This window comes from Hakea prostrata, chromosome 4, assembly GCF_041222555.1.
Source record: "Hakea prostrata isolate BN-2017 chromosome 4, UWA_Hpros_2, whole genome shotgun sequence".
NCBI lineage: Eukaryota > Viridiplantae > Streptophyta > Magnoliopsida > Proteales > Proteaceae > Hakea > Hakea prostrata.
In genome coordinates this window covers 7516142-7657382 of record NC_142603.1, presented here as the reverse complement: position 1 = coordinate 7657382, position 141241 = coordinate 7516142, and the positions used below count along the sequence as shown (strand labels likewise).

General features: G+C 38.0%; 13 protein-coding genes, 1 long non-coding RNA gene, 1 other non-coding gene and 1 pseudogene across 26 annotated transcripts; 9 read left to right on the top strand and 7 right to left on the bottom strand.

Moving 5' to 3' along the window:
• Positions 1-1000: 1000 nt before the first annotated feature.
• On the bottom strand, positions 1001-1084 carry TRNAL-CAA (transfer RNA leucine (anticodon CAA)). The gene has a single exon. It is a non-coding gene; the product is annotated as a tRNA-Leu (tRNA).
• A 4755-nt stretch (positions 1085-5839) lies between these two features.
• Positions 5840-9009, top strand: LOC149017557 (thaumatin-like protein 1). The gene is made up of 3 exons (XM_089151892.1): positions 5840-6256; positions 6362-7034; positions 7431-9009. The coding sequence occupies exons 1-3, from the start codon at positions 6190-6192 to the stop codon at positions 7669-7671; spliced, it is 981 nt and encodes a 326-aa protein (XP_089008018.1). The 5' UTR covers positions 5840-6189; the 3' UTR covers positions 7672-9009.
• A 1231-nt stretch (positions 9010-10240) lies between these two features.
• Positions 10241-16941, bottom strand: LOC149017556 (S-adenosyl-L-methionine-dependent methyltransferases superfamily protein). Its single transcript, XM_089151891.1, has 7 exons — positions 16804-16941; positions 16481-16682; positions 16082-16161; positions 14259-14319; positions 14027-14142; positions 11576-11708; positions 10241-11090 (listed from the first exon to the last, which is right to left on the bottom strand). Exons 1-7 carry the CDS (start codon positions 16922-16924, stop codon positions 10811-10813), a joined length of 993 nt encoding a protein of 330 aa, XP_089008017.1. The 5' UTR covers positions 16925-16941; the 3' UTR covers positions 10241-10810.
• Positions 16942-18222: 1281 nt separating this feature from the next.
• Positions 18223-24974, bottom strand: LOC149017555 (endoplasmin homolog). 2 transcript variants are annotated; one of them, XM_089151887.1, is made up of 15 exons: positions 24801-24974; positions 24281-24404; positions 23972-24125; positions 23775-23855; positions 23565-23676; positions 23323-23449; positions 23068-23206; positions 21789-21903; positions 21137-21318; positions 20827-21042; positions 20540-20705; positions 20137-20278; positions 19856-20006; positions 19295-19699; positions 18223-18736 (listed from the first exon to the last, which is right to left on the bottom strand). In XM_089151887.1, the coding sequence occupies exons 1-15, from the start codon at positions 24865-24867 to the stop codon at positions 18473-18475; spliced, it is 2445 nt and encodes an 814-aa protein (XP_089008013.1). In that variant the 5' UTR covers positions 24868-24974; the 3' UTR covers positions 18223-18472. The 2 variants fall into 2 exon arrangements, with proteins under 2 accessions (XP_089008013.1, XP_089008014.1); XM_089151888.1 differs by having other exon boundaries at positions 21137-21315.
• Positions 24975-25975: 1001 nt separating this feature from the next.
• Positions 25976-30109, bottom strand: LOC149017554 (Glycosyl hydrolase family 10 protein). The gene is made up of 7 exons (XM_089151886.1): positions 29521-30109; positions 29405-29442; positions 29141-29300; positions 27655-27827; positions 27287-27535; positions 26569-27207; positions 25976-26484 (listed from the first exon to the last, which is right to left on the bottom strand). The coding sequence occupies exons 1-7, from the start codon at positions 29624-29626 to the stop codon at positions 26149-26151; spliced, it is 1701 nt and encodes a 566-aa protein (XP_089008012.1). The 5' UTR covers positions 29627-30109; the 3' UTR covers positions 25976-26148.
• A 3523-nt stretch (positions 30110-33632) lies between these two features.
• Positions 33633-37132, bottom strand: LOC149017553 (protein NUCLEAR FUSION DEFECTIVE 4-like). 2 transcript variants are annotated; one of them, XM_089151889.1, is made up of 3 exons: positions 36436-37132; positions 35221-36083; positions 33633-34265 (listed from the first exon to the last, which is right to left on the bottom strand). In XM_089151889.1, exons 1-3 carry the CDS (start codon positions 36754-36756, stop codon positions 33794-33796), a joined length of 1656 nt encoding a protein of 551 aa, XP_089008015.1. In that variant the 5' UTR covers positions 36757-37132; the 3' UTR covers positions 33633-33793. The 2 variants fall into 2 exon arrangements, with proteins under 2 accessions (XP_089008015.1, XP_089008016.1); XM_089151890.1 differs by lacking the exon at positions 33633-34265 and having other exon boundaries at positions 35217-36083; positions 36436-36785.
• An 8006-nt stretch (positions 37133-45138) lies between these two features.
• EMB3127 (Amino acid dehydrogenase family protein) lies at positions 45139-52217 on the top strand. The gene is made up of 5 exons (XM_089151885.1): positions 45139-46030; positions 47893-48218; positions 50067-50303; positions 50383-50550; positions 51398-52217. Exons 1-5 carry the CDS (start codon positions 45856-45858, stop codon positions 51566-51568), a joined length of 1077 nt encoding a protein of 358 aa, XP_089008011.1. The 5' UTR covers positions 45139-45855; the 3' UTR covers positions 51569-52217.
• A 1399-nt stretch (positions 52218-53616) lies between these two features.
• LOC149017551 (thiosulfate sulfurtransferase 18-like) lies at positions 53617-55091 on the top strand. Its single transcript, XM_089151884.1, has 6 exons — positions 53617-53722; positions 53828-53905; positions 54007-54086; positions 54199-54269; positions 54549-54602; positions 54721-55091. The coding sequence occupies exons 1-6, from the start codon at positions 53706-53708 to the stop codon at positions 54814-54816; spliced, it is 396 nt and encodes a 131-aa protein (XP_089008010.1). The 5' UTR covers positions 53617-53705; the 3' UTR covers positions 54817-55091.
• A 5294-nt stretch (positions 55092-60385) lies between these two features.
• LOC149017550 (thiosulfate sulfurtransferase 18-like) lies at positions 60386-61998 on the top strand. Its single transcript, XM_089151883.1, has 6 exons — positions 60386-60510; positions 60616-60693; positions 60801-60880; positions 61008-61078; positions 61393-61446; positions 61591-61998. The coding sequence occupies exons 1-6, from the start codon at positions 60494-60496 to the stop codon at positions 61684-61686; spliced, it is 396 nt and encodes a 131-aa protein (XP_089008009.1). The 5' UTR covers positions 60386-60493; the 3' UTR covers positions 61687-61998.
• Positions 61999-62655: 657 nt separating this feature from the next.
• On the top strand, positions 62656-64419 carry LOC149017549 (uncharacterized). The gene is made up of 3 exons (XR_016173182.1): positions 62656-62839; positions 62963-63042; positions 64081-64419. It is a non-coding gene; the product is annotated as an uncharacterized LOC149017549 (long non-coding RNA).
• Positions 64420-65379: 960 nt separating this feature from the next.
• Positions 65380-75674, top strand: LOC149017548 (MLO-like protein 4). The gene is made up of 15 exons (XM_089151880.1): positions 65380-65677; positions 65756-65813; positions 65916-66151; positions 66719-66835; positions 66938-66998; positions 67218-67324; positions 67558-67632; positions 68120-68205; positions 69501-69550; positions 70170-70210; positions 70305-70472; positions 70562-70597; positions 72343-72410; positions 74901-74961; positions 75042-75674. The coding sequence occupies exons 1-15, from the start codon at positions 65564-65566 to the stop codon at positions 75246-75248; spliced, it is 1485 nt and encodes a 494-aa protein (XP_089008006.1). The 5' UTR covers positions 65380-65563; the 3' UTR covers positions 75249-75674.
• Positions 75675-76529: 855 nt separating this feature from the next.
• Positions 76530-78177, top strand: LOC149017547 (actin-depolymerizing factor 5-like). The gene is made up of 3 exons (XM_089151881.1): positions 76530-77088; positions 77259-77518; positions 77800-78177. Exons 1-3 carry the CDS (start codon positions 77068-77070, stop codon positions 77948-77950), a joined length of 432 nt encoding a protein of 143 aa, XP_089008007.1. The 5' UTR covers positions 76530-77067; the 3' UTR covers positions 77951-78177.
• A 12740-nt stretch (positions 78178-90917) lies between these two features.
• On the top strand, positions 90918-95617 carry LOC149017546 (E3 ubiquitin-protein ligase CIP8 pseudogene; annotated as a pseudogene).
• A 104-nt stretch (positions 95618-95721) lies between these two features.
• Positions 95722-98965, top strand: SLP2 (subtilisin-like serine protease 2). The gene has a single exon (XM_089151879.1). It carries the CDS (start codon positions 96077-96079, stop codon positions 98417-98419), a length of 2343 nt encoding a protein of 780 aa, XP_089008005.1. The 5' UTR covers positions 95722-96076; the 3' UTR covers positions 98420-98965.
• A 1962-nt stretch (positions 98966-100927) lies between these two features.
• On the bottom strand, positions 100928-115230 carry LOC149017544 (uncharacterized). Of its 2 annotated transcripts, XR_016172825.1 has the most exons (3): positions 114981-115230; positions 101470-104821; positions 100928-101398 (listed from the first exon to the last, which is right to left on the bottom strand). XR_016172825.1 is itself a non-coding variant. In XM_089151878.1 (2 exons), exon 2 carries the CDS (start codon positions 104718-104720, stop codon positions 101673-101675), a length of 3048 nt encoding a protein of 1015 aa, XP_089008004.1. In that variant the 5' UTR covers positions 104721-104821; positions 114981-115230; the 3' UTR covers positions 100928-101672. The 2 variants fall into 2 exon arrangements, 1 of the variants encoding a protein (XP_089008004.1); XM_089151878.1 differs by having other exon boundaries at positions 100928-104821.
• A 1534-nt stretch (positions 115231-116764) lies between these two features.
• On the bottom strand, positions 116765-140575 carry LOC149017543 (ATP binding microtubule motor family protein). 9 transcript variants are annotated; one of them, XR_016172823.1, is made up of 34 exons: positions 140266-140574; positions 140058-140130; positions 139330-139879; positions 139048-139241; positions 138038-138161; positions 137811-137905; positions 133644-133782; positions 132541-132606; positions 132286-132348; positions 132069-132119; positions 131468-131550; positions 131224-131338; positions 129963-130011; positions 129659-129852; positions 129377-129460; positions 129018-129122; positions 128755-128856; positions 124485-124586; positions 123677-123776; positions 123404-123498; positions 123178-123277; positions 122916-123007; positions 122702-122801; positions 122451-122563; positions 122246-122342; positions 121001-121095; positions 120775-120874; positions 120537-120646; positions 120335-120446; positions 120072-120181; positions 119605-119666; positions 119369-119444; positions 117871-118043; positions 116767-117710 (listed from the first exon to the last, which is right to left on the bottom strand). XR_016172823.1 is itself a non-coding variant. In XM_089151876.1 (33 exons), exons 3-33 carry the CDS (start codon positions 139858-139860, stop codon positions 117942-117944), a joined length of 3537 nt encoding a protein of 1178 aa, XP_089008002.1. In that variant the 5' UTR covers positions 139861-139879; positions 140058-140130; positions 140266-140575; the 3' UTR covers positions 116766-117941. The 9 variants fall into 9 exon arrangements, 8 of the variants coding, with proteins under 8 accessions (XP_089008003.1, XP_089008002.1, XP_089007995.1 ...); XM_089151876.1 differs by having other exon boundaries at positions 116766-118043; positions 131248-131338; positions 140266-140575; XM_089151869.1 differs by having other exon boundaries at positions 116766-118043.
• Positions 140576-141241: the final 666 nt, after the last annotated feature.

Sequence of the window (141241 nt, the reverse complement as noted above, 5' to 3'; positions counted from 1 at the left end):
TGCAACTAGGCCGGTATGGATTAAAAGAGTTAAAAAGGATACACAGTTGCAGATGACTGTTAACAAAGGCATTTACGCATCAACACTCACCAGATCATCCAAGGATGTGGGAGTGAATGTACCCAAAGGTCCCAAACGTAGTGGGTTGCTCGTGCATATATGCATGCATGCTTGCTTTGGGTTGTCCGGCCCTTATTTCTTTTTCTTCTCTAGCTTTCCATTGATTTGGGACTTGTTTCAATTTCTTTTTCTTAAATCTTAGTGGCTTTATTGGATTTGGTCTCACCTTAGTTGGCTTTGGACCAGCTTCAATCTTCAATTTCCCACTTTTGAATGAATTTAAATCCTTTACATTCTTCACTTTCATATTTTATGGAGAAGCAGCTAAGAAACCTCTCTCCCTACTCAAAGGGGTTTCCATTTTCCAAAGTTTTATTACCACTTTTTAATGACTTTAAACCCTTACATTCTTCACTTTCATACATTTATGGAGGAGCTAAGAAACCTTTCCTCCTACTCAAAGGGGTTTCCGTCTTTCCCAAGTTTTATTAGAGCATTATTGTTGTTCTTTCTCTGCACTAGTGCTATAGCTTCCATAGATATTGGAGTTATCGTGCGAGTGACCAATACTCATCTAACTGCTGCAAAAAGTAATTAATGCATAATTATATCTGATGCAGCCAAGTTTGAGGCTGGAATATCACTGCACCACATTTGGCAATTAGTGCAAATCTGAACTCTTACCTACTATATCTTTGTTTGCTATTTGCAAATCTCAACTGCATGTGATCTTGGATTCTATAGCATTCAAAGATCAATCACCCAAAAAAAGATAGAAGGCCATCATCAGTATCAGTTTTTAGGTAAAGGCCATCAATATCAGTACAGGAAGAAGACCTCAGCATTTAAGAATATATTTGCAAATCTAAACTATAAGTCATTGGGTTTTATAGCATTCAAGATTGTAGGTCATCAAACCACAAAAATTAAATAAAATAACTGTCAGAAGTGGGATTTGAACCCACGCCCTCTCACGAGGACCAGAACTTGAGTCTGGCGCCTTAGACCACTCGGCCATCCTGACTGTTTGATAAATTATTGCAAATTTTACTATTATAATCGGATTCTAATCGGAATGGATTCAAGTAATTAAATTTCCATTTCCACAATGGTTGCAGATTTTTTGGGAATTTTTTTGTGAAAAAATTATCATTGTGTTTTCAATCATGTGACCATATACTTTATTTTGAAATGTGAATAAGGGATTCTTAATTCTACTTGGTTCATAAAACTTGGCTCCACCAATTCTATCATGAGGCAAATATTATTGTACCTCCGAAGAAGATTTCCCTTTGTGGAGCATTAAGAATCCATAACCTTTATCTCTTAGTAGTGTTAAAATGATTATTATTATTTTTTTTATAAGAAAACAAATGATGATTCATGATGTTGATCATAAAGAAAAATCAGACTAGGAGAATCATATTCACACATTAGTGAGGTTTCGTTATGAAATAGTTGAAGATGGAATGTTTGCTGATGTTTGAATATCTAAGGCATTAAATGATTGGATTTAATTTGAACACTTTATTAACGATCAATCTAGAGTGCGCATCAACACTTGGAATAGCCACATCATTTTTTATTTTTTATTTTTTTATTTTTTTATCCAGAGGGATTTATTGATGGCCAACTTGGAGTAGATGTGTTTTTAGTACAAGGATGGCAATCTCTTATGTAGAGATAGAAAGACAAATGAAGTCTGCTTGAACTTCAGTCCTCTACATTTTTATGAATACTTTGAAGTGGACTCAAAAATTAAATTAAAACTTGGGTTTAATTAAGATATATGAAAAGTAAATTAGCCAATAAAAAATTAAAGTTTATACTTTATAATCTTCCCTCCCTCCAACCATACCCATTCGTTTTTAGTAAATCTCACAAATGGACCATCTTCTCAATCATGTACAGCTTATGTCTTCTCTTAATATTAAAAGAAGTCACCCACTTAAGACTTAGAAATGACATTGAGATATAAGAGTAGTTTAATAAATAGATATTAGGAGGGTATGTTTGTCATATTATTTTGAGACTAAATTAAAAATGGTAACAATCAAGAACACTGGTCCTCAGAATTTCCAGATGGCTCTGATACACAGTCAACCATCGTGACGTGGGAAATTGGCCAGCCAACCGGTGAGAAGGTCCCACCGGCATTTATGCATCCACGTCATTATGACTCAACTGACGTGGATCGGCATCAGCATCTTACTTTTGTGAAATTGGCAGTTGTGACTTGGGGGGGGGGGGGTGACATGACCCGGAAAGAAAGAAAGCAACGGCTATTTATACCTTTAGGATTAGGATAGGCCATTGGGGGGGGGTCCTTTTTCTTGCCTCGTTTCGCTCGTCCGTTCCTTTTTGACTTCCTTTTCTGGTACGTCACATCCATTCACAGATCCCCGTGAGATCGCTTTGCGTGCAACCAGAAACGTCCGATCTAGTGACCCCACCCTCCAAGCGGTAAACTGCTGAACGATGACGGTGCGGTGCCAACTTCTGCCAGCGAGGTAGACGGCCGGACAGCGGGTCTGTGAAACTACAGTGAAAGTACTAACGGCTGTGGAGGGAGGTCGATACACCATATAACGCCGTTAAAACCAATTTTCGCTTTATTTAGTGCAGTTTTAACACACGAAGCATTCACTGATTCACGAAATTTCCTTCTGGATGAGAATTGAGAACACATCTTTATCAATCACATTCAAAAGTTCTTATTAAATTAAAATAAAAATATTTTATTTTTTAAATCTTATTTCAATCTTTGAATGTAATTGATTAATATGTGCCTTTCATCCAGTGAGAAAAATGAATAGTCCATTTCTAACCAGATAAAAAATCTGAATGAGGTGGGGTGTATGGGGGACGCCTGCCTTGTAAGTTGTAACGAACCCATGACCCCACCGTGGCCCATGAAGCCCATTGTGCCTGCCATTACCATGACCTTATCATTTTCTTCATTAATTAGTATTTCCGTTCTTTGTTTCTTTGTGCACCAGGGGAAAAATAACGGAAAGGGGGTCCTTTCACTGGGCTCAAGAAACTCAGGCTGCTTAGTATGGGATCATAGATTAGGGTTTTATGTTTACCCAAAAAAAAATTTTGATTAGGGTTTTATATGTTGAGGGTTGAGGCTTAGGGGTGGGGTCGGGGTCCAGGAAAGTTTTCCAACTTAGCGGTATAGAATTAACTATAAGGGTTGGTAAAGTCTTAAAAGTGGATTTCACTTATTAAGTATGTATAATGACGAATCGTACCGAAATTTCTTCCAAAGCAAAAAGAATTTTGAGAATGTTGATTTTCAGGATTTTTTAATTTTTTGGTTCAGAATGCACTTTTCATGGAGTGATGGTCTCTTATTGAAGGGTTTAATTTAACTATAATTTTGAGTTAATGGGACTTATATTAACCCAAAACTATACAACAAGTGATCGTGGGGAGGGGTTTATATTCTTTACAATTCCCACTCCCTACAATTCACTACAATTTATATCTAAAATTGTGACCGTTAGGATTAAATCAAGGGAAAAATGCGAGAAACTTTATTAGTTCATTATATTCAAAATTTAGTTCGATTTTAATAGTAATGGTTGAATTATTAATTGCCATATGTCACAATTCTAAATATGAATTATAGGGAATGGTAAGGGTTTGAATTGAACAAGATGTAAACTCCCTTGAAAATGGAGTTCTAAAGTTCTCATCACTACAAACATGGGATTTTGTTTCCGTTAAGTGCCATAAATGCTCTAAACTATTAAGCAACACAACTTCAGTCGCTAAATCAAAATCTCAACCAAAATCTTGATCCAACGGCCAAAACTAGCATGGTTTAGCGCATTAATGACACTAAAACTGAAGCAAAATCCAAAAACATGAACTTATCACTACATAAACTGTGCAATTATAACCACAACAAAAGAAACTTGCAATTACTCAAGACTAAGTAATCTAATTTTATAAGCCTCTTTTGCAATACTCAATAATGCACATTCTTAGGTTTGTCTTAATTGATACGAGAGACCGAATTCTTTTAATACTAACCAAATCTCGTGATTCTTTTGCCATTACAATCCTCTCCAAAGATATTGTTCTTCTAGATATATGAAGATATTGTTCTTCTATTGAACATGGTTTAATGTATTTTAATTATATTTTTATCATTTATACAATTTAAGGAATCTTTAGCTTTATTTAATTTTTTATTTTGAGATGACACTTTTTTTTTTTGGTAAGAGATGACACTAATACCATAGATTGTCTTGTTTGTTTCGACTTTTATTAAATTTAGGATATAGATATTATTTGGCTATATGAATTATTAGGAAAAACTTTTATCTTTTTGGCTATTGTCAGCCCAGTCATACTAATTGGGGGTTCACAGATACGGGGAAGGAAAAGTTGTGGTAGGGAAGAAGGATTAAACCCATTACCTCCTTCGACTTTATGCATCTATTAAAGATTGTCACTCATCATGCTAAAAACACATTTATTGAAAATTTTTATTTGTTCTGATTTGAATGTTGGAACTCATTATGTTGAAAATACAATAATCTCTTACCAAAGTTGTAATAGGATCAAATTAGCCCTAGATCTATTCGACCAAGCTAGGCTAGGTCGAATTAGACATTCGACCTTAGTCTTCACCTTGCCCTTGACACTAACCACAAAATAATGAAACTCAAGGTTTAAAGTATCGGTATCGAGTATCTTATCGGTCAGGTGATTTTAAGAGACGTATCGTCTTGTATCGAGTATTGTATGCTCTGACTAATGTATTTTAGTTTATTTAAATAGAGAGACATATTGAGATGTATTGTATCGGTTGGGTCAAAATATGGATATGTATCGATTAGTATTGTATGGTATCATGGGATACTTTAAACCTTATGAAACCATTCATACATCTATTTATTATCTTAGATTTATGAAAGAACTTCTTGTAAGGTGGTATGGCTATGACTAGATGGACTAAGTTAGGCCAAGCACTTAATCATAATTAGACTCTAACTTACCCTTAGGACCAAATTCCAATCCAAACTTTATTTAGCCTTGGGGTCAACAAAGCAAACTTACACCCCCCCCCCCTCGAGAGAGGAGAACTAGTTCAATTCAATTGACATGAATTTTGATACTAAGACTCCATTCTTTCTGTAACACTCTTAAAAGGGTTATGATCCTTCCACTAGAGAGCGCCTATGCATGAGGCATCGCTTGGCTAGCGTTCTAAGGGAGAGAAACAAGGATCCTATCCCTTTACGGGTTTGTGTTTTTTTCTTATTTTTCCACTAAATTGTAAGAGATTACTTTTAATTTTCCTTCTCAAATTTGGAAGTGGATAGCCCATTTTTAACATAGAGTAGAGAGATATGAGAAAAGAGGATATACATTTACCCAAATGGTTGGAGGATCTAAACTCGAGAGGAGAGGATCTTCTAATTTCTAATTACCAAAACAAGAAAAAGGAGAGCATCTTCTTGCCTATCAAAAGGTAAAAAAATTTCCAACTAAAGGGTTATGTCGTCAAAGAAATAAAATAGAGGATAATTTAGTAAATACGGAAGCCTAGTCACTACACCCAAAAGAGAGTTGAATTATTTCATTAATTTGATGATGAGCGAAGGTAATGGTAAGAACCAAAATTATATATATAAAAAAGAAAAATGTTCTGAAAAAGTGTATAATTTTTTAGAATATTGATAAATGGGAAAACGTATTTATGCATTATAGGAAAGAAGCTCCTTTGTCAGAACACTCTTATAAATAGAACACAGGGCAGATAACTTAGGTTTCCCTCCCACTCGGCCACCTCTCATCTCGAATCTACTCTTGAGGTTAGTCGTCCTCGTCCATAGGATTCCATACATTAATATTGTGGTGAACCAAAACTAAAAACCACTTCTACATTCGTCCTCACTCTTTCCCATCTTCAGTCAAACAGCTCATATGCATCATCGTTTCTGCTGCTTCTTCGTCGTTTTTCAACAATGCTGCAGCAGTTTTTCTGTCATCATCAGACGAAATAATCACTAGACTCCAAACAACAGCACCAAAACAGCTAACCCTTCTTCCAGTCTTCTTGACAAGAAAGAAGTTCCCGGCGGAAACCACAAAGAAAGGGAGGCCAAAATGGTTCTGCTTTCCTCGAGCCTGCCTTCTTTAGTCCTCGGCTTTGTTTTGCTACTAACCTGTAGAGGTAATGAGACGCTGTTCTTGTTCTTCGATAATGAGATCTGGGTTCTACTCACATTTCCATATTGTGAAGCTTTTGTACTAATAAATGTGTGTTTTCCCCTTTCAGGTACTTCAGGGTCTACGTTTACGTTCGTGAACAAGTGTGACTACACAGTTTGGCCTGGAATCTTGGCCAATGCGGGTAGCCCAATGTTGGATAGCACAGGATTTGAGCTCCCTAAGGGCACCTCTCGTTCTTTTCAAGCTCCAACTGGTTGGTCAGGCAGATTTTGGGGCAGAACAGGCTGCAACTTCGACGTTTCCGGCCTAGGTACATGCTCTACCGCAGACTGCGGTTCAGGGCAAGTAGAATGCAACGGCGCAGGCGCTGCCCCGCCGGCAACTCTTGCAGAGTTCACTCTGGGCACAGGTACTCAAGACTTCTACGACGTCAGCCTTGTAGATGGTTACAATCTGCCGATGATGGTGGATGTGAGTGGTGGTACCGGTACCTGCTTGTCGACTGGCTGCGTTACTGACTTGAACCGGCAATGCCCAACTGAGCTCAGGGTGGGAAATGGGGATGGTTGTAAGAGTGCGTGTGAGGCATTTGGTAGCCCCGAATACTGTTGCAGTGGCGCCTTCAATGCACCCACTGCTTGCCGGCCGTCGGTGTATTCACAGATGTTTAAGTCTGCTTGCCCAAGATCATACAGTTATGCTTATGATGATGCTACTAGTACCTTTACTTGTTCGGGTGCTGATTACATTATCTCCTTCTGCCCTTCTTCAGGGACTAGGTAAGAGATCAAATCCGCCATGGAAGATTCATCTTTTCTTTTTTTTTTTTGGGTTTGTCATCTTGCATCTGAAATGCGTTTTTTCTTTCCCCTGTGCTCGTTTTTTCATCACAACTTTTCATCTTTGAAGATGATTTTCCACACATTACAAGCTGTTCGTTGGTTGGCATTTTCTTTTACCGCTTCTCCCTTTTCTTTTTAGCTTGTTTCCATTACTGATAATAGTAGGAAATGCCCATATTGGCTTACTCTTCAAGGAATGAGATTCTTTTGCTTTCGTCTGTCTTTCTACTTTTTGCTTATTTCTTGAGTATTAAATTGTTCTCTTTAACCAAAAAGAAACCCTTTAAACTCCTTTGCTTAATGGAACTTCTCTGTAATTTTTTCTCTTTACAGCTTGAAGAACACCAGAGATTCGACACCAACAACGACAGGAACCACCCCTAATGGTTCAGGGCTACCTTCACAGACAGGAACAGAGTCGGGGTCAGGAGCAAGTGCTATGCTGGCTGATACATCGATGCTAGCAGCATTGGCCACTGGAGACTCGACCAGAACTCTCTCTTCTTCTGCTCTTCATTCTACACTCATCACTGCAGCAGTCACTGCTCTCATCTTCCCTTTCCTACGGTTGTAGTCTCTTCTTGAAGAAGAAGAAGAAGAAGAACCATCATCTTTAACTATTGTCAACAACCGAGCCCCACCTTACGGCCCCCAAAGTTAAAAATGTCGTTGATGGTGACTTCAGGTTTTGCCTTTGCCCCTGGTTAGGAAGTTGGATTGAATCAAGATTTTAAACCAGCATTTTCAGATCCTTTCAAGTCTAATTGTGAGATATATACGTATATATATTTGTAGGTTAATATGTTTGGTCTTCTTCTCTTTTACTCACTCTCTCAAGAAGTTTCTGTTATTGTGCTGCAAAAGCAACAAAAATTGGAAAATGCCTCTTCCGTATGCTAAAGGGTAAGTGACTTCTTTAATTAACGTGATTTTGCACCTGGTGAATCCTCTTTAGAATAGTTTGTAGTTTCATACCTGAATTTCAATTTCTTTATACATAAAAAAAAACAGTAGGATAGCAGTCTAGCAGAATTGTGTGCTTAGATTAATCAAAAGTGTGGCAGGGAATATAAGAAATGCTGAGTGGTGCTAAAGCAGTTGATGGTTGATCATTTGGTTTGCAAGTAGTTGGTTGAATAAGAGAACTTTCTCCTATTTACTTTGTAGAAGTTGATTTATGATTTACTTTAGAATCGTTCATTTTGAAATTTAAACCAAAGGGAACAATATTTCCACTGTAATAATTGAAGTTTTGACAAATCTAGCTTTAATCATTTGACAATTTGGAATAGATCTTGAATGCAATCTTTCTTTCTCTAAGACGCAAAATCAGACAAAATGAAAAAGAAAGGTGAAAAATTATACTGTTGATGTGACCCACAGGCCAGTGTAGGCGCCAAGGTTTGTACAGTATCTCCTGATTCTCTATGCAAGGCATGCGAGGGTGTGCATTCCCATGGCTTCTCACATTATGGCCCATATGTGATAGATGATAAATCATGCAAAATGAAGGAAGAATTGATTGGCAAAGGGTCACTATTTTATCTTATCATTTTCTATTCTCCACCATCCAAACATTGTGGGGGTGGCCAACTGTAGTTGAATAATGTTCCAAGAAGTAAAAATGATGGGAGAAGAAAGAAGATAAGGTTATCCCTATTTAAGAAGAAGAAGAAGAAGATGATGGGATACTGCATATATAAATATTTCACGAGAGTTGATGTCTTGTGAAGTGTCCAGATGACAATTTAAGAAGAAAGAAGATGATGGGACACTGCATATATAAATATTTCACGAGAGTTGATGTCTTGAGGGGTCTCCAAGATGAGAATGTTAGGTATATGTTTTTGGTAATGCCAGTGTGGTGTGTATTATCTATATTCGAGAATCTATGAAAATATCCCCCCCCCCCCCCCCAACAAAACAAAAATAAAAAGGAATCTGACAAAATATCAACAACATTTGGAAGTCGATAACAGAAAACTTATCCCAACAAAAGCCTGATGATGAAACTATAAATTTAGCAACATTCTTCGACTTGGGTGTAATTTGTGAATGCAAACCCTACTCTGACCTGGAATTAGAAAGCAAACAAAACCAAGTTTTCACTGGAGGAGACAGCTAGTAAGGATGGGAGCTGGATTCCACTTATGTTCTATTACAAAAACCTGAAAGTCTTTCTTTTGCTGCTCAAAAATTAGGTTTGCAACAAGGTCTAGTTGGGCCGGATTTTTGCAATTTCAAGTCCAACTCTATATATTATATAATCTAAGTTCATTTCAGCCCTGACCCTAAGCCTTACTGACAAAGATTTTGTTCCTAACCCTAAGCCCTAAGTTAAGCCCATTTTCGCCCTAATTGGTCTTGTCCCTAGCCTTGATTGACCTTATACTTGGCCCTATCCTTGTCCATGTTCCTAATTTATTGAGATCAAGCATCAAAGACTAAATTAGGACAAGAATATGATCAAAACCAAGGCCAAAATTAAGGATAAGTTTAAGGCCAAAATCAGCGTGAGGATTAAATTTGCCAAAAATCAAGGATGGGATGGGATAGGCTTGCCAAGCCAAAGAGTAATCCCAGGCCCGCCCTTGGCCCTAGTAAGGGCCATAATATGTTGCCTTAATCCGTCCTCAAGGCCAAAATCTTTAACCCAAGCCCTATTCGGGCTCAGAGCAAGCTTAGGGTAAATCATTGCCGTCAGCCAAACTTGCACCCCTATAAAAAAATGTTAGAAGAAATTGGTTTTAAGCCAAACGCCATTACTTTTTTATGAACTCTGCATCTGATCATTTCTAATGTCTGCTTGTTTGAGCTTGGTGAACCCTTAGGCATCTCTTTTACAACAGTTGACACTTGATACCCCCCACCCCCTTTCTCTCTCCTCTCCTCTCCTTCCAGCTTCTCATTCGGAGGTTGTCCTTATAAGAATCCGTTAGTCGATTTGATTTCCAAGACTAATGGTTGAAACCCTAACCACAGTGCCATCGAGCTGCCAATTTGGAATACATGAATTTTTTTTCAGTTCAAGCATTTGTTTGCGTCTCAAATTAACTCAATTCCAGTCGCAGCAGAAGTCCCCTTCTCCATTAGCACATACCAAAGCAAGAACTCCTTTGTTTTTTTTTTTTTTTTTTTTTTTCGATCAAACAGACTTAGGAAGTCAGGGTTTCATCAAGATGGATTTTCCTTTTATTGCCCAAAGATCCAACACCATGGCATATTCTAGAATGCATTAAAAAACATAAAGAAAGTAATCCACCGCACACCTTCTCAACTAGATAATATTTTACTCAATCTAGCAAAAGAATCTTTTTATTTAAGCGTTTCTCCAAGTTGAAGATAAGGAATCTTCTGCTCTTTTAAAAGTTTCAAAGCACTTTATCAACAGCTAAGAGGAAAAGGAAATATTAAATGGATTAGTATTATACCTTTGGGGAATTGGCATCAATTAACCATATAGTTTATTTCCCAGTTGATAAACTTTTATATGAAGATGCTCATCAAACTTGCAGTGTTGGAACTGTAATCAAGATACTGGAGATCCACCAGGATGCTATGCAACAGTAGTATATTGCCAGGTAAAAGGTCTCCGCTCCAATACCTGCCCCATGCTCAAAACGCCAATGCCGGCAGCTTACCACAACACAGAAGAGCATCCACAATGCTCAGCTCAAATCATTAAGGAAAAATAAAATGTGACGTCGAGAACTTCAAAATGTGATTCTGACCAATAGTGGGTAGCAGTGATCCTTTTCATAGTTGGGCCATGAGTAATCGCCACTAAGGAATTTCTGGTGACGTTTCCAAACTTCCCCGTTGTAGTTCTCCGCCACGCTGTAATGCAAGCCAACCTCTTTAATTTTCTGTAGGAACTTATCCAATGAGTCCCCCCTTTTGGGACTCAAGAATATGGCTTCGGAGCTTTCTGACTGCTTTAGCAATGATTTGACAGTTCGAGCAAGATCTTCATGGAATTCTTTGAAGAATGTGCTGGTGAAACAAAAATCAGACCATGAAATTAGAAAAGACAGGTTATAGCATAAGATTGTGAAAAGCCTTCACATATGCACAATAATGCATTACATACAATGCATGCATATGAGTTTTCTGTCTTTTTATCGGGCAGTTAGGATAGTAACTCAGACGCTTAAAGATCATTTGGGCTTGACATAAGTTGTCTTGCTGTCCAATTTATACCATTCAAACCATATTTCAAATGCCAGTCAGCCAGACAGAAATTATCTAAACCCATGATAAAACAGTACATTTCCTTGCAAGATGAAGTTGGACCAAATTTCCACCTCAGTACCCAAAGAACTCTGTCCAACTCCAGGCCTTTTATTACAGAACGTTATGCATGGAATAAATTTAGGAATACACAGCAATGTCATTTAATCCATGTTAAGATACAGAGAGAAAAGGATGTGTATCTGTTCAGGCATATAAAGATGCTTAAGAGTGGAATATAAACATACCAATCACTTGCAATAATAATATCAAATGGATCCAAGTTACATGAGACTTCACTTTGATTCCAGTGCAATGTCATAGACTTCACATTTGTATCACCAAAGGCTCCACAGTTGGCATTAATATTACGCTGAATATCTGAATGTTAAGGGCTTAAAACCAAGCTTGCAGGTTGCAACAAGGGGGAAAAAATTAGGAAGGATATATATGGTCAATAACCAACAACATGCATTACTTTAAGTTACATAGATGCCTTGAAAATTTTTGATGGATATCCACATCTAAAAGTAGAAGCAATAAGGTATAATTGAAACATCAACAACACATGGACTACAGCAGTTATACTCGATCCAAAAAGGAAAGGCAGGTACAAGTCAAAAGAGGGGGAAGGGCAAAACATTCTACATACCTAAGACAAAATATTCAGGAAACAAGGTGGACTAATTTTCATAAAGGAACAGGATCGCCAGGCCGTGCATGTCACTCAAGCACTCATATAATTTTTTTATTTTTTTTTAAACTTCTTTTTATTCAACAATAGAATATATGAATTCCATGGAATAGGGATCCTCTACTTGGCAGACTGGCAGAGCTCATGACTCACCAAGGGTGATTAGGAAAATTCTCCACAATTATAACCATATTTGAGCAATACATATTCCATGGTAGCAGGAGGCAAGTCCTTCATCAAGATGCTGCATATTGGTGGAAAAGCAATTCACTATAAAACAATTAAAATTTTAACATTTCTCCAAGGAATGCTTTCTTCAAGTGCTCTGAACCTCATTAGTGGAGGCTAGAGAATGATGAATCTATGTTGGCTCTGGGAACATGTGAAGAAGATGTCAATCACTTCTCTGTGAAATACCTTTATACTTTGCCCTTCTTTTTTTATGGTTTTGGCTCCGGGGGTGGGGAAAGGGGGAGAGAAGGTGCGTGTGTGTGTGTGTCTGTGTGTTTGATGGTGTCAGTAGCAGGGATTGGTATCACTTTTTTAAGCACGTTGTTTTTCTATGAAGGAAAGTTAGAGTTCAGACAGAGCAGAAGGCTGCAACTCTAAGGAAATCGATACACATGGCTGCACATAATTTATAAGGTGGGAAGGAAACATTTGCAGCTTTAAAGACGAGCAAAAAACAGCTTTAAATGCTGTAAGAAGACCAAGAAACAAGTTCAGTGTTGAATAGCTGGCGGCTAGAATTCAGAGGATCAGTAACTTTAGGTTTTTAGGAGCACTAGGCTAAGAATGTAAACAAGGACAAATTTTGGGGTATGCACAATTTTAAAGTGGGAAAAAATAGCCTGGGATATTTACTCTTTTCCAGTGAATGTTGTCACCCCAATCAGAGAACCAACAGCAAAAGTCTAACACCGGGGTAAATGCTGGATGGTAAGAGAAGCTTATTAGTAATCTGATAAAATATAAATGCAATTCAATTTTCTTGGCTAGGGCCTCACTTGTTGGTGCTAAGACCCCATCCTTTAAAACCCTGGTTTGGAGCCTGAATACAATAGCATATGGAACATGTTCTTTTCCGAGTCTATTCCCTAGCATATGATAGTGAAAAGTGTCTCCATTTTCAAAAAAGAAGCCTTCATATATTAATGCAAATATTTGATTTATTTGGAGCTATTAGATTGGGATCCAATTTGTTTTTTCCCTTTTTTCCCCAGCAGAGAGGGGGGAGGGAGAAGCTGGGGCAGAGAGATTAGGGGAATATAGATAAAAGCACTACCAAGAATATTTCTAGTGGAAAATCTGATAGGGCCTTGGGATCGTAGTATTATGCTGCAATGAGAAGACAAAGGGGAGATTAGGGTTGATTAGGGGTTATAAATAGGGGTAAGATGTGAATAGTAGTTAGGGATTATTTATGTGAGTGTTTGGGCAGCCGTAGGCTGAGGGGCAGCAATGTGCTGTGAGGGTGACTGGCACCATTGCAACCACTTTATCATTGTTTTTCGTTATTCTATCAATTTAATAATATTAGTTTTGCATTTGATTCATAGGTTCTTATCAAAATCTTTCACAAATCACAATCCACATATAGTACAATAATACACCAAGGGATTAGTAATATAACTCATTTATATACAGATCATGAATGTTCAGAATCCATAAAGGAACAAAGCAAGGTGAGAGTACACATTCAGATGCCAGTGCAAAGGAAGATCCAGTAAACCAAAGCATAATCTGACTAAACCATCAAAAAAATTTATATGATCGATCAATATATTTTTCTTGAATGTTTAAAAAGCAGAAAGGTAGGGAAAATATGATTTGATAGCTCATATAGGAAAATAAATCCACTATTCGAAGACCTATAAAATGTTGCTTGACACCATGAATTATGTGTGTGTGTGTGTCTTTGTGCAGAGCATCTTTAAGTTTAAAAATGTGCTGTAATATAGTTAGTCCCTGTAAAAGAGAGAGTATCCTACGATTGAAAGGATACAATCAACAACTAGAGGGTTCCCATCAGATATTACTACTTCTAATGCATCTGTTGCTGCTGCAATAACTAATCCAGCTAGTCCATAGCCTGACCCAAGCTCCAGGACCCTTTTGGATCTGGATCAATTCAGAAGAGATGTAACCAACCCGTAGTCAGTATGGAAGACGAGAACAGTAGGAAACTAAGAAAGAAACTAACTTAACTGCATGAGAAATGACCAGATTCTACATACCTGAACTTTTCTGCAGTTGACAAACAAAAATAAGCAAGGACATCTTCTGATGGCCACCGACCTGTGCAGTAGAAACACATAAACACCACAAACATGCCTTAAGGAAACACACAATACCAAACCACAAACACAATTCCTTGGCACTGAACACAAGACCAGTGAAATAGATAGATAAAGAAAACATATAGTAAAAATGAATATTCCATGTACCAATTCATCTCTGTAATCTATCAATTACAAAAAGACAGCCCTTGCCATTTGGAAAAGGCATACACCCACAAAACATTGGTGTGCAATCAAGGTGGTTGGTAAAAAGATAAAATGACAAGTCTATAAAACTCACATGGTAATAGCTCTAGACCTACAGAGACTTCAACGGACGACTAAAAATACATAAATGTGGTAAAATTAGGACCAATACCTTGTTGGATCTGCCCAATTTTGGATGCCCAAAAAGTTTGAATTCATCAAGCATCACAAACAGTTTTCATGACCACCTAGGTTACAAACAATTGCATACTACAAGAACTCACTAGTGATTGAACACCATTGGCAATCTCATAATATAGCAACAACTTCAAGGGACTCTTAGGCACATAAAGAATAAGGGACACAAGGTGGCTTATTATTTATCGTTTAGGGACAAACTAGTAAGGGCCTGTAAAATATGGACCAAGTGGAATAAATGAAGTAATTACCATTTAACTAATAAAGAAGCACGTAAATAACAATCTCCCAAGTGAACTGGGAACATAATAAAACAAATAAACTATACGAAATATATTCATGCAAGAGGGCTGGTACATTTAAAGATGGCTGCTCAATCACCACGAATCTGGCCCAATTCACAGGCATTTAACCTTGATACTCAGCCAGAGGATCTTCTTTCTTGAAAATTTAGTGAGAACCAAACTGCATCCTAGGATGACTCGAAAAACTCAACACTTCCATTGAGAAGAAGCACTGCAGAAATGAAGATGGTTGAAATTCTATTCCAATAGCAAGCAAAGAGCCACATATGTCCCCTAGGCTTGTTATTCACTTGCATACAAGTTTTGGATGTCAAAATACAACTTCGAGAAAAACTTCATGGAAAGAAGTTCACCCCACCAACAATTTGTTAATCCAGGATATTTTACCAAAGCAATGATATTGTAGCTCTTGACAGAGGATGCTACAACATGATTCAACAGAAAAGTTTCCAACTCAGTCACATTGATATTCTTGTCTTAGTCCAGGAAATGAAATGTCGATAAGATACAAAGTCAAAAACCCTCAATATATGAAGTTCAGACCAGTGAAAGAAGAACTCCCCCCCCCCCAACATTTAATATTCTGTTGACCTTCTGAATGCAAAGCACATAATAGAATCTTCAAGCAACTAAAATTATGATCTTGGTAACCAAGAAAGATTGCATTCTCACACTAAACAAGCACTTAATAAAGCCATCATTTAGAAACAGAAGAACGTTCAAACTGAAATCACCCTTACACCCGTCCAGCATTTGATTTTAAAGCATCTTCGTAGAATGACATCATAGAATCCTCAAGCTCACAAAATTATGGCATTGGTAACTTGGAAGATTAGAACTCAAGATCTAACACAAGAGAAGTAACCTAAATTTTGGGTTGTCAAATGACTAAGGTGCTAAATAAAATGCCCGTTTATTATCATTACAATCCAAACCCTTTCCCAGCAACTGAAACTCAAATTCTGAAGATCGGAAAAAAGAGAAAAGGGTAGAAAAGTCACATGTTACAGCTATACTGTTAAGGATGAAGATCTCAAACTCTAGTATCCAGGAGGTTTGAATTGAACTTACATACAAGGCCTGTGTTGTCAACTTTAAATCTGTTGCAGATCTCAAATTCCTTGAAGTCAACATGGTTCTCTAATCGTTGACTGCCACAGATTAGAAAGAGAGATCACATTCAAAATTTCAGAACGCAAGCATGTGGATACCAAATTTGACCCACTAAAATTCCAGCCAAAATACTGAAATATTTCCGTTGGTCCAGCACGCTAGCCACGTTAATAGTTTTCAACAACAAATAAGAAAGGGATCCCAAACAGCATTATCAGGATATAAAATCTGGAACCTTATGAACAACGAAACTGAGATAAACTTACGACATTCTTTTCCCATTTCTATGAAACATGCAGTTTGCAAGCACTTTATAATAAAATCACCAAGTTTTTAAAAAAGACATAAGAAATTCACATTAGAACAAGTGTGGGAGCTCCTTCCAATGGCAATGTATAGCGTATGCAAGTGTCTCTCGGACTACCCAGATTGCTAATCTCCAACGATGAATCAGACGGTTCTGGAACAGACCCATCGTTGAGGAGCTGACGTGCTATCAAGTCAAACCCGTGAGATGTTTTTCTGGAAATATTTTCTATACCAGTTTGAGATTGGTTGTCTGACAGAGAAAAAAACAGGGAGCGAGGGTGAGGAATCCGCAAATCAGAATTATTTCACAGAGAAAGCAGCAATTATGAAAACGGGGCGTCGAAGAAAGGATTGCGGAGGGGAAGACCAACCCGGCTGAGCGGCACCACAACGAAGAAACGCTTGTCGAAGAATTCCCCAACGCAGAGATGATGGCTTCGTTCTTGAATTCGAATGAGAAAGATCTGTTTTCTCCATGTTCTTTTCTTCCATTTTGAAAAGAACATGGAGAAATTAGGGCGTTTGCGGAATTAAACCAAACGACCCTCTTAGTTTGAATTTTTTTTTTTTTTTTTTTTTGGGGGTTTAAAAAGTACTTTTTACTGTTGATCTTGAGAAAAAGGAGGGGGGAGGGATCAGGGATGTGTCAGAGGGTTGGTAATGGTATTGCATATACCATGCTAAAGAGACCTAATGATTTTGATGTCCGTAATATAGGAAGAAATGAAAATATAGGGTTATTAGGCAGGCACGCTTAACATTTATGTGGCTAAGTCGCTTGCAAGGCAACTTGAAAAAAATTCATTTGTACATGATGGCAAAGTGATCCTTCAAGAATATGAAGGCAGTTATGTTTAGAAACAACAGGGACCAAAGCCCGGCGGAATGTTCCGAATGGAAAACACAAAAAAAACTGTTTGGTACATGAGCGCCGGTCAAACCCAACGGGTTAAAAAAATTGGTTGGTGTAGAGCAACAGTGCATCCTTCATTGACGACATGATTTTTGAAGGCAGTTATGTTTAGAAACATAATTCATGTGAGACTCAAAAATCTCGAGTCTTCTTCAAGGCAGAATATTGAGAATGTTCACTGAATGTGAAAATCACTAAGAGATCCTAGAGTCTGAATGATATTTTCTTCACAATTATATCTTAGAAAATGATCAGTGCTGTACGTGGAAACTGCAACCTCTTTGGGTTCTATCTATGAGAAAGTACAAACTTCAACACTTCTCTTTTGCCTCCTTGTAACTAAATGTGAGCCTCAAACTCTCTCCACACAAGTTTTCTCTTAAAACAAAAAGAAATTTGTCTCACGGTGTTTGTCATGTGCCAAACACTTGAGGAGTGAATTGACTATCACTGCTTCAACCCCCAAGGAAATGTGCAAAAAGATGTCCCTCCTAACACCTCTGCATACTCTTTTACTGGTCCTACATACAGGTCATGTTTTAACACTTACCTGATATTTTAATCAACTGATGATTAAGACTTAATGAGGGTCGAGGTCCCAACCATCCTAGACTTGTGCTTGACATATTAATTAATATCAGCATATATTAAGAAGATTAATATTAATTAATATATAGTTATATAACCATGGTTGAGTCATGCTCAGACTTGAGTTGGATTCACGTCCCACAGAGATTCGCACCATACAACGTGAGTGCGATCCTTAGCCCAAGATATATAACATAGATCCTTACTATATATAAATCAAATAATCAACTCTTTACTTTCTAATGTGAGACTAAAGTTCCGTCACAAAAATCATAAGAAAAAACGATACTAAAATAAAAAATATATTTTATATTAAAATAATATACATAAGTTTTAAACATTTTTCAACAGAAAAGATACTAATCTCTGCAAATTTCTATCACTAAATGAATAATTTTAACTCACTATTCTTACAGTAGTCCAAACCATCCAATTCCTTTCTTGCACCTTAGAAAGGCAGGATGCAATATTTTAGTACTCTCCTAGAGAAACTAGCCCGTCAGAAAATCCTAGTTAAGAGTCTGTCACCTTTCAGACATTTACAACTCATCCTTGCTTGAAGATTCTTCTGTGTCAGAGTCATTCTCTGTGGTTTTAGGTTCATCACCCTTTACTTCAGCTTCAGCCTCAGCCTCCTCTACATCATCTTCCTCTTCAACTGCTGCATCTGGACTGATATTCAGGCTATTCTTGATGGAGCCGTAGATACTGGATGCAAAATCCTTTGGGTCACTAAGCGAGAAACCACTCTCCAAAAGTGCTGTTTGGTACACAAGCCTTGCTGTCTGCTTTACATTCTCATCCTGCCAAGCAACACCATTCAAGTTTTTAGCTTTCTTTAGCACTACTGCACTTCATGGATGAAAGTTGGGCGTGTGTGTGTGAGAGAGAGAAAGAGAGAGAAGGTGGATCAGTCTCAGCCAAAGTAATATCTAACATTCGGTTTGTCAGTTGAGGTGGAAAATGCATAATAAAAAATGAAAAGAAACATTTACTAGCGCCACATCCTATGGTCCATGACAGCAATTCCTGATCAGACACAAGTGAACAGCATAACATCTTCAAATGTCGTTTTCTTTTGCAAGCTTTAATTATCATGTTCAAAACAAGACTTTCTGAGAGGTCATAGTGTTAATAGTATCCAGGGGCCACACCAGTGAGACCACTGGAGGACAATCAGCTAGAAGTTGTTTTCAGAGCCAATCCTAGGTCCCATTTGTGATAGTCCATTTCAGAGGAAAATTAGTTACAACTTACAAGTCAAGTCGAGTCAACTTTCTGAAAAACAGTTCCCATGTGCATAGATTAGCATATAATCGCATACAATCTTCACATGCAAAGTCAAATGGTTAAATGAATACCTCAGGTTCCTTGACAACCCTCTCCCGAAGCTCCTTGATGATTGGGTGCCTGGGGTTAATCTCAAGAACCCTCTTGCCACGCATATATGCCTGCTTGTTGGCATCAGATAGAGTCTGAGATTGCATAATTCTTTCCATGTTAGCACTCCATCCATACTTGGAGGTCACCACTACACATGGGCTGTTATCCAGACGGTTGCTTATCTTCACATCATCAATGTTCTCACTGGCAAGAGCACCCTTCCACCATTTTGTCAGCTCTCTGAATGACTCCTTGACCTCCTTGTCCTTTGATTCTTTTCCAAGCTTAAGCCCTTCCTTGGACACATTCTGGAATTTCTTGTCTTCATAATCCATCAGGTATTGCATTAAGTATTCATCTACAGGATCAGTGAAGAAAATAACCTGGAATCATATATTACACATTACATAAAAGAGAGTTTAGAGGTGAAAAAACCAGCATAACATATCACAGAAAAAAGACTACCAATATCAATAAATAAACAATATCTACGAGCAGATGCTTTCAAATGAACAAGATCCTGTCTTTTGAAATCATACCTCGTAATTTTTCTTCTTAAGCCTCTCAAGGAAGGGAGATTTCTCCAACTGTTCCTTACTGGTTCCTGTAATATAAAAGATATCCTTCTGCCCACGTTTCATCCTTGAGATGTACTGATCTAGTGATGTTAGCTTGCCACCAGACTTTGTACTGCAAATACGAAGGCAAGACAAAAGAAATTATCATGGAAAAAAATATCATCCAAAGTTACCGCAACCCATAAAAGGTGTGAAAACATAACCAGGATGAAGGAAAATATACAAAGGAAATGTGAACTCACGTTTCAACTCTAAGAAGCTTTGCAAGGCGGTTTCTATTGGAAGCATCCTCAACGATACCAAGCTTTATGGACTTCCCAAACTCATTCCAGAACTTGGCGTACTGACCTTTCTTCTCATCATTGTCACTGGATTTTTCAGCTTCTGTCAACAGAAAGCAGAAGAGAGAATCAGATATAACTAGGAGGGCTATCACTGAACTAGGGAACCTGTAGCAATATCAATATATTAAAAATTTGGAATAAGTTTGCAAACTTATCCCTCTTTATGTCAGAGAGAGGCCTGTGCATGCAAGATTTTTTTTTTTTTTGGGGGGGGGGGGGGGGGGGGGTGGGGAGGGGGGATGGTGACAGGTGGATCATCGCCGAAAGTTCTAAATAAGTTCCAAGTTATATATGTTCGTACCATTATTATTATTATCAGTAGCCTCATTGGAATCCTCTTCAGCAATCTTACGGATCATATCAAGAGCTTTGCGAATGAGCTTCTTCTTGATAGTCTTCAGACTGTTGTGCTGTTGAAGCATTTCCCGTGATACATTGAGAGGTAAAGTGTCAGAATCAACAAGACCCTGTCAATGATATAAACAAGCACAATAGTGTTAGATCCCAAGACCCAATGTATCAAACAAAGCCTGGAAACCAGTCTACGTATCCATCCTGTCTTTGTCAAGCAAATATCAAGGGCCCCACCTTCAAAAAGTTCAAGTACTTGGGAAGAAGTTCGTCAAATTCATCTGAGATGAAGACGCGTCTAACATATAACTTCAAGTTGGCTTTGTTGGAGTTATAGTAGCTCTCATACAGATCATGAGGAGCCTTTGGAGGAACAAACAGAATAGCCTTGAACTCTACATCACCTTCAGCACTAAAGTGACTCCAAGCCAAAGGTTTCTCATCACCAAAATCCTGTTCAACAAGTGAACATGTCAATCTGATCAGCAATTCCTAATATGGTAACCTCAAATACATTATTGATGATCTCAAGCGTATGTATCTTTACCTTAGCAAGAGAGTGGTAGAATTTTGTGTATTCTTCATCCGAAACCTCCCTTGGATTCCGTAGCCAGACGGCCTTCACATCATTCAAAAGCTCCCATTCATAAGTTGTTTCTTTCACTGTCTTAACCTTCGGCTTTTTCTCAGAATCTTCTTCTTCTGTCTCTTCCTCAGAGCTACTTTCTGCTGTTATCAACAATAGTCTACAATCATGAGTAAAACACAAAACAGAAGATAACCTTCCAAAAGAAGTGTTCTAAAAGTACATATACAATGATGACACGTAAAGAAGCTTGGCTAACATCATGCAGATTTGAGTACACACAAAATGGGTAAAATTCACACCTCCAAAAAAATAAGGCAAAAGTATTTCAACACTGTAGGAGTAATTTTTGGGAGGTGATGTGCCAATTTGAACTCACTTAAATCAAGAATATGGCATAGATTAGGTTTTATCCATCCAGTAGAGGTTACACATTTCCTTTGAACTTTCAAGACTTTATTTTGTCAAAAAGCCAACTTCACTTTCAGTGAAACTTGACATGTGAGCAGGGGACCTTACAGTTTGCTGCCAAACTAAAACATCACTGTGGAAGGGAAAAATGAAAAATGAAAAAGGAGACTTACAATCAACTTAGTCCATCAGAAAAAGGTACCTGTTTCCTCTTCAACACTAGAGTCTTCATCTGCAGGAACCTCCACATCAACTTCTTTGCTTGCCCACATGTATATAGGGAAGTTAATAAATTCAGAGTATTTCTTCACCAACTCCTGCAGTCAGAGAAAATCATCCAAATCTCAGCCTACCAAATTAAACTACAACAAAGCCCCCAAAAAATTAGAAGTAGGAAAAACAGAATCATTTTTATGGAAAATAGCATAAAGTTTCTGTTTTCTAATCAGAGTAACACAGGTTTGCTGAACAATCTAGCATGCATTCAATGAAGCATATATGCAAAAACTGATTTGCTAGCCAATCTAGTAATCATTCTATCAAGCATTGATGCAATAAAAGAAAATTTTGCATTTACCCCATCTTCTTCAGTTATACAAATCAAAATTGAGAGCTTTGGTAACATAGCACTGAAATACCAACATCCATGAAAAATAAATAATTGTTGCTCAAACAGACATTCAACAAAAAGTCCACTTCCCTTCAGGGTCTGCTGAGAAAGATAGCAAACTAACCAAGGAAAATATGAAAAGACAAATCCCAATTGAAAGGCAATAGAGATCATGATTGATGCAAATCCAACTGGCTTAAAACAGATGAGTTGGAAATGGCATGTGCTAGGCAATCCATTATAGTACAACAGGAAGAGTTGACATTTGATGAAATTAAAAAAGGCAAAGCATAGTCAAATACAGTTCAGCTAGGACACCAATAACCCATCATCCAGAAATGTGCTACTGCAAGTTATAAAGAATGCCTTTACAGGAAACATCAGATCTATTATCTACAGCTGAAAGAAGTCCACGTCTTTCCTTCAATGTTCCATCTATTACTATAACTATTTGGTAAGTTCCATGCGTTTGACCTGGTCCTGTCTGATTCCTATTCATTCTCATCAAGCAATGGGAAAAAAAAAGATTGAGAGGAGAAACAAATTTGAAGGGGGAAAAAGTTTTGGGAAGTAATAAAAGGGGAGGCTCCAAAAACAACATACCCTACATCTACAAGTCCCAGCCAATAACATAAACGGAAACTTTATGTTATATAACAGATTTTTGAATGTCATAGGAAGTGAACGGATATAAGACACGTTCTTCTTTCCATTTCCAAATTATGTTAAATTACCAATCATGTCAGATTGGTGGCTCCGCAGTCTTCAAACAAGCACTTAATAGTAATTAATGATGACAATGTAGGAAGCAAAGCAAATAAAACAAGTTCACTCATTCATAAAAAAAGAATCAATAAATAAGTTCACTCACTTTCAGTTTGTCTTCCTCTAAATATTCCTGGGCTTCCTCTCTGAGATGCAATCTGATCTCAGTTCCACGTCCTAGTGGCTCATTATACTCATCTTCAGAGATTGCGAATGACCCATCAGCCTTCGATTCCCATACATACCTGAAATCAAGAAAGAGAAGTTGGAATGACATCTCTTCCCAAAAGATGAGGTTTATTTTTTTCTTCTTGGGGGGTGGGGGGTGGATCTTGAGAAATCAAATCCCTAAAATCCATACTGTTTGTCATCATTATGTTTGCTAATAACTTCCACATAATCTGCAACAAGATATACAGAGTAAAACCCAACTCCAAACTGTCCAATGAGATTGAGGTCACCACTAGTCTGCATTTTCTCAACAAAGGCTGCATGTAAAGAAATTTTCTATTAAGAAACAACAGATTCAATTGGAAGAAAATGAAGCACAAGCTAAAGTTCATTGCCATCAGAATGTTCCTGCACTTCAATTAAGAATGATACCTGAAGTTCCAGACTTTGCTATGGTTCCCAAGTTTTTAATGAGATCTTCTTTTGTCATTCCTATACCTCTGTCGCGAATAGAAAGCACTTTGTTTTCCTTATCTAATTTAATCTGTAATTTATGTATTCAAAAAATATCAGTGAACATTTGAAAACCAGAAATTCCAAACAATGAAGAATTTCAATATTTCACTAACCCCGTTGACCAACCTGGATCTCAAGCTTAGTGTTATCACCTTCACCCAAGATCTCCTTATCTGTGAGGGAAAGGAACCTGATCTTGTCCAGTGCCTGACATAGAACAAATAAATTCAAATAGAATCAACAGCACAAAGGAGTGGGAGATAAACCAATACTTAAAGAGAACAATAAAAATCCAATTATTCTAGTTAGCAGAATCTTCTCACATCAGAAGCATTGGAGATTAGCTCCCTCAAGAAAATGTCTTTATTGCTATAAAGAGAGTTGATAATTATATCCATGAGCCGAGAAACCTCAGCTTGAAACTCGAACTTCTCAGCATTGTGGCGGAAAGATTTCTTTGAGATTGAATCCGCCTCTCTGAACCAAATTAATAAGTCCTCTTAGAATAGAATGAAGAAAAAGGAACAACATGTCTGCACATTCTAACAGATCCACAAAGAAGATATCCAGAAACTAAAAACAGGAGTAGATGAAACAAATACTAAAAGGGCGTCTGGATGGGGGAAGCAAACCTCTTAGCAACGTCCGAATCAGTAGACAATCCATTAGGAACCGCACCGATCTTATCTTCAACCTTTGGGGGATTGACAAGACCTTCGGATTCGCTTTCTTCCGCATTGGCATGTATTTTGCGACCTAGAGAATAAGATAAATCACAACACCAGATTAAAAAAATTAGCAAACCACCAAAAGAGACCAGATTAAGAACTTCAGCTCCAAAATACATCTGATCCTCCGACTACTTTCTGTATCGACCCAGAAGTTAAATTCCTCAGAAAATGAGACTTTACTACCAAAACCCATTAGAAATTCTGAAAATCAAACCGGACGAATTCTGTGTATGTAGAATTACGTAGATACTAATACGACATGAACAATCAAAAATCGCAATAAAAGTGAAAACACCAAAACACTTCCGTCTCTAAGAACTACAAAAAGCTTACAAACACACAAGTATCAGATCTGGCAAGAATTCGAAAAGAAGAATATAAAAGTTCGATAGACTCAGAGTTCCACTGTAAAAAATCAGACCTTGATCCGGAAGGAGAGAAAGAAGAAGCAACAAAAGCAGAGCTGAAGGAATTGTCCACTTTTTCATCGTCTTCGCCAAAGTAGCAAATACCAGTGGCTTTAGCTACCTTACTAAACTCAGTGTGTCTTTATCCTTTTCCGGATTGAATCTTCGAATAATGCAGATAATGAACTTTCGAGCTCCAATTAATTAATTCTCATTTTGGTTTGCGGTATTTATACAGTGACAAACCAAGGGTGGCGACGCGACGAATCGATGTACTGAACTTGACTTTCAAGAAACGGCAATCGACGGATAAGTTTGCTAAATCTTGCCACGGTGGAAGATCCGACGACGATCATGTGTCCATTGGCAGATGGCAAGCTTCTATTAGATGGCAGTGTCAACCTGACGTGGATAACAAGTACAAGAGAGAGGAAAATTATTTTTTTTTCACCAAGTGGAAGCCAGTCATCAAGACTGCACCCATTCTGCACCCATTGGCCCTTTGGGGATGGGATAGGGGATGTCGAGAGAATACCACAGACCACCTAAGACTTTAGTCCTCTCACAATAAATTGTCCTCTAATGCACTAGAAGTGCACCTTCAAAGAGAGCAAATGTTAGACTCTAGATGACCTCCCCATGGAATATTATTGCTCTCTTAACATTTTTTTCATCCCACATTTTGTTGGAGCCCACATATAAGTATAATCACAAAAAATTCAAGAGTGTAACCATCATTGAGTCCCACACAAAATGTGTAGGAGATGATTTGGATTCCAAATGTCATGAAATGTAGATGGTTCACTGCACATTGATGGGTTCGTGTAGTATGCATCGAAGATTCTAATTCAAGTTTAATTCAATCGGGTTGACATTGATGAGAAAGACCATTGCCTCATACTGAGTGATCAAGATTTCAAAGCCATGCAATTTGCATGCAAGGTAACTTGAATGTCATTTGGCCGGAAGAGGTAACTTCACCTCATTTTGTGACTAAGAAATGTAAAGGTAGAGTGCGCCTCCTCGTCAAGAGAGATAATCCGATTTCTAACTAAGTCTGGGCTTTCTTGAGAACCACAATTAGTAGGGCCCTTCATCGGTTAAGCCCATCCCATCACTGATATACATACAAGTATAATTCGTTTAGGATGTATTTCCTTACCACACTACAGGACAAACTGAAAAGAAAGGCGAAATATGAATTTCAAATTCCTCAACTAATGGTCTGTTCAATGGTGTCAATTCCGTTCCTTCATTTCTCGTTTTATACTTCAAATAATCCATACAGTTTATTTCTAATTTTATACTTCAATGAATCCATTAGAGTTTTCTCTCTGGAAAACATGAGAAGGAAGCAACAGTTCATAGTTGAATGCTGAAGTGTCTAGTTTCATCTCCTCCACTTACTGAGAATGTTGCATTTGCAGATTTATAACCATAACTGGCATATGCCTTGTATTCTCCTAAGAACCCGTAAAAGCTATACGAGCCATGTTCATCTGTCTGACCCTCTAGCTTCCCGGTTTGCCATTCTGTAAGGAGCTTATCAACAACATCACCAACTGGTAAATTGTTGAGATCATTATCTGTGAGACACATTTGGTAGCACCCATTAGAATGAAGGGCTGTCCAAAGCATGATTCCTGTCACAGAGTGATGAGAAAACCCTTCCCTTAACACTTCCTCAAGATAACTGGCCTGTAAAGCACACCATCAAAGACATCAATTAAAGGGGCAGTGTAATTCTCAGATACTTGACAAATTACAGATCTGTGTTATTACCTGTGTTTGCTTGTCTATGGTCTTGCTAATGTCAACTTCTGTGAGCCAGATAGGAAGACCCAAAGTAGCCAACTTGTCCAAAACACCTCTCATGAGAGGAAGGTTGGGTACTGTGAAATGGCTCTCAAGGCCAATTCCACTCATTGTTGCACCGCCTCTTTGGAGTTCTCTGAGTCTTGAAATGTAATCATCTACTGTAGAATTAACATCAGCACAAGTCTCCACCACATTGAAATCATTCAGGAACAAAGTAGCTAGTGGATCTGATTGGTGTGCAATCTTAAAGAAATGTAAAGTGGCATTAGGGCCAAGCCTCTGTTCATAAAAGTCGAAGTGAAGCATTTCATTGCTGACATCCCAATGTATGAATTCCCCTCTGTATTTCTTCATTAGGCTTTCTATTCGAGATTCAATAGCTGCCATTAGCTCTTCATTTGTCAGATTGCGAACCCATGCTGGAGTGTACTTAGGATCTTCCCAGAAGATGTTGTGGCCTCTGACGATCATTTGATTTGCCCGAACAAAATCCAGCATCTGATCTGCATCGGTGTAGTTGGTTTTCCCTCGTTCAGGTTCTGTTGCGTACCATTTGAGCTCATTTTCAAATACTGCTGCATTGAAACGCTTGACAAACCAATTCTGTAGTATGGAAGATGGAACGTTAGTCAATTAGGTAAAAGTCATTTTAAAAGCTAGCCCTCCTATAAATTTGTTTCACCTGGTAAGGCAAGTTTCCTATAATTGTCTTGGCTATTGCAGAACCGAATGGGAAATCTTTGGAGCTCTGCTCCACCTTGATTGTGGCTCCTTGCAACTTATTCCCCTGGGCATCTGATACGTGCAATATTATAGCTCGTTTCCTTAGACTGTTGATGTTGTACTCTTGGTTCATCCTCCACTGCTGCTCTGTAAATGGTTGCAAAGAGGCACTTGCAATTGAGATGTCAACCTCCCTTGCATCTGCATTCTGCATCACAGATGTGTTAGTCCTTCAATTCGTAGATGGGAAAGAAGATTTTTTTGGGTAAGCTTGCCTTTGATTCTCGTTTGGATGGTGATGGTGAGGGAAACAGAGTAGGATTTCACCTGAAAAAATAGGACAGATAGCTGTGATGGTGCATCCAGGACAAAGCCACCTTTGAGAAAGGACCAACACCCACTCTTTGACACCACGCTTCCAATGCAACTATACGTCTGACTTTCCGTCGATAATCTAGCTCTTATAAGCGTTGATTCTGCACCACTGATCTTGACCCACACTGTTTCAGTAGACATGCACACATATGAATACTACCCTACTATGCTTTAACCGGGAAGAACAAGAGAAAAGGAGGAACAGTATCCTGTGACACTTGGCCTAACTTTATAACTGATTCCAAAGATGGGGGGAAATTAAAAAAGGAAAACCTTGTTTCATCAACTAAGTGGAGAAGAGATTCTAATATCCATCAATCCTATAAAATTCTAGTATTTTTCAATCTTTACCCTAGTGTGTCGAGTCTCTATTTGTCTCCATAGAAAATTCTTAGTATTGTGGTAAAAAGAGTAAATTACATTATGGACATGTATAATTTGTCACTTTACGTCTGTACATATCCAACCTGCCATCAAATGTTGGTTCTATTGATAATGACAAACATCTCTCAGTGAAGAGGTCAAGATTTGATTATCCTAAGGTAAATGTAGGACCCAATTGATAATCTATCAAAAAATTAAGTTATGGTGTTTTTTACATCCAGAAACAAAAAGAATCAATAGAAAATGCTTTTATTTCAAGTGATTTTTAAAAAAAAATTTATAAAACTTTCTGCTTCATGAAATAATTTGACACAATAACTATTTGCTATTATGCCAGTCTTTGAAAGAAAAATTGTTAAGTAAAATAGTTCAGAATGTACTCAAGAAATTTAGCATTCTGAATATAAGAACTCTACTAAAATCTTTGTAATATTTCCTTCCCTTCGAGAAGCAAGTTCATCCAATGCTTACAAAAAAGGAAAAAGAAGAAGAAGAAAGTACAACCTGGTTTATGTGGTATGTTAACCTTATCCCTAGACTGGTCAACGTACCGCTGTGGAAAGGGAAAAATCCCCTCTGTGTGGCCATCACCTTGTTCCCCATACCTGAGCCCATGGTGAGTTCACTATTGGTACCTCGGACAGCAAAAAATTTTCCTAGGTAAAATTACCCGGAAAGCGATTTCACAATAAATTATGTGGTAAAGAGTATTTCTTTAAGACCAATCCACAACATTGTCCATAAACCACATAAATCTTGGTGTTTGCATTGTCTAATTTGCAGTTTCTTTGCATCAGTCATACTGTTCCATATCGACGACTCTTTGTTTTGCATGAAAGTGCAATCTATAATAACGCCATGGAATTACAAAAATGAATAGTTGCTCCTATCCCTAAACTTGTGGATCTCATTTGTGAAGCTTATCCTGCGGTGAATTTTGTCAGAATTTCATTTTACCAGGATGAAACAAGCAAACTGAGTTAATTTTGCGAGATGAAATGCAGCATCAATAGAGTCATTTATTTTCAGAGAAAGAGAGAGAGAAGAACTCAACCGGAGAAACAGTATTTGGTGCGGAGCGTGAGATTCTGCAAAACGAACGCCGGCGAATAGGTTCCGGTAGTTTCGAGCCCAGTTTCGGTGACGTTGTAATTCGGAGCGTAATCTTTGAGAATCCCTCCGTTGTACAGTGGGCCCTCCGGTTGAGGTTTGCACTGCCAGAATCACCGGTAGACACAGATGATATCATATGGAATCAAAAGCTTGAAACAGAAGAACCAATAATATTTTGGAAGCCAACAATGCTTATATGTCGTACCTCTGTGTAAGCAGACGAATCATAGGTAGGCCCATCTCCTGTAACAAAACGAAAAAACAATCTTGGATTAATCGAGCCATTATGTGTGTAAATATGAATGGGAATTGAAGAACTACCGTTACTAGCAGCGGAGCAAGTTTTATTGGAGAAGCATAAGCAGAAACACAAGAGATTGATCATCAAGAGAAGAAGTAAACAGAAGAGTGGTCGGTCGTCTTCCATGCTTCGCTCTTCTAATTCACCAGTTAAGGAAACGATGCGGTTTAGACTACAGGAAATGTTTCAAGGATCGCTTTTCTTTGGACGCAGGAAGACAGGAATCGCAAGAAAGAGACAGAATGGGTCACACGGGAAACAGTGAGTGGAGTGCAGTGCAGTGCAGTGCAGCTTGAGGTGAAACTCCCTCCCGTGTCCACTCACATGTGGCATTCGAAGATTGACTGACTGAAGGAATAATAACGCTCAAACTAGTTTTGGCATTTTGCTTCACATTTTTTTGTACATATATATCATCCTCTGGTGTCTCTCTGGTTCACCGCCTTCCACCGGCCAACCATCCCCATCCCCAACCCCTTCGAATGGGCAAATGAGTTATTATATTCAGTCCTCTCTCTGAGCTCTAGCTTTATTGGGCTTCCCCTTATAGTACTGAAAGGGTTTTCCAGCAAGTGGCTTTAGGACTTCACGCTCTGATTCATATACTTTTTTTTGGTTAAAACGCTCTGATTCATATACAAACCTAGGAAGTGGTGGACTTACATGCCATACCCCACTAATTAATGTGTGTGTTTGTCTGGGACCATAGTTCTGGAATGGCCTTGCCTTTCTTTTTTTTGGTGGTGGCGGAATGAGATGGAAGGCTATCCTTTACGAGCCTTTCATTCCAGGCCAGGTTGTTGCGTGCCTTTATTGCTACAGGAAATTGGACTACATTGTGAGGAGAGGGTAATTCACATCAGAGATATTGCTGGGCTTCCAAGCTAGTACTGTAGTCAATTATCCTACTGTTGATTGCCTGAACTTACACTCTAAGCATGGGATAATGGCTTCTAATTGGATTAGGATCAACCCGGGCTTGGGATAGAGTTCAAGTGTGTTACAATGTACATGGACTTTGCTTCAGTCTTGCACATCAAAATTTCGGACCAGTGCATTACAGTATACTGAAGCGATTTATTAGGTTCAACAGAGCCAATCAGTAAATGGTCTGACAGGCTGACATCTTTCTGTCTGTTACTCTGTTTTTCACTTTTCTCATTCCTAACAGTAACAGCTACCCCCAATTTAGATTTTTACAAGTCTCAATGCTATTTCAGAATTTGAATTTTCAGGCATCAAAGAAATTGTACCTCTGTTGCATATTTCTATCAGATATCTACTAGAAAAGACCAACTGGAACACTAAAATGAACCATAAATGCTCAAAAATAAACCTCTCTCTTAAATCATGTGATGAATGTAAAGAGAGCATAATGATAAAAAAAACTCGGACATGCAAAAATTCAGTACTTGATAAAAGACCAATTAATGTGAAGAGTTCAAGGGGACTTTCTCTTCCCACTTTATCATTTTGAAAGAAGCATACGTGCCCTTCACGCTTCAAGCATTACCATATAATTATTTCACCTTGATATTGTTAACGCTGTTATTTTTGTAGGGGAAAAGATTTATAACTCTTGGTGAACAGAGACTTGGAAAAGAGTTGGCTTGAGAAGTTGAGAAGCAGGATTGTTCCTTCCTACCTACTACTACCTTTGCTGACAGTTAATGAACTCAACTACTTCAGCTTTGTTATGACTTCATAAATAATCCAAAACACCCTTGTACCGAAAAGGAAAAAATATCACCTACTGTGCCGTGCATATATGAGAAAATATCGTCTGCTGTAAATCGATCGTACAGTGAGTTGCAGTGCATATCTCCCAGCGTGCCATGTGACACATTATTAAGATCCAATGGTAAAAAATGTTTGGGTATTTTTGTTCTTTAATACCGGCCTAAATTTTCAATTTAGGTCCCACCCAACCCACTTTCCTCTTTTCCATGGTGGTTTTCTTCCCATTAATGATGTTGAGTCACTGAGCATGTAACTCAGGTAAGAACCTCTTCAGATTCCATTAGGAAGCTCAATTAATTCAGCTAATTTAGGGGTGTCAAGATGAGCTCAAACTTGACCTTTAGATCAAAAAGCTTCTGAAAATGGCAGAGATAATTTCATGGTACTTTCTGGTTTAGAATCGGCGGTATCGTACAGTAGGGTGTTTGGTAAGTCAAGGAAGATTAGGCTTCTACGTTGTTGTTTTTGAATTTCATAAAACAGGAAAGCAAGAAAAACACAAGACATCTTGAGAGCATAACTCAAGAAACCAAGGCTCGGAAATGGGCCACACTGTCTTATTTGCCAATGACAGCGCCCTCCTGGCTAGAGCATCGGCTACACAATTAGCCTCTCTAGAGGTAAAACAAAAAGACCACCTAGGAATCTGATGGACCAAGATTCGAATGTCATCTAAGATGGGGCTAACATCCATAGGATCACACAGTAGAACCCGATTGAGAAGAGAGATCAGGTACAAGCAATCCGACTCGAAGCAAACATGCTCCAACTTGGCCTCGATCGCCGCCAACACCCCGCATCTGAGAGCCGCTGCTTCGCCACACAACGCAGAAGAGTATCGCCCGGGCACAGATAAAGCCAAGCACATAGTCCCACTTGAATCACGGCCCACCATTAACATTAGAACAAGCATAATCATAGTTGATTTTGAACCCCTGGGAAGGTTTTGACCATAATGGTCTCACCTCATGTCCACCACCGGTACCACTGACATTAGATCCAGTAGATCCAACAACACCCCAAAACTCAACATGGGCTTTCTTAGCACTACTGACAATTTCATCAGGGCTCCATTTCTTCCCATTAAACACCAGGTCATTACGAGCTAACCACAAAAAGATCCAGTAGATCCAGTTCGTGACGTTTTTACAGTGGGATGCGGGAGGAGTTTGTCTGGTGAGGAAAACGATCAATGGAAGTTTATGCATGTGATAGGGGTTTCATGTCAAAATTTCTTAGAACAAGGTAAAAGGATGAGACTGGTTATATAAATTAAGAATCAAAATAAATCAATAGTTAAATCTAGAAGGAATCGAGATCAGAGACAGTAAAAGTTTTGCAAAGATAGGGTTTCATTTAATGGAAGTTTGGTGGGAGAAGGGTAGCTGTTGTCTTTGATTCTACTTTTCCTCTTCTAAATAGTAACTCTCTTTCTCTGATATTAAAAGTAGGAACCAATGGGTTCGGTCCAAGTGGTAAGCAGCTTGGTCTGCTTAAGCAAGGTTCCGGTATCAAAACCTTGTGGATGCAAAAAATCCTCGCTGGGAGACTCACCCACCACAGCCAGGTGTGCGATCCAGTTGAACACCGAATTAGTTAGGGCAAAGCCTTAGACCGGGGTTGGCAACAAAAAAAAAAAAAAAAACGTAGGTTTCGTGTTTACTGCATAATATCTGTGAAAGAAGAATCACATTTTCACCATGTGATGCTTCTTCTCCAGTTATATGCCACCCAAACCCCTGTAGATATTAAAGAATAAAAATACCCAAACCCCTGTAGATGTTTATATGCCACATGGCACTGTACAGACAATTTTTTTTCAGGATGTATATGCCAATTGTCAAATAAAAGCAAATAAATTACAAAATCAAGCTTTAAATCACATCCTGTTATTTGGCATACATAAATACACTGTTAGTGCACAGCAGAGGATTTTTCCACCAAAAATTTCATTTTTGAAAGGCCAGGTTTGTGCTAAGCCCATGATTATTTGATGTAAGATGAATAAATGGACCTGGAAAAGAATCCAACCAAATTCCACTGAATTTAGAGCATATGGGCCAAAGCAGGTATCCTCCATCCATGGCAGAGGAAAGAATCTTCAGTGACCAGGAAATTTCAGTAGTTCTTAAATAGTTAAAACTTAAAAGTTAAAAACTACACCCGTAAGAGGCGGAGAGTAACATAAGAAAATCAAAATAAACAGATAAAACAGGATCCAAGAAATGCAGAACTACAACACGAGAATGGAAAAAGATAGCGCAAGAGAGATAATAGGTGAGAGTGAACATGAGGCTTTGAAATCCGACGAAAACTCCATTAATTATCGGACTTGTTTAAACAAAGAATACACCTTGGACCTTGGAAAAACAGACAGAATTGGAAAAACAGATGATACTTTAGTAGTTTATTTAGCTATAACTCGGCTAAAAAGCACTTGTTGCTGAGAAATCAATATTACAACAACTGTTACAAGGAGCGAAGACTTCCCAAGAGATCACTTGGATAAACACCCATCACATCTTAGGGGGTAATGAATTGAGTTTGTGTTGCCTAAGCTTTGTTTGTTTTCTTGGAAGAACTGTTCTTGGTACCTTGGATCTTGGAATACAGATTCTTTGTTCTGATGGCCAACAAAACGTCCAACCCAAACCCAACAATACATGCAATAGCCATGATCATGAACACCAGCCTGTAGCAATGGGCACCAACGCAGGTTGTGGCACCTGAGGGGGTAACCGTTGCCTCTGCATCATACAAGTACCCAGCGAGAAGGCCGGAGAAGAGGAAAGAACCCAATGGAAGGTTGAGGATAAGGATGTTGTAGATGAGACCATAGTATTTCAAACCAAATAGATCAGAAGCAGTAGGAACTGTGACAGCGACACGAACTCCATAGCATAACCCAACCACGCTAGCACCAACGTAGAGTGACCCTGGCAAACCAACGGCCATCACCACATACCCAACTGCCATTAGAATCTGAGAAGCTGCATTCCATAGAGGTCTTGGTGTTGCCGCTCTCCTGCAAATTAATTGACAGACAGGTTGATATACAATCGAGATATCATTTACCCTAATTAATTCTTATCATGTGCTCCAAAGATTCAAATTTGTCAAATTCCTAAAAGTCTATCAAACATAAGAAAAGATTTTCACAGATCTATAATTTATGCAGTCTCTGATTCAAAAGACTTGAAACTTGGGTTACAAAAGGTAGATTGATTTCATTGATATTTCCCAAAATGAACAATAAGGAGCATTCATGGCCTCTCAAAAATAGATTGAAACAAGAAAATTAAACAGATTCTGATCACCCAAGTCCTCCAACTATGATCCGATTCTTAAACAGTAATTAAAACCCCACTTGTCCCACCCACGGATTAAGAACCAGGTCAAAATCTTAAGAAAATTATAGGGCCAGAATAGACACATAGCACAGGCTCGAACCAGGAAGGAAAATATAATATTGAAATGAATACAACAACGAAGAATGGTGTCTTAGGATCTTCTCTTTAGATACGAATATTTCAGTACTATTTTATCAAATTGTCAAGCGAGATTTACAACCGATTTTCTCAACGGTCGCTCCTTCTTGCCCTAGAGTTCAGCGCGTTTACTAAAGCAAATCAGAAGCAAAACGCAGAAAATCCTGCTTTGCCTTCCCAATACCTACTTTGCTTGACCTAATCAAAGGTGTCATTTTGCGTTGCTTACTGTGATGGAGATGGGTGGATTAGGTCATCTTCCATTACCATTTTCCCTACCCAAGTAACAACCTATTTACTCTGACTTAAATTTTTTGGAAAACATCGAACAGACAAGCAAATGAAAACCCTTGAAAATGACAGAATTGAAATGAAAATTTTCCATACATTGGGAAGCATTTGGTTTGAGTGGCAGAGTGGAGTCGTCCATTGTAGTAAAAAAATGTAATGTCAATTCAAGAACAGAGTAAGGGCAGAGACTAGAAGGTTTACCTCATGAAGTACTCAGACAAGGAACCTGATATGATACGTCCAAAGAAACCCCAAATGCTTGTAAGGGATACGAAAATTGATACGTCTACGTAGCCAAGGGCCAACCCCATCTGCGCCATGTTGTTCATCACTGCCAGCCCTGTTCCAACTCCACACAGAAACGACACGAAGAGTATCCAGAAATCCAGCGTCACTAACGTCTCTACGATCGTGTGGTCCTCTCCGATCACAGGTCTTCTCTTCGTGGTTTCCACGCTAACCACCTCCTCCGACGGAGATGCCGTTGTCGTCACCATCTCCGGCTTCTCGTCCGACGCCGGAACTACTTGCTGAACCAACAAAGGCTCTTGGATCTGACGCTCCACATCACCCGAACTATCCTTCCCTGCAACCCAACTCTGCCATAAAGCATACAACGGCACCCCCAATGGAGCAGCCAGAAGGACAAGGATCCCTATGGCGAACACAAGCGAAACAATCCTGCCCTTTTCTCCTCCTGAGAGGTCGAAGACCAAGAGGTAAACAGCTATGACCACGGCGGTCACATTAATGATATTAAAGTAGCGCGTTTCTTCCTTGTCTGCGGCTACTCCTTCGGTGGGTGGGGTTTCACGAAGGAAGAGCACCGCCGCAGAGCAGACGACCGCAGGGACGATCGCCAACATGAGGAGGAAACTGGATGGGCTATCAGAGAAAAGGGCACTGCAGACATCGGTGAAAATAGCAGTGCTGAGGCCAACGTAGCCTTTGAGGATGCCGGAGACGGGGCCTCGGTTCTTGCTGAAGTTTCGCATACAAGTTACCAATATCGCCGTGTTCATCCATGTCGTGCTGTTGCCTCCCATGCACAAAAATATACACATCTGCACATTATTAACAGAAAGAACTTAAAACTTTTCATTCATTCTCAGCCATCGTTGTGGTATTCGTAGAAATGTCTCAATGACTCGAAAGGTTCCTTCTTAACTTGTCATTCATTGTACCCTCCTAACTGCTCGAGAAATTTACAGTCCTAAATTTAAACTTGACCTCTTAGTAATGACAGTGACGAAGGGAAGAACTTGAGTACCAAACAACAATTAGAGTTGCAGTTACAGTCTTACTGAGCCTCCGAGATTTTTTTTGATGGATTAATTGTAAATTTGTGATTGTGTAACTATCGATGAAGGGTAAAGTTACCTAAAATGGGAGACTGGTAGTTTTGGAATTGCGTACCTGCCAGTATGGAAGGGGGCGAATTCGTTGGCTAACAACGAGCCACTGAACTCCATATCCAATTAAGCCTTCGAGTGAACCGATGAGGAGAAGGACCTGAGTAGGAAGACGATCCGAAGTCAAACCAGCGAGGAGGCCAAAAGCCTTTCCTACATCTTTAGCGACAGAAAGGTTATTGAGTTGCATCTGGGTAAGAGCCATGAGAGATTTCAGAGCATCTGAGTAATTCGAAAAGGTGTAATTGTTGCCAGAGATAGCCTGCACCCAAACGGCCGAGACAAACCCCAGCCATTTTCTGGCCGGTGATACGGCGGAAATCATACTTTTCTTCTTTTTCACAACAAACCCAACAACCAGTCAAACAAAGAAACGCAGAAGGAATGAAAAAAGAAGAGTAGAACAAAAGAGACAGAGGCACTGGGAGATGAGGATATAGGCACGAATATTCAGAAAGAAAAAGGAACTGGAGCCTCTGAGATGTAGAACGCAAGAGTTCTTGAAACTTGGAATCAGTGCAAGACTCAAAGCAAATTGATCTTGGGAATGATGTTGTTGCTTATTTTATGGTGTTCTCTTGGTCTTTAGTGGGTCCTCTTCTCTCATAATTTATTAGAATCAGTTTTAACAATCGTTTTGAGGGTTGACACGCACAGCTTGGTGCAAAGCCCTGGTGAGTTCCGGGCCTTCCGGCCGGTTAACTCTAAATAAAAAAAATCGAATTCTAAAAGCATGTTTGACAACTGGCCTTGATTTTGATAAATAATCTGTTTTTCAAGAACTAAATTTGCCGTGAAAGTGAAACCTTTGGCGAACAGTAATTGTAAGGCTTGTACGGCATGCATTTGGTCAAGATGAGTGCGCGGTTTGCCTTTCTCTTTTTCTTTTCTTTGCTTTGCTTTGTTCATTGTTTTGGTTCTCCGTTGGTCACCCCTTGTTGCCGGCCTGCTGTAATCATATATAATTAGAGATCTCTAAGCATTGGAACAGAAGTTTTCGATACAAGTAGCAGTGAAGCCAACTGGGTCTCTTCTGGATATACATCTTTCGATTGATGTATAATCGATCCAATGTACTTCTTGATACATGATATATCAAATTTCCAATTTATCTTCGGACATTTTTGCAGCAATTTTTTTCCTTTCTTAATGATTACAAATCAATTATATGAAAGCCCATCAGTTCATGCAAGCGATGAAAGAGACAGTAAAAAGTGATTGAAGCCATAAATATATAACATAAGAAGAAGACGAAACCTGCACCCGAATCCTTTAAAATGGATGTTCATTGTGGTAATCATATAGAAGGGCCAATTGGAGGTGCTAATGACCCAAAAAAGCAAAATGTTATTGTCCACATTCTGTTGACAATAACATTAGATTTTTTTTAGGTGAAAAACACAGCATTTTTATGGATTCACTTTTCCTTTTCGGAGTTTTAAAACAGACAATTTGAGGTAGATTTGGAGAATTAAGTAATGGAATACCATTGCTAACATCAAGTATTAAATATTAATGATAATTCTCAAAAAATAACTGAGATAAATTATTATGAGTCCATCAGCAAAAGTAACCATAATGGATAGATAATATTGGACCAGATCAATTCTTGTAATCTTTAATGTAAAAAGTTATTTAAAATAGGTGTCTTCTTTCTGGTCCACTATGTTTCAATATTCATTATAGGCAACACTCTTCTTGTGTATGTGGAGATGTTATTCTTTCAAGATAGATCTTTTGTTAGCATATTTTTAAATCTCACCTCACGAATGTCATGTCTGTCCCCCCTCCTCCCAAACCCCTCTTGATTTGCTGTGATTGTAATAGAGATTTGTTTTGTTAGTAATGAGTAACCCTCTTTGTGAAAAGGGTTAAAAATTCGACTCTCCCTAATGATAACTTAACATTATTTCTCTCCTAATCTAAAACTACTAATTATGAAGAAGAAAATAAAATGAAAATATGAAAAAGCATGAGCAACAAGTGGAAGACAATTGGGGAGGAACAGTAAATGATACTCCCCCACTTGTATAAAAGGAAAAGATATCTCACTGATCAATTGCCAACTTGCCAGGAAAAGAAAGCTACCTGGTTTCAAATTTTTTCTTTCCTGTGGATGGAAGAGGTTCCAAACGTAGACTCCAAAGATCCCAAGGGAAATAATCTCATTTCTTGGCAGCATTGGCTTGATAAATGATAATTACATTATCTTATCTTATCTGATCTGATCTGATCTTTCACGTACATGTGGTGATAGATCCTTTGTTCTTTGCACAAGTGGGAATAAATAGTAATTAAAGGCATAGCTGTGTTTTCATCGAATCCGGGGAAAAATAATTCCAGTGTTGGAACATGTACGATATACATTTTCCAAAACGCGACTTCGATCGAAGTTTCTTAATTTATATATCAAAGCGTGTTTGACTCTGACTCTTCGATTGAAGCTTGATGTCGGCCCAGCTGATCGATCATCCAGATATACACGACTTCTATTGCTTGATCGGAGTGATAATTAAGTTGATAAGTAGAGCAGATAAGTCTAAGTCTAACTATCAAGTGGCTTCCGTACCACAATTTATTGACCTTTAATTAACTTATTAGTAATCTGCTTCGCATGCGGTTTAAATTAGTTTCAGCAGGAGATGCGCTTTTAGGAATCGTGGCAGTTTTTAGAGGTAATAATAAGTATAATAAGGAAGTCATAGATTAAATTCTTCATCATCTATACTACATTTTTTCCTTTTCCTACACTCAAGCCTGTGGAAAAAAAAAGTTTAAACAAGATTTAAAAATCTTAGACTCTAAAATTAGATCAAATTCATCATCACAAGTAAGGGTGTGAATCGGTACGGTTTCGGTATGGTACCAACTTTGAATACTGAAAATCAAAACCGTACCGTACCAAATTTAAACGGTATGGTTTCAATATTTGTAAAAATGGTTTGGTACGATTACGGTATTAAATCAGTACAGAAAAAATGTTTAAACACGGTATCTAGTGCAGTACACTTTTGATACAAATAAACCCATGCCACTTTTGTTATTAATTCATTAAGATCCTAATGAAATTGCAAGTTGCAACCAAACAATTGATAGAATTTGATATTAACAAAGACAAAGCAAGTAAATCTAAGAAGAGGAGTGAAGGACCATACGAAAAACTGAAATAGGGAATTATAGATAAGGTAAATGTGAAGTGTTTTCATAATAAAATTACATTTATATCCCTTAATTTGGTACGATATCAATTCGGTACAATTTAGGTACATACCAACAGTATGAGTACCTAAAACCGAAACCGTACCGAAGAAATTCGGTTTCAGTAAGAACCGTACCAAATTTTGAACAGTACGGTACGGTGTGGTTTTAAACGGCGTGGTTTGGTACGGTTAAACGGTTTTGGTACGCAATTGACACCCTTAATCACAAGGTTATTCGATTGGTAACAAAATCAACATCTTTTAGTGTAGAGGTCATCGGTTCAATTTCACTTGATGGTATATTATAGAGCAAATTACACGGCACCTGCTATATTTAGGGTAAATTTCTTGACCACCCACTATTACTTTATAAATTACATTGCACCTACAGTTAAAATTACAAGTTATCCACAGTTACATTTTTAGTTAAATAGTGTAAAATGATTAAAATACCCTTAATTACATTCAACTAAAATACTAGAAAGTGGTAAAACTTGTGACTACCCCTCAGGGTACAAATCGACGAGAGACACATTAACAAGATCCCCTCTATTCGAATCGTCGACAATGGCTCCTGCGAGACCTAAATGTCACATTCCGACGAATCAAATGAAACAGGTTTGCAATCCGAGCCCCAAACCAGAGGCACCGATGATGGCGAACCCCTTGAAGAAATTAGATTATTCAAATCCTTAGATAGATTTATTGATCTTTTCTTAATAGAATGAATAAGATCAAAGAAGAATATTAATTGATGGAATGGAAATAGATCTGGGGAACAACTAGTAGCGAGGGAAGCGGCTTCGCACCTTGATAGTTCTTTCTTATTCTAAAGAGATTGGAGGTGAGCTACAACCAAAGGGTTGTACTTGATGATCTCTTCAAGGATGGCTGATTGTTCTTTGTGAACTATATTGGCGTGTGGGAGAAGAGCATGGAGGAGAGAAAAAGCTCTCACATTGACATGCGCCGCTCCCTCTACGCCAACTTGTGATGCTCTCTAGCATCAACGCCACCTAATTTTCCGTTAGAGACTAATCCCACTCGGTCACATTCTCTCCAATCCGACTCCATGATTCTCTACTTTTTCCTTTCTTGATTCTCTAAACGAGTATTTAAGAAGTCAATACCAAAGCAATGCCGAGAGGCGACAATACTCCAGTAGAACTGGGAATCGTGCAACCGTTGTCGGAGTCAGAGAAGGGGAAGGGGAGTCCCATCAATGAGTCAGGGTGACGGCACAAGGGCCATTAAAGTCATTTTATTGCCCAAATAGAATTTAGGTAATTCACATTTCAAAATTTAAGCGGCTTGAATGCAGGTAAGGGTATTTTGGTCATTTTACATATCTACTTAACTGAAAATGTAACTATGGGTAATTTGTAATTCTTATTAGGTGCCATATAATTTATGAGGTAATAGTGGGTGATCAAGAGTTTTGCCCCAAATATAGCGGGTATCATGTAATTTGCTATATATTATATAATACCTCATGCTCAATATATAAAAATTATTTGTTAAAAAAAAATAATCAAATTTAAAGTATTTTTTGGCATTGAGTGTTTTTGCGTAAATAGAGGATAATAATATGGTATATAACACTACCAATCCTCCAAACATCCCCTTAAAACTACCATTAACCTCAAATAGAATTGAATACATTTGTCCTTGCAACGACAAGTTGACAACTATGCATTTCATGTTTGGACTAATTAATACCTCTAAGGCTGAATAAATTATTGACTAGTACAATCCATGCAACCATAGATCATACATTCCACAACTCCTGCATGATGCGTGCTTATAGAGATGGAATAATTCATTGCTCAAGAAAGAAAGGGAAATTAAAATATTTAATAAATAACACTTAAATTACTTAATACATTTTCATTAAAAAAAGTTAATACACCTAAATTAGGTGCAAAGAACTTAATACATGCCTACCACTCATAAATACTATAATTAAATATAAATACACGTATATTTATAATTTATACGTCTAACAAAACGCGCTATTTTTATTAATGGATGAAGACATCAGAATTAATGGGAGGAGAATCAAAATTCCAACCGTGAATTAATAGAAAAAATAATAATACTAATAATACGATAGTATATTATTTTTTCCTCGGTCTCCAAATTCATAATTTATGCTTTTAAGTTTTAAACAAACTTTAATGGATTTCTAGCAATAATCGTTCTAATCTGACTGATAAGTTGACAAGCACAGCTGATCGATAGGTAGGAATATAATATAATTAATGGTCCCCTCAGAGTGGGTGGTTTTCATGCCGTAATTTGGTGGGCCATTAATGGTACCTAGAAAAACAAAATGACAAAAAATGGGGTGGGACTTTAATCTGACTAAAGACCAACTTGAGAAAAGAAAGAAGACAACCCACTACCCATACATTATCCGGTCGGAATCCAGATCATCTGTACTCCCCATGGATTCCTGACTACAAAAACCAGTGGGTCCCACTGGTGAAAAAAGTTTTTATTTTTATTTTTTTCAAAAAGTGTTTTTCACCGTGGGCCTCACTGATTTTTGTGGTAAAGAAGCGTCGAGGAGCACTTTGTGCTCTCCGTCGAGGTCGATGATCCGGACTCATCCAGTCGATCCAGTAGATTAAATATATCTGAAAAATGGAACTACAAAAAAGGGAAAGGGTGGAGACGACAACAAAGGACTCAACCTAACGGTTATGAAGAAAAATAAAAATTGAACTACAAAAGAAAAGGAAAAGGAGTTTGAGCTAGGGGGAGAATCTAGAACATGAATGTAAAGCATTGATCCTTCTTAGCAATTCTTAGGATTAGAGCAATTAATTACATACAATTGAACAGAAAACAAGAAGAAAAGAGACACGGATTTTACTTGGTTTGCTTCAATATAAGGCTGCGTCCAGCATTAGGTTTTTTATTCTATTATTCTCAAAACATTTATTACAAATGTTATGCTATATTTTTAGTCACGACTATTAATGGTCTCAAGCCCAAATCCCAAAGAAATTCCGAGACTCAGTTGATGAGCGAGACTCTTATGTCTATTGGCAATAAAATGTGAACCAAGACTCTTGTGTCTATTGGCAATCAAATGTGAAGCATGAACCATTCTCAGCAATAGCAAATCATTTCTTAATGAATTTTATATTTTTTTTTTTCATTTTGCCCATTTAAGTTTGGCCCAAAGTATTGTTTGCTCACTTAAATAGTTAAGATTTCAATTTGTCTTTACAGGGGATGAGGAGACGAGCCCTAGACACTTTCCCTGAAATTGACAAAGTTTTGAGTTTAATTTGAGCGTAATTTGGGCAAATGGGCAGTTGAGATGCAGGAGTTCGGTTGTACATTTGGAGATTTTTTTCCTTCCGAGACACCATGGGCATAAATAGTAATTTTATATTATCCAATACTAATTTTGGGCTTTTTGTAATATTCTAAGTTCACTATATTGGGCAAATTTAAATTGACCCCCTCAGTGGGGATGAACTTTCCATCTTAATGCCACCAAGTGTGGAAAAAGAAAATCCCTTTAAGACCTGTTCTCCCTAGGGAAGTTGGGTCTGAAAAACAAACACATAGCACCATATCAATAAGGTCCAATTAAATGCAATCGGTTACATAGATCTTTGATCCGTAGTTAACTCTATTTGAGATTTTTTTACCCAAAAAACAAAGAAGAAACCCTATTTGAGATTATGCCCTATAAATATTAAAGCCCCTGGTACGTCCCTGGTGGTTTATTGCCTGGTTAAATAGTTTACACGTTTCATGGGCTACGCCGTGCATGGGCGTCAAACAATAGGCCCATATAATGCGAGAATCTTGTGGGCCTTGGATTGTGCACCACGTAGAGCTTAATCCATTATTATGTTATAAGCTTCTCATAAATTTTCAGACCTTACTAAGTTTTCTATAAATTTCAGAGTTTACCTTGTTGGAATTATAAAATGTTTTATCAACTATGACATTCAAAATATTTTTGTGTTTTGCACATTAGTATTTGAGGTGATGTTGTTTTCAGTAAATACCTAAAAAATCAATAGATGTTCTATAAAAATATTTGTATGACTAACTTTCAAACAACTCTTAAAGGGAAAAGACATTATTGAGAAATATCACTTGGAGATATCCCTTGATAGAGGTTCTAACTATTTTAGGAAAATTTAGTTTCTTAACTATTATTCCCAATGGATAGTTAAGAACAAGTTCTTGATTTTATGGATTAAAGTAGATCCGTAAATGGATAGTCGAAATCCGTCTCCGAATTTACATTTGTATCCATTTAAGGGTATCCGTATGTGCAAATTTTCTTACTATAAAATATCCGTATCTCGCTAAGCAACTGGATTTGGAGTCTGATAATTGCTTATCGGAGTGGATAATATCCGGATAGAATAGAGTAAAGTATTCAAGATTTTTTTCTCTGAAAATGGATGATAATCGGATTTGGATGCCGGTAATTGGTAACTGGATAATGGAAATCAATAATTATCCGGTTAAAATAAAGTATTAAACACTTTTCTTTAAAAAGGGGGCTAACAATCGGATTTGGAAACGGGTAATTGTTAATTGGAAAAAAAATCACCAATCAATAATCAGATAGTTTATTGGATATCCGATAAAGTTTCGGATTCGAATTCGGATGTCTTCTCTAAATTTCTATTAGATTCAGATTTTGATTCAAATAGTGGTTTTGCTATTTGGATTTATTCGGCCAATTTAGATATTGGTATATTAAAGAGAAACATCTCATTAGTAATCACCAAAATGTATTAGTCAATTTTTTTGCAATTAAGCTTACTGACTAGCTTACATGCATCTCAACTACATCATTAGGAGAACTTTATATAATTAATATAGATCTGAAAACCCTTGGTCTCAAGAAAATTCGAACTTTGACCTCCTTTAAAGAAGCATCGACATTTATTTTATATATGGGCAATGTTTAAAGTATCGATATCAACTATCAACCATTATATCACATGATTTTAGAAAATATATTATCTCAAATGATTTTAGGAGATGTATTGTCAGAGTCAGTTGATTTTTAGAGACATACATTGAATACAAGTTCAAACAAATACGTATATTAGTAGGTTCAAGAATATTTGAACTAATGATCTTTACCAATTGAATCGAATGTTAAGATATTTCAAATCATTCTTTTTTATACAGGCTCTCATTCGGTAGCAAAAAAATAAAGTTAGGATTAGATATGAACAAGAACAACTCGTAATAATTGTATACCAGATCAAACCGTCCATCTCTAAAGGAATGAGTATAAAGTTCTTGGAATAATACCAACCATCCTTTTGTTTAGCTTTTTCATGGTGGATTTTGGAACATTGAGCGGTGTAAGAGGGAGGCGGAAAAAGGAAAGTTCGTAACGATTTTACCAGTTCAATACCGATATTCGAGCATTTTCCGATACAGGTACTGTTCCGGTACTGCTGTTAGGCGCATCGTTATTTTAGGGGGAAAACCAAGAAAAACCCACCAGCCAAACAGGACTTTCCGACTTAAACCAGTTCGCGCGGTTATCCAAGCAGTACCGGAACAGAAACAAAAAAGAACTGTTTTTAGAAGGAAACAGGAACATCGGCGCAAGTGAACACCTTCAAGTTCTTCAGCAAAGCGGCGAATTAAGCAAGGTTGTGTAAGTGAACGTCTGCACCGGCGACATATGCTCGGGATTAAACCTCTGCAAAGTCAGCAAACTGCAATTTTTTCTCTCTTCTCTTTTGATTCTTCTTCGTTCCAACAGAACTTTTCCAAATTGCCGAACTTGATTCTGAGTATTTGTCTCAAATTTTGCCTTCTTAGTCTTTGCCTCTTTGAATGCCATTCTTTCTTCTTCGAGTAAGGACGCAATCTAAGGGATTGGAACTTGTCGAAGAAAGCTGGGTTTCTCCTTTGTGTTTTTGTGAGTTATATCTGACAATTCACAAATCATGCTGTAGACTTTGAGTTCAACTTGTTCGCCTTTAACTTATTTGATTTTTTTCAGTTCTTGAAATTTATCCTCTTCCCTCCAATTTTTAGTTTCGATAGCAGTTTGAGCGGGCAAGACCGAAATCCGACCCTTTTCACTCTAGTTCTCCGATAATCCAGGGCGCCCTCGCGATTCTACCTCTTTCTGCCTTAAAAATCCTTTACTGTTTCGTCACCCCATCGGACGGAAAAGAAAAAAAAACTCTTTTTCCCTCTTATTTTTGGCTATGGCGTCGATGATATTTTTAGATTGTTCCTCGGCTACGACTGCTCGCCTTCTTCCATTTGACAGAATGCGCACTTGCGTTTTTCGGTATCGCCAATCGGTTCACCTCGAATCGAGTGTGAAGAATTTTAGCCTAAGCTTTGGCACTCAGCGCAAACGTTTATCGACTATGACAGGTATGAGCGGACCCTTTTGGAATTAATTTTGATTTTTTTTTTTAATCGTAGTTCGCCTTGAAAAAAATGATTTAGGGTGTTCTTTATCAAATTGAGTGAACGATTGCTTTTTGGTGTGAGCAAACTTATGATTTCGAAATCGTTTTCCCCTGTTAAATTTTTTGCCTGTTCTCTGCTTTATGTGAAAGGATGCATTTTTCAAGCAAAAGTTGGTCACTTGTAGCTTTATTCTTTTAATTGGGCTGGTTTCGTTTTAACTGGGGTGCTGCGACACTTAGATGTTTGATAAATGTGAAGTCAGAGGTCTTGTTTTTTTAGAAACAAGTTACATCTAGAGCTTTCGTTATGAAATGTCAACAATCAAAAGGTACGATTGTAGCAATTAGGAATATAGGTTTTAGTTCATGTCTTGCGTGGCAAGGGATTCTCCTAGGGGTATATCTTGAATGTAAATGTTGGAAAAAGATGAAGTTTGAGTTCTTTTGCAGGTTTTCTAAATTAATGGCTGGCAGTCATAGGTCTTGGCTTTGTAGTTTAGTAATGGTATTGAGAACTCATGGCCAGTGAAACTAGTATTTATTTTAATTTTAAGCAAATGACTTAGGTCCAAGTCTAGCTCTGTTAACTGGCCACTTAGCTATAAATTGGTGATTCATTTTTCATGGAGGGATGACTATTGGGGTTCTCTAGTGTTAGTATGTTAGGTTGCTGCACTTTGGTACTTCGTTGACGTATTTTCATACTAGTTTATGTTCTCAACAATGTAATTATTTATTGGTTGAAGAGATAGAGTTGATAATGTCATATTTTGTATCCTGCACTTTTTGTCATTTTATATCTTAGTTGTTGAACTGGAGCATCAAAAGGTCTTCTTGAACTCATTGCTTATCATGTATTGCAGCTAGCCTCAGTTAGCTTTAATAGTATAATTCCTTATTTTTTTAATCCTTCCTAATTTTGCCACCCATCCATATAAACATCAGCATCTTTGTTATGCTGAGTTTATCTACATGATGCTCCTTAACTGCCCAGCATTCTGCACCATACAGCATAGCTGGTTGTATCATGATCCTATAGAATTTTCCTTATAAGTTTTGAAGGAATACTTAGATCAGACAAACTCTATATTTAGTTTTATGAAACAGTCTAAGAATTTTATATACAATTGTTAAATAACTACTTAGAGGTTCTGCTGTACAAAGAACCAAAAATGTTATAGCCCTGATCAGATATTAATTCAATGAAAGCCCCCCCCCCCCCTGTTGTTCCATCTATCTCTATTCAAGTAGTTAGGCCAGTCCCAGTTTCCCTTGTCTATATCCCATATGTCCCTACAGTCATTTAGCCAATTGACACTTCATGCCACCCAAAATCACATGGCTGATCACCCAACCCTTACTTGGACCTTAAGATTTCTAATGAGGCAGCCCAGTTGTATCACTCTCTTCTTATGATGCGTAATGATGACATTGGTTGGGCAATGTTGTCCATGGTCAATTCAACATTTTTTCCTATTTTTATTTGTGATATTTTGTTATTTTAACTATGTTGAAGTATAAACCCTAGTGGGATTTAATATAAAGGCAGGGACTAGTTAGCTACTTTGTCTTCGTCATTTATAAGAATATCAGTTGGAAAATTAGTGATTCTACTGTTAAAGGAAGTGTGTTTTCATTGATGTACTTGCTTTGCTTTATGGTATGGTGCTCACTGTCTACTAGATTATCATGCATAATCAAATCATGGTAAGCATGCAGTAACATTTTACTTGAAAATTTGGCCAACTAGAAGTGTTTTTGTTCAATGGACTTCTCTGCACTGCCATTTACTAAGTATAATCTTCTATTAATTTTCTTGTGCAGTGGCAATGGCTACTGTAACTCATGCAAATGTGATCGATGGAAAATCCACTGCAAAGCAAATTCGAGATGAAATCACCAATGAAATATCCAGGATGAAGGATGCAATCAATGTTGTTCCTGGGCTAGCAGTCATTCTAGTTGGTGATAGGAAAGACTCAGCCACCTATGTGCGAAACAAGAAGAAGGCTTGTGAAGCAGTAGGGATCAACTCTTATGAAGTTAATTTGCCCAAAGATTCCACTGAATCAGAAGTGCTAAAGTCTATCATGAACTTTAATGATGACCCATCTGTTCATGGCATTCTTGTTCAGCTACCCCTGCCTTCTGTATGTTTCTCACTCTAGTTATCTTTTACCATGGTAGTTTTGCTTTACTCATCAGTTCCATTGGAAATTGTTGTGAGTTATTATCCATTTCGGACTAGTGATGTGAAATAGTAAGAAATGGTTGTAATATCTATAGTTTTTAGTGGCTTGAATAGGGACTGACTTTCCTCTAGCCGCAGTGAATGGTATTCTGTTCACCCTGAGGTGTTGGGTGGGCATGAGAGGGCATATCATGGGAGTGTTTTGGGAAAATACTAAGATCCAATAGGGGGTTTTGAATCCTAGGATGTTGAGGGAACTATCCTCTATGGGTGGAGGGAAATTTTATTCTTTGATTATATGCAAGGGTGTACTTCGTGAGGCCTTAACATGCTAAAAGATCAAGAAGCACCTCTCCTTCTAGGATTATTTCAAGGATAAGCCTATCAAGAAAATACTGAACATAGTGTTCCACCTTAGAGCATGGAGAAGCAATGGCTGAAGATTGAACTAAATTTTCATCTGGAAGCACCTTGAGCTAACATGAAAGTGGCCTGAAAATTATTCTTTTCTTGAATTTAGAGTTTTAAGTTTTGGTCAAGGCATTGAAACAACCTCCCAACAAAAATTTCTGGGTTAAAGCTGTGTAGGAAAACTGACCGGCCTCTGCTGGGGCACTAGGTTCACCCTTTTAAGTTCTGGTCACTGGTTAATCTTTTTTGTTCACACATTGTTTCATTCAGGGGGAAAATCCCTTGCTTGTTTTATCCACTCAAATTGTAAGTAAGATGAAGATTGGATTTATCCATCCATGGAAACAAATCTTGGGGGGGTTCAGTACAACAGGTTGGGTTTTTGATATCCTGAATTGAATGATAGATCTTCATGTATAGGGGTAATTGTTTATCTTCTAAGTTGCAGAACATAACACAGCAGCAAATCAAGCTCTACTTTCTGACATTTGTGAGGAGATAAGGAGCCTCCACGATTTGCTTTATTTAAAGGTCAATAGACAACACCTCAAAATCAGACTAGGGTAGAAACTCAACTCCTAGTCAACTTGGATTCCTCTTGGTCCATATGACTTATGTGAACCCAAAAGAAAACTAACATTTTAAATTGACCACAGTTGAACCAACTAGATTGTGGTTCAATTTAAATGTACCATGACTGAAAATAAACCAAGTAAAATGCTTAAATCGGCAAAGCAAAATAATAGCTACTAGGCAACAGATTGATCACCTTTTTTCTTCCTTCTCCTTCAAGTCCTCAGATCTGCATCAATTAAATTACTTATCTCTGCCTGAGCTTATTGTATTGGTTGATGCTTGAGAAATCAATTGAAAGCAACAGATCTTTATCACTTGGAAAGGGAAATGTGGTAATACAAGTATACAACACATGTTGGGTGGCATGGGTCTGACTGTATACAACAGGCAGTTGCCTTGACTGTAATTTATTTAATGATGTACACTCGGCCTTGGGATTATCAGCAGCCAAAAAACACATAGAATGAACTCTTTTCCTGTAACACCACTAGATCTAGACCTTGAACTGTAAATTGCTTTAAAATGGCACTAACATTAAATGAATAAATCATAAACAACTGGCAAAATTGGGAAAGGGAATCTCTCTAAAATGTTGTTAAAGCTTAAACCTTATATTAATGGGATAGATTGTGTCGTGTAAGGATCAATGGTCGAAAGATCTGTTCCCATTCTGTGGGCTCTGGCATACTGGAGTTGCCCTATTGTTCTGCCATAAATATACTATTCTTTCTCTCTCTCTCTCTCTCTCTCTCTCATCTATGGGTAGTTGAAGGGACTCTTTATTAATAAAATATTTATTGTTATTTTGGGTTCTGAACAGCATATGAATGAAGAGAATGTATTGAACGCTGTCAGTATTGAGAAAGATGTGGATGGCTTCCATCCATTAAACATTGGCCGTCTTGCCATGCGAGGTCGGGAGCCATTGTTTGTTCCATGCACTCCCAAAGGATGTATAGAATTGCTGCATAGATATGGGGTTGAAATCAAGGGAAAGAGAGCTGTTGTAATTGGCCGTAGCAACATTGTTGGAATGCCAGCTGCACTGTTGCTGCAGGTAGTTCTTCTTCTTCTTCTTCTTTTTCTTCTGCTATGTCAGATTTATTCCTTTTAATGGTCTTCTTGCTTTGAGGCAGAGAGAAGATGCTACCGTTAGTATTGTGCACTCCAGAACCAAGAACCCAGAGGAAATAACAAGACAAGCAGACATCATCATCGCTGCTGTAGGGCAACCAAACATGGTGAGGGGTAGTTGGATAAAGCCTGGTGCTGTCATTATTGATGTTGGAATTAATCCAGTTGAGGTAATTAGCCCATCTTTTGATCTTTCTAAATTGATTCTCTGTACTCTATAGCATTGCCAATTCTTTCAACTTTGATCTTCCTCACATTCCCTTATGCCCGTGTTTGGAGATATCTACATGTGACAGGTTTGAAAAGTTATTTGTTATGCCCTGCATCAGTGTCACAGCTTAAAAATTGTGAACTTGTTATCCACGCTTACCTGGTCATTAAATTTTGACCATAGTAACATTGTTCTACACGAGGGTCTGTTGTTCTCTTCTCCCCACCCCTTTTGGCTCTTGTCTTTGGAGGAAATTTCCGAATGAGTGGCGGTGAGTTATAAGATTCAGCCACGTGTAATAATCTTATCCAAGGATATTCATTAGATTTATTCTAGCCCTTGGAATAAAATATGCCATGTCGCTGAATTTTATAACTCATTGGGAGAGCCCATCCAATGAGAGGATCCACGCTCTCTTCTTTCCTTTTGGTTAATGAATTTCATATTCATCCAAAAAATTTGTCCATTTTAGAGACATGGAGAAGTCTCCTATGTATTGGCTTATGGTTGAAATGCACCTTGAAATTTAGTTAGGCTAATCCAGAGGATCCTTTCTATTTGACCACTAGATGGCCCTACCGACCTTCCATGTGACGTAAACAAGGGTTCTCTCTCTCTCTGTCTCTCTTTTCTTTTGAACAGAAAACAAGGATTCTCTCATCCATGAGTATGTTACTTTTGTTAAATTCAAAGAACAGATAATTTCTTTCCTGTTTGTTTTATTAAATTACTTACATGGAAAAACTAGTATCTTTGGTGGCTATTGTTCATTGTTGCTAAGATGGGTTGTTTATCACTCCACTCAGGATACAAGTAGTCCGAGGGGGTACCGCTTGGTTGGGGATGTCTGCTACGAGGAGGCTTGTAAGGTAGCTGCAGCTGTCACTCCTGTTCCTGGGGGAGTTGGTCCAATGACTATAGCTATGCTTCTATCGAATACGCTCATTTCAGCAAAGAGAGTTCACAACTTTAAGTAACTGTGTGTCTTCAGTGGTTTGGTGAAAGAAATAAATTTTCAAGATGAGCAACCTATACCTTCTTGGCCTAGTTGGGCCAGTTTTTGTCTTATTTTTTCTTGGTTGGAGATCTCAGGACTTTAGTTTTACTTCTGTGGTAAATTAGAAAATTAAAGTAAAGAATAGGTGTTTATGCGTACTGCGGTTTGTTTTGTGTTATCCATCTTGTTCCGAGTCGATATTGCTTTCGTATAGGTCCTCCTTGTGGACTTGAACCACCAGTAGATTCATGGATCGAAATAGTTGGGCAAATGGATGCTTGTGCATTGAACTTGCCTGGTTTTAAAAATTAGAAGCCAAATGGAAGGCTTGATTTGTATAATCATAAATGTAGATAATTTCAAACATCCCAGAAGACATGCTTGGGGTGTGGAACAAGAGTTCCATGAATTAGGATCCTGTATCCTTGCGAGTAGTGGATTGTATCTTTTTTCACACTCTACCACGTATTTTAGAGGGAGTTTTACGATTCTCAGCCATTTCTCTGCGATTATGCCAGGTAGCTATGTGCTTTAAATTTTTTTTCCTGCTATAGCTACGTGCCTCTATTTTTTGGTACAAAGGCGCTTTTTTGTGATGTGCCTGTATTACTTGGCTATATTTGTGCTACGTGGTCTCTTAGGGGCCGATCCATGTTTTAATGTGGACAATTATTATGGTTTGGACAGTAACCAACGCCATCATGTTGTGGGACTAGAAAACAAACAAACAGATCTGACAGTCACCATGGGTGGATTTTGCTTTGCCAGTAATCCGTGGAACTGTTCAGTGTAATTTTAGGTCGTTGGATTGTTTATTTCGGTCAAAATTTTGATCTGGACTGTTTATTTTCCAAAATTTCGATGGAGATATGGATAGATGGTACAAGCAAAATCACAACATGGAATGAATCTCAACTCTCAACAAAGGTAAAAATTGCTAAATGCTTGTTCTCGTATTCTAAATTAAACCATCGAATAGTCCTAAATGCAACCTAATTTCCTCCCTCTTATGTTTTGCCTACTCTTTGGTTTTAGGTGTTGTATGGAAACAAATCACCCTTAGATAAACATTGGATGACACCAAATTGAAACCGAGTTGAAGCCTCATTGGACCCGAAACGCTCATTTCATCTTGATTACACAGTTCTAGAACCAACACAATTTCCTATCGATTCTGGTCCCTAGGAATCGCCTCGTGGATTGACCAGACCAAATTGATTTAAGGCATTTGGTCTCTATGGTAGAAACAGATCGATTGAATCTTACGTAACATCCATGACCAAGACTCTCACTTTCTATGTTTTGCTTTCTTGAGTACAAAATTCCTCACCGGTGACGGTGACCCGTTAAAAACTGACCAAAGCCAAATTCTCCATGTCGGAAATCAGAGCCGGTTGTGGTGAAAAAGTCCTCCAATTGATACGAGAATCAACCAAAGAAAAGAAATGGTCGTGTCGGGGTCAATATCGTCATGATGATACGCAGGGAGAATTTGGTCATTTCAATGATCATCAGATTCCAAATGTCTCTAAGGTCAAAATCTGACTGGGTTTGGACAAAATTGCTTAGGTCATGCACATTAAATGCACATGACCGTCATGCTGAGATTTTGGATGGTCAGACCAAAATTTCAGTCAAAATTGAATCACAACCTTAAATTTCAATTGATATTTCAATCTAGTCGACTTGACGGTCCTGCCCATTAAATGAACATAACCTAAGTAAAGTCCAAGTTCGGAAACGTAGAGGCAGAGACAAGAAAAATGGATTTATTAAACAATAAGAAAAAATTTACTCCAAACATTTCAAACATTGTGTGGTCTATCTGACGGCCGGGATTTATTAAATCTTGGATGCCGTATGCGATCCATAATTTCGTGTTTGACTGCATTTTCTAAAATATAAAAAATTTCCCCCTTCACGTTAATCCCAATAAAGAAATAATTCTTCCTTTCCCACGTGCCTCACATTGCACATTCTGCCTATAAATCTCACGAAGCAAACGGGATCCAAGTACAGCAACAGCAGCAAAAGCAAAGCTTATTTCGGTTCTCAGTTTTCAGTTTTCCGGCCGTTTTCCGTTCCCACTCCCCAACTGAACATTCCTTTCCTTCTCCATGGGTGAAGCAGCAAGGTGACCTTTTTATTCTTTCTCTTTCCAAAAACAATTTCTCAGATAATATTTCTGCACAGTAGTTTAACGGTTGGTAGCTCTTGCTTGGATTTTTCTTTGTTGCAGCGCCGTATCAATGGTGACCGTTGATGTTCATAAGTCTAAGGAGCTCATTCACTCAGGCCATCGTTACATAGACGTTAGGTTTGTGGATTCATCACTCTCTTTTTTATTTTAATTTTTCCTTTTTTGTCCCTTTCTCTGGAGTTACTTTCAAATTTGTTCTTCTTTTATTGCAATAACAGGACCACAGAAGAATTTCAGAGAGGTCACGTTGATGCTGATAACATTTTGAACGTTCCTTTCTTGTTTTTCACCCCAGAAGGTACGTACTCTAATTCTCTACTTTCCCCCTTTCTGGTTTTCCCACCTCTTTTTTCCCTGATGGGTAGCAAAAGATATTTAATTAATTTGGTTCTACTGTTCGTTTAATTCAGGGAGGTCGAAGAATCCCCAATTTCTGGAGCAGATTTCTTCTGCTTGCAGCAAAGATGATCTTCTTGTAGTGGTAACCATTTCTTGTCTTGTTTCTTCATTCATCGTAACTGTGATTGTCACTATTTTTTCTTCGGATGAATAAAATATGATCCAACTCCATGGATGATCTTTTGTTCTGAGCCCATGCTTTGTTTGTGGGTATCATTTCTCCACTCCCAAGTGAATAAAATATCTCGGGTAGATATAATTCTTCTAAGAAAAGATACCAATAACTTAAATATCACAGATATCAATAATTTAGATGAAAGAGTACCTACCCTATTTGACTTTTTGCTTTTAAACTGTGAAGGGTTGTCAAAGTGGAGCCAGATCAGCTCTTGCATGCACAGAACTTCTTAACGCTGTAAGTTTTTATCCCCTTCACAAATGATTTTTAAAGAACCTGCAGAAATGAAGCTACTTGCATTTGGAAACATCATGATTGATGATACCTATGTTCTCTTGGTTATTTGGAATTGCAGGGTTTCAAGCATGTGAACAACATGGCAGGAGGATATGCTGCATGGGTGGAGAATAGCTTCGGTGTTAAGAAACTACAAGAGCAGTGCCAGAAGTGATGAAGTTCCAGCTTATTTAATTTAACTTGTAATAGTAACGAAGTTGATAGCTCAGAGCTCTAGCTAATCCAGTTAATCAAATAAACCTTTCTTGTAATTTCGGATGGATACCTCATTCATCCTTTCCTCTTTGTCCTCTTCCATTAATAAAAGCTCTGCTGTCAATTTTCTGGTACGCATGGAAGTTTGTGTGTTGTATGTACGTAAGAGTTAATTACTTATATTATCTAAATAAAGAATGATTAAAAATTTCTTTGTTCTCATTTGCATATGATTTGGTCAAATTGGATTTTTTTTTGGTTACAAAACGGGGTCAAAAGACCCAAACAACCAAAACAAATCAAACTAGAGCACAACTCTTGAGACAATCCTCTCTAAGGATGTCTGTCATTTCCTGCGGGGGATCATTGAAAAAGACCATATCATCTCTTCCAATTAGCCGCCTCTTAGACAACCAATCAGCAGCCTTGTTATTTTGACGCCTCACATGATTAAATCTAACATGGCCTCGAGAAGCATATAGGCTTCGAATTTCAGCAACTAATCTTCTCATCGATCCTTGCTCGTTAACTTCTGGTTCCAGTAACCTTATGGCCTTCAGCGAGTCTGATTCTATTTGGAGTGGCCATGCTCCCATATCCAACGCTACCTTTACCCCTTCTTTGATTGCGCGCAGTTCCGCCTCTACTACATGGCATAGAGGAATCTTGATAGCAAATCCTCCTCTGAACAGGCCTTTTTGATCTCGAATCACCCCAGCTAATTGAGCGTAGCATTCCTTCACTTTCACAGCAGCATCCGTGTTGCACTTAAACCATATTCTTCTAGGGCATGTCCACCCTAAAACTTCCAATTCTTTACTTGGATCAAGAACAGGGCTTCGGCATGTTGTCCAAGCTTCCTTATTGGCTCGATTCCCTGGTCTGGAAAAATCTACCTCATGGATTTTTTTAGTAATACGAATAATTTAGTCCAACTCTGGATTAAAATAAAATTTTGTAATTATTTTTAATACTCATGAATTAATTTGGCTTAATTGGATTATATCCAAATGATTTCAATATTTTTAATTAATCATTCTTAATTTTTATTTTATTTTATTTTATTTTGATAGACACTTTTTATATATAGAAAATGGAGATATTACATATACCATAAGTGAATGCCAACAAACTCTTTGCTAAGAGGTATTGATTTGAACATCACCAATTGAACAATTCTGTAATGGTATTTTTAACCTTATTAGTTGTTCAGGTACATCTTTGTATTTGTTATACTTATAGATCCAGGGTCTTTAGGGGGAGAAAGATTTTTGTCGACAATATTACTTGAATACCATAATTTGTTCTTGCTTTTAATTATATTATTGTGCTAAGTGGATATGATCGTTCCTAAACTAGATCTATTGGGCTGTGTGGATCACTCTCTAATAACCCAGATAGGGTACTCCCTAGGTGGATTTAAGGCGGGATGTGATAGATGGTATTAGAGCCCAAGTTTTCGGACAATCATAACCACAAAACACAGTAATGAAAGCATCTTTGAGTCATAGACCCAGAAGTGACTCAAATTTTCTTAGAAGTGAATAATAGAAAACTTGGATTATAAACTTGAATAAATGAAGCATAATACATCTTAGTTGAATAATACACAATAATTAAAGTTTATGACTTGTACTTGAGTTGTAGTCATGGTTAGAGTTAAGTTGTCAGTTTTATGTATTGTGTATAATATCATTTTTTTATTTTAATTTAAAAATAGAATTAGTTGGATTAATCAATGCGTGGCATAGAATTAAAAGAAGTTGTATGCATTTACTAAAAAAAACTTTATATTACGTCTAAATTATTTAGACATATATTTCAAATATCTAGAAATATCATAGGCTTGTTTGGTTCCATGAGTCTGGAGATTTCAAATATCTAAAATTTCAAATCTACCGACTCATAATTCATAAAATTAACTGTTTGGTTGTGGAATGAAATCTGTGGATTCATCCTAAAAAACTATTTGGTCAACGTGATTTTTGTGAATTCGCAAATGTTTAGCGCATTTATAGTCACAATGAAATCTCTAGATTTCACTTCATACATATAAATCTACATATTCATGTTTTTAGTGTAAAAAAATGAATATGTAGATTTCATAAATCCATAGATTTTCACAACCAATCGGATATAAATTTCAGATTCATGAACCCAGAGATTTGAAATCGCTAGATTCATGTAACCAAATAGGGTCCAAATTAAATGAATGATTCTTGAATCCAATTCAAGCCAAACTACATTATCAAGCTTTTTTTTTTTTTTTTTTTGTACCAATATTTTAAAATAATAAATAAATTATTCCGAACAATTCTTTGAATGGTTCTTCTATCATATCAGTGTTTACAAAATAGTAAATCAGGTGATGGATAGGCAGACCGAAGATTATTTAATTAAACATGTTACATATTACCTTCGAATCTCTTTTGCAAGTGGACTCTGTTGGAATGCTGTCTACGGATCTAGGAATTGTTGTATCTTGGAGGTAAGAACGTCAAGGTCAAACCCAGCAGCATGAATGGGGCGTTCAAATACCTTAAGGAAAAGTACGGTTCGTACACCTCAACTCACCCTGTGAAAGTTCGTGCTGGTTTTCCTTTCGCTCATTCCACTACATTCAAATAAGTGATTCTGACATAAGATATATTCGATATATTCGTTTCTCCTTGATTCTGTTATTGGTCTGTCTATACTGTGTCTCTGGTCTTCTGGTTCTAACAAACTCTAATCTCTTGTTTTTATTTTTTCCCCCTTTTAGGAGAGCAGTTGTGAAAATAGATTTCTTCTTTAATCGATTATCTCTATATGTGTATCAGTTGAGTCGCGTTTTTGGTCGAATGACTAAGATTTTTTTATTATAAAAAATTAAATATCTTAGAATTTTTGTAGAAATTGTAGTTTTGATTTGATTTAATGTATTTAAATAAGAAGAAAAATATAAAGTTTCCATTTTAGAGAAGCTGCAAAAATTGAGATTTTGTCGAAATCGTGGTTTTGCCAAATGACTGAGATTTTAAAATTAAATATCTTAAAATTTTTGTAGAATTCGTGGTTTTGATTTGACTTTATGTATTTAAATAAGAAGAAAAATATAAAGTTTCCTTCTTAAAGCTGCAAAAGTGAAATATTTGTCGAGATCATCATACAACATCTGAGGGAGGTTAATGCAGTCGCTGACTTTTTGGATCGTTTGGTTTCAAACGAGGATGAAGTAGAACTTCAAGTTGAAAATTTGCCAAACTAGCTCTCGGTTATTATCGAGCAAGACCGGAATGACTACAATTACTTTCGTTCCTAGTTTCTATGTAATATTTATATCTTAGTATTAATATAAAGTGCCTATTTAACCGATTTTTTTTTTTTTTGTCGATATCGTGGTTTTTGCCGAATGACTGAGATTTTAATATAAAAACTTAAATATCTTGAAATTTTTGTAAAAATCGTGGTTTTGATTTGATTTTATGTATTTAAATAAAAATAAAATAAAAAGTTTCCATCTTAAAGCTGCAAAAGTGAAATTTTTGTCGTGGTTTTTGCCGAATGACAGACTTTTTTACATATATAAAAAATTAAATATTTTGGGATTTTTGTAGAAATCGTGGTTTAAATTTGATTTTATGTATTTAAATAAGAAAAAAATATAAAGTTTCCATCTTAAAGCCGCAAAAGTGAAATTGATTTGATTTTATGTATTTAAATAAGATGAAAAATATAAAATTTCCATCTTAAAGCAAAAGTGAAAATTTTGTCGTGGTTTTTGCCGAATGACTGAGATTTTTTTACTATATATAAAATATTAAATATCTTGGAAATTTTGCAAAGATCGTGGTTTTCATTTGATTTTATGTATTTAAATAAGAAGAAAAATATAAAAGGTATCAAGAAAAAATTAATAAAAAATTAAATGACAGAAAAATAAATACACAAAATAAGATATTTGAACAAAAATAAAGGATATAATAGTCAAGTCAAAAATTTGCGGAAAAATAAGAGTACATGCTTTTATAATAGTAGTATGATATGATATATATATATATATATATTAGGGGTGTCAAGGGTGTGGTTTGAGACGGTTTCAGGTTGGGCCTAACGATTTTTGAGTGAAAAACACTTAGCCCAAACACGGTCCCATTAGCAAAATAATGGTTTCGGGCAGGTTTTGGTTTGGTGCGATTTGGGTTCGGTCTAACTAACTTAGATTCGGGTTGACTAACGGTTTATGGTGTGTAAGAAAAAGAACAAGAAGAAACAATTGAGCATCCTACAACAAAAATGAAAATTATATGGAAAACAAAATTGTTATTAGTCAATTTCCATTAAAAAAAACCCACCCATTCTATAGAAATCAAGAACCTAAATATTAAGTAGTAAAATGACTATTTTATCTTTGAATTCATGCTTAATTTTTTAAATTGTCTATACCAACTACCTAATGGTAATACAATGATTTAAATACTATTTAATGTAAAATTACAAACGGGTTATAAATGGGTTGTGGTTCAGTTTCGGGTGGGTGCGGGCTCCACAACCCTTAGCCCAATTACCTTAAGGGCCGGGTCGGGCTATAATGGATCGGTTTGGGTCGGTTTTAACGGTTCGGACTATAAATTGACTCCCTTAATATATATTTTCCTGTAGAGAGAGTTAGTATTGGGAATATTACTAATATAGGGGCCACGGAATGGGTGCGAACCAAGACTCTCCATGGGAGTTTGGGTTTTTAACCGTTCAACTATATCATGTTGTGGACAATAACAACTATATTATGTTGGGGGACCTAGAAAAGAAACAAGCGAATATGACGGTCACCACCGGATTGGTCTCGACCAAGGTAAAATTTCGTCTCCTGAATTGGCTAAGCCAAACCGATTTACACATTTGGCCCCTATAGTTGAAGCAGATCGATTGAACCTTACTTGACAACATCCACGACCATCACAGTTTATATATTTCTCACCGGCGAGTGACGATTTCATTTTTTAAATGTCTTCTTTCCTTCAGGTCAAAATTCCCCACCGGTGGCGGTGACCGTGTCCCTGACCCGGTCTACACCTGACCAAAACCAAATTCGACAATCATCGACCCAATAAAAGGAAATGGTCGTGTCCGGGTCAAATCAATATCATCATGCATGCGGATGACATACAGGGAGAATTTGGTCATTATTCCATATCCTCATATTCCAAATGTCTGATCTGACGTAAATTTTTTTGACTGAGGTGGGAAACGTAGAAAATCAGAAAAGAAAAAATTTACCCCAAACATTGTATTGTATGGTCTACCTGACGGCCAGGATTTACTGAACCTTGACCTTGGACGCCCGCGTGCTATCAATAAACTCGTGTACTGACTGCATTTTCTCAAATATAAAAATATCCCCCGTTCACTCCTCACGTTCAACGTTCCTCTTCCTCCCAATAATGGTTAAAGAAATTAATTTTCCTTTCCCACGTGCCAGTGCCACATGCCATACATTACATTCTATCTATAAATCCCATGAAGCAAACGGGGATCCAAGTGCAGCAGCAGCAGCAACGAAGCTCAAGCTTATTTGGTTTTCGCTTTTCAGTTTTCAGTTTTCCCTTCCCCGTTCCCCAACTAAACATTCCTTTCGAATTCCTGTTTCCTTCTCCATGGGTGAAGCAGCAAGGTGACCTTTTTATTCTCTCTCTTTCCAAATAAAAACTATTTCTCGGATAATATTTCTGCACAGTACAGTAGTTAAATGCTCTGCTTGGATTTTTCTTTGTTGCAGCGCCGTAACAATAGTGACCGTTGATGTCCATAAGGCTAAGGAACTCATTCACTCAGGCCATCGTTACATAGACGTTAGGTTTGTGGATTATTTGGGATCTTAAGGGTTTTTTTTTTTTTTTTTTAATTTCCCCCTCCCTTTCTCTAGAGTTGCTTTTAAATTTGTTCTTGTTATTGCAATAACAGGACAACAGAAGAATTTCAGAGAGGTCAAGTTGATGTTGATAACATTTTGAACATTCCTTTCTTGTTTTTCACCCCAGAAGGTACTCTAATTCTCTACTTACCCCCTCCCCTTCTGGTTTTCCCACCTCTTTTTTCCCTAATGGGCAGCAAAAGATATTTAATTAATTAATTTGGTTCTACTGTCCGTTTGGAAATTTCAAAATTCAGGGAGATCGAAGAATCCCCAATTTCTGGAGCAGATCTCTTCTTCTTGCAGCAAAGATGATCTTCTTGTACTGGTAACCATTTATTGTCTTGTCTCTTCATTCACTGAAAGTGTGTTTGTCACTATGGATGAATAAAATATGATCCAAGGATAATCTTTACAGGTTGTGTTTGTCATTATTTCCACTTTATCCATGGATAATCTTTTATTCTGAGCCATGGGCCATGCTTTATTTGTGGCTATCATTTCTCAAGTCAATAAAATATCTTGGGTAGATATAATTCTTCTAATTAAGAAAAGATACCAATAACTTAAATATCACAGATATCAATAATTTAGATGGAAGAGTAGTTACCCTATTTGACTTTTTGCTTTTAAACTGTGAAGGGTTGTCAAAGTGGAGTCAGATCAGCTCTTGCATGCACAGAACTTCTCGAGGCTGTAAGTTTTTATCCCCTTCACAAATGACTTGGGATAACTATGTAAGACAAATGAGTTTTTGAGAACCAGCAGAAATGGAGCTACTTGCATTTGGAAACATCATGATTGTTGATACTTTGTTCTCTTGGTAATTTGAAATTGCAGGGTTTCAAGAATGTGAATAACATGGGAGGAGGATATGCAGCATGGGTGGAGAATGGCTTCGGCGTAAAGAAACTACAAGAGCAGTGTCAGCAGTGATGAAATTCCAGCTTAATTATCTAGTTTAGCTTGTAATGGTGGCGAAAGTTGATAGATCAGAGCTTTAGCTAGTCCAGTTAACAACTTATATGATGGGTTATCTAACCCTTCGTCGTGTCTTTCTCTTTTTCATTCCAAAATACAGCTCTCTTGTGATTTCGGATGGATACCTCATCCATCCTTTACTCGCTCTGTCCTCTTCCATTAATAAAAGCTCTGCTATCAATTTTCTGGTACGCATGAAAGTTTATGTATTGTAAGAGTTACTTACTAAATAAAGAACGATTAAAATTTTCTGTCTCATTTGCATATGGTTTGGCCAAATTGATGTTATTTATTTATTTATTTTATAATAAGAAAATTTTGGTCCAAATCTATTTCAAATTTTATATTAGGTCTGTATTATTTTTGCAAATATAATTACTGAATTTAAAAACCATGTTGAATTTGTTTAGTAAATGAATGATTCTTGAAGTCAATTCAAACCCACACTATATTGTCAAAGCTTCCTCTCTCTGTTTTTCTTAATAACCAATTCTTTTATGAATAGAATAGATTATTTTGAACAATTCTCTGAATTTCAAATATAGTAAATAAGGTAATTGATGTCGGACCCAAGATTGTCTAATTAAATGGTTACATATTAAATCCCAGATTATTACAAAATAGATTTATAGAGATATTCAGAAAACAGAGTGAATTTCATGTGACCAAACAACTCCTGCAAAAGACAATATAACTAATTTACCCTTCATGTAAAAACCCCAAATTTGCAGGGGAGATCATTGAAAGTTGAGGTTAATTATCTACAAATCTTCCAAAAAATATTCACAACCAACCTTATATAATGAACTCAAGAAGGCCCATCCTTCAGTTGACTCTTATAAAAAATAAAAATAAAAAACCCTGCTTATAAAATCCCATTGAGCTAAAAAAATTGATATGCAAATCAAAGAAGACAACCAACAGTTCCTTCTCTATGGTCAACTAATTGATGCTCTCTCTCTCTCTGAACTATTTTCTGTGGAGATGTTAAATGGTTCTCTGCTCTTGCTTGGATTTTTCTTTCTGGCAGGGTTGTAGCAGTTGCAACCGTCGATGCCCATAAAGCTGAGGATCTCATTCAATCAGGTCATTGCTACCTAGATGTTAGGTATGTGAATTCGTCTTATTCTTCTTTTTTCTTCCTTTGGTGGAAAAAGCAATTTCTTTTATCTCTCAATTTCAAGGGTTGGTGTTGATTTGATTTGCCGCTTTGCCAACCTTTCATTCTCAGGAACCCAGAAGATTTTCAAAAGGTTGATGCAGATGTTGGTAACATTTTGAATGTTCCTTACTATGTTTCTACTCCAGAAGGTGTATATTGATCTATTCTTCTTTTACTTCTTGACTTCCCCAGCTCTTCTTTCCTACCAAGAGACGAGATTTTCAAATTTACTTCATTTTTTTCTTGGAAATCTTAAAAATCAGGCAGGATGAAGAACCCTCATTTTCTGGGTCAGGTTTCCTCCACTTGCAGCAAAGATGATCACCTCAACTCGGGTTTTTTTTTAATCATTATTATTTTTTTAATTCCCATCTCTCACATAGTTTTTCAAATGACGGAATGGATTTGGAGAATGTCCATATGATACAACCCACTAGGATAATCACAACAGTAAAAAGAAAATGATACAGTCACTTTTTTTTTATCGATCCTATTGAATCACGAAAAGTTACCTCTATCAAGAAAAAGAAAAGAAAAGAAAAATTCACCGATTCAATGGAATGTAATTTTTAGTATGAACTTGCATCGATTCCATTGAATTAAAAAGTTTTATTTGGCACAAGATGTATTTCTAGTCGTCACACTAAATATAGAAATGGCAACACTAGCTTTCAGAAAGCTTTACAAAGCATTAGAAGTGGTCATTAGTCTTGCTTGCACTTTTCATTTCATGTTGCACTTGTTTTTATGACTAATGCTGTCTTTTGTAATAGTAGTAGTTTATTATTTATATGAATGAATGATGTTTTTTTCCCTCTCTCTTTTTTAACAAATATCATAAAGAACTGAGTTCTGAGGATCTTGCCCAGATTGTGGGAATGATGCCTTGAAAAGCTTGTATTTTAGACTGTAATGATCTTTAGGTTGTAATTTTTTTTCTCTGTTTCTGTAATTCAAGCTACCTTTCTCCGAAAAACATCCAAACATCATAACTAAGATCTATATCTTTTGCTTTTAAACTATAAAGGCTTGTTTCACTGGTAATAGATCAGTTATTGCAAAAATGGATCTTCAAATCGTTATAAGTTTATATTTCATTACTTTTTTTTTCCTAAAATACACATAATCCGAGAATAAAAAGTAGGTATAATTTTTTTTCTCTGGGTTTTTCTTTTCTCCAATTGCAGGGCTTCAAAAATGTCAGTAACATAGGAGGTGGATTGAAAGCATGGATGGAGAATGGTTTTGATGTAAAGAAACCCCAAGAGGAGGAGATGTAATGAAGTTCCAGCTTGTTTTTGTAATAAACTTTGAGCAAAGCTGTAGCAATTTGGACTGTTGGATTGTTTTTACAAGTAAAGATCTCTTGGGCCAATGACAACGGGCCTGCAACTCAAAGAGTTTCTTACTTTAACAGGCCCAATTTATTGGCCAGGAAAGAGGCCTAAGTGCCTAACGTTAGGCCCAATCAACTACCCCACTAATCATTTTTTCCAAAAGGGCACTTTTTATGTGCGGAGGATGAGGATATTACATATATCATATGCTAGAGTCGAACCAATAGCTTCTTCACTAAAAGTATAGGTCAATATCAATCAACCTCAACGATTTTCTCATTGTGTTGAGGAATATTTATCTATTTTCCCCTTCTTTGTTCTCTTCTTTTCCAACAATACCAAAAGAGCAATGGTAACCATAGTCAGAACATATTATCAGACACCAAATCTTCAATGAAATTAAAGCTAAAGAATTTAGTTGAGTAGAATTACATGTCTAGTATTGTTGGAAAAGAAGATAACAAAAAAGGGAAGAACAGATGAATCTTCCTCAACACAATAATAAAATTGTAGAATTTCTGCCACCGTTAGTAGAGAGAGTGAGAGAGAGCTTTTATGGAGTCACGAAATAGGGATTTACCGTCATGAACATAGAATATAGACGAGAAAATTGTAGAGATTCCATGTATTGTTCTTAATTTTGTGAACAGAGAGGAGAGAAGAAAATAGAAGAAGATTTTAAGAAAAATCACATTTGGTTTAAATTGGGTGACCATAAGATTATTTAATACCACATGGCACACAATCTTAGATGAAAATTGCAGGGAATTGTAGGGAATGTGAATCCATTATGACGAAACATTTTATGAAAACTATGCTATTTTCACACATTCAAAGCAACAACGATACTATTGTAAGAAATTTGAAAACTCTACTGGTCATAGAAGCTGCTTACACTCCAAATCTAAAGTGGTCGAGCTTGACCACCTGTTATGTTATTTATTATTAAAATTATTTTTTGAGTTTGAGTGGTGTAGTTAAAAGAGTAAAAAAGAAAGAAAAAAAAGTTGGTCTAGATTTAATCTCGACCATCAAAATTGATCTGGACTATAGGCAGCAGCACTGAAGCCAGATCCGGGTGGAATAACCAAGTTATACAGCAAAAGATGCTCTTTACCCTTTTATTATTGATCAAGCAGTAATAGAACATGCGCGGTTGCTGCAGGGGTTTCGGACAATGCTTCAACTGACACCATAAATGGAAATGGGAATTAGGAAGGTCGGAAGCTAAGCAGCAGAAAAGCCCCTGAGAGAGGTTGGAGCGAATACTGATTGAACAGAGAACTCAAAACGCATATAATCATCGTATATACCTAGAAATAAAGGTCTTCTCATGGAAGAAGAAAGGTCCTTGCTCGAGAGCTCTTCATGGGCGCTGGCGACGGTCACAACCGTGATGGTTTTATTTTCTTTTTTCATCCACAGTTTCTTTAAATGGTTTGGCAAGGTAGAACATCCTTCACTAAGGTTTGTCTTCTGTTTTATGTGTTCTTCAGTCTGTTTTATGGTTTGTCTTCTTTGACAGTGGTTGGATACGTCCGGAACGAAAGCACTTCCTCGTGCTTTTGAGAAGATCAAGGAAGGTAACATTTTCCTTTACCACTTTTGGAACAAGGGTTTTTCTTTCTTTCCTAGTTTGACAGCGTTTTGGGCTCTGATTCCTTGATTCTTGGCTCTGTTTCCAGAACTAATGCTTTTTGGGTTTTTATCACTGTTGATGGGTCATTCCACGATTTGGGTTTCTACAATTTGCGTCAGACACTCGGCCATAAGCCACCGATTTGCCCCATGCGCAGTGAAAGATAACACTAATGAGAACAGGCCTGTAGAACGCATGCTCATTGAAAGCATGCATTCTTTGAATCACTCGATCATCCAAAAGCGGGAAAAGATCCAGAGAGATGATAAATACTGTCCTGAGGTACTTTTATTTCCAACATACATTTGGATTGACTATTTTTACGTGCCTGATGAAGCATGATCTAATCAGTGGGTACTAGGACACTAGATTGACCTGGCCTGGCATGGGTAAATTAAAGTTAAGGCTTATTGATTTAACGCATTTCTCTAGCTCAGAAATATTTAGCTTAGGGCTGAAGTTTCTAAGAACTGTACTACGTTGCTCTTCACTGACAACTAATTCTATTTCCACCAATTACTGGTTCTCTAACAATAATGCTTGTCATTCGCATTACTTATTTCAACTCATTCATATTTCTAATGGCTGTCGAAGGCAAAGAATGTTACTAATGGCTTTCAAATAAAATCTCAATTGAAAGATTCCAAGGGTGATACACTTGCAGATTTAATACTAAAGGGTTAGAGCTCCAGTAATTTGGCTCATTTGAAAGGTCCCTTCTAGATTTCTCCCCCCTTCCTCCCCCCCCCTCCCTTAAAATCAGAACTACTTCTAGTAGATGTTGACACTCTTTTAAATGTTGAATTCATTTTTACGTTTGTTTTTGATCTCCTCTTGCTTATTCTTCAGGGACTTGAACCTTTTGCTTCATATGAAAGCCTGGAACAGCTCCACCGTTTATTCTTTGTTCTTGCTATTACCCATGTTTCTTATAGTTTTAACTCCATTGCTCTAGCAATACTGAAGGTCAGTCTTCCTACAAGGTACAAGTATGTATTTTCCGTACATTAATGTTTTTAGTCCTCCGCTTTTTCGAATAGTACTTCAGTTTCTTTTCTAGTTATGTAGATTAAAAGCTGGAAGATATGGGAAAGTGAAGCAAGGTCAATGGCTGTTGATGAGTCAAAAGGTAAGAATTTCTTGTGGTTGTCTACATTGCTATATTTCCCCTGCACTTACTTAAAGTGATAATTTTTTATTGTACTACTTCCCTTGGAGGAACCTTAATGCTTGCTCAAAGTAGTGTTGACAAGGTTATTGGGTACAAAATATAAACCCTTCTATGCTTGTGCCTGGATATATAATTTTCTTAGCAGTTCTTTCAGTTGTTTGCCTTTCATACTTGTAGGATCCTCAGGGATTACTACGGGGAATAGTAGAAGTTTGAGCGTGTCTACTGTCATTTTCCACCACACCTCCCATCCATGGAGCCAGCATAAATATCTCGTTTGGATGGTAATCTCACGTGTTAAAAGTTTTAGTTTGCCTTAAAAAGAAAGCAGATTTGTTCTAAAGATAAGATCAAGAAAAATACTCTATTGTTTTTTAGAGTCCATCTCAAGGATTGAGCTTGTATTCTTCAAAGTGCATGAAGTTCAAGACATGGTTCTTTAGAGACCTTAATGAGTTGGCACTTGAACAATATGCAATGGATAATTTAACTGACTCTTTAACTCCCCTATGTGCAGCTATGTTTCTTCCGCCAATTCTGGAGTTCTGCAAATAAATCTGAATACATGACACTGCGCTTAGGCTTTCTTAGTGTAAGTTTTTTACCAAATATGTACCAGTTATTGAACTTCCAGACTGGATTCTATAAAGAAGAGTAGAAAAACCTCATCCTATTATAGTACTAAGAAGTTTACTGAATACAACGTTTGGTCACAATCTTGCAAAGATTATGCTTGGATTGAATTTTCATATGTACTATCAGTCTTAGCTTGCCACCAGTTAGCCCCAGAAATTTTTAATTAAAAACGCCTTTGTTTTGGTGATTTGGTGTTGTATTTCAATTAGGTAATCAAGTTCAAATTGAAAAAATATTTACCCAGCCAAGTCTAGGTGAATGATATATCCATGCCTTGTTCTTCTTAGATCCAGGAGAATTCTATGCCTTCTGGATACATCAAAAGCTGTCCTTTGAAAAGAAATAGTTACTTAAAATACAATGCTGTGTTATACATACATGCATGTATACATACTAGGAAGATATCATTGCTAGTCACTAGAGTACATTTTCTTTATTTGCAGAATCATGCACTTCATATGTCCTACAATTTCCATACTTATATACTGCGTAGCATGGAGGATGAGTTTCTTGATATCGTAGGTATCAGGTACATCTTACCCCAACCTCTCAATATATCTAAAGATCGTGCATTCTAGTTGAACTTTCAGTTTGGCTAGTACAGGTAGTTAAATTATTTAATTCATTGTTACAGTTCTAGATCTGCTTGTGCTTATGATAAACATTTGATTTCTGGATTACTCCCACTCTGACTCTGGGGGATTTTTTTTCTTCTTCTAGTAGATCTAAGAATGTTGCGTTTAGTTGGTTCAATATGGATGGCTAGGAGAGAGTCATCCATTATTGCTCACAATTTCAACTCGTTGAAAGGCGACCAGAATATCACACTACTCTGTCATTAGCCCTCTCCATCAATATCACTGTACTCTTTCTCTTAAAATTAAGCTGTCCTTTATCAATTCTTTTTGTATGAACAATCCATATTAGTAGTATTTGTCACTTGCTTCTAGTTGGTATGCTTTGTAATTTCTAGAATAGCTTGATCTATTTATCAGATTCTCATTCGTTACTGGAGCAACTACCGTATTCTTTAATTTTTTATCCTTTGGTGCTAATTGGTCAATTCACTTCTATTAACTCATGATTTTGTAGTTTTCCTCAGCCCTCACAGTTACAGTCCCCATGGATATCGCATTCTCCCCCATGAAATAGGGAGCCTGTTTCTTGAATTTGCACATTTTATCAAAAAGTAAATGGGTGGCAGTTTTGAGGGATGGAAACCCACAGGCAAAAACTTCGGGTGGGAACTTTTATATGCCATGTGGCCGAGATCTACCAAGTTCCCCTAATGACATGTGGAGTTTCAGCTGATCATTGTTAGCTAAAAGGGTGACATGAAAAATGAGTTGCATCAACATACAAGGGAGTTGAATGATGAAGGATAAAAGGTGGTTGTGGGTGATAATTAACACATGGAATTGTCATATCACTCTTCCACGTGGAAGGGCCAAATTTGTCCATGTGTTGCTGACCACAAAAACTTCCACCAAAATAATTGCCAAGCTTCTTAGAAAAGACTATTATCATCAAATTGTTCAATTAGATGAATAACCATTCTGAATCTTTAGACAACATTCTGTTCTTAGGAATGCATTTGGTACTTTTCCACCCTCATGATTCCATAAATACACAAGTGTATCAATCACTTTCCCCCATATACTGATCGTAACTGTTATATTGTCATTATCACAAGTAGGCTTCTTGTGAATGGTGATATCACTTTGTACTGATGCTAACATGATTCACTCCAAAAATTTCCATTCCAAATTTGGCTACTTCTAACTGATCATATCATTTGAAAGTTCTTTGTGGCCCTTTTTGCAGTGTGCCTCTCTGGGTGTATGCCATATTATGCATTTTTCTCGACTTTCATGGTCAGTTTGCTGAATTCTAGCATCCTTTTATGTTTTCTTAGTAGCGATTGGATATATAGTAGCTCGCAAGCATGTATTAAATGGTTGAACAGATTCTGGGACAAAGAAGACCACAAGATGCTAGCTTATGATATCTGATAAGATCCTGCTGCTCCAATACTAAGAATGTGAATTACAGCAAGAAACTAAAGATAAACCTGGTTTTGATGGTTTCAGTCACCCCCTACACCAAATGGTGCCCTCAGAGAAAGGCTGCCTGAACCTCACATAAAATAACCCATAAACTTTACTCACACCTTCCCCCTTTTATAAGTGACCAACCAGCTGTTGGTTGATAACGCCACTCCCATATGGACTCCTCCCAGGGTCCTAACAAAATCCTATGGAAGTAATCATACTTATTTAGTTGCTTATGGCAGTGCAACTCACACGCAGTGGCATTCTTATTGCTGGGTGTATCAATTCATCAAATCAATGACCACATTAAGAAAGTTTTCAGTGAACCATTTAAATTTTCAAGAGGACTTTTACATGAACTATACATTGTTTCTTCTTTTATTTTTATTTTGCTTCTTTTGTCTTAAACTCTCTGAAGCTTGAAAAGTCTGCCATTACACAGGAGCTGTTTCTTATTTTTGGGTTTCTTTCACTCCTGTCATTGTAAGTCCTCTTACCGGTTGTCTTTTGCTTCTTCCTGGTTGAATGCCAGAGTTCAATATTTCATTAACAAATTTTCCTTATATAAATATCAAAGGTCCTCCTGCTTGTTGGTACAAAGATGCATCGAATAATGGTAAAGTTGACTATCGAAATTACGGATGCAACTCCTTCTCTTGGAAATCAATTTAACCTGAGGGATGAGCTCTTCTGGTTTGGGAGGCCCCAAATTTTGCTTCAGTTTATACAACTAGTTTTGTTTCAGGTGAGAAGAGCACAAGTATTTCAAGGTAAAATTTTCTATAATGTGATGTCTTCCAAGTGCTCATATGTTCTTGGCTGTTTGATTTGCAGAATTCATTTGAGATGGCAACATTTATTTGGTCATGGGTAAGTCAGAATTTACTATTAGCTAATTCAGTACTTTGTTTTAAGTTGAGGGGGATTAATATTCTAACTAAATCATGGGTTTTGAATTCATTTACTCACTGGCGTATTGGTTAATGAGGGATGCGTGCAGGACTAGCCCACCGTTCAATGGGTTCAACCACTTGATCAATGAAGATGAGCCCATTAGGAGTACTGGCCTTAACTACCTGTCTATACTTATACTATGTTCAGCTTCACATTTGTGGCCTGTATAATCAGAGATGTCTTATGGATTCTGGTTCACCAGGAGGCATCTATTATTTGGATTTTGGTTATCTATGCTATATTCTCTGGTTTGTCTCATTAGTGACTGACAAGAATGGCTGGGCCATGAAGAAGGGAGGATTATGTGACTTGGATTTGTTTGTGGGAAAGAAAAAGGGATAAAATACTATATCTACTTTTCATTCCCACTCAATATTGACTTAGTAAATAACATACCATCCTAATATTTTACTTCATTCAGGTGAGCCCCTGATGCAATTGCATTAGGCACTAATGCTGCATGGATCCCTATCCAAGCTTGGGAGGCTCATAAGGTTCCTTATGAAAGTCCAAAAGGTTGGAATGACCCTTGCGTAGTTATATTATGGATTGAATCTTCTATTTTCTCTGGTTTCATTGTAATGGGCCTAAATTATGAGCTGCTTATAAAACGGGGATAAAGTTAGAATATGGGATTAATAGTTCAGGGTTCGAGTTACATTAGAAGAGTTAATAGCTATATTAGAGATTTGTTTTGATTTTCATTACTTCATTGAGTGTATTAGACTGGCTAGCAGTCGAATTTTAGAAGGTCTTTGTATATGTTAATACACTCCCATCAATTAGAAATGATTTGAGTAATGAAAATGAGATCTTTAAGAGTATTGGGTTGTTTAGTGCATATGGGATTCATATCCCCTTCCATTGATCTCATTTCTTCTCTTTACAACACAGTTGTCTCAAATATTTGATTGTTGGGCCTGCTTGAATTGGATAATAATCCAGATTTATAGAATAAATTAACCCCACTATAGTTTAGTGTCTTCATAGGTTTCCATGGATAATCTCTACCTTCATTTGTTCTTCTAATTATTTTGGGTAGAGCAATCTCTTAGTTCAGTGACTTGCAAAGGCTAGTTGAAATAAACCATCTCTTTGGACGAAAGGAAGCCAACTTGTAAAGGAACTTCTTGAGGTATCCACTGATTGCAGTTTACATTTTCATGTAAAGTACATTTATTGATGCACTGATTTGTTAGCAACACTGATGGTATATTAGGTTCCCATGATTTCCGATGGCTAGTATTTCAAAATTCCTCCCCTATAAAATACGAATTCTCTTGTTTGATCCAATTATTCATGATACTTCATATCCTATGCTCTTAATGATTAATTTTAGAATTAGATGTTATATTCTTTATTTTGTTTCATTCCCTTTGCAGAAGTATGAAACAATGAATATTTCTTCTTGTTTTCCAATAACATGAATCCTTAACCAGTCAAAGGTGCCAGAATAACCCCATCTTGAAACTTAAAAGGAATTTGTATGAGAAAACCATGCTTTTATCTAAAGAGTATTGTCATATTTCAAGTTTGATGGTTTAAGATTTGACAGATTGTTCATCTAACAGTATGATAGGTTTTGGTGAAGATATGCAAATTGTTGGACCTTTCAAATCTTTACATTCTTCAGTTACGGTTTCTCTCCTCATCTTTTCCAGTGGGAAATAAAGGGACCTTCCTGCTTTATGGACAACAATGTATGCATGGCTATCCGCTTGACTTCTGGGTATGTCTTTGTCATCATTATGTGGTCTCCATAATGAGCCTGTTGAATACTCCCCACCACGATCCCCTTTTCATTTCTCCCATTGAAGTCGTTAATCTGTTGTGACAACTCAATGTCCATAATCATTGATCATGATAAGTGCCTCCATTGATCAGAATGTGGATATCATTGTCATGCTACTTTTACTGTAGCGGTTAAGAAAGTTAATGAGTACATGATTTCTATATAGAATATAACTCACATTTAACATAAGCTGGATGTAGATGGAGATAATCATTCTTTTTGTCCTGCATGAACATTTCTTAGGCAATGTCCGGTGGTCTAGGTGATCTGCAAGGTCCTATTCTCCCACATTGCACATATCAATGTGGCCCAATAGCCAATGAATTAGAAGTATATCAAAAAGGTGACCTATTTCCAAAACAAAATTTAAGATAACTAACATAATTATTCCTTTAGATAGAATTACATTGAGACAATCAATGATATCTATGTGTCAGAGCTCACACTCCTCTCTTTATTGAATATGCTGTTACAGCAGGATTCAAGCAATGTACTAAACCAAAATTTTCATATTTTTTCTGTTGATTTGCTTGTGTACTTGGGGTTCTTTGGATAAAGGGCATCACTATGATTTGCTTCATTTACGAAATAGTCCATATAGAAGAGTTGCAGCATAGCTTAACTCGTTTTTGGTTTTTCATAAAAGATGGAACTATCATGTGTTATATATGGTGGTCCCTCTCTCTCACAATTTCTGAAACTCAACATTATCAAATGAGAAGGTTATTTCCTCCTCAAAGCTTCATTGTGCTACCGTTTTCTGTATTTTCTTCTCTTTCGATTTAAGGGACTGCCAGTGAGTTTGACATCCATAGTTGCCTATGGTCTTTAATATCCACTATAATCTTTTCAGACGGCAATTGCTCAGTTACGGATCCAGATCATATGGTTTGTTAGTATTATCAAAGGAATTTTTTATCTGTTTTAGAATTGTCTATTGTTCTGAGGTTGTTATAGCTAAACCCAGCTAATTGTGACATTTCCATTCAAGATCCCAGTCATTGATGTCAAAAACCTAGAGAAACTTGCATACGCCTAGCTATGCCTAGCTACGCCTATAGTCTTTCACATACATGTAAAAACATTTTAGTCATTTTTTCTCCTTTCTTCCAGAATATTTCTTGTATCTTCCAGCTATGATCTTTAGCTGTCATGGTGACTGCTTGAGTTGGAAGTCTCGTTATGTAACTTCTGTAAGGACCTTTAAGAAACAAAGAGTTCTGTGGACAACAAAGGAAAATCCTCTGATTCTGTCCGTGGCTAAGGTGAAGCATATAGATTTCAACTATGGCCAAATTCGAAATTTGTGAAGATATATAGGATAGGTTCTGGTAGCTCTGTATCTGTTGAGGTCTGCTTTGGATCAGCTGAATTATTCCCAGCTAGAGAGTTCTGTACTGTATCATCTACCACTAACGGTAGGGAATAGGTAATCTAATTGGAGGCGGATTGCGGTCCATCAGTGGAAGAGGCAGAGATAGACAAAAATGGCAAGAAGTAGGGGCTGCAGTTATAGTTGATGAAGATCGAATGGAGTTCGGTAAAAAGTTTTTTCTCAGTTGAGGCACCCAATGGGAGGGACCTTGCTTCACTGAATAATCAGTTCACTCAGGTGTTTACCTTTTAACTGGCAAGAAGTAGCAGGAGGCACCCTGAGAGGGAAACCCCCCCCCCCCCCCCCCATCTCCTTGATCCTTGCAATACACTGCCAATGTATCAATTGGATTTGCCCTCTGGATGCTCTACACTGGATGCTATCCTCCTTCCATGAGCTTGAGCAGCCCACTGGAAGAGAAGGATGTCAATCAAATCAGATGTCTCACACTGAACTCAATATTTCATCAATGCTTAGCCTGATGAGACATGAACATGTGACAGGATTAGAGCATAAATCAAAGTTTACAAGAAATTCCTTTAATATGGGGGGAAGTTTGTTTTAGAAGTCGGAGCAAACATAATCTCTTGAGATCAACAGAAAACGACTTCTAAGAGACTGACTTTTGAGAGATCTTGAAGTGGTATTTAATTTCCAAATATCCAATACTAATTAAAGGAGATGTTCATGGAAAGTGGTGTTGATGTGCCTCTGATAAAAATGAAGACTATGAAGTATCAAGTGAATATAGCCCTTCCTGACTTGTCTCCTCCTGTGGTAGTTCATCTGGCAAGTCAGCTGTTTCACTAAGCAAGATTTGTTGTAACATTAATGAACAAACAACCCATGCAGCCAGGGATGGTGGATCAATTGCAAATACGCTTTCTAGATCTCTATTTGCAATCTGTGGACCCCTACACACAGTACCCTTGCTTCTGTACAGCTCTGTAGGAATGCCTACGTTTTTGCATAACAAGCTCAAACAGAAATACCTGATTAGTGGATATTTGACAAATTGAGTTCTCCAATTGTTGACTTCTTGGTTATTGCAGGATCATAGTCCAGTGCTGGTGCAGCTATGTCACACTTCCACTTTATGTTATTCTTTCACAGGTCTGTTGTAAATTGTTTCCCATATTGTTATTCATTCATGGATCCTTCAATGTCTAAATTTGTGAGGTTTTAATATGTAGATGAGATCAAGATATAAGAACGTGGTTTCAGAAAATGTCAGATTAGCACTTGAAGGATGGAGTACAAGGGGAAGGGAAAAGTTAAGACATGGTCATTCTACAAGATCAAGCACCTCATCGAATTCCCAACTGGATGAGATGACTGATAGTCCTGGAGCTGCCTTAATTCGCTTGTCAAACAGATTTTCAAGATTCCGGAAAACCTGAAGCTCAAACGATGCATTCCGTGTGGAGGTGGATCAAATATACGAATTATAAACAACATCCAAGTTTGACTGTTTTTCACCAATTTCTTTTTCATTTTCATCTCAATGTGCAACCAACTAATGAGTAATGACAAGAATGTTGAAATAGATAGTAATCAGTATTTCCACTGCCTGTTATTCTTTATTATTTTTCTACTTATTCATGCCCTTTTCTTGAATCTCTGTGGATTGTGCACACTGGGTCCTCATTGAGATCAGAAAACCATCAACTGCTTTACTGATCATCAAGGTTTATACGAAATGGAAGTTAACATTGGTTCCACAATGGTTCTTTGGCAGGCCTGTAAATCTAGGGCCAGTGCTGGATCTAACCTGCTAAGTATTTGGTCAGCTAGGCTTTATATTGGGAGACATTGCCCATTGGGAAGGGCTGGGCAGGGTGAGTCCATTTCGCCTCAGAGAGGCTTTTCCACTTTCAAATTATTTTATCATATTCAAACATAGGCCCCATGCAATATATACAGTGAGAAAGCGTCATGATCCAAACTCAGGACAGGGCGGGGTCGGGTGCAGGGGTGGGGGCACCAGGATACGTGCCCTTCTTTTCCCATGATATCATTGCATGTATTGGTTTGAGAGCTCCATGCCCTGCGGCGAGATTCAGCAAAGCTGATAAGATGATATAAATCTATAATAATCACAGAACATATCCAGTTGTCTATTTTTGCAGTGACTAATGCATGCTATCTTATCTTGCTGAGTTCTATTGATCTGTTTATATCGAACACAAACAACGAGAAAAGTTTGGAGAATCAACCGACATTGTAGACTTCAAAAACTCAACATTGGGTCTACACTGTTGTTCTGAACAGGAAACTAGATTCGTAGAGCCAAAAGTGTCATTGGGTGGTGGGTGACTTTGAAGGCCTAACGAAGAATGCCGCCCCTCTCTCTCTCTCTTTTTCTGTGATTTGATACAGATGGGCCACCCATTATTTGACCTTTTTTTGCTCTTTCTGTTTGTTTACTAGTTTCGAATACTCTGAACACGCCCACCTTCATCTAATCAACCTTACCCAGAAGCTCAAAAAGAAAGAATAGAACTCAAAGGATCATGTCTTTTCACCAACTCTGCAATTCGCTACGTACATCTCCATCCGGGGATTCCAAGAAAGTGGTCTTTGCTCTGTTTCATCGTGCAACATTCTTATATGTAGAATAATTGTTGGCTGCTTGCTCATTCCACTACAGCTTTAGCTTCAGACTTCGAGATTCTCTTGGACTCTGAAAAATTTAACGTCGTTTCATGACCCAAAACCAATCCGAAATGGAGAGAGAACACGCTTTCCTCATTTGGCTCTCCTGTTTGTTTCGCACGAGAAATTTTTAATTCCCTAATTACCTCTTCTGTTCTCTTGCTTGTTGAGATTTTCTTCTACGAATTTACTTCATTTCTTACGTCTCTCTTTTCTTCATTGTTTCACCAGCTTTGGTTTCACGCAAAGAGCCTCGATGAAATCAAATCCATAGGGTAAGGGAATCAAGGACTGAAAGTTCGTGATCCAAGATAAGACCGATTCGTTCATCAAAAGAAGAAATTACGGTGCACAGTACATGATCAATTCGTCATTTGGCTTAATTGTATGTGTTTATTCCCCCTTATCTGGTTGATGACAAATTCGTAAATTGAGCGAAAGTGAGTGGCTTTTTCAAGAACTAAAACCCTTTATATTACCCACCAGTTCTCACTCTACTTTCTCAACTCAAAAACTCTTTCCATTCAAATCCAGCAACAGTAACTCAGAACAAGACTACGAAGCATGGCGATGGCGTTTGAGATGGTGATCGATCCACATTTCATTAATTTCATTTCTCGATTCCTTTAAATTATTTCTGAACGCTTCTCACACATGGATATATATAGATTCTGTTGAATTTCCTTTCTTAAATTGCGTTGAGGAGTTTCAAATTATTAACATAAATTGTGGATCTGTTGGTTAATGAATTTCAGGCGATCACAGGAATGTGGGTAACAGAAGAGTGCAGGAACTCGTTCATGGAGATGAAAAAGAAGAAGGAGCACCGCTACATAGTGTTCAAGATCGACGAGGGATCTAAGCTCGTCACCGTAGACAAAGTCGGTGGCCCCGCTGAGAGCTACGATGATCTCGCCGCTTCCCTGCCGGACGACGACTGCCGCTATGCTGTGTTCGACTTCGATTTTGTCACCGTCGATAACTGCCGGAAAAGCAAGATCTTCTTCATTGCATGGTTTGTCTCCTTCATTTGTTCTTATCTTATGTGTTCTTCATCGTACACTTCCACCGCTTCCACCGCTCTGCTGTCTGAGACCCGTGCCCAGCGGGAGAACAAATCAACTTTTAGTGTTTTACCATTTGGATAGGGGTATTTTAATAAATATAAATGAGCTTGGAATTTTCTTTTAGAGGTTTTTTTCTCTCTCCAAATTCTTTATTCTCTGTTTGTCAGAGGAGAAGAGCAAGAAACTTAAATTCTGACCATACTGAGATACGAGGAATTGTGAATTTCAGGGCTCCACCAGCATCGAGGATTAGAGCGAAGATGCTCTATGCAACCTCTAAATATGGATTGAGGAGAGTGCTTGAAGGTGTTCACTACGAAGTACAGGCGACTGACCCTACTGAGATGGGTATCGAAGTCATCAGAAACCGTGCCAAGTAGACACTATTTCTCGTAATTTCTACAGCAACACTAATGGTAGAAGGATATTGCTGCCCTTTTCTTTTCTTACCACCTCTCTAGAGAGATTTAAGGAACGTTCCTTTCTCCGTTTCTTCTTCTGTTTGCTTTTAGTCTTTGTTCACTTTCTTCAGTTCAGGAACTAATGTACTCTGATAATATGTAATAAAAACAAGACTACCTTTTTAAGGCCTAAATCAGTCATGATCCTTCACCCATATGATTTTTGGAAAATTTTCCAGTTCACATTGTGTTTGTGTGATATGTTCAATCCAAAACATAATTCTCACTTTTGTTTTGCTAATTAATTTAAAGTAAAATTAACCACCTCCAATTATCAAAGAAAAGTTAATCTAAAATAGGATCCAATACTTTTACCAAAAAGAAAATCCATCGATATTTTTCAATATTTTGAATTTTTTTAAAATTCCAATTAATACATGAAAATTTGCTATCTCTATCTCCACTTATGTTATTTCCCTCTTCCACATCTGCACTTCATTTAAGAAAGAGAGAAGATTTGGATTTGAAGATCAACCCTAAGACTTAAGTAACTTCTCTTTATTTCTTACTAATTTTTCTTCCCAAAAAAGCAAAATAAATAAGTAATGTTTTGAATTTTTTCAAGTAGATATATATGAAAGATAAAGAAGGAATGACTGTTAAAGAAGAAAGAGAGTGTAGACAAAGGAAGATTCATCTTTAGGGTTTTGAAAAAATAGGAAACAATAAATTTGAAAAAATAAAGAAAAAGAAAGCAAGTTTCAAATGGATTGATTTATTTTAGATTGATTACTAAAAAAACGAAGGATTCTAATTTTACAATGGATGCATGTCACACGATTAGATGTGTGGATTGAAATTTTTTTAACTCTGTGTGGGTGGATGGTCCAAATTAGTTTATACTAGCCTAACCCAATCTAGCATCCATTCACTTAAATTGAGCCTCATTAAATACACAACATAGTACAAAACTACTTTACATGGTTCAAGGTTTCTTTTTCCTGGGTTGACATTTTTTACCCTCTTCATCTCGGCTTGGCCTTTAGTTTTTTGCTATGCGTGACAACCAATCCAGAAAATAAAAGACACACATGCATGTTTCTCGTATAAGATAAAGAATAGAAGTGAGCACATATATTTCTATGGTAAAAAGGATAAGCAAACACAAATCAAGAATGTCACATAAAAAGGCAAGATATTGGGCGTGTTAGTAATATAATTTTTTTTTTGTAGCCAACGAGTTTATATGGGGGGATATTACTAATTTAGGTACTGCCGGATGGATGCAAACCCAATAACTCGCCATGGGAATTTGAGATTTTAACCACTCAACTATCACCTCCGTGTGTTTTTTTTCTTTCTTTGAAATGACTTCCTTATCCTTCAAACGGAAGAAGACAGGGAGACATAAACATGGAGTATTAGCATACAATATACTTCAAACTATTATAGATAAGCTTAAAAAAGATAGAAAATTTAATATATTATATTTACAAAAATATCATGTTCAAGTAAAAATCAATGTATGGATTAATAAAGTTAACATTGTACAAGCCAAGACTTAATCCAAGGAATCCGGTAATAGAATAAATCACTAAAATAAAAAATAATTTAACAATCTTGTATAAATAAGTTGAAAATAATCGCAAAACAAATAACAACAAACCACAACAAGAATAAAAGATAGAATAAAAAGAATACAAAAGATTTTTATGTGGTTCACTAACCCAAAATGTTTAGAACTAACAATATCGAGTGGAAGAGATTCCACTATTTTAATATTTAAAATAGTACAAAATTTGATAATAATACAATGTTACCTCAACCCAGTCACACCACCTCTCAAACATATTTGAAAATACATTTCGACTTTCGAGCTCTTGAAGAAAATTCTCCAATCCAAATTTAAACTTCGATAGCGCAACAATGGAGAAGAAAAACCAAGAAATAACTCTTTTCTTGCAAAACCCCAAGAAGAAGAAGACCCAAAAAACTCAATCTTGTTTCTTTTTTTTTCATCACATTTACCTCCGGTAGTGCCTCTTAATGATATCGAAATCTATTATATCTTTAATAATAAGTTAAGATGAGACCCACTAAGTTTAAATTAGAATCCAATAGACAAAAGTGATTTTTATCACTAACCTAACAACATTACCTTTCACGCGTGAGCATATACCATTATTAAAGAAAATACATACATAGAATAAACAAATTACAAGACAATGGACAAGTAAAATTAGTTGACAAATCCAAATGCGCCAATAGGGGTGTCGGTTAAAGAAGTTCATTTGTGAATGGAAAATATTATCCTTAAAAGCAAGTCACTATAAAACAAAACGTACATTAAAAATGGGAAAGGGTTTAATAATTATGTACGAAAAGGGTAGAACTGGTAATATCATTTTTCGTTCAAAATAATAATATAAATGAATATCAAAATTTCCCCTTTATAATATGAATAAAAGAAAAAATCATCTCCAAGGCACGCATTTGACCGGAGGAGGCGCTCGGGTGTGTTACGCATCCAGAATCCGGTGCTCCGAGTCATCAAATCCGGATCCGAATCCGAGAACAGTAATTCTAAGTTCTAAGTTAAGGCCGAGAAACTAATAACAGTTAGTGATTGACTTGACCAGACCCGCCAGTTACTGCCACTGTGGCGCAAGCCTCAGCCACTGGAATTCTTAGAATACTTTGCTTCCCACAGAATTAGAAGCAAAGTAGTTAAAGGACTTACTATCCCCTATGCCCAGTCAACTGGTTTTAGCCTTAAGGTGGGGGGGGGGGGACCCACCTCCACCTCCCAACGAGGAATCCTAGAACAGCCACGTCTGCTAGACTTGGAATCCGTGCTGCATACGTGGCTATCGGCAAACCTACGATATGACGATATACGAGTCACACACATGAAACATTCATGGACTTGGGATGTACCTTAAATATCCCAAGAACAGTATATAAAAAGGGATAAATGTTATGTAAAAAGCCAAAAATAAAACCTCAATCCCATCCCATCCTGGAAGATCAGTATGAAGCGATGAGGCTTCGAGCACACAGTCATCCGCTGAGATTTTCGTGTTCTAACTTCTAACCAACCGCCTAAATCAGCTCTCTGTTTATCTTCTCGATCTCATTCACCTTCAAGCAGTTTCCCTTCCTTCAATCATATCAAATCGATCGATCAGACCTGCAACGATTAAGCGCCTCCCAACACCCGACATTCCTTTACTAGACGCAATTAATTACAGCTTTAAAAGCTCATTCATCATCTTTATCTTGTCCCCTGTAGAGACTGCGATTTCCGCTTCCACGCTTTGCTTGACTTACACTTCAAGGAAGCGACAGGAACCTAACCTTCCTTTTTCAGTTTCAAGAAGAGGAAAAACCTTTTCGCTCTCACCTGATTCCGAGAGATACAGAGAGGTATGGGGATCTCTGATACTGTTTTTTCGAATCTGACGAGTCTCTACCTGGTGGTGATCGTGGCAATCAAAGCATACGGCGTGATGTCTGGTAGAAATTTCGCCGCAGGATTTGTTCTAATAGCATCGACGATCCTCGTCGGAGCGGTCCTGATAGGTACACTGACCTGGGATGTCTCAAGGAAGGCCGCCACGCATGCCTTGTGTCGTGATCGAACCGTTGAGAGATGTCGAGGGGGAATCTGCTGGCACGGTGTTGCAGTTCGATCTCCTATGTCTCAGGTTCGATTTCACCTAGCTCACCAGCCCCTCTCTGCTCCTCTGTAGATTCTCTGATTCAATAAAAGAGGGGAAAACTCTTTACACTTGCATATACTATGGAAGAAGAATGGAAAACAGTACTAGAAGATAGATCCCCTGGCTTCTTCAATCTCAGAAAGGAAAATAAAATTCGATAAATAAGAAACTCCTTCGGTTCTAGCTCTGTGTAACCGCCATTTCTTTCTCTCTCCAAGCTCCACGGCGTTACGTTTGTTTCGATGTGATTATCGTATTAGAGAAATGAGACAATGAGATATAGGGATATAATAAAATAAACACGGAAACACGATCAACTGTTGTTGTACAGACTACAGAAGAGGAGAGAATCAAAGTAGTATCTGTTTGTCGGTGTAGACTCTACATCCAACTGGTAGTGTGTATGCATCAATCTTTGACTTTGTCAGCTTTTCTTAATCCATCCGAGTTTTGTTTTTCATTTCATTAATTAGGTTTAATTGTTAATGATCTATGCTTGTTGTTAGTCACAGTAGGGGTGTAAACGGACGATCGGACGGAAGGGAATACCAATCCGCATCCATATATTCGGACGGATTCGGATAATATCCTATCGGAGCGGATTCGGAGATAATCGGAAGTATTTCTTGAATAAATATCAAAGGCAATGAATATAGATTAATACAAGTTTCGCACCTAGAACATCTTTACCACTTTATTATGAGGGTTAGGTTTCAAATTTAAAATTTAACAACTTTAGTAGTTATTAGCAAAACCGAAAATACCAATATTTCAAGAAAAATATATAAAATAAGAAAACAAACCAAAAAGTAACAATCGGATAATTTTATCGGACGGTAATAACCGGATAGAAAGGGAAACCATATCCGCATCCTATTAGTAATCGGACGGTTCGGATACCTCTAAACGGATGCGGATGCGAATTCGGGAGCGGATTTCGGTTATCCATTTACACCCCTAAGTCACAGCACAGTACCTGTTCTAATGCTTAACAGCAAAGTACCTGTTCTAATACTTAAAAAAGGCATACAATATTTATAATGACACGTCCTTTTAAACAATAAGAAAGATGTCAATGTTCCAATTAAATGGGATCTTACATTGATTATTATTTTTCGAGGAGCTTCTTCTTCTTCTGTTTTTTTTAAAAAAGCCTCCATTAAGCAAGGTATATCACCGACATGAGGCGAAAAATCGTCATGTCGCTGGGGGGCTACACGACACCCCCCAGCGACACCGAATTAACCAAAAGTCGGCGATATATCACCGACGGTCGACTTTGATCTCCTCTCCTTCTTCATGGCCGGCTAATTTTTCTTCTTCGCCGACGACGGCAACTTCCTTAGCTTCGGTGTCCTCCTTGACAGGCTCGTCTCTCTGGAAATGGAAGCTGGAGAGGAACCTATCGATGTAGTTGACTGCAAGAACGGTAGTGAGAGGGCACAGCCGCAGAAGGCCACCGAAGACAAGCCTTGGATGGCTCAGCTCGCCGCCGTCGCTTGCCTCTCCCTGGCCGCCAAAGTGGAGGAAAGTCAGGAAACCCAATTGCCTCTGCTGTTGGACCTGCAAGTACGCAATTCCAACTCCCAAGTTCAACAATGTCTTAAAGCTCGTTTTTTTTCTTCTTTTCAATATCACAGATTTAACAGTTACCGCGTACCTGGGTTTTGGTCCATCCCTTCTGATCAGGTGGAAGAATCGAAGTATGTGTTTGAGGCCAAAACGATTCAGAGGATGGAGCTTCTGGTGCTCTCCACGCTCCAGTGGAAGATGAATCCGGTGACCTCACTTTCGTTCCTCTGCAAATTAACACAAAATCTCCGCTGCAAAGACTGATAGATCGAGCTTAACTACAGAAATATGTCTCTCTCGTCTCCGATCTGCGATCAAGAGAGAGATCGTGATGAAGAGAAGAAAGTAATCAGAGAGAGAGGACGTCGTCAATGGGGTTGAGAGAGAGAATTTGTGGGAGGAGCTGAGTTTATAAAAAGAACGATTTCGGCGTGAACACCAACCAGAAGTCGAGCGATTTTGGGCGATATGTCGCCTGAGTCGCCGTGTCGCCAGGGTCCAACACGGCAACACGGGTCGACATACCGAACTTTGCCATTAAGCTTGGTGGTACTACCTCAAACGACTTTCTTATAATTTTTCACTTATCAGAGCTTATCATAGATAAGTTCTAATATGATTATTCATTCTTTTATTCTTCTTAGTTTATCTATATGATGCTTTTTAATAACCTAATACTCTACACCATACAATATATTTAGTTGTTCTATATATACAATTTTTCTTTGAGTTTTGAAGGAATATATCAATCATACCAAATTTTAGCCTTTCCACTTCATCACCATATTTTAATTATTTAAGAAATATCTTCTATATTATATTTTTTATTTATGATGATTGAACTAAAATATCTAAAACATACAATATCTTTAAAAAAATCTCCTCATCATCAAATTTCATGATCATCTTATTGTCCACTCGATCATGACCAAATTTACAAATTGAATATCATTTTTTCGTTCTAATTGGTTTAAAGTCTTTTAAATCCAAGTTACTATCCATGATTCTAACTTGATTTTAGTCATCAAAAAGTATACTTGTAAACGATGTCTTGAAACACCTCTCTTAAAATGCCAAAGAAAGTTTACCAAAAAAAAAAAAAAAAGCCAAAGAAAAAGACAATCTGAAAGAAAATCGAGACACTGGTCTAACAGTGTTTAGTGTTGAATGCAAGGGGGGATCAATCTTAACTTGGATTTAGCATTAGCATCAGGAGTGCATGAACATATTCAAAAATGTGTACCAATACACAAATAGCTAGGTTCAACTCCCATGAGCAAGTGAAAAAAAAAAAAAACTTGCATGAAAAGTGTCATCTGAATGTATCCCAGCTTCTTTCACTCTCTTCAATTTCTCACGATTTCTCATTAATAGAGAGTTTACTTTTGTTAGTGCGTGGACCATCCCTGATTCCGTTCCCCTCTGTGGTACGCTCTGCCTCAGTTTTTCCAAATATTTTAAGACCCAGAACATGACTTTAAGAGTATGAAATACATGACTTGGCTTTTGAGATACATTTTTTTCTTCTGGGTAGAGGCTTTTGAGATACATTTTTTTCTTCTGGGTAAGAGGCTTTTGAGATACATTGGTTCAGATTCAGTGGGTGGAAGGTGAGGTGGATCCATCGAATTGGGTTATCTCTCTTTGCTTACTGTGAGAGCTGACATGATGAGCCAGCCACCACTAATTGGACTTCGTAACAAACTCTTGTGTGATACGTTAAATCAGTACTGAGTCTTAACAACAGTTTGGGATCAAGATTGGAAACATTTTTTTCCTCCAACTAACAATGGTTGAAATCACATATACAAGAAACCAGCAAACTCAACTGAATTGGGCATTTTTCTTGTCCGATTCAAATAGGAAAAAAAAACCAACCTTAGGGGAGATAATGGGATTGGTTGTACAAAGGATAGGGTTTGCTTATTCTACCCTATCAACTCAAACTTGTCGGTCATGTGTTGTGTGTTTTGCCAATTGCTTTTAATCATCTTCTCCTTTTCTAGAATACCATTTCATCACTGCATCCTTTGGGCGTGAATTGGTAAGCTTTGAAAGTGAGACATAAGCCATGAGTCTCTCTCAGGGATGGAAGCAAGCAAGATGTTGAGAATCAAATCCATAGAAAACAACGAATCCAAGTGGTTGACATCTTTAGTTTAAGGGGATAATAGTGGTTGGTTTGGCAATAAGCTAGAATCCTTCCATGGATTCTTAAAGATTCAGCTTCGTGGTTTGGCTTTACCTCTTTTTAACTTTTGTAATAAATAATAAAAATAAAAGAGTAAATACAACCCTGGTCATGTTTTGGGAGGGTTAATTGATCGAGTCCGGATCAGCTCCCTCGACGGTTTCTGACCACACAAAGCAATGGGGCCCACGGTGAAAACACTTTTTGGAAAAACACAAAAAAGAAAATTTTAAATTTTATCCGTGGGCCCCACGTTTTTTGTGGTCAGGAACCCGTCGGGGAGCACTCTATGCAACCCCGACGGGGTGAGGATCCAGATCCTCTAACAGCTAAGATTTTTTTTAGTAAATTAGTTAAAATAGAACTGAACCAAGGAACGTATTCGCGAATTTGGAAATATCGCACCGGTTCGCCGGGGGGGAAATAAGATTGACGCCGAAACCGACAACAAATTCGCCGGAAAATCGCGATTTTCCGGCGAAACCAAGAATTCCGCGAAACTTCACATTGCCGGAAAATCGACGATTTTCGCGAACTTCAAAACTTTTTTTTTTTCCTTTTTTCCCTACCGTCTGAGTCCGAGATGGGTAGCAGGCAACAGCCAGCTATCTGCCGGAGAAGAAGAAGAAGAAGAAAGAGAGAGAGGAAAGAGACATCCCCGAGCCGAGGTGGGTAGCAAGGCCGGAGAAGAAGAAGAAGAAAAAGAAAGGAAAAGAAAGAGCTGAGAGGCTAATACCGTCAGTCGTTGCCGCGAGATCTCGCCGAAATCTCGGCGAATTCCTCGCTCGGTCGCGACCGAGCGAAACAATCGATGTTTCGTTCCCTAAACTGAACCCCATTAATCACGATTATTAAAAGAAGATAATCATATTTTAAAATAAAAATTTCAACAATTCAATTATGTGTCAGAAAATTCTCTCCATGTTTTGATTACTAGTGAAATATTAAAAGAAAACTAAAATTGAATTTCTTATATTTTTTACCTTTCAGTAAAAGTTTTTCTATGAAATATAATTGATTTCTTAGGACATTAAAAGGACCGGTTTCTTCTCCCGTAAAAAACATTGCATTTTCCTTTCTATTAAACAAAAATATTTTCTTAATTTTTTATATGATATATTTCTTTTTCCAAAAGAAAAGCTATCAAGTTGCTGCAATTGGCAGGAAAAGAAGAGAGACAAAATCCAAAGATTTCAAAGGCATTATGCCCTTATCTTAGAGTCTGAATCATCTCTTCATTGGGATTTTGTTTTTACCACACTTTTTGTGTAGGGCCATGTCTGAAATTGATAAAATAATTGAGAGGTACTATCTCTAGTGGGTTCTACGTAGGCCCACACAAAATATGTAGTGAAAAAGTGTCATGGGAAAACTATGTTCTCCTTTTTGACAGAGAGGTGATATTGACACTAATTGTTTTAATGTTGTGCAATTAATGCGCAGCACCGTGCAGCCCACGCTCAGATCAAAACTTATTTGGTTAAAACAAAATCTCGACCACTCATTTTACCTCGGTTCACGTAAGAGTTTTTTTTTTTTTGGTAAAGTTTAACTTTGAAATGAATCTACGAAACTTTATCTTGACCATAAGTTTTGATTTAGACCGTAGATTGCATGGTGTTGCACAATACCCAAGTAGAGCTTGATCTGGACTCTCATATTGTTTTACCTTTTCTTACGACAGAGTAAACTTTCACCAAAAGAAAGGGGAAAAAAGGGGGGACCTTTTGTTTTGAAGGATTACGCTATTTCATGTCTTGATATTTAATTTTTTGGAAATTTTTGTTTATGGATATTCTAAGATAATTCGCAAAAACCATAGAAACCCAAAACTATGTCCAATTGGTCAGGAAGAGAAAATAACTCACGAAGGAAGAAAGACGATGGAAATCAGGATTCTATTTTACTAGGGATAATATTGTAAAATCACAATAGATCAAGGATAATATGCGAATAATAAAATTATCCAACCATAATTTAACATAATTTACTGATAAAATATATTATTATATTATTAAAGCAACCTAGAGGGGGGGTGGATAGGTTGCAACTAGTGAATTTATCCAATTTTTTTGTTTGATTGCAAAAATAAGATAAGTATGCAAATTTAAATATAATTGAGCAATAAATTGAACTTAAACAAATTTGCAAATAAACATCAACAACATGACATGATACACATGATTTTGATGAAAACGAATACAACAACATTTGTATGTGTAAGGATGTGTCATATGCCCTAATTTGCTAAGTTTTCTTACTTGAACTTGAGTTTATATTCTTGAATATTCTTATACTTCATTCTTCATGCTCATGTTAACTTAGATTTCATGTCCATCTTAGCTTGATCTTGGCCTTGACTTGGGCATCCGACGTTGAGTTGGATTTAGTCTACTTGCTCTCAAATTGAATTAACAATACATAACTCAATATAGTTATTAGTAATTCATGTTTATTATCATCAAGCTAATAGAAGCTGATATGACATTCCTCAACATATACAAATTTATTTTTTCCTGGTTGAATATATCATTATGTAAATTAAAGAAACAATGTGGGAATGAAAAATAATTTGGCGTGGGTTTGAATACTATGCTTTTTACCAATTATAGATGTCCTTCAATCTTTTTACCAAAAAAAAAAAAATCATTGTAGTGGTTACAACAACAATGTTGATTTGATTGTCTCTTTTCTCTTTTATGACAGAGAAATTTATTCATTAAGAAGGAAACCACTTTTTTTTTTTTTTTTTTTAACAACAATCTTATTCAAGGCGGGCAAGGGGTGGGAGTGCACAAAATACCAGCAACAACTCCGTGGAAATCGGCCATTCTTTTGGGCCCGAAACCGAAAGGGCCTTCCTGGCTAAGAGATCTGCTATTCCATTAGAACTCCTAAGATTAAAAGCAAGAATACAATGCAGAAAGTAAAATAAAATATAAACAAGGCGGAGGGGTTTGAAGATAAAGAAACCAGTCCTAGGATTTAGATGCCTGCGGCGTTTGTTGCGGGGGCCGGGGGGGGCGGGGGCCCCCTTTTTTTTCCCCCTTGGAGATTTTGGGAGTAGTGGGGGGCCCCCCCCCCCCCCCCCCTTTTTTTTTTTTTTTTTTTTTTTCTTTTTTTTTCCCCCCCCCCCCCCCTAGTAATTCTTTCATCATTGCACCAGATCTTTGAGATGGAGATGTTCGTTTGTTTTGCTATCTCCAACCTCTCATTTATCGCAAAAAGAGTGGCTCTCATCAAATCATTGTTGCCCATATGTCCTGTCTTCAAATCATTGCTCCTTTAGATACCCCTATACAACATAAAATTGATGAGTAAATTGTAAATAATTCTCTCGGCATATGAGATGTACCTTGAGTGATGGGTATTGATTGAGGATTCTCAATAACAACATTCGGGTGAAATTCATTTGTCCATCAACATATATTATTCAAAACCCTATATGGAGTAGGTCTATTTTTATTGAACACTACATAATTCCTTTATATCCATAAAAGTTGCAAATGATAATAAAAACATAGAAAAACCACTGAATTGCTTTTTTGTCAAGCTATGTGTCAGCTAACAGGGAGGCACATAAATGCAAAAAAGATTCATTGTTCAGATGTTGTGTTCGAAGTCCAAAGGTTCCAGCTGCCCATATCCTTTTAACCCATTTACACGACAAGAAGATATGCCATAGAGTCTCTACCATATCTCTGCATGGTTCATAGACAATGTCCATCTCCAACCATCAGAATAGAACAAACTTTATTGTCAATCCAGCATTCAATAGATGCCAAAAAATATATTTAAATCTCAGGTGAAAGGGCATTTTTTCAGAAGAAATTCCACCAATGTTTGAAGAGATTGCAAATCGTTGGTTATGTTTGTTTTCACAATGCTTGCCCCACCAACTTAGCAAAGAACTTGTCATTGGAAGAGACTTTTAATACACACCTATCATTAAAAGATGTTAGCAAAATATGGAGAAAAAAAATAGAATTAGGAAGATTAAAAGTTGAAAACTCTCTCTTGAGTTCCAGATTTCTTATCATTTGAGTAATCGTTGTTTCAAGTGCCCACACTGGAACACCATTGAATTTTTGCACAATCAAATTCCCATCAGAGAGCCAAGGGTCAACCCAAAAAGAGGTTTCAGTTCCATTATCAATTATCTTTTTCACCATTTCCTCAAGTTGTGGATGATACTATTAATACTATTTCAGGTCCATGAGCCACTATTTTTTTGCTCTTTGGGGTCAAAAAGAGAAGTTTTTGGAAATATTTGGCCTTCAATATTATGGTCTAGAGACTATTGGGCTCATTAAGAAGCCTTCATCCCTATTTGAGTAGCAGGGCAAAGTTAATATATTCCATCATTTTGAAGCCCAGACCTCCAACAGCTTTGGGATAACAACACTTATCCCATCTTATAAGGGTAAGCGCTTGGTTTTATTCGGATTACCATGTGAAATTTTTTGGCAGATGGAATCAATTTGTTTGCAGAAAGATTTAGAAAAATAGAAGCATTGTACATGGTAAACTGACAAGTGTTGCAACACAAATTTAATGAAGACCTCTATTCCTGCGAAAGATAAGGATGCAACCTTCCATCAGCAAAGTGCTTACTAGCTTTTCTTAAAAGAAAATTGAGATTCTTACTCTTGGCTTTCTCATTGAAGAGACTGCAAGAGACTGTTGCCCAGCTACATAGCGTACATTTCATTTTAGAGATACCCAAGATCTACAAGATCCAGCTTTTGACAAAGGCATTCACATTGCGACTGAAAAATGCACCACTTTTCCTACTTTGTGCACATCTTGATTTCACATTCTCACCCTTAGGTGAAAGATAATCTAATCAACCAACGCATTAAATTTAATCCGAGATTAATTTAGTGTAGGTGGTGGAGTCAATATATTTCGTAAATTCAAATGCACATTCCTTTTTTGGTAAACAAGCCTTATTAAGGATGGGCTAAAACGAAGGCTGAAAATTTCAGCCAAGGAAAGTAAAGGAAAGAAGCCAAACTTCAAATGCACATTCCATTTTTACAAAAGAAGAAAAACACTTTTCATGACACATGCCACGCAATCAGCGGATTTTCAACAGAAAAAGGATCTCATCAGGTATGACCTTTGCCGTCTTTTCACCGTCAGTGGATTCAACACAATGTGCGAAATGCCGTTTACTACGAAGACGTGGTGTATATAATCCCGATTCCATTATTCGGTAGTTGCTCGTGAAATTTCCTGTCACATTACATAACGGTAACGTATAGATGATATATCATTTTAGTCTTGCCAAACGGACAACACGTGTCAAGTAAACATTGAATCTGTTAGTTTCCGAATGTACAAGGCAACCATGCTTACCATCTGATCTGTGGAAGGGTGGGAGGTTGAAACTTTCGTCCACCCCTGGGTCATGATTCAATTACATGATATCCTATTCGTATTAAAGTGTCTTGTCAGTATACCTGGTTTTTCTCGCTCGGTTTCTGCCTTCCTTGGTGAAGGAATTTCTTGGTCGTCTCTCCACTGCAGCTCACATGGCCGAAACCTCGCCTCAACCAAGCCCTGCGGAGCCAGAGCAGCCGCAGACTCCGTCTTCACAATACTGGTGTCACGCCTGCGAAAAGCTAGTCTCGGTTGAAACCCTAACCAACTTAACCGAGTTGATTTGCTGCGAGTGCAAGAATGGCTTCGTCGAGGAGGAATCCATCACCGCTTCCGCCACTCCAGCTTCGCCGCCGACTCCTCCGACCAACTTTCGCACCCTACAGCCCTCCTTCAGCCAGCAGTTTCTCCAAGTCTTGCGGGTGATTGCTCAGTCAACTCGTGACGATGACGCTCCTCCTCCTCGTTCTCCTCCTTTGTTTCCGCCGCCTTCGACGACGGAAGGTGATGATTTTCTCCGGATTGAGCTTGATGGATGGGACAACGACGACGATGACGATGAAGATGAGCTTGAATTTAGTAACACCGATGCTGATCGTCGATCTGATGATGAGACTGGGGAAGACGAATACGATCGTGATCGGGATGAAAATGAAGGGGATCGGCGTCGAAGGCGCCGGGATATCCTTAGGCTTCGCATCAGGGATTTTGCTTCTCGTGCCACAAGCGACCGGAACAGGAACCGACTACTCAATTGGTCCGAGATCCTGATGGGATTGGAAGACAACTCAATCGAATTGCGAATGGAGATGCCTGAATCGGATGGATATATCGGAAATCCTGAGGATTATGTCGATGCTGCGGGATTCGAGGTGGTGTTGCAGAACCTGGCAGACAGCGACGGAGGAACGAGGAGAGGAGCTCCTCCTGCAGCGAGATCAGCTGTTTCGGAGTTGAAGACGGTAGAAGTCACGCCAGATGATGAGGTTTTAGCGTGCGCGATCTGTAAAGAATCAGTGTCAGTAGGTAAGACAGCAACGCAATTGCCTTGTGGACATGGTTACCATGGTAACTGCATCGTGCCTTGGTTAGATTCGAGGAATTCTTGCCCTGTCTGCAGGTTTGAACTCCCAACAGACGATCCTGAGTATGAAGAGGAGAGGAAGAAGAGAACTGCTTCCGCTGCAGTTGGAACGTCAGATTCCCGTAGCAATCTTCAATAGTTACCGTCTCCGGTCAATTGACACGGTATGTTCACAATAACTCCGGTTTTCCTTTTTTTTTTTTTTTTTTCTTTCATGTCCCCCTTCTTATTCCAGTACGTAGTTGTTGTTGTAAACTGAAAAACGTGGTTGGACGGAGGAAATACCCATATGTTCGCCCCTTTCTCGTCATTCATTGTAGATATATCTCCCCTAAACTTCAATTTCAATTTCAATTTCACTTTCAATGTTTGCCCTTGATTCTTGATTCTCCAACGAAGAGCCATCTCAGAAAATGCTCTTTTTAATCTTTTGGTTATTTTATCTCTTTTGTGCTGCCTTTTGTTTCTCACTATGCTGCTTTTGGAGTCTGGAGCTTGGAGTTGAGAAGTGCAAATAGATGTTCAAATAAAGAGCAGCACTTCCTTGCCCAATCATCCTGTATTACTTTTCGATTTCCATTGGAATCCCTACTTTGTGCTTTTTATCTTTTGGTATCGACCTAGCTATCGAAATTCAGTGGTCTGTTCCATTGACATTGAATGCTTGGCATGATGTGAGACAAGGGGGGCAAAGCATTAGAATGGGTAGTTGCCAAATGATTTCTTGCTCATTTTTGGGTTTAGCAGGTTAGACATGAATTGCTTCTTTTTACGTCGTCATGTTTATGCTTGAGATATTCCGCTAGGACATCGATGGAGAGTGTTAGGGATGGATAGTTCTTCTCACTTTTTAGATTGAAGATATAATTGTTCTAATCAGAGCTTGGATATAGGGAACCAGAAGTATATATTCATTTCAAAAGAAAGGATGTCATAAACTGACTTATTGTGGAGCATGTCCACGGATTTGATTTTTGTATTCTGTTTGGTTTTTGATTGGTCCAAGGGAGGGATGGTGTTAGCCGAAAGCAAAAGTTCACAACTTCCAGCATCTTTCGGGCGAAAACACCAGGGCTGTTTCTTTTCCCTGGTTTCCGGATGGATTGTTAGAGCTTTCTTTTCTTTTCTCTTCTTTCCTTTTCTTTCCTTCTCTTTTTTTTTTTTTGGGTTGGGGTTGGATGGATTTCTAGAGTTAAAGATTGGACTTCTCTAATATTCATCAAACTTATGACTGATCAGAATCCACTGAAAAGAAGAAAAGAAAAAGGAATAGGAAGACCCAACTACTATTCCTATGATTCCTGACAGTTCTTTTAGTTGCTGTTTGCAGGAAGTTACCTACCATTCCCATTTTATATTATTGAGGTTTTAAGTTCATCAGATATATGAATACAATTAAGTTCACAACGAGCGACGTTTTCATGGTCTTAACATTTTTAAACGAGAGATTGTCCTTTTTTTTTTTTGTTTTTTTGACTTTGTTCGTGTCTTTTGCAACCATTCATTAAACAATTTAACATTTAAAAATTAAAGGGGGAAGGTTCTCTTACATGGTTGTGTTTGCATATGGTTATATTATTAGATGAACATAATTATATATAACCAATTGTTGAAAACATGATCCTATGATTCCTATCCCATACATGACTGCGTATGAAACTTTTTGGCTAACATATTTTTTAATTTTTACTCTGTTTATTGTGCACCATCAAATAGATTTCAAAATTTTCCTTTCTTTATTTTCATTGTTTATTTTCTTCCTAGTGTATTTTAGTTCTAAAATCTTTCGAAGTATGTATGTACTAATTTTTTGGAACGAATTTCCTCAGATAAAGAGGGTCCACAAAACTTCTATAACCTTATTAGGTATTTTTTGTGAAATTGCTTTAGTCCTGTGGAATTTTGGACCATCAGCTCCAGAATCTGGTCGAGATTTCATTCATGGCCATTGAATATCAATAGTTGAGATCGAATCGAGATTTCGATCCAACAGCACGAGTTGTTTAGTGTGACCGTCCTGCACAAGACTGAATCAAAGGCCATTTTTTTGGTGGGGGCATTTATAGGGTTTTGGTATATATTCATAAAATACCCCGATATTGGTTTGCATTCCGTCTAAAAGCCCATAGTGAATGGAATCCACTCAATGTCCTGGTTGCAAGACTACCAAAACCAAGAGAACCCAGTCCAATATTTTGAGAGAGAGAGTGACGGACGTAATTACTAAGCTTCGAAGAAACAAGTAATCTTATATAGGGTAAAGGGTAGTCATAATGTTAGATTTGGCAAAATCATACGTTGACTAAGTACCCTTGGATTTGTATATATCTATAGACTCCATACAAGACTTACCCAATGGTAAGACCCTGAATCCAATTCAAAAACTCCTCTGTTCATGGTATCTCAGCCATTGTTCTTAACATATTTATCAAATTTTCAAGGAATGCGGACGTTCTAGCATTTAGGTTAAAATGAAGAAATGCCAGGGGCAATTTTGCTGATGAGCCTGAACATCTGAAGGGGAAACAGGAAAAAAGAAGGATACCCCGGAGGACTACTGGACATGAGTGAAGTGCACTGCACATCCAGTGCCACTTGCTTCAAGCTTAACCACACACAGGCAATTGCTCTGGAAATTACTTTTAAAATTTTGAATTAGAAAACTTTTTGTCTTGTTTGACACTTTAAATTAGAAACATATGGACCAAATACATTGAAAGAATTATATAGTCCAAAACATTTGTACAATTGTGCAAATGGAGGGCTAGTGGAGTGGTTGAGAATTTCTCTCCAGAGAGAGGTTGTGGTGGCATGAAAACAAGTTCCTAGATGAATTATAGTTGCATCCTTCCGAATGACTAATGACAGATTATTTTTCTCCAATGAATTTCGGTTCATATCCCAAAAGAAAAACAATGATTTGGGTTAAATAGGTGATTAGAAAAATTAGTAATTTGTTCATGGACCTGATGGTGAGATCCAGTTTTGGACTGGTCTGGTCAGGGAAATTTGTATGGTTCTCTCTTATTCGGTTTTGTTATAGCTTGGTTTTTTTTTCTCTTTTCTTTCCTTCTTCTCTGGTAGAATAGAATTGTTTTTTGCTTGGTCGGCTGTGGTTCAGGTTGGCTTTTAAAAAAGCCGAATTGATCCTCTGCTAGAAACAGAAAGGTGAGTGGCAGCTTTCGGACTCAGGCCTGGCTAAGGTAGCTGGGCTAGTTGGGCATCATGATGTTATGCTAAATGCTAATTACAGTGCAAATTGCGGGCGTCAATTCAGGCTTGCCATAAGGGAGGAATGGTGCTGAGAAACTGGAATAACAAATAAATTCGAGTTTGAGTTGGTCCTGCTATGACTGATAAGCCATAATATTACTGGTCCAATCCAGCCAGCGGGAACAGTACAGGCCCCCACCATTATCTAATAAAAAGAAAAACATGGCCCACTGATGCCGACTCTGACATGGCTTTACCATGTGCTCATTCTGTACGGATTGGAAACTGAACCATAAAGACGAAATTCCATGGGACACCTGTATAGGCCCAGGGCCTCAGATGTCGGACTCTCAAACTGTGGTCTTCGAGGCAGAGAGGAAAAGTATCGTGTCCACTAAAGAACTGGGCCCCCACCCTTCTTGGTTTTATTGAATCTAATATCATATGTTTTAAATCAGTTTTAGCTCCAGCAATTTGCAAAAGTAAAGCATTAAAAATCTCCCGCTGGTTTACCAAAAAAAAAAAAAAAAATCTCCCGCTGGTTAAGGGCTGACTCATCAATCACTTAAATCTCACCTTCCAACTACCACTATCATCCATCGTTCACTGTCAAAATCAGACTCCTCTGTTGGAGCGAGGTGGGGACTGTAAAGACGAGAATCGTCAAAAAAAGGATAATAAAATCCAGTCTCAGGTCAGTTATTCACTGATCATCCTGAACTAATCCTCCATGAATTGTTGGATTTTCCTTCCTGATAAAAGTAAGCTTTTCTTGTCTTCCCCAGTATTACATTACAGGGTACGGTAATAATTAATGAATGGAACTTCTGTAGCTTAAACTGGAAGCTTGTTATAAATTTATTTATACTCACCTCAAGACACACTGTGAATCCCAGTTCAGTTCACTCTCTTCACTCTAGAACCCCTATTAGACTATAATGGCTGTCTCCATAGTTGTGTGGAAATCTTTTTTCATCTTCCTTTCCTTGTTCACTCTTCCTCTTTGTACTCTATCAGATTCGAATTCCGATCAGTCAACCATTAAAACATTTATCTTTCGTGTCGACCATGCTTCCAAGCCTTCCATCTTCGCCTCTCACTACCACTGGTACAGCTCTGCCTTTGCAGACCCACTTCAAATCCTTCACGTTTATGATACTGTGTTTAATGGCTTCTCTGCCACTCTAACTGCTGAGCAGGCAGCTACCGTGGGTAAACACCCTTCTGTGCTCGCCGTCTTCGAAGATCGTCGTCGTCAGTTCCACACCACTCGTTCTCCTCAGTTCCTTGGCCTCCGAAACCAGCAGGGTCTCTGGTCTGGTTCTGACTATGGATCCGATGTAATAATTGGCGTTCTTGACACTGGAGTGTGGCCTGAGCGTCAGAGCTTCTCTGATCGCAATCTCGGCCCTGTTCCAACTCGCTGGAAGGGTGTCTGCGAGTCTGGAGTACGTTTCACGGCTGCTAACTGTAATCGGAAGCTTATTGGCGCAAGGTTTTTCGCCAGAGGACATGAAGCTGCTGCGAGATTGAATGGAGCAAGCGATATCAAGTTAGCTAACGCTAGTGTCGAGTACCGATCGCCCAGAGACGCAGATGGCCATGGAACACATACAGCTTCCACAGCTGCTGGTCGTTACGTTTTCAAGGCAAGCATGGCCGGCTACGCTTCTGGGATCGCCAAAGGTGTTGCTCCAAAAGCCAGATTAGCAGTCTACAAAGTGTGCTGGAAGGGCTCTGGCTGCTTCGACTCGGATATTCTCGCTGCATTCGACACTGCTGTTGCAGACGGGGTAGATGTTGTTTCCATTTCCATCGGAGGAGGTGATGGTATTTCCTCTCCTTATTATCTTGATCCTATTGCCATCGGGGCTTATGGCGCTGTTTCGAAAGGGGTTTTCGTGTCGAGCTCGGCCGGTAACGATGGACCTAATGTTATGTCTGCAACTAATCTTGCTCCATGGCTTACTACCGTGGGAGCTGGAACAATCGATCGTAGTTTCCCTGCAGACGTAATTCTCGGCGATGGACGGAAGCTTGTAGGTGTATCTCTCTATTCTGGCGAACCACTGAAGGGTAACATGTTTCCACTGGTTTACCCTGGCAAAACAGGGATACTTTCCACTTCACTGTGTATGGAGGATTCTCTGGACCCAAAAATGGTGAGAGGGAAGATCGTAATCTGTGATCGGGGAAGTAATCCCCGAGTCGCAAAGGGTTTGGTGGTCAAGAAAGCAGGTGGCGTTGGAATGATCCTTGCAAATGGGCCGTCGAATGGCGAAGGTCTTGTGGGCGATGCTCACCTCATTCCTGCCTGTGCAGTGGGTTCCAATGAAGGTGACAAACTCAAAGCCTACGTTTCATCGTCTTCCAATCCGACGGTAACCATTGTCTTCCGCGGCACCGTTATTGGCGTAAAGCCGGCACCGGTGGTGGCTTCTTTCTCTGGTCGAGGACCTAACGGTATGAATCCGGAGATCTTGAAACCAGACTTGATAGCCCCCGGCGTCAACATTCTGGCCGCCTGGACCGACGCGGTAGGACCTACCGGATTAGACGCCGACACCAGAAGAAGCGAATTCAACATTCTATCGGGCACATCCATGGCATGCCCTCATGTGAGCGGCGCCGCTGCTTTACTCAAATCGGCCCACCCGGATTGGAGTCCCGCTGCTATTCGGTCGGCGATGATGACCACAGCTAGCATCGTCGACAACCGTCTTCGACCGATGACTGATGAATCCACCGGTAAACCATCGACGCCTTACGATTTCGGATCCGGGCTCTTAAATCTCGAGCGAGCAATGGATCCTGGACTCGTATACGACATCACCAATGATGACTATGTGAGCTTCTTGTGCTCTATCGGTTACGGGCCAAAGACGATCCAGATAATAACAAAAGCAGTTGCGAAATGTCCGGCGAGGAAACCGTCGCCGGCGAATTTAAATTATCCGTCTATCACGGCGTTATTTGATGCGGCGGCGCGTGGGGTGTCGAAAAAGACAATGATACGGACAGTGACGAATGTGGGGCCGGCGAACGCGGTTTACAGAGTAAAATTGGAATCCGTTCCAAGAGGGGTTTCGGTGAGCGTGAAGCCGGCTAGGCTTGTCTTTTCGGAGGCTGTGAAGAAGCGTAGCTTCGCCGTAACGGTATCGGCCGACACTCGGAATTTGGTGTTGGACGACAGCGGTGCCGCTTTCGGATCGCTATCTTGGTCTGATGGCACTCACGTTGTTCGAAGCCCAATAGCTGTGACGCAGTTGGAGATTTTGTAATTAGATTTCATATGTCATGTAGTGGAAGAATAGTAGTATGTTGACCGTTGGATTCAAATCCGGGTGGGTAATTGGAGTTTCCTTATTTCACCTATAAGGAGGTGGGATGATATTGTAGTGGACTCACTACCATACTCTGATGCCTTCCTGCTGTTCATGCTGTCTCATCAGGGAAGAGACTGCTGGATAAACCGATGGATGGGAATCAATTTACGTTGTATGGACTTATGCAGTGTGAAGTTTTTAAGTCTGTAAAAAACTGCTGTTCACTTATCAAGAAAAAGTCTCTCTGAGCTAGTAAAACTTGTTTGAAAGATAACGGTTCTTTTTTAATCCCATATAAAAGATAACGGCTATTTTGCTTTGGACAGTTCTCTATGCTTCTTTGTATGTTCTTTTATTATCTCCAGAAAAAATGAAAAATAAATCTTTGTGTGGATAAAGCTGTTCTTGCTTTGCTAGTTACCGAAGAATAAGTAATTACTTCAATGAAAGAAGATTGTTTGAACAGTTGGGGCCAGATCAATGTACTAACAGCTTTGTGTGTGTATCTCTTCATGCGAAGTTGGCTTTGCAGTACTCCAATACATGATAGCAGCGGTACCAACCCAATTGGCATCTATGACAGTGGTTGTAGAATGATGTACTTGTGATGAATTTACACTTGTCACACACTTCATCAGCACATACATGCCCCCCACCAATTTGCTCTGTTTGGTTGTCGGCAAGGGTGGGGAGTAGGAATTTAGTTCCTATTTAGCAAATGAAACCTTTAGACTTCAATACGTATAGGGTAATTGGGTTAAGCCAGTTATGCCACTGTTTCAAACCTGCGATCTGCGAGTGGGTCTTCCAGGAATAGTTGTCTTTGATATTCTTTATCTAAGTAGTGAGCTCTATCGTAACAACTTTGAGTAAATTGAAGAAGACTGGAAAGCAAGAAATAGTGGAATAAACTTAAAAATATACCAAACCGATTACAATCAACATCTTCCTGAACTCATAAGGCCACGGCATTGTAGTTCATGCAAACAGATTCCTCCTTTGCACCCTCTGGAGGCGGTGGAGCCCAAAAGGACCCGAGAAACTGCAATGGCATCCATCGGGAGAGCGAGCATTAGCAAGAACAGAGAAGTTGAAGAAGTAATAACCAGAACAACAAGTCAACAATGGAAAATCTTCCATACCTCATGGAGGACAATACCCCCACCATCTCCAGAGACTTCAAAACCAACACATTTGTATATACATGCGTTCGGTCACATGAATGGCACCTAATATAGAAGCTGCGGAGGCCACCAATCTGTGGTTTATGTAGATAACAAGTTTTTTACAGTGACATGACCATCAGGTTGCTCTCTTTTTTTTTTTTTTTTTTTTTTTTTTTTTTTTAAATAAAAAGATAAACTATATTACTTAAGAAAGACAATTAGATAGCTTAGTTAGGTCCCTACATTCCAATTATTCTTAATTTCTACCTACAATCTACGAGCTATAAACCATAACTGGAGTATGGGGTTCTTGAAACTACTAATGTCTATTTCTTTACCATAAGAAGTTAAGTTTGTCAAGAAGGGACATCACCAAGTGGTCATTGTTTGTTCTTCGGGTTTCGAATTAGATCAATCACTTCTTGCATGCAACATGATACATTGGTAAGTTTGACTTGTGAGATTCGGCCTTGGCGAACCCCAACTATTGAAGCCTCAAGAATATTCCCCATGTCTCCTGTGCTACTGAACCCGTCCATCCCAAAACAGACCTACATTCCACTGCACGGTGTTTAGTTGTAAGTTATGTACCCTTACACCTATACATGATAAAATGGGGGATTGAAACAAGTTAGTGAAATTCATATTTTGGCAAAAAGAGGTGAACCTACTCATGTGATCCATTGTATTATTTTGGGCTGTTAAAGGGTCTAAGAGTCCCTTTTGGTTTGAGGTTTAGTACTCCAGAGAGATGTGCAAGACTTTCATGGGGCTGGGTGCCTGTTTATTGAAAACTATACGGTTGCATTCTTGCCACATGCTAGCATGTAATTATAAACACACAGACCCACCACCATTTTGAAGTTTCATCACGGTTAAAATATAAGAGGAAAGAGGTCCCACCATTTTGAAGTTTCATATTAAAATATAAGAGGAAAGAGGTGCATAGGTGTAGGATGGATTGGTGTGTAAGTCAGTCCGTTCATCTACTTTTCAAATTAAATTAGTCTAATCACAAGAAAGTCAATATGACTCTACATCATTTCCACACAATTCACAATTGCAGCTAATGTTGTCCATTGAGGGAATACTGTCCTGCATTCAAGACATGGCACAAAAAAAAGGTTTTAAATTTATGATGTAAGGGTAATTTAGGGTGCCATTCAATTGTTAAAACAGGCAACTTGGAGGAATGGCTGACAACAACATGGTTTCTAACAGCAATATCTCCCAATCAGACACAACAAGCCCAAATCCATACGTAACCCAAAGTGGGGAATTTTTTTTTTTTTTTTTTTTTTTTTTAAATAGCATAGTCAAGGAAACAGAGCCCCAAAGCGTCTGAAGCCAGGTAGCGGATAGAAGCCAAGCCATTCAGTCGTGCTCGCAAACGACTGGACCCTCCTTGCTGGTTGGTCTGCAAGGAAGTTGAAGCTCCTAAGAATAAAAGAATAATGACATTCTAAGAAATAAGATCCAAGATGATAAATATCATCAATGATGGGCTGGATATCAAGATGACAAAACGCTTGAAAATAAACAATTCAAAACTAGGAAGCCTAAAATCTAGATATTTTCCTTGAACGAATGTGAACTGTACATCAAGCTTGCTTCAGGAGAGTTACATAATAGAGGCTTAGCCAGCAGATATCGAGGGAATGATATTCAACACTCTCATTTCCTGCTGATATTTATGCGAGATTTACAGAGAGACATGGTGACCCAGCTATTCACACCCTTTCTGGTTGCAATGCCCTTCTATGAAGAACTGAAAAATAAACAAGAGAATAAATAAGAATGTAAAACAATCAAGCCAATACTGGAGCCCTCTTCACTTACCCATCTCTTGTCTACCAAACCATCCATCCACCCAACTTCCAGCCTTATTCAGTTTATAATACTTTCTCTCCGACAGAAGCCAATGAGCTCATCTATCTTCTGTACCATCTCTGTTAATGTAAGCACCTCTTTCTGTTATCCTTTCCTAAAAAGGCAGCTCCTCCTAAAGGAATGTAGACCTTCAGTAAAACAATACAAAACTCCTAATTCCACGGCGCCTGCCGTTTATAACCAACCGGATACGATTCCCACCCACCATCTGGTTCCCTCCGCCTTAGTCCCAGTGTTGAATTTATAGGCAGTGAAGCAGACCTCATCTGCTCCTCCACAGACACACCCTGCCCCTGAACGAACAGTTCCCTCAAACCCCCTGCTTCCCTACTCTCACTGCCTCCAACCATCATTGCCCCTGAATTCAGATCAAACCCAGAATGTGATGGTCCAACCCCATTAAAACCTGAGGGCATGCCTGTAAAGAAGGAACCTCGAGAATAGGATGATGGATCAGCTGCCGATGAGCCCATTATCTGCAGTAAAGCAGGAGGCCCCCTAGAATCTACCAGGTATTGGCCATTACTAGGTCCATACACAGGTGGGGCAACAGACATGGAAGACCCCGCTGTCAGGCCACCATAACCAAACAACCGAGAAGGTGAGGCTGTGTGAGTAATTGCTGGCGATGCCATAGCACCACCACCAGATCTTGCTATGCTAGTCTCCAAGGATTCACAAGCCCGCCCATTTGGTATGAAGAAATGAGTTGGCGGAGCACAATCCTTTAGGTTCACCTCCACTTTCTTTCCCATTATCGAAATGAAACGATCATCGACCTTGAAACCTCCGTATCCATTCATGTCTTCGCAAGGTGATTTACCAAGCCTCCGCTGGTCATAAGTATCATCGACGAAATATGAGCTGTCATTCAAATCGATGTTTCTTACTGGAGGTTGCCTTGATGATGATGATGAAGCAGGGGATGGACTTCGACGCCCATTTCTGTGCTGGTAAAGGAATTGGCTTTCTGTCCTTGAATCAGATAAAGGGGCATCTTCAATGTCATCAGAACGATTAAGGTCCAATTTGAGCCTCTCTGCTATTCTTGAACTCACCTCAACAGAAGATTCTCCAGAAGGGTGACCAGAGGATTCAGGGTTTTGTTTTGCGAATGCCACGTCTGTAGTAGCATCATCATCAGCCCCATCCATATTAAGATCTATATCAAGGACATCCTGTCTGTGCTTGGAACTGTGGCTGCTCCCCTCAACCGAAGGCGTTTTCTCACCATCTGGGGTAGTCTTGCGAGGTGCTGGGGGACGGAAAGCACTGTTTGCTGATAGGCCCCTCCATCCCAAAGTCCCCTTAAAATGCAAAGGAGCCATAGGAATTGCAGTAGCTGCCGTTGCTTTTGTTGTGGCAACAGCAATGGGGGCAGAGTTGGGAGTTTCCTCCAAACAAAGTTCCTCATTAAGATCAAAACCACATGGGCTCCTTACATGGTTCCCTGCTGGTTCCTGAGCAGCCTGGGTCACTGGGGAGGAGTTTGGGTCTTGCATATGGTTTTCCGGTTTGGTGTCAGCATCCTTAGAATCCACTAAATTATCATCCTCCTTTGGAGAAGAGGCCCCACAAGATGGATTTTGTTCAGTTGGCACATCATGCGGTGACTCTGCCATGATTTGGTCATCCTCATCATTTATGGAATCAGGACTACCAGGTTGAACAACTCCACCTTCAGAATTTTTCTCAGAAGATGAGCTGCAGAATGGTTCTCGGTTATCCACCACCTCTCTCTCCACCTCCTTGGCAACTTGGCGAGCCAATTCTAAGGCATCATCCATTCCATACTCAAGTTCAACTTCTGATTTTTTCTTTTCCATATTTCCAGAGGCTTTTGCACCCCTCTTCAATTTGGAAACATCAGCAGGAATTGCCAATCCTTTGCTTCTGCACACCTTCAAACTAGATTCACCAGCAAGATCTTTGACACTGGATACTGTTCCAACATCTTCTACCCTAAAAAAGGAAGTCTCCAGGTTCTCTTCCCTCAATTCATGCCTGTCACTAGGGAATTCCTGCAAATTATTAGAAACACACCCAAAGGTTTGATCTAGAGTGTTGAAATCTTCTGTGCTTCCAGAATGCTTGACCAACCCATCATCAATAGACAGAGCCTTTCCCTCAGAAACCAGTGTTTCTTCATCAGCAGTTTCCATCATACACTGCAGATCATTAGAGGCTGATGAGATACATTTGGGCCCCAATGAGGTAGAAACGGAATCAATTTCCTCTCTACCAGAGTTAACTGGGCTACCTTTCTTCCCATCTGTTTTTTCCCCATCCTCTGAAGCATCTTTCAGCTCCAGAATCTCAGAGGAATTGCCCTCACCATTACCTTTCAGCAGAACTGGAGAACTGCATGTTCCAGTGCCAGCTGTTCTTTCTGCAGGATGTGAAGAGGATTCTTCTGCAATAGATTGGCCTTCCAGAGCATATACTTGAGATCCATCTTGATCTGCCTGGTTCAAAGGTATAGGAGAGGTATGCTGATTAGCAGACATATGCAACTTTGCATCTTCAATGCTACGATAATGAGATCCATCAGAACTTTGCAAGATCTGAAATTCACCACCAGAAGGCTCTATCAAATGCTTGTCCTCATCAGCACTTCCTACGAAAGGAGAAACACTGGTGTCTGACTGCTCCGGACATCCACTTTCAGCAGTTCTTTTTGAACTAGCTGTAACCTTATCCTCTAGGAATGCCCCAACTTTCTCAATATCTTGGTGATCTGCATCATCTTCCCTTAGCTGATTCCAGCCTTCAAATAGAGCTCTTGCCCTATCTTGAACCCTTCTGCTCTTATGGTCAAAAAGATCCTTCACAGAGGCATTGATGCCAGAAGAAATTAATCTCTCCTTGTCTTTGGGCAGCTTCTCAAGTGCTGATAGAAGTGAGGTGATCGACTCTTCTGCAAAACTATCACTGATTTCATCACTACATTTGTGCACCTCCTGAAGCCAATGGTCAAGGAAGTGGAATCCATCTAGCCGAACAAAACAATCAAGGCAGTCCTTACTCTCGGTTGCTGCCAAAGTACTTGCAACAGTGGACCACTGTCTTGCTGCCTCTCTGACATTCTTCACAATAGAGCTTTTCTCCTCCTGCATTATGGAGACTAGCTCTTCAACTCTAGTAATGGCAGTAAGCCCATCCTTAATCTCAGTCAAGGTAAAAAAGTCTTCAAGCGTCATACTGTTTCACAAACTGGTTGAGTACTTCCAATCATACAGTCTTCCTAGCATGCTAAGGCTACTTCTTTTCACTTTGTCTGCTATAAGACCCAGGTGGTCCTCTGCAACATATGACATTGTAAGCTTGCTGAACACTGTTGGCATATAATAAACCAATAGAATAAAATATCATATAGCCAAAAAACGATGAATGTTATGATTAGATCGCACATAAGTGTACATAAATTGGATGTCTTAGCAAAGAATTATCAGTTAGTGTAGGTGGATGATGCGGCCAATCTGAACCCTATCTGATATGAAATGATTATTGTGAGTGTTCTACCTTACTTACGTTCTGCATCACTCAGTGAACAGTGCAATGAAATAAAATCTTGAACTAAGTATGGTGCATAGCATCAAAACCTGGTTTGAAGGTAATAAAAGGTGAAAACAAAGAAAAATGGAAAGATAAAAGCAGTTGCTGCAAATGTATGCTTGTACTTACAGATGAATTTAAAATAGCTTGTGTTTTTTAAGGTAGCCCTATAAACATGTAATGTGCCAATGTGCACTCTTTTTATCTCAAATAAAAACCAAGAAAGAACCTCTATTTGTAAGCTCGTCTTTGGTGCCACAGTACACCATCTATGGTGGGAGCGTAATCTCAGGCGCTGGAACTCCAAATCGCGCTCTATTGATACCATTTGGAATGCTATATATTTTGATGTTTCAGCTAGGATTTAATCCTTTCTCCCTCCCCCCCCCCCCCCCAGTTGTTGATTCCCCAAGGAACAGGCTCATTGTTGTCTCCTGGGGGCTCAACTCCCAAATCTCCCCTACTAGCTGACTCTAGCCCGTGACTTTTTGTATTTTGTTTTTGTCTCTTTAATAGATTATTTATTCATCCAAAAAAAAAACTCAATCTAATGTCCCATCACTCAGTGTTGGAATTGGAATGAAATTTTTAGACCCATCTTTAGGTCACTTTGGAAACTCAATGATGGCAGCATCATTTGAAGTGCCTTTCTTAGAAATAGTGTGACCTCTGCAAGTCATAGAAAAACTATCTTAGTCAGTGTAAGTGACTTGTAGTTTAGTATAACTAGAGAAAAGACCCCCAACAAAAGGGTAAAACGGGACAAGACAACTAAAGGAAAGAGGGGAAGGGTAGGCTCCAAGAAAAGACTATTTTGTGCCATGACAGAGGATACTGAAGAAAAAGGAAGAACAGAACTCTATACAATGTAAGTGGGTCAATCAAATAAAAGGGTGTCCAGTCAAATTCAGAACCTCATTTGGTATGTTCAGCCAAGAGGATGCAGCAACGATGACGACAGTTCAATAACTTGGTCCAAAATGTTAACTATTTTTTTGTGCACTTATTATTCACTAAACATGTTATTGTTTTTCTTTTGGGATATTGCTGTTGCCCCCTATATTATAGTTTAATTACTAAAAAGACCCTACTCTTTATGAAATTACTGTTGCCCCCCTCAGTTCTAACAGTGTTAAGAGATTGTTACATTTGAATGTTTAATGTCTATTTTGTCCTTAAAGATTAATAAATCAAATCACACTACTATCCAAAAAACCATATCAAGTACCAATTTTGCGCTTGTATTCTTATCATTTTAAATTCCAAAAAAAGATTACCTAAATTATTGTTTTTTTTCCCGTTAAGGGAAAAAGAAAGAAAAAAACCCTTCCTAAAATTGATAATGTCAAATTAGATAGTAAATAAATGAAAATCTAATGGAGATAGGAACTTTCTAAAATTGATAACATCAAATTGGAAAGTAAATAACAAAAACTAAAAAATAATACCAAATTGAAAAGTAAATATATAAAAGCTAAAAATAAGGAACTACCAAATTAGGGTTAATTTTTTCCTAATTACTAAGGTAATAATGTAATTTAATATAAAGTATAAATAAGTAGAACAAAACCTTAGGGTTATTTTGGAATTTTTAAATAAATAACGGAGTTTAATGGTGGTCGGTGGGGGGGCAATAGTAATTATAGGTAAAGTCAAAGGTTGAATTAGTAATTTCAAAAAGTGTAGGGGATAAAGTAGTAATTAAGCTATAATAGAGAGGGACAACAATAATTATTGTTTTTCTTTTCCTTCTTTAAAGCAATCAGGCAATGCATGTCGATGTTCCCAAAATCTAAATTAAGTCTGTTTCTTAATGTAATCCATACTCCGCATGTAATCAGAAATTGAAGGGAACATTAGAACAAAAGAAAAAAATGGAAAAAAAAAAAAAGGAAATGACTCAACACACAGCAAGCCAATTAGAGGAGAGAGTTTTCAGTACAAAACCTTATCCGCAGCAAGCTTCTTAAGAAAATTGAGGAGTGATAAGAACCCACGAATCGGATGCAAAACTAATATTATTTAATTGATAGAATAATGAAGAACAATAATAAACTGGTTACATTGGTGCAGTCACCCCCACCAGCACCTAGCTGCCCCTAAGCCTACGGCTGCCCAAATACTCACAAAAATAATCCTTCTTTTCCTCCTAACATCTTACCCTTATTTATAACCCCTAATCAACCCTAATTCTCTCTTTCTCTCTCTCCTCAATGTAGCCTAATACTGTGATCCCAGGGCTCTATCATTACTGGCCCCTCAAAAATCACCTTGTCCTCAATGTGATGGAAAATTATAAACTTGGTCTTTACACGTTTGCCACGCAACCCTGCTAGTTCGACATTCTGCACAGCACACCTCCGTGGAATCCAATAGATGCAATAACCACATAACTCCAAACAACCCAAATGAAGAAAAACTTTGGAAACTGCAGCTAAGTTAAAGAGTACACCAAGAATATCTATTGGAACCGAAATCAGCTGAACAGCAATAACATACGGACCCATACAAAGCACAACACCTGCTGTAGAAGGCGTACAGTTCGTCTCCGACACAAATGGCCAACCAAAAATGGAGTCCTTCGCGAAATAGAAAGCACCAACACACTCCTTAGGGTCGCCATCGATGCTAGAAGGTAGCCTTGCTGCCGCATGAGCCACCGCAACCTTCCTCTTGACTGTGATCAACCGTTGGCGGTGTTGGATCGCTGAATCAGGTGCAGGTTTTAAAGAAGAAGAAGGTGAACAGTGTAGTTCCTAAAATACCCCTGTTTATGATGTTTGGCAAATGGGCCATTAGGTTTTTGGACCCTTATTTGCTTGGGCATTAAAGCAACTACTGGACTGGGCCTGAAAATATAACACCTGATGGGCCGTTGTCTGGCATCTTGACCCTTGAGTCCACAAAATAAGTGAGTGGGCCACTGGGCTTTTGAATTAATTTGGCTCCTTGAGGCCCACACTTCTGACTTAAATCTTGGGCACGTTGCTCAGTTCGGCCCAGCTTAATAGGCCCTAGTACTTCTTTTTTAACCTTTAGTCCACAGCCTATGGATTTGGGCCTTTGAGTAGTCAGGTCTATGTGGGTTCTCAAGGCCCATTCCATGGGTTTATTACACAGAAATAAATAGCCCAAACGGCCCAGGGGTCTAATACACTTGAACCACACTTGGACTTGAACCGCTGGTTCAAACCCTTTCTTCCTCTTTACTTCACCTACGATCCTTACCCTAACCATCACCCAAATTGTCACTGCTGAATCTGGAAAAATTGATTTCAGCTCTTCCTCAATGAGATTTCCAATGATCAATTTCCCAATTTCCTTATTTTCTGTTGTCAATTGTAATATCTCCTTCCTCTTCAGAATTGTAAACAATCCAACAACCCCATTCCTTTTGCTGTTGTTGGGATTCTCCTTCCTCTTCAGAATTGTAAACAATCCAAAAAATTCAGCAAACGATTTCACCATCAAATCTAATTTGGTAACCAAATCTTGGAGATCTATCTCAATGGGAAACTGAATTACTATTGTACTGTAAGGTTTCCGCCATTGTCGGAACTGAAACCAATCCACGACTGCCACCGCTTCCTCCAGCATAATCCAAGGAGGCTTCGGTGGAGCTCTCGCTTCCCTGTCGTCCATCTAGGGGTGTAAACGGACCGGATTCAGATCGGATAGTGGTATATCCATATCCGCATCCTATTATATTCGGATGGATTCGGATAATATCCTATTGGTTTTCGGACGGATTCTGTCGGATTCGGATGATAATCGGATAGTTATTTTCTTAAGTAGATTCTTCTAAATGGGCATGAATATATAGATTGAATACAACTTTTCGACTACCTGTTTATATATTTGCCTTTTTATTTGTGAGGGCTAGGTTTGGAATTTAAGAATTTAACAACTTTGGTAGCTATTTTAGTAGAAAATCTAGAAAAATAGTCACATATCATAGGTAAAATTTATAAAAATAAGAATAATAAATTTAAATAAGTAACTTAATCGGATAATTTTATCAGACAGATAATAATCGGTAAGAAAGGGGTATACCATATCCGCATCCTATTAATAATCGGACGGATTCGGATACCCCTAAACGGATGCGGATTTGAATTCGGAAGCGAATTTCGGTTATACATGAACACCCCTACATCCATCACATCGGGCCGATGTGGCTTCCACATCTCTCCGTCCGTGAGGCCTTCATCTTCTTTTTCTTCCGCTGCAAACAACCCCATCGGAACTTTGCTGCAAAAATACAACTTGCCCAGAACACTAGGAGAAGACCTGCTACTATCCACCATGCCATATTGACTATAGCCAGATGCTATGACTTCAATTTTCTCATTGGACTCCAAAGGTCCAGCAGCAAGCATCGATAAATCTACGTGCGCGTGAATTTCTTTTGATTTCATAAGTTCAGTAACCCTTCCAATCTTCTTGCCTTCACCGAAATCCACTTTCAAAGCTTCTTTGATGCAAGACCAATTGAATTCAAACCAATTCTTTTGGTACACCCAATCTAAAGCGTTCCCGTTTAGGTGTTGGAGAGCTACACTCAACTTTCACTCCTCCTAAATTTGGTGTTCCCAGCAGAATAACAACACTTCAAAAAGCCACTCTTCCACATTGCCTTCGCCGGAAAACATGGGCAATCCGGTGTCCATCTATTCCCGCAGATCGTCACTGCTCTGATACCAATTTGATAAGAACCCACGAATCGGATGCAAAACTAATATTATTTAATTGATAGAATAATGAAGAACAATAATAAACTGGTTACTAAATTGGTGCCAGTCACCCCCACAACACCTAGCTGCCCCTCAGCCTACAGCTGCCCAAATACTCACAAAAATAATCCTCTTTTCCTCCTAACATCTTACCCCTATTTATAACCCCTAATCAACCCTAACTCTCTCTCTCTCTCTCTCTCCTCAATGTAGCCTAGTACTGTGATCCCAAGGCTCTATCAAGGAGCTTCAAAATCATGCCCGTTTGTGACAGTAACTCATAACATGACCTCATCACACAATGCCTGTACATGATATAAACAACAGTAGTGAGGCTAGAGCAAACAATACAGAAGTTATTTTTACTAGAGAACACAGCCAAGATTTTTTTTATAGATTATATATCAAACTTTCTTTTAAAAGCACCCAATTAATAGAGTACAAAGCAACTGTTTGGAAGGTATTTTTACAACCATATGTCATGATTACTTGAGTCATCAATTGAATTAAACAAGAAGTTATTAAACAAGTCACAGACTAGTGAAAACTGAAGCAATTGGCCCAACGCTTCAAACTAAAGTTGACATACACCAAAAAGTGTGGAAATGTCAAGGAACTCTATCTGAACTATGATGTGACCTGGAAGTGCCCATCTGAATTCTGAAGCCTGTAATATAAGAAAACACTATAGGCTTAGGAAAGAATGTCCTCAGGAATAGGATGATCATGTCTCTTCTCCTAGGAGCTAACAGTCATTTTCCACAAGCTTGACCTTATGGCAAGTTCCTATATGTACAACATACGCATACGGTGAACACCAAAGATTTGATAAAGCCAAAATACATGAATGCAATCAACAGTTAATACAACAGACTGAACTTCAACAATGTAAATAGAAAATTATATTTTCTTTTTATTTACTCTTTTCCGGAGTGGGTAGATAAACACTTCACTTTAACAAGTATAACCAATAAAGGAGCATATTCACATGAGAACTGTATCAACATGTTAACTGCACTTCCTTAGAGAAAATTGTGAGCTGCCAGACGATGTCAGTGATTGTAATTGCAACTATCACGAGTAAACAAAATTAACAGTAAAACTAATAGGGAAATTATCCCCACCCAAAATCTAAAGCTGCATTAGAAATTCCAACGTTCTGTAGACACCAAAATGTCCTCCAAAAGACCTCCATCTCATCCATCGGAGCTTCAGAAAGATATAAGAACTCACGAATGAAATTGATCCATTCACACAAGCATAAGCAACAAAGCTTCCAAGCAAAACTAAATGATGATCATGGGCAATATTCAGGCACACAATGGAAGTCCATTTTACAGAAAAGATACCAAGAGGAGTCGCTATTAGAGAGTGAAAACTGAAACTGATGAAGCAATGACCAATGATGCCAACATCAGATATGCTTACACAATGCCCACCACTGAATTGCACTATCAAGAGTCAACCCGTAATTAAAACGATATCCCAGGAAGTCTATTTTTAAGGCTCCCTACAATGGAGCATCCAGTAGATGTCTAACTCATCAAAGGCACTTCCCAGGACATAAGTGATCTAGATTTGTATAAAATAACAGGTATCTCAATCACCCTTCATGTAATAATTGCAGATACTAGTCTAGATATTGATAGGAAATATTGTTTAACTAAATGAGAATCGACCAGTTAAGAAGGAGAGGAGAGAAATAGAGTTTAGAATTCGAAATCAAACAGCTTTGATGAGGTGATCATCAAAAACCTATTGATCAACAGCCACCATCTCCTGGTGATCATTAGCAAACCATTGATCGTGGGGTTTCACAAGAAAAATCTGACAGTCGATCAATTCTTCAACTGCAACTTTAATCAAACCATGCAATTCCACTTAATTGCCACTGTCATTATACACTTGTTCTATCACTATTTAAGGCATCTAGCATGCTGCACACTTTACACTGTTGCATTGATGTTTTCACTCTTCAATAGACTCACAAATTCTCAGAATCTGATGTGAAATCCAAAAACACATCTGCTTAGTGATTTAAAGAGAAATAAATTCATGGTCAATCATCATTTACACAATGATCAGTAGTAAGAAGACAATGCAAATCTCATAAATAATTCCAAGCTCACAAGAGGATAGCACTAAGGTAATTAAATGTAGCACTAAAAGGGAAAACGGACATAAACTGAAGACAGAGGTTATCTTGTAATCCAATATTGAGATAAAGATGCATATAGGAATGAATTGAAGATGGGAAGACCATTCAACAGAAGTGGGAAATATATGAAAGCAATATATCAAGAGAAGAAGACCACCTTCTTCAATCTTACGACTCTAACACAAACAGTGGAAGAGATCTGGTTCCATGGGGATATCCCACTCATAGAAAACCTGATTGCATGGAAATTTCAGGTAAAGCATCTTAGGGGACTACCGTCTTAAATACACTGTTAATTGAGCCAAAGATCAAGCCATAAAGTGAAACCAAGCTTCTGAAAGCATACCTCGCAATATAACAGAGACCAGGATTGATTCCAGTTTTGATATTTCATAACAAGGAAAGACACAAGTCTAAGAATTGGAGGCTGAAAACACTTAAGGCAGGTAATCCTAGATGTAAAAGATTAATGGGGTGGAAAGAAAAAGGGTGAGGGAAGTTAACTCAACTGATGGTACTGTGTGTGCCAGAACAGGGTACTGAAGAAGTATCAATAAATAGCACAAAGGAGAAACAGGAGAAGAGAATTACCAGAGGAATTAGTCTGACAACCATCGCTATCATAGCAATCAGCACCATATATAACTGAATAGAATTTTATTCCGAAATCTAAATCTTGTGTGATTGCAATCTATTATTTTAAGAAGAAAATAAATGACTCTTGAAGGAAATCTAAAAATGATTTTAACAAAAATTCTTAAATTTCTAAATAGATGGTATCACTAATTAGCCTAATAAAACTGAAAAATATAATATTACACAATAGATCCAATTGATAAGAGAAAACTACAAATAGATAAATTTATTACATTTCCTACTAAACCCAAAACCAAATGCAACCTGATTCTGTTTGGGACGTTCCTGCCTCCCCTACCTTCCCTTGGTCCCCCTAGAGATAAGCTTCTTTGGCTCCATTCCAAGAATGGCTTCTTCACCACTGCCTCTACTTGGCATCATATTCACTCCCCTCCTCTAAGGTTCCATGGGCCAACTTTGTTTGGTTCAAAGGCCACATACCTCACCAAGCTTTTACTACTTGGAGAACCCTCTGCTCATGCCTCCCCACTCAACCCAAAACAATTTCTCCTGTATTTTCAATTCTAAGAAGGAAACTATCCCTCACCTTTACTCTGCATGCTGGTACTCCAAACTTATTTGGCTTCTGGGTCTTGCCTCTATTTAGCCCCAGTCCAAGTGCCCACAACCCTTCAATTCCGACTATCATTGGCTTGCCTCCTCCTTTAGTAGACCACTGGATCCTCGATTGCAGATACAACTGGTAAGATGATCTTTGGCGCTTGCATCTCGCAAATCTAGATGGAATGTAACTTCCACAGATGAAATACCAAATCCAGATCTATTGACAAGATTGGATGCTAGTAGGGGTGTTAAATCCAAGCTCACTACTCTTCCTATGAAGCCACTTGTGGATTCCCCAAGGAAAAGGCACATTTTTGTAACCTGGGGTCTTGATATTGATATGCTAGTTCATGCTAGGCTAGCTTAAATCTGTAGTTCCCTCCTCCCTTCCCCCCAACTTCTCTTGTGGCTCCCTAGGGTTTTGGCTTTTGTTGGCTCTCCTTGGGGCTCTGTCCCTTCTGTAATTCCTCCTTGGCTAGCTTAGCCTTGAAGTAATCCCCTCCCCTTCCCTCCCTTTCCCCTCATATGTCTTCTCCTTTTTATATCTACTTTTTACTCACCCAAAATAAATAAATAAATGTGACCTGATTCATCCTCAATTGGATTCCCCAACCAGTTCTGTCCAGTCCAAGGAATTGCACCTACATCATACCTGAGCAAGCTAATACCGCAAGATATATCAACTTTTATCTACAATGGGTCCTGTCTCAACTAGTATGTAAGATACAACTTGCTTATGGAGACAGCAACCAATTCTTTCATATCAAGTTTTAACTTTTTCAGTTTCATTTCTACATTCATGATCAATTGAAAACCATTACAAGCAAAAACAGTCAGGTCTATGAAATTTATAATGATAACTATTCTACATCGTAAATAAAATTCCACGCATGTTTAACAGAGACTAAGACTAACTGAACTATTGAGTACATAATTTTAATGAGGTGGAAAATATATCCGCTACTATATGATAAGGTTACGAGGACCAATGACCTAAAATATTTCCACTCACAGCGGCTACTGAAGCAGCATCTGGAAATATCATTTCACAAACTCTGGCAACTTTAGAGTACTTCATATTAAAAATTCAATTTTCACAAACATCAAAGGTTAATATAGGGTATCAATCACATGCAAGACCATCCGTCGCCTAAGATGATATAAATTATAAATTATAAATTTACTGGGAAAACCGAAATCTATCAATGCAGCATGATTCAAATCTTCTGCAGCCAAGTACCATGCAATTACTGAAAGCAGCATAAGCAGAAATAAAATCAACAACATAAGAAATGTGACCAGAACTACTAATATTAAAAATCTATTATTTGACCAACCAAATTAAACAGAATTGCAGCCCTAACCCGAGGAAGGAAGTGGAATACACTGGTTAACCGAGATCAGATTTTGAGAGTAAAAAAAGGGCAAGTAATCGCTTCCTCTATTAAGAAAGAAGCCCAATTAAAACAACTTGATTGAAAAGAAGAAACCAATGCAGCGAAAGAAAGATGTCGTTTCCAAATAAAAAATTCCAATACAGAAGACAAGTCTCGAAATTTCAAATTGAAATAACTACCAGTAGAGCTACTTCTGAAAAACCCAAAAAAAAAACCCTAGTAGTTGATTACCTCGAGGTGGAGTGGATCATATAAGTAAGAGGAGAGAATACCAAACCCACACACAAAAGAAATGCTCATTAATGCGAAAGAGAAAGAAGAAAATAAAACAAGCGTCGACGACACTTCTAAAAATGGCAAATGAAAATCTAAAACCAGCTTCGTAAAGCATAATTGGCCTAGAAACGTGAGAGTTACCTTGTTCGGGAGATGGTTTGAAACCCTAGCTCTTACGCATAGGTTTCAAGGTCTGAGCTTAGCCTCAATACATCCACCATCGCTTCCAACTAGCGCACCTTTCTCATCTTCCCGCCTTTCTGTTTTCTCTATTCCGCCCTCTCTCTCTCTCTTCACAGAACCCTCGCTCTCTGTGGGCTGTTCGAACCAAGGAGCAACGTTTTCTTCTTCGCACCGGATTTTTTTCCCCGTTTTCCTCTTTTCTTTTACTTTTTTTTCCCCGAATGGTTAAGTCCTCTCTTAAGCTTTAACTAATGGTAATGATTGAAAACGAACAAAGAGACAAGGACACGGTGAATCGACTTCCACACTGTCAGATTAGAACTCATTCCCAAGTCAGACTTATGCCCGTACCATTGGCCCATTAAGATTCCAATCCAACGGTTTTAAGGATCGATGGCGACTTCCTCAGATAGTTCACTTAACTTTTCAGTTCCCGTTGGTAGTGGCCACGTGTTATACGCACGCCAAAACCTGTGATGACGGCACCTGTCACCTGAAACCTGACAGTGATCTTACTCGAACCGTTCCTGGTTCATTCGAATAAACCGACCGACCGGATTTGACTATTCGACCGCTTCTGACTTGTTTTTTTTTTGTAACATGCTGACTTGTCACTTACATCTGTTAATTAATGATATCTCCGCATGGCAGACCATAGGGCATGGAGCCATGGAGGGGGTTTTCCGTCTCCCTTGATAATAAATATACTTTAAATAATATGGGAGTGCAAGAGAATATCCTCTCCGATATTCTTTACGAATCAAAGTTCAGAGACAATTTTATTCAATTTGTTCGATAGATGGGCTTAAAAAACACTTGTGCCCATTAAGTGATATTTTCAAGTGGGAGGGTGTTAATGTGATTATGGGGTTTTGGCTATCCCCATTTTGGGTGTACTTATTTGTAAATAAGTTTTTCCAATTGCATTTAAGTAAGGCTTTCAGCTGATTACCTGAATTTATATACATATAATCTGATCGATATCCTCCTCTCTTTTTATTTTCTATCCTCATTGTGCTTCAAAGGAATGTCCAGACCTTTTGTTTGTTCTATTTGTCCCAAGATATAGATAATCAGTGAATTCGTACGAGCAATGGAAAGGAAAAATATTGATGCAAATTCACGTGTCAAGTATGAAAATGATGCAAAGGACTAAAGGAGCATCCCAAAATGTCAATGTTTTCTCCTAATTGACCATTCTCATGATGTTGTCAACATCGTCTTCTTGTCTTCTTCTTTTTCTTAGCGTAATACATTAACATATGCAAAGTCTAGGGGGACAAATTTGACCTTTATGACTCAAATTCATTTAACCCAAACAAAACAAATTTAAGTCCAAAAAGGGGTCAGGTGCAGATAAAGGAGTGTTTGATCAGATCCAACTTATCACACACTATACGATATATTCGGCAACTGTTGGGGAATAATATGAAATTCCGGAATTTTTATTTTTTAATAATCAAATTGATTTCACCCGACCTAGCTTAACAAGATTATTATATATGATGCTCCCATCTCCTATCCTTTTACCTTCTGCCTATGCTTACGTCCCCTATTCTCTACCAATTTCTGAACAATTAATCCAAGCCCCCATCTGTTCCACTATATTATTGTTTTTATAATTTTGTCTCATTTTATTGATGATTTAGGAGCATACAAGATAGAAAGACATTTATGGCCTTAAATATATTGTATTACTAGATTGCATTTTTTTGCCCCCAAATTTTTCCTTCCCTTCTACCAAGACCCTTGAACTTGTTGTATCTTCACAGCATCCAAATCAAATCCAATGGAAGAGACACTCAGAAGGGACTGATTCCAGAAATATGAAAGGCAATGTAGTTAACAATGAAAGGTTCCCACTCAAGGAATTTAAGAATCTACTAGAATAGTAATCAAAAGTTTCTTAAGGTGAAGTTTGAAGAGCACAACAATTCTTGTGACAAGGAAAATTCCAGCTGATCTTTATCATTGACTTCCAAAGCAAAACAAAGCTAAAAGTGCACCCTATTCTGAATGGGCTGCTATCTTACCTACTGGCCCAGCCCGAGGCTTATTATTCACAGTCAAGCTCAACATGCATCTACCATTGGGTTGGATTGGAGTCGGCCCAACCAGATGATCTGGCCCTGCTTGAGCCTAGAGACAAGAAGCTACCTGTATCTACAAAAAAATGCAGCATTAGTACCCAATAATGTCCTGCTATGTGCAGTGTGGAAGATTGCCTCACACTGGGGAGATGTAGGAATTTTCCAATTAGTTTGTAATTCCCAATTCCCATTGAACTACCACCCTTGTAGAGCTCAAAGCCCAGGGGTGCAAGTTCTGTACAATGAATTGGATCCCAAACAAAGCTCATCTAGAGCCCGATAAAAATGGAATGCACCTTTAAACTCTTCTTTTTTATTTCTTTGGTAAGAGAAAGCATCTAACGAGAAAAAGAAAGTTCAGTTTGCCACCTGGGAAGTTACAACATGATAAAAGGTGAGTTACTTGACCAGGACGCTTTAAGTCTACCCATATATGCCTCCCTTCAACGAAAAACAGAAGAGGGAAAGAAAATTTTAAGAACGATCGAAAGGAATACACTTCAAGGTGACACTAAAGGTGCCAATGACTGCCAGGCAATTTCAACGGCAGAGTTGCCCTGCGTCAGTGATCTTCCATGCCATTGATGTTCCACCACCCCTGCTTCATTCAAAAGGCAATTTAACTACCGTGTCGTTGACAACAAAAAATGGCTATACAACAAGAACTTAATATACATCAGGTAGTGTCAATCACTATCCACCAACTTTGACAGTCTTAGAGAGGTTTGCAGTGCGAGGAAGCAGAAACCATTCTGTACCTTCAGAAGTCGGTCTTAGAGAGGTTTGCAGTGCGAGGAAGCAGAAACCATTCTGTACCTTCAGAAGTCGGTTAGTAGGGATGGTGATAGTTGCCCAGTTTTTTCAACAGAGAGATGCTGCCCTGTGTCAGTGCTTTTGCCCCGGCCAGTAATTTCTTTCCACCTTTGCTTTCCTATCATCCAAAAAGCAGTTAACTCCCTTTCCAACTGGTAATACCATATTAAACCCCGCCAAATAACAAAAGCTAGACAACATAGTGTAGGATTATCTGTTTTTAATAATAAAGATAAAAGGAAAGTTTGGCAACCTCTCTTTTCAACAATCAAAACTAATCCCACAAATTTGGGTGCATTGAAAAGGTTTGCAGCAAAAAAACATTACAATCTCAAGGAATCAGAAGTAAGGAACAATGAACATAAAGTGCACGACACCAGCTTACCAAATCCAAATCCATTGTTTGGAAACATCACCAGTGGGAAAATCTAAAACCCAAAACAGAGCAGTCTGAACATAAAAACTAAGAACCCAAGGAGAAGAATTTTGATTAAAACTCGAATAGTTGAGTTTGGCCCATACACTTTGCAATTAGTTACAGGCAACTACAAACATAAATAACAAAATCAAACATATGGAATGGCAAAAAATTTCTTTTCCTCCCCCTGTCCACTGTAAAAATGTAGAAATCATGTTCCAAAAGCATGTTACTAAAAAACAGATGGGACTACAGGCTGAGCTGCATTTGCAGGCAATGGGTCCAATCCATTTACCATTTGATCCGAGAACATTCCAAAAGAGATTTAGATTAGATACCCCAGCTATTGTTATATAGGAAAAAATAATACAGATTTCTCAGGACCATCTGGGACAAAAAGGTATCTCTTTAGCTGCAGAAACTCCACTGGATCTTAATCCATGCAAAATTTGTCATTCAAGCATGCAGTGTTAACCTTAATATCGAAAAACTGGAAGCCTCTCCGGAGTCTGAGTTAACTCAGAAACGCATGCATAAGTTTTTCTTTTCTTTTTTAAGTATATATTATTAATACCTTTCTATGTAGTTAATAATGTAGTCATAACAGAATTAGACAATATCTAGGCCTCAAAGTCCTATTCATTGTTGCTTTCATAAATTTTAGGAATTTCTCACTAAAATATTAAATCTCAAGACATGGTAATACCAGGGTAGTAGCTAAATGGCATTTGAGTACTAATTTGAAGAAGGCCAAGGTCCAAATTCCCCACAACAGGAGGTAAATGGCATTTTGTAAGTCTTGGTCTAAGTTGAGCCAAATGCATTCAACTTGCTGAGGCACTTAGGTGGAGTTGACATGTTGACTAAACTTGTATCTCAAAATTGGAATCATTGCCATCCACAGATTAGCAAGCTATACCAGAAATTCGAGACCACTGTATGCCAGAACATTACAAAGAAGATGCAGATTACCACAAGTAAAATAGTAGCTTCGTAAACGATCAAGAAGTAAAAAGAAGCCTCACCTTTCGTTTGTCATCATCTTGCAAGTCAAAGTTACTGACATCCTTCAATAACAAGGAAGGTGGAGGGCCCAGTCTCCTGGAAACCGGTATAAATTAGAGCACCATCAGGAAAATCAATTCATGTATCTAGATGTAAAACTGAATTGTATCATGCTTCAAAGTAATCTAGCCAATGATTTGTAGCAGCAAAAAAATAATGCAATGGACCATCAATTTATCATAAGCCACACACTAACCTCTTAGGTCTCTCCACATCTGAAGGTCTGTTAGAAAATTGCTTCACTTCACACTTTGGAATCTGTAAAAAAAATAAGTAAATAAATAAATAAGAAGACAAGCAAAACTAATAACCACATAATTATACATACAGACAAAGTTCTGTCAAGTACACATAAAGAAATAATTAAGGCAGATTTAATGACTTATTCACCTCTACTGTCCTCTTTAACACCAAAAGTAAGTAAATGGCGAAACTACCCTAACTTTAATATCCCAAAACACATTATTATGTATGTATATGTATATAACACTAAAGTGGATTAATATCTCATTTAATATTGTCCACTAAAATTAGAAAAATAGGACCTTAATCAAACAATATACAGCAATTCATAATGGAGCAACGCATTTGCAAGAATACATATTGAAGATATTGAAGTTGATGATATCATCATCATGCTAAATAGTAATTCAAAATATCAACCTTTTCCCCCTCACTGAAAAGGTCTTTCTGCTCCATTGATGAAGAGTCCTCATTTCCAACCAAAGCCTGAGACTGAGAGGTGCCAACAACAGACCCTAAACCACTCAAACCTGTTACTGACTTACAGTTAATAAATTAAGTTGAAAATTAATGGCAATAGTTTTAACAGTCATACAGATAAACCACAAATCTTATTATTCTCAATGGTAACCACAGGATGGAAGGGAACATACAAAATTACAATATAAAATCCCTTAACTCACCTGTTGTATCTGCATCAGAACATCTATCCTTGACTTCTAAATTTTCCTGCTCTTCCAAATAGTCTCGGTTCTTTTCCTTCTTACAAGTGCTATTGCTTTCCTGATTCATACACTGCACAATAGGACCTTAAAAACAATATACTACAATTCATTTGCAAGAATACATATTGAAGTTAATGATACATGCTAAGTTAGTAATAACCTTTTCTCCCTCAATGAAGAAGTCTTTCTGCTCCATTGATGAAGAGTCGTCATTTCCAACCGGAGCCTGAGACTGAGAGTTGCCAACAGCAGATCCAGAACTGCTCAAACCTGTTACAGACTTACTATTAATAAATTAAGCTGACAATCAATGGAAATAGTGTTGACAGTCATATAGATGAACCAGAAAACATATTATAACAGGATGGAAGGGATAATATAAAATCTCTGAGCCCCGCCTGTTGTATCTGCATCAAGACAACTATCCTTGACCTCTAAATTTTCCTGATCTTCCAAATAGTCTCGGTTGTTTTTCTTCTTAGGAGAGTTATTGCTTTCCTGATTCATAGCACAATAGGACTTTAATAAAACAGTATACTGCAATTCATAATGGAGCAAAGCATTTGCAAGAATACATATTGAAGTTAATGATATCATGCTAAGTTAGTAATTCAAAATATCGACCTTTCTCCCCTCGCTGAAAAAGTCTTTCTGCTCAATTGATGAAGAGTCGTCATTTCCAACCAAAGCCTGAGACTGAGAGGTGCCAACAACGGACCCTGAATAACTCAAACTTGTTACTGGCTTAATGTTAATAAATTAAGTTGACAATCATAGTGTTACAGCCATATAGATAAACCAGAAAACTTATTATTCTCAATGATCATAACAAGATGGAAGGGATCAATTCTATCAAGGCATCCACCTAGGCGCGTAGGTGGCTTTTTGACCACCTAGGTGCTGAGCCGCTTTTATGACATGCAAGATTTCAGCCACTTTATTGCCTAGGCACTACTGTTTTGTCGCCTTGTGCACCGTAGCCCCCTAGGAGGTAAAGCGGTCATTTTTTTTTAACATTTTGTACCTAAATTATTTTTTAAGAACATCAACTGTTATTCTATAAAAATCATTTACTAATATAAGAGATAACCATTTCGGATTCAGGAATCATTAAATGGAGAATTATTTGGAATAATGTGATTTATTAATTTATCGATTCGGTCAAAAAAGGGTAAAACAAGACAAATTAAATTCTAATTCAAATTCAAGAATTATTAGTTTAATTAAAAAAAATAAGATCAAGTAAAAATTGTGGATGTTTAAGTTGAGCAACAAGCCAACAATTGTACATATCGTAAACCGCATCATATATATTTTTTCCCATACAACAAAAAATATTTTCCCATTAATGTATAAGATGAGCATTTTAAATCTTGTGATATATACGATTTTCAATATTCTTGAATCCTTTGTTAGACTAATTATTCTTTCATCAAAAAACAAAATCAGTCAATAATCCTACAGAACAATATAGGAATATAATAGTTGCTTCTATCCGGTTTGGGAATCATATGTTATAATGTTATCACATTATGTTGTTAATTGCTATGGTATATTTCTATTATGATGATGAGATGAACTTCTGTTTATTTTTCTAATGATAATCTTTCATGATTATAATTCTTTAATATTTGTTTAACTTATGGTGAAACCATAACAGTTTTGGGTATTAAAATTAAAACTATATCAGTTTTTGATATGTGTGCCACATAAAATAGTTGTATTTAAAAAAGGGACCCCAACCAGTTTAGTCATCGTATTGCCGCTTAGGCACTTAAGCGGTGCCCCAATTGCTTTGGTCACCTTGTCGCCTTGACACCTATGGAAGGGATAATATAAAATTATAATAATAAAATCCCTAAACCCCACCTGATGTATCTGCATCAGAACTATACTTGACTTCTAAATTTTCCAGCTCTTCTAAATGGTCTTGCTTGTCTTCCTTCTTAGGATTGCTACTGCTTTCCTGATTCACAGCACAATAGGACCTTATTTCATAATGGAGCAATGCATTTGCAAGAATACATATTGAAGTTAATGATATAATTTTAAGTTAGTAATTCAAAATATCAACCTTTACTCCCTCACTGAAAAAGTCTTTTTGCTCCATTGATGAAGAGTCAGCATTTCCAACCAGAGCCTGAGACTGAGAGGTGCCAACAACAGACCCTGAACCGCTCAAACCTGCTACAGACTTACTGTTAATAGATTAAGTTGACAAACCATGGGAATAGTGTTAACAGTCATATAAATAAACCAGCAAACTTATTATAACAGGATGGAAGGGAAAATATAACATTACAATATAAGATCCCTGAACCCCACCTGCTGTATCTGCATCAGAACAATTACCCTTGACTTGGAAATTTTCCTGCTTCTCCAAATAGTCTTGGTTGTTTTCCTTCTTAGAAGTACTGTTGCTTTCCTGATTCATAGCACAACAGGACCTTAATCAAACAATATACTGGAATCATAACGGAGCAACGCATTACACATTAAAGTTAACGATATCATGCTAAGTTAGTATCAAAATATCAACCTTTTCCCCCTCACTGAAAAAGTCTTTCTGCTCAATTGATGAAGACTCATTTCCAACCAGAGCCTGAGAACGAGAGGTGCCAACAACAGAACCTGAACAGCTTAAACCTGTTACTGATTTACTCTCAATAAATTAAGTTGAGAATGAAACGGGATAGTGTTAGCAGTCGTACAGATAAACCAGCAAACTTATTATTCCCATTGATCACAACAAGATGGAAGGTATAATATAAAATTATAATAATACAATCCCTGAAGCCCACCTGTTGTATCTGCATCAGAACAACTATCCTCGACTTCTAAATTTTCCTGCTCTTCCAAATAGTCTCCATTGTTTTTCTTCTTAGGAGTGCTATTGCTTTCCTGATTCATAGCACAATAGGACCTTAATAAAACAATATACAGCATTTCATGGTGGAGCAACACATTTGCAACGATACATATTAAAGTTAATGATATTACGCTAAGTTAGTAATTCAAAATATCAACCTTTTCCCCCTCACTGGAAAAGTCTTTCTGCTCCATTAATGAAGAGTCGTCATTTCCAACCAGAGTCTGACACTGAGAGGTGCCAACAACAGATCCTGAACTGATGAAACTTGTTACTGACTTACCTTAAATAAATTAAGTTGGGAATAAATGGGAATAGTGTTAACAGTCATGCAGATAAACCAGAAAACTTATTATTCGCAATGATCATAACAGGATGGAAGGTATAATATAAATCAACAATATAAAACCCCTGAACCCCAACTGATGTACCTGCTTCCAAACAACTATCCTTGACTTCTAGATTTTCCCGCACTTCCGAGTCTTGGTTGTTTTCCTTCTTAGGAGTGCTATTGCTTTCCAGATTCATACACTGCAAAACAGCGACATTAGAACCTTTTCACTGGACAGGTAATGCCCTCAACAACACGTGAATACATGAAATAAACAGCAATTCTTGAAAGCTAAACTCGCATATTCTCTTCCACCACACCACCTTCAATTGTGAAGTGTGAATCATGACTACCATCAGAAGTTATGCAAAAGTTGTTACAGCTCAAAGGCAAGCTATGGCGGTTGTTGGAGTCATTAAGTACTGGTCAGTCTTCCCCAATTACAGGTTTATAGCAGTTACCTTTTTGCATGGATATAAATTTACAAGTCTATTTTGACCTAATCATGAATCTCCCTTTCTCTATTTACTGGAAGCACTTTCCTCTTGAAAGCTTGAGAGTCCCTCTCTCATTCTTTGATCAGTGAGGTCACGGTTCCTCAACTAATAGCTAGGTAAAGGCAAGATGCCCAACAAGAGCACGCTTTTAGGCAAAATCTATGCCAGTCCTGGTATGGATGACACTTAACAGGTACATTTTCTTTTCTTTTCACTTTTCTTCTTCCTCCCTTCTTTCCCCTCATCTGTCCAGCTTATTTGACTAGATCAACTAGTGGTGCTAATATAAATACTGGAACAGAATAATGCATTGAGTATTATGATTTCAGCCTACCAGAAAACTACAGCAAAACAAATGAAGACCATAAATAAAACCAATACTATACTTTACCAACACAAAGTGGAACCAACCTGAGGCGACATTTCCAGGCTCTTAGATACAACATCACATAAATTTGAAATATTGCTGCATTCAAGAACCTCCAACCTTGAAGCACAAACTTCTGTAGGTACCTGACAATGTGGAAAGGAAGAACTTTTCAAAACAAAGATATTATATAAATATATGGGTAATTTTCATATGGACCCCCTAAGGTTTGGTCCATGTCACTTTTAGTCCAATAAAAGTTCTCCTTTGCATATGGCTCCCCTGAGGTTTCTAGAAATGACTAATTAAGGACAAATCATAATTTTGATGACCAAATTACCTTTATGGTGCCAATGGTCAAGATTGTACCATTTATGCCATTCCAATCTAACGGTGTATGTTAAAAAGACAAATTATAATTGCAATTTTCATCCTTTTATTTTATATTCAAGGGTTTCAAGATTTCAAATTTACAAACTTATACCCCTGATTGAAACTCACTGAAATCCCATTCCCATTCTCATTATAGACGGGGAACTCAGCTACGGAGCTCGCTTCATCTGATCAGTTACTGATACAAAAGCAATCACCAGCAGCTTTGTGGGTTTTGAAGCTCATACTAGATCGCCATGTGTGGGTAAGCAAAATCCTGGAAAGAGGCATCTGTTGTTTATATCTAGTCTGAGTGAAGCACGAAAATCTGTGAAGGAATGTTGAATGGGTCGGTAATTATCTTGATACATCACCAGGATCTTATCGGAATAGTTTAAAAGAGAGTCGCTACTTCTACAGAGGAACGCAATTTCAGCAGTAAAATATACAATGTAACAAGACAGAGCTTCGTTCGAACAAACAGATGAAATTGTCTTCGCAGGGAGAAAAACAGGAGAATTATAATGGAAGTATTCATAGAGATGCAAGAAACAGAAAATTAGAAAAATGAGGCTTAATGGACGGTTGGGAAGATCTATGCATCTATGCTTTGGAGGAAGAAGGAGATAAGGAGGTAGACCTGATCAATGAGACACCGTGAAAGGAAAAAACTTTCGATGATCAATGAGACACCGTGGAAAAAAAATTTCGAATCTGGACATGAGTATGACGCACTTTTTCGATTGCCGAATATAGTTAACGAACCCTTAATCCTTGGTTCTGCAAATGACGAATTCCCCTGAGGCTGACGATCTTTCGGCGGAAAAAGGTTAAACCTTCCACCCACCCACATCTCTCTATTTGAACATCCGAAACACACTCCAACAGTTTGCAACTTCTAGGTTTAGTGTTCTTAGTGAAATGTCTTCGTCTATTTGGTTTCTTTCTTCAGATTCGTACATTGTGGAAGTAAGCAGTGAACCTTCAAGAAATAAGTTGGGTATTTTGTGGATCTTAGTATTCTTCGAAGTGTGGTTTTCTTTTCTTGCTGAATCGGAATGGAATTTGATTGGGTTTCAATCAGGATATAAGTTGGTAAATTTGAAATCTTGATACCCTTGAATATAAAATAAAAGGATGAAAATTGCAATTATAATTTGTCTTTTTAACATACACCGTTAGATTGGAATGACATAAATAGTACAATCTTGACCATTGCACCATAAGGGTAATTTAGTCATCAAAATTATGATTTGTCCTTAATTAGTCATGTCTAGAAACCTCAGGGGAGCCATATGCAAAGGAGAACTTTTATTGGACTAAAAATGACATGGACCAAACCTTAGGGGGTCCATATGAAAATTACCCTAAATATATTTCATAAAGCTACATCACACAGATACCAAATAAGATTTAGCCAATGGATCTCTTGCTCCATCCATTATTCAATTAAGATTCAAACAATATAGGGAACCTCGATAAAGGTAAAACAGAAAGAAACAGACGTTTCCAAACTCTTAGATACAACATCACATACTCAAATAGGGGCTAACGCTATAGTGGGTGCCTTGTTTGTTAGGTTAGGGGCAAAGCAACCTGACGCGTGTTGCTGCATTCAAAAACCTCTGGTTTTAGAGCACAAACTTCTGCATGTTCCTAACAATTGGGGGCAGGGGATTCTTTTAAAAAATATATTATGTAAATATATTTTACAGAGCAGCAACATGCAAATACCAAAAGAATATTTAGCTAAGGGATCTCTCACTCCGTACAAGATTTAATTAAGACTCAAACAATATAGAGAACCACAATTAGGGTGAAACAAAGAGGACAAACCTTGAACGGACATTTTATCAACCATTGAATTAAATGAAATCAAATGAAATGGAAATAAGAGAATCTAGAGCAAAACGTCTTTTTTTGTTTAAGCGCACATTGGAAGAGATAGGATCAAAATTGTTATTCCAATAAAAAAGCGTAATCGCAGTATTATTACAATTGTATTGTAATTGACTGAACAAAACAAATAGAAATAGAGAATTTATAGGAAATTGGAAGAGTTACACCACAAATGGGCCAAGGGGGAATCCTAGGAAAAGGATCTTTTAGATGTGACCCAGATCCAGGCCCACTCGAGGGACCAGGGAGTTTACCAGTACCCCACAGCCCCACCATGAATCAAGGGAATTTTGGACAGTCCAGGGGTATTTTGGTAATCTTGTTATTTCTTGGTTGAGTCCACTTAGGGTCTAGTTGGGTCCAATGTGTTCATACGACCATAGATCTACCTTCCATTTTTGAGTTTGAGACCATATTTGTTAAGTATTGAAGACTCCTTGTTAGGTTAGGATTCCTAAGTTGTGAAGAACTTCTCTAGTTTTGCAAGGATTCCATATCTACTCTAAAATTTCAATTTGGACTCTTCTAGAGAAAGATATGAAAGAATTTTTGTGGGACCTAGTCAAGTAAGAGTTTTAGTTTGTATTTTTTTCCAAGTAAGAGTCCTAGTGTGAGTTCCTTTTGAAGGGTACAGACAAGCCTCACTATAAAGTAATAAAAAGAGTATGATTAATAAAAATTTATTGAGAATCGAAGGAGCATATTGCTGGAGTTGTGGGTTACCGAAAAGGGAACCTGCTGCAGCCTAGAGAGAAGGAAAACGGCAGAATTTGAAGAAACCTTAAATCATTGCATCTTTAAGTACGAAGCCCCCACACCCCAAACCCAGCCCCTTCCCTCTTCTTCTTCTCATCAACCCTGACATACCCCCACCAAAATCCTAATTCTGCTAGAACAACCCCATCCCCTACCCGCAAGTCCCCTATTCCCTTCCCAAACCATGTGGCACCATCCTAGTGCCTACCCCAGCCCTATTTAACCCCCTCCCTTCCCCAACCATAGGTTATCAATCCCAGCCCCTACCTTCTACTTTTCTTCTTCTTTTTCTTCCTTCTTACCTGCGGCAGCATAAGAGATCCAGAAAGCTTAAAACCCAAATTTACCTAAACTCTCAAACCCCTAAGATTCCCTAAACCCTTACCCAATCCCCACCCTCTTTAAGAATCAAGTTCCCCCTCCATCTCCCCTACCTTCCATCCCCCATTCCATCCTTCTCCCAATTCTAAAATAAGCCCTAATTACAGCCAGCTAACTTGACCCAAGGAACCTAACTTCAACCAAACTCTCAAACCACTCATTCAAACACTTTAACCATTTTAGGTTATTTCCCCAATACCTATTGAACACTCGACCCTAACCCTAGCCCTGACCCGAACCCTAGATTCTCAAAAACCCTAATTTCCTAAATCCTAGCATTTGAATATGAGTCTGGAAATAAAATACAGCAAAGGAACAAACATTTGACTTCAAAACCCTAGCCAGCAAGACCAAGCCGAACCTAACCCACTCCTTTTCCAACCCTAGAACCCCATAACCAGCCTATCATTGGACTTCAAAACCTTAACCAGCAAGACCTAACCTACTCCTTTTTCAACCCTAGAACCTCACAACCAGCCTATCTCCTTCAATCATAGGGTGTTCCAAACCCTAATTGACTGTTGATTCTCTAGAAGAGGATCTGAGGGTGGACCCAGATCTAGGGCTTTGCATCAATCAATTGAATCCTAGATCCTGGTTCACATCACATTTGCAGGCTCTTAGAAAAAATCACATCACATAAATTTAAAATGCTGCAGCAGTTGAGAACTCTGGTTTTCGAGCGCAAACTTTTGCATGCACCTTACAATTGGGGGAGGGGGGAATTTTAAATATTAAATAGATATGTTTTACAGAGCTGCAAAACACAGATAACAAAAAAGATTCCGCCAATGGATCTCTTACTCCATAATTATTCACAACTAAGATTCAGACAACACAAGGAACCACGATTAGGGTGGGGAAAAAAAAGAGAAACCAACCTGGGTGAAATAAAGGGAAACCAACCTGAAAGGGCATTTCCACACTCCTAGATACCACATCACAGGAATTTGAAGTCTTGCTGCTTTCCAGAACCTTCGGATTTGGAGCACAAACTTCTGCATGTACCTAACAATTGCAGAAGAGAGAATTACATAGATATATGTTACAGAGCTACATCATGAACATACCCAACAAAGATTTAACCAATGGATCTATCACTCCTTATGCGATATAAGATTCAAACAATACATAGAACCAAGATTGGGGTCAAACAAAGACAAACCAACCTGAACAGGCATTTCTAGGCTCTTAGATGCTACCATATCACATAAATTTGAAGTGCTGCAGCATTCAAGGACATCTGGTTTTGGAGCACAAACTTCTGCATGTACCTGACAATTCAGGGAAGGCAGAAATTTCAAAAATATTATAAATATATTTCACAGAACTGCATCACATAGACAACAAAGAAGATTTAGCCAATGGATCTCTCACTTCATGATGGATTCAATTAGTATTCAAACAATATCTTTAATAATGATTGTTATGTGATTCATGTTCCTCCAGCTGTAAACACCTGTGGAATTAAAGCTTTACCTATAAACAAAGTGTTTGCTGGAATCTGTCCACACCAAGAATGACTAACCTTTACATCTTCCAATTCTGAAATTTCAATATTTTCTTTACGAAAACCTTCTTTCAGATCATGGACCTCACTTTCAGATGCCTGCTGCAGAAAAAAAATGGTACTTAATAGTTTTGTTGGAAAATTACTTCTCCACTAAACATTATAGGAGCCATATTTCTACCCAAATAAAATAACACTTATAGATGCCATATTGAGGATCATAGAGATGTAAGTAATATTTCCCTCACCGGCCAAATTACAAGGCACGAGCTAAATGGCATACTTAATCAAGACATTTACCTCTAGTTTTATTTTATATTGTTTTAGAACATCCCACAGGGCCTTGCAAAAATTCTGCATGATCTGATATTCTCTCTCTCTCTTTGCAAGTTCAATGTGATACTCTTCCTTTAGCAATTTGCATTCATTGCACTCCTTCAGAGGTCTCATGGATGAACCACAGATGTTAAGGTGTTCAGGTTCTTGGACTTGCCCTGTTAATTTTGCATTCAAGTAAAAATTAGATAAAGTATCTTCATGAAAACATCAAGGAACAGGCAACAAGTCAATTATAGTTGAACAACACAATCAAGTATTGTACAACCCTTTGGCAGAATCAACAGGTCATGTCCAGTAGCCTCTCCTTCATCAATCTGCAACAAAACCCTTATTAAAAAAAAATGGGGAAAAAACTTACTACAGCCTGCACTAGTGCACTCACAAAGATGAAAAATCCATTCGTAAATATTAAAACTTGAATGCATTGAAAATCTAGAAGCCAAAAGGAAGCCCTTCCTATGTTGAGAAGTACCATAACTATAGAAGCATGTAAAGTTAGCTATAGTCTTTTTGCGATTCCAGACAAAAATGGTCAGCTGAATAAATGCCAGAAGCTTGATACAGTTTGACATGCCGGTAGCAAAAATTTGTGGTTTCTCATGCTTCTCGTTTCTTGATAACAAAGTGAACCACTAATAATAAGTGGTGTTGTGGAATAAATTTTTATCATATAAGAAACCCAAAAAAATCAAACCTCAATACAAAATGTCAAAAAAATGACAGCCCAGCCCATAAGGAGTCATATAGTGAACAAAGCGTTGAATTGGTTGACTAGAGGCACGAACCATGCAGTTTTTTGCATACACAAAAAAGCAGGACATTATCTTGGGCATCCTAAGACACCTTGACAAAGTTCGGATAACAATGGTAGTCATGTTTTACTTTTGTAATTGCCATCACAATCTCTTATGTCAAAGAATTTAATCAAGTGGTTATATTGTTCTTTATGAGCGCTATATACTTATCATTAGATCAAAGCACTTAATTGACATTGAGGGTGAGCTAGAAGAAACAAATGTCAAATAAATCTAGTAAGATCATCACAACCAAAAGATCTCCATAATCTTTTCTTTCTTTCCTAATTCTAGAAAGAATGGTCATGTCAAATGCATGTGACCATCTAATTGGGGTAATCTTCACCCTAGCAGATAGCAATAAGTTGTACTATGGAGTCTAACCCTACAAAAGGAATTTTCTATATAATCCAGTAAAAATGTCAAACTGTTTCCAAAACCATTTGCAGGATAGGTATCCACCAACTGCATCATCACAAATCTTCATAATCTATAATAAAGATAGACATCCACAAATTGATTCTGGGTTTGACAACACTTCTATTTCCTTTGGACTTCTAAAAGTGTCGCATCAATTATAGTCATGCTGAGGGTTTTCATGCTGTCACAATCCTTTTATTTCCTCACCAGTGACAGCAATTAGTTTGGTCAGTTCATCATATTCAATGCTTAAAATAAAAACAGAGCCTTGAAATCATATAAGTTTATATAATGAATGGGATGGTAAATTACCACAGAAGCAACCTCATCACTGACTTTCCTTCTTTTAGGCTGCTCTATCTTAGATAATTTCTGAACAAGTCTCTTCTGACCAAGCAACTGAGGATGTTCCTCAACATGATTAAACCTAAAAGTAAGAACAGATTGGGGAAAGCGAAAAACTCAGAAGTACTATAAGAAATGAAAAGGGGGGGGGGGGGAATACCTATTACAAACTACAGAACTAATACAAGAAATGAAAGTAAAAAAAATCTACTTGATTTTCATATAAGGAGAGGCCTGTCTGAGCAAATAGGATGTATCAAGATAATCATCTTCTCCTGGCTTTGCTGTCAAAATCTGCAATGAGGAAATATCATAAACCTCTTTGCTTCTCCTCTAAAGTCCTTTACAAAGAAAGTTAAATAGACAACCTATTGTAAAATAATGCATCTCACAGACAACAAAATAAAAAGTCTGTTATTTCTGGGTTCTTTAAAAACCAAGATTGTGGGAGTTCTGATAGGATATTAGTCTCTCTTATTGATTTATTTCCTTATTTGTTTGTCTAGTTTATTAGGATCCAGTTCGTAACATGTTACTCACATTTACAAATCAGGCACTTGAGTGGACCCATAGCAATCCCAATGTGAGGTTTCACGTATCCAGATTCCATTAACTTTCATCTAACTATTTTCCGTCCTATAGATCCCAGTTTTTTAATGCATCAACAACTAACTTAAAGAAAGAAAAATTAATTTCTCATCCAAAGATCAGGTTAAAGGACTCTGTCAACAAGTAGCCAGATGTGATGGATGCATGATTAGTTAAGCCTTCTTAGTTTTACATTGAGTTTACCGGACAGAAAAAAGACATACCAGGGTCATTCTTTTCTTGCCTTCCAAATAATCTCTTAAATACCTGGTCAACTGCTCCATAAAAAACAACAGTCTTAATTTTATTGAAAGGTTCAGATTAAAGCATTCAAGGTATCAAAACACAAAAGGAGAGGCTTTGTAGGAATCGTGTTACAACTGAGAGACACAAGAAAATAGAGGTCAGTGAAATATGAACGACATGGAGGGAAAGCATCACCAAAGAGTTTTGGAAGTGCTTTTGTAATGGCTTCCTTGGGTTCTTTTGGTGCTCCAGCAATGACTGAAACAAGGCAAAGCAGAAATGAGAATAAAATCACCAAACTTGGAACCTGCACATTATATTTTAGTGAAACATTGCAGAATGACTTTAATTGAAGGTCACAATGCTTGTTCAGATAACCTATTGTCATTCAAATTTGGAAATGCACAGAATGGCGAGGATCCGAGAAAATTGAATCTATAAAACACATACCCTTAGGCAAAGCCCAAACACCATCGAAGTGTTATTGATGAAATTGCTTTCCAACAATCTTGCACCCTGCATAATTAAAGCACATCACATAGAATTGAGGTATGGTGTGAAAACGACTTTCAATAAAGATCAATGAGCTAAGCTAATCCCACATAATATAATATTGGATTGTCCACCTTCACAATTCAGAAGTATCTCTTAAGACCAAACCAATTACAGATCCATCATTCATAAACTTTACAACAAGGAAATCAGTGTTGTAGCGTAGCTTGCACTGTGCATTTTTAGTTTGCAGGGCAAATAAGGAAGACAAAATGGAGGAAATCACGAATTCAATCATTACAGAACTTTTTGGTCTGTTAAAAAATACATTGTTGACAATAAGGTTATCCTAAACAATTTAACCATATCATCCAGAACCTTTATTTCCACTTCCACCTCTTAAAATAATAATTTAATTATGCAAGGCCAAGATCAGAACACTGTGGTGCATTAAAAATCCTAATTTCTCAACCTTTTGCTGAAAGGTTCTTTCCTTCTGAGTCTCAATCAGAGCAGGCCCCTAGTTAGTATGAAGCCTTATCTGCCTCTCAGCTTCCTAAAACTCATTCTGCAACTCTGACCTTTTATGGTCACTGGCAATATCACAGGCATGCCCTTCATACTCCTGAAGCTAAGCCTGTTGAACTGTCTTTTTTACAAACCTGTTAAACCTGAGCACACTTGTCCAATTTGGCACTGGAGTTTTCTCTCAACAACTTGAAGAACACTTACTAATCCATTCCATCATAATCACAATCCAGTCCTTTATTTCCAAGACATTTAACAAAAACATCCCTGCCTCAAAATGTAAACCAAATAAATCCTCAAACTCATTGGTATCTATCACATTCCTCTTCAAAAGCATTTCAGAGAAAACAAAATAATTAAATTTTAGAATTGTGAATACATCTGACGATCGCCATATCAAAAGTTCAACAAAAAGAAAAATAGAGAAAACATCTAAACTGGGTTGATATCCTCCAACCCCCCCCCCCAAAAAAAAAAAAAAAAGAGGAAAAACAAAACTCATAAAACAGGAAGGAAAAATAAAATGCAGGTACCTGATTTCCTGTTTTCCTTTCTCTTTCAGCTCCCGCAAGATCCACAATAGTTAAAACAGCATTCTTTTCCTGAAACTCAGCTTCTCCATCATCAATCTTCTTAACAAATCTAGAAATATTAATAATGCATTGCGACCGACTGCAAGAATGAGAAAAAGTCATACATAAATATTTCCTTGAAAAATGCATTGCAGAAAACTTTAAATATGAATCCTCATTACTATTCGCGAAAGTTAAGAGCAAATTTCTTACATAGAAAAAGGAAAATATCTGCATGTAGGCATTTTTAGAGCTTCATATTTCCTTGTTTACATCATACGTTTGTACAAACTTTATAGCCGTACACAGCAAACAGAATTCCAACCATTTCAAGTAAGTCGAACTTAATTTTAGATCAAATTACATATGCACCCATTGGATTTGCAAACGATTATGTTTACACCCCCTGGAATTTATTCAATTACAAATGTTCCCCTATGCCTAACAGTGTTAGTTTAAAATATAAAAATGATATAATAGTCCTTACAAAATTTAGAATAGAATTTAAAAAAAAAAACGAGGTTGGGTTTCCAGATTTATTATTTTTAGAAAGATTGCAGGAACTAGACATCTTGCCCAAGCCGATAAATACAATAGAGATGGAGTTCTCTTTACCACGATTTAATAGTTACAGAAACTTACAATTGGAAACAAAAGCTGATCTCCAACGGAGATCTGAACCTGTTAATACAAATTCTTCAACAGAGATCTGAACCTGTAATCCCATGCTTAAGTTTCTCCAACAAACTGGGCCGTATCTAATGGTGAATGCTTACCCTTTCTTCACTTAGTCTGCTAATGCTAATTTTATCTCTCAGGATTACGAGCTCTTCAGGGAGAACCCAAGTGTAGTGGATGCCAGTAATGGATTATGCTACTTCAATATCTTTGATGCCCAAGTCGATGAGGTGTTTGCGGCCATGCCAGCTTTGAAGTAACGCGATCTGCAGATGACGGTGACCGAGACTGGTTGGTTTTTCAAGGGTAACAAGAATGAGAAGGGGCAAGTGCGGAGAAGTGGAGAACAATCCAGCTTACCACAGTAACCTTGTGTGTTGCATTCTCACAGGTGGAGAAACGCCATTGAGGCCCAAGCTTGAGGTCTACCTATCTGCCCTATTCAACATGAACAAAAAGCCTGGTCCAAAGTCCAAGAGAAATTATGGGCTTTTCTACCCAAATCAGGAGGTGTACCCTGTACAGTATACCATTCACACTACTGCAGGTGAAACAGAAGGGACCTGTGAGCAGCGGCAGAAGGAATAATCAGTTGTCACCTTTAAGTAATGGAAGAAGCATCGGCATATCGAAGATTTTGGTTTGATTCCTCCTCTAGATTCCAAGAGGTGAACAAAAGGACAAAGAAGAATATATATGGATTTTCAGTTCTCCTTCCTTCTTCTACTCTCCTCTGCGATCCTTCATTCTTCACCTTTCTAGGGAAGAAATAAACCTTCTAACTCTATTAGACCTGGGATTGAAATTCATTAATGTGGGGAAGACGATGGAGGTGGATGGGGTTGCAAGAGAAGTAGGTGGAGGAAGGGGTTCTAGAGGTGGGCTGGAGAGGGTCGGGGCAGTGGGGTTGCAGAAGGAGGTGCAAAATGGGGAAGATCTAGAGGAAGAGGACAATTCTGATCCTCTTGTCTAATCAACAAAAATAAATTTCTAATAAAACGGGGTTGTTTAAGATAAAGGGAAGTTTGGTGAAAATAACTATAAGTGAGGGTTTTGGGAATTTTGAAAATACACTAGATGTTGAATCATCACTTAACCCCATTAATCTAATAGTAGGGGTGCGGTTGATATATAATCTGAAACAAAGGGGATGTAAACACAACAGAATAAATTTAGGGGGTGTAAATGTAATAGTTTGAAAATCAAAGTGAATAGATACATGGAAGATTTGCTATTTATGGTTCCCAGAAATGTTAATGGTAGTATGTAAGAAGAATCCAGTGCATACTAACTATAGTTTTAAGGTGCTAGGCTTTCCAAAGCGTTCAAGCTCCAGCTCAAGCAATTCAGCGCTTAAGCAGTGCCTAAGATCTGCAAATTGTGTTCCAGTATGATTTTCTTGTAATGCCAGTTACATTCACTAGCCACAGTCTAACATGTAAGTATAATATTTCATTAGAAAAACAAGTCATAATTAAGAATGCATACCAATATTCATCCAAAAAAAGAATGCAACATAATGGATCCATACCAATATACATCCAGTTCACATTACACAATTAACAACATAATGGCTTATAAAACAAAACTATGAATATTAGGGGAAAAGGGCTGTTAAAGTATGCAAGTACTATGTTTACTAACCTTCATGATGCTAAAATGATTGAGCCAACAAAGAATCCTCATTAAAAGAAAAAATTAACTAAGTTTCTGTTAGCTTAATTAATTGAATTGTGTCAATTAGGTTTCAGAGAATATAGAATTGCAACCATGTTTTGCAGTGAATAAATTTAACATAAACCTGCCAATTAAAAGATGATGAATGGAATACTTGGAAAACAAAAATTAAGAAAAACGCTAAATAAAAAATAGATTTTTAAGAACTGAAATACAAACAACCTAGTGCTATGGACCATGGCTTACCAAGGCATTACGGACAGCAACAATATGTTACCATACAAGTGCATGCTTTCCTACATTTAAGGGGGGGGGGGGAAGAAAGAAAAAAGTGCAGCACTGCTTTGCCCCCATCAAGTAGACAAGTACCACTTTACCACCACGGCACTAACTACATACAGAACCCAAAATTGTCATTCTTTTACTAGGATTTATCTTCACTTAGCCATGTAGTTGACCCTTCAAGACTTACCAACCAATGGATATAGGACATGGACTTTGTTCACAGTGAAACCATGTGTCATTAGATAGGACATAGGTGGTAACAGCAACAGCTAACTATGTTCCACCCAGTCACTGGTAAGTCATGATGACCAGAAATCTATTAACTGGAAACAACAAGAAAGAGCTCCCTGATTTTCTAAACAATTTCTTAATATTTAAAAAATGTTACAACAATTTCCATACTCAATTTTCAGAGTGACTCTTCCCCTAGGTGTCACCAGGGAATTTTATAGAAATGGACCATCCATTTTCCTCTGGATGAAGGACACATGTCCATCAGTCACATCCAAAGGTTCATATTAAATTAAAATAAAAATTTTATATCTTCTAAATCTTACCTCAACCTTTGGATGTGACTGATGGACATGTGTCTTTCATCCAAAGGGAAATGGATGATCCATTTCTGGAGCCAAATTTTTTGTCGAAATGAACCTGATAAAATTCCCTATCACCAGACTCATTTTAGTGTTTCCCTCTCCCAACAATCCCCCCCCCCCCAAAAAAAAAACCAATTAAAAAAGAAATTATTCTAGGTAAAAAAATTAAGCAGCCCAAGACCAACTGTCTGTGAATAGGAATAAATAACTATAAACCCCATGACTAGAAACCACTTTAAAAACCAAGAAATCTCATAAATAGCACTCACATTTTTAAGACATATATCGTCAAATCTTATCAACAACCAAATTATCTATTGTTCCGTGGTTCTAGAACAGAAGACCAAAATAATTATAATGGATTGCTAAAACTAAAACCAATGACTACAAATTAAGCCATAAAGAAAGAATCTGAAAGCTGTTAAAATGCCTAAGCATGCTAGGTGGTGAACTTGGCAGTAGCCCATGATCTAAGTATCTTGGAATTTTTTCAGAAAACTCAATTTTGACCCTTTTACAGTAACTAAATATATGTCCTTCCAACAATTTGAATACATATGCATTATATGTATACAAATAATTTCATGGGATCAACCTGTTTTATCTTTTTGTTTCCACCCCCCCCCCTTTTTTTTTTTTTTTTTTTTTTTTTTTGGGGGGGGGGGGTGTAGTTCTGTTTGAGTCATAACAAAGGAATACCGCAAATAATGCAGTTCTTCATTCAAAATTATTACCAAAGGAATCAAACACTTCAAATAGTTTCATCTGAAAAAAAGAGAATACAGGCCTAATAAGCAAAACCTGCTAGAAGGAAATCTTATCACCAGAGATTAGGAATAGATCAAACCGCATCAGGTTTCCAGTTATGGAAAATAATTAATAGATGATTCACCTGGAGTTGCTATTTGCATTGGTGATAGCAGTGGCACGTTTCAGCATCGCACATGCTATGAGACATTCTGCCTCTTTGACATCTGAAACCATATTCTTGAACATGGATGCAGATAACCATTAGGCATTATTGGCATCCAGTAGAAATAATGTAACCCTACAGAAAGAGATATCTAAATATGTTTGGCAGGAGTTGGGGGTAATAAAAAAAATTAGTAACTTAACTACCTCTTGAAGACCTTTTATGGCCGACTGCTGCAAGCACAATTCAGCTCTGTCAGAGGTCAAATCAAATATTTTCTCCCCTTTTCCTCGCTCAGAGTATACTTCAAACACTGATATATAGTAAGACCTGTAAATACATCCACCACTGAAAGCATTAGCTGGACATTCATAGCAAATTTAATAAACGTGATCATATGAAGAGAACATATTAAATTCACTAGCCAATTCTTCATCAAGGGATCTGACATGGAATCGGAGATTTTACTCACAATTGTAATCCTTCCTGTCCAATGAGAAATCCCATTCTTCTACACTTAAAAGCATGAAACTGGTAACATATTTGCTTGGATTGGCAAAGTTAATCACACAAATTCTTTCAAATAGAATTCATCAAAATCAAGAGAAAAATGCAACCAGGTCTTTTGTGAACCTGAATGAACTCTGAGATGAATCTCAAAGCTATTTTGGTAGAACCATCTTCGCTATTGAGCTCAAGTACAGGACACGACCATCTATGTGAACGCAACTATATGTGTATTAAGGAGCAGATAAAACTCAAGCTACCAGGACTTCCATTTGATTTGGTTTCAGAATACTTCAGATTTTCCCTTCTTTTCCTTTTTTTTGGGGGGGGTTGGGGGGTGGGGGGAGTGAGTGAAAGTGACTTCATACTTCAAAGACTGATAAATAGTGACTCCAACCTGAATCTACAAGATATTTGGGTAGAACCTTGTTCCTATTGAGCTCAGACACAACTTTTGTTTGTCTAGTTGATAAGGACAAAAAACTGAAGCCTGTGAGGACTTTCTTTCCATATGGTTAGAGAAAATGAATTCAGATCTCAATTGAAAGAGCAGATCATATTCGCCTTAGAATAAGCCCACAAAGTAGGTCTGTGAGGACTTTCTTTCCATATGATTCTAGAAAAAAATTCAGATCTCAATTGAAAGAGCGGATCATATTTGCGTTACAATAAGCCCACAAAGTAAGTAAAAACCATAATAACAACTCACCTGGAAGGCTCTTCCGAATTGATTCTCTCGAACAGCCTCCTAAGAGTATGAGGCACGATGCCAGGATCCCTCGGACATCCAAAGATAGTATGCGTCTTTCCTGAACCACTGGGGCCCAAAGCAGCCAACAAGCCACTCTTCCCCCGCAGAAAATCAGAAACCAAAGGCTCCATTACCTTTTCATACACTTCATCCTACAAAAACAATTTTGGGAGAACGGATATGAGCAGTTCTACTTCCACAGTCGATGGGAAGTGAAACATGAAAAACCCTAATGATCACCTGGAGAGAACCAGGCGCAAAGACGTAGCGAAAGCCATCATATATAACCATTTTGGTGCGCTTTGACTCCTGAAGCGACGCCGGTGTTGTAAGCATCACTGATCGAGAATCTTTGACAACTAAGCAGATGTCCTTCTTCAACTTTGCATTATTATTCTTTGCCACATTCTCCTTTTTTATCTTGGGTCTGATTGCATTGTTGCCAGCCTTCGATGTCGGCTTGCCGATGTCCATGGGCCTGATCCTCAAAAAGACTTTCATATTTTCGGAGATGTCATCCTGTTCCGGTTGAATTGGGGGTGCCACTGCCTCTACCATGGAAGGGATTTGAGGGATATCGTCGTCCAGAATCTCCTGCAGACGAAATGGAGCGATGTCCCTCCGGTTCCTTCGAGTGCAAGACAAAAACTGCGGCGCAGCACTGGCGGCAGCAGGAGTCGCCCTCGCTCTGCGCATAGGGTTTCTCCTAACTGTAGCCATGCCCGTCGGAGGAGGGCTCGTGCACTTAATTTCATCTTCCATGCTTGCCATCTCCTACTTCTGTTCTAACCTGCGTTTCAGAGGACAAATGCTGAAGTTCAAATTTATGAAATGGAGACCCATTATATAACGGGGTAAAAAAAAATGCTAAGGATTACAAACATCAGGCATTTTGAAATATAGTAAAGTGCAACAAGCAACCATGAAATTCAGTTACACAGAAAAATGGATTACAATGAAACAGGAACCTCGTAATGGCGAGGGCAACACTAGAGTTCGTACCAGCAGCTGAGTTTTACGATCAGAAAAATCCTGTATTGTCTTCCAATGGAAACTAACCAATTTCAGCGATTTTCGAGAGAAACTATCCAAATGAAAAAAATAGTAGAAACAAGAAGCCATCCACTTTAAACACCAAAACTAGGTTTTCTTTCAGCAAGAGTCAAGATACCTTACCTTCCCTTTCCCGCTGAACTTCCCTTGGCACGTACCCACCAAGGGAGAAAAGAAGAAAAAAAAACCTTCAAAAAGAAGATCCACGAAGAAGAGGAGAGATTTAGAAAGAAGATGCAAAATACTGTCACTTTGCCTAGTTCAGATCCTCTCGCCGTTGTTGCTGTTGTCCAGAACAGAGAGGCGGGAAACAGACACTATGCCGATCGAGCTTCCCTTTTTCTGGAGTTTGATGCTTTTCAAATTCAGCCGTCGGATTCTCTTTCCACGTATCACGATCACATGGGACCTTCGGTGGGCTGTTGGACATAGGTTATTCACGAAATTGCTTCGGCGCTGGAGCACCACGCACCTATGGTCGATATCCAAATTTGTAGTCAAGACGAAATCTTAATCGCTCGTTTTGTATAAATTATCCTCTTTTTTTTATAAAATTTAATTGTAAAATAAGTTATCAATATTTCGTCTCAACTCAATATGAGTAGGTGTCATGCCTGCACTCACAAATGAAATTAGAACGGCCCAACCTTGTATTGGTCAGGGGATCACTTCCGACGCCCAAGTTAGTTTAGGCAACAATAGAAGGCTTTGAGAGGGTTCTCAAAGTGTAGAAAATGATAGTAAATTAAATCTCGTACCATGCCCATCTTATGATGAAGGTTATATAATGGTTATCTTGAGGTGGCTCGTTCGTCGATTTCGCCTATTTAGTTGAAGAGTAAGCAAGTTGTCTTGAGAAGCACGTTCATTTCTTAGTATGATTAATGGAGCCGTTACTACATCATCCATTTTCCCATGTTTTAGAGTGGGTATGATGGGTGGTTATCTTCAACTGACCCTTTTTTACTTGGTCGTCTTCAACGTTCCTCTTAGACTTAGCACTGGTCATTTGTTCATTGTTCGAGCCTATCTCGAGTGAATCTCGAGGGATCCTTTTTAGGTTAGGAGTTCTTCAACTCCCCGATGGGATGTCAGGGTG

Coding starts and splice junctions, on each gene's coding strand:
- LOC149017557 (XM_089151892.1), top strand. CDS start 6,190: ATGGTTCTGCTTTCCTCGAGCCTGCCTTCTTTAGTCCTCGGCTTTGTT. Junction 6,257..6,361: donor TTTGCTACTAACCTGTAGAG/GTAATGAGACGC, acceptor TTCCCCTTTCAG/GTACTTCAGGGTCTACGTTT. Junction 7,035..7,430: donor TGCCCTTCTTCAGGGACTAG/GTAAGAGATCAA, acceptor TTCTCTTTACAG/CTTGAAGAACACCAGAGATT.
- LOC149017556 (XM_089151891.1), bottom strand. CDS start 16,924: ATGGAAGAAAAGAACATGGAGAAAACAGATCTTTCTCATTCGAATTCA. Junction 16,683..16,803: donor TTGTGGTGCCGCTCAGCCGG/GTTGGTCTTCCC, acceptor TTTCTCTGTCAG/ACAACCAATCTCAAACTGGT. Junction 11,091..11,575: donor ATTATTATTGCAAGTGATTG/GTATGTTTATAT, acceptor TTGTTTCACCAG/CACATTCTTCAAAGAATTCC.
- LOC149017555 (XM_089151887.1), bottom strand. CDS start 24,867: ATGAAAAAGTGGACAATTCCTTCAGCTCTGCTTTTGTTGCTTCTTCTT. Junction 24,405..24,800: donor TTCTCTCCTTCCGGATCAAG/GTCTGATTTTTT, acceptor CTTATTCTCTAG/GTCGCAAAATACATGCCAAT. Junction 21,043..21,136: donor TCTACCACTCTCTTGCTAAG/GTAAAGATACAT, acceptor CTTGTTGAACAG/GATTTTGGTGATGAGAAACC.
- LOC149017554 (XM_089151886.1), bottom strand. CDS start 29,626: ATGGAAGACGACCGACCACTCTTCTGTTTACTTCTTCTCTTGATGATC. Junction 29,443..29,520: donor TTGCTCCGCTGCTAGTAACG/GTAGTTCTTCAA, acceptor GTTTTGTTACAG/GAGATGGGCCTACCTATGAT. Junction 27,828..29,140: donor CACCAAATACTGTTTCTCCG/GTTGAGTTCTTC, acceptor CTACTGAAACAG/TGTGGGTCAAGATCAGTGGT.
- LOC149017553 (XM_089151889.1), bottom strand. CDS start 36,756: ATGATTTCCGCCGTATCACCGGCCAGAAAATGGCTGGGGTTTGTCTCG. Junction 36,084..36,435: donor GCCCCCTTCCATACTGGCAG/GTACGCAATTCC, acceptor AATAATGTGCAG/ATGTGTATATTTTTGTGCAT. Junction 34,266..35,220: donor TTGTCTGAGTACTTCATGAG/GTAAACCTTCTA, acceptor ATTAATTTGCAG/GAGAGCGGCAACACCAAGAC.
- EMB3127 (XM_089151885.1), top strand. CDS start 45,856: ATGGCGTCGATGATATTTTTAGATTGTTCCTCGGCTACGACTGCTCGC. Junction 46,031..47,892: donor ACGTTTATCGACTATGACAG/GTATGAGCGGAC, acceptor TTTCTTGTGCAG/TGGCAATGGCTACTGTAACT. Junction 48,219..50,066: donor TTCAGCTACCCCTGCCTTCT/GTATGTTTCTCA, acceptor GGTTCTGAACAG/CATATGAATGAAGAGAATGT.
- LOC149017551 (XM_089151884.1), top strand. Junction 53,906..54,006: donor CATCGTTACATAGACGTTAG/GTTTGTGGATTC, acceptor TTGCAATAACAG/GACCACAGAAGAATTTCAGA. Junction 54,270..54,548: donor AAGATGATCTTCTTGTAGTG/GTAACCATTTCT, acceptor TAAACTGTGAAG/GGTTGTCAAAGTGGAGCCAG.
- LOC149017550 (XM_089151883.1), top strand. Junction 60,881..61,007: donor CTTGTTTTTCACCCCAGAAG/GTACTCTAATTC, acceptor TTCAAAATTCAG/GGAGATCGAAGAATCCCCAA. Junction 61,447..61,590: donor GCACAGAACTTCTCGAGGCT/GTAAGTTTTTAT, acceptor TTGAAATTGCAG/GGTTTCAAGAATGTGAATAA.
- LOC149017548 (XM_089151880.1), top strand. CDS start 65,564: ATGGAAGAAGAAAGGTCCTTGCTCGAGAGCTCTTCATGGGCGCTGGCG. Junction 68,206..69,500: donor CTTGATATCGTAGGTATCAG/GTACATCTTACC, acceptor CCCTTTTTGCAG/TGTGCCTCTCTGGGTGTATG. Junction 70,598..72,342: donor CAACATTTATTTGGTCATGG/GTAAGTCAGAAT, acceptor CATCTTTTCCAG/TGGGAAATAAAGGGACCTTC.
- LOC149017547 (XM_089151881.1), top strand. CDS start 77,068: ATGGCGATGGCGTTTGAGATG. Junction 77,089..77,258: donor TGGCGATGGCGTTTGAGATG/GTGATCGATCCA, acceptor AATGAATTTCAG/GCGATCACAGGAATGTGGGT. Junction 77,519..77,799: donor AAGATCTTCTTCATTGCATG/GTTTGTCTCCTT, acceptor TGTGAATTTCAG/GGCTCCACCAGCATCGAGGA.
- SLP2 (XM_089151879.1), top strand. CDS start 96,077: ATGGCTGTCTCCATAGTTGTGTGGAAATCTTTTTTCATCTTCCTTTCC.
- LOC149017544 (XM_089151878.1), bottom strand. CDS start 104,720: ATGACGCTTGAAGACTTTTTTACCTTGACTGAGATTAAGGATGGGCTT.
- LOC149017543 (XM_089151872.1), bottom strand. CDS start 139,860: ATGGCAAGCATGGAAGATGAAATTAAGTGCACGAGCCCTCCTCCGACG. Junction 124,587..128,754: donor GTGTGGAAATGCCCTTTCAG/GTTGGTTTCCCT, acceptor CCACATTGTCAG/GTACCTACAGAAGTTTGTGC. Junction 123,008..123,177: donor TTCTGATGCAGATACAACAG/GTGGGCTTCAGG, acceptor TAAGCTGTTCAG/GTTCTGTTGTTGGCACCTCT.